The 144,179-nt window shown below is 33.6% G+C and overlaps 6 protein-coding genes, 3 long non-coding RNA genes and 1 other non-coding gene across 12 annotated transcripts; 6 read left to right on the top strand and 4 right to left on the bottom strand.

Annotated features, from left to right (window-relative positions):
* Positions 1-7,789: 7,789 nt before the first annotated feature.
* On the top strand, positions 7,790-8,744 carry LOC148764077 (uncharacterized). The gene is made up of 2 exons (XM_088803533.1): positions 7,790-8,636; positions 8,722-8,744. The coding sequence occupies exons 1-2, from the start codon at positions 7,790-7,792 to the stop codon at positions 8,742-8,744; spliced, it is 870 nt and encodes a 289-aa protein (XP_088659659.1).
* A 28,135-nt stretch (positions 8,745-36,879) lies between these two features.
* LOC148764076 (uncharacterized) lies at positions 36,880-39,629 on the top strand. Its single transcript, XM_088803532.1, has 3 exons — positions 36,880-37,481; positions 38,435-38,517; positions 38,824-39,629. The coding sequence occupies exons 1-3, from the start codon at positions 36,880-36,882 to the stop codon at positions 39,627-39,629; spliced, it is 1,491 nt and encodes a 496-aa protein (XP_088659658.1).
* Positions 39,630-42,328: 2,699 nt separating this feature from the next.
* Positions 42,329-42,958, top strand: LOC148764075 (uncharacterized). Its single transcript, XM_088803531.1, has one exon. It carries the CDS (start codon positions 42,329-42,331, stop codon positions 42,956-42,958), a length of 630 nt encoding a protein of 209 aa, XP_088659657.1.
* A 14,859-nt stretch (positions 42,959-57,817) lies between these two features.
* Positions 57,818-59,480, top strand: NAC083 (NAC domain containing protein 83). Its single transcript, XM_007043808.3, has 3 exons — positions 57,818-58,145; positions 58,417-58,703; positions 58,950-59,480. The coding sequence occupies exons 1-3, from the start codon at positions 57,965-57,967 to the stop codon at positions 59,250-59,252; spliced, it is 771 nt and encodes a 256-aa protein (XP_007043870.2). The 5' UTR covers positions 57,818-57,964; the 3' UTR covers positions 59,253-59,480.
* Positions 59,481-62,705: 3,225 nt separating this feature from the next.
* LOC18608895 (uncharacterized) lies at positions 62,706-64,974 on the bottom strand. Its single transcript, XM_007043807.3, has 2 exons — positions 64,774-64,974; positions 62,706-63,083 (listed from the first exon to the last, which is right to left on the bottom strand). Exons 1-2 carry the CDS (start codon positions 64,918-64,920, stop codon positions 62,994-62,996), a joined length of 237 nt encoding a protein of 78 aa, XP_007043869.1. The 5' UTR covers positions 64,921-64,974; the 3' UTR covers positions 62,706-62,993.
* Positions 64,975-84,907: 19,933 nt separating this feature from the next.
* Positions 84,908-88,659, top strand: LOC148764074 (uncharacterized). Its single transcript, XR_016024866.1, has 3 exons — positions 84,908-85,017; positions 85,664-85,744; positions 88,618-88,659. It is a non-coding gene; the product is annotated as an uncharacterized LOC148764074 (long non-coding RNA).
* A 3,936-nt stretch (positions 88,660-92,595) lies between these two features.
* On the top strand, positions 92,596-95,224 carry LOC108660574 (uncharacterized). Of its 2 annotated transcripts, XR_016024730.1 has the most exons (4): positions 92,596-92,665; positions 92,746-93,337; positions 93,488-93,589; positions 95,056-95,224. It is a non-coding gene; the product is annotated as an uncharacterized LOC108660574 (long non-coding RNA). The 2 variants fall into 2 exon arrangements; XR_016024729.1 differs by lacking the exon at positions 92,596-92,665 and having other exon boundaries at positions 92,686-93,337.
* A 12,108-nt stretch (positions 95,225-107,332) lies between these two features.
* Positions 107,333-114,648, bottom strand: LOC148764073 (uncharacterized). Its single transcript, XM_088803299.1, has 4 exons — positions 113,364-114,648; positions 109,086-109,217; positions 108,354-108,437; positions 107,333-107,518 (listed from the first exon to the last, which is right to left on the bottom strand). The coding sequence occupies exons 1-3, from the start codon at positions 114,550-114,552 to the stop codon at positions 108,388-108,390; spliced, it is 1,371 nt and encodes a 456-aa protein (XP_088659425.1). The 5' UTR covers positions 114,553-114,648; the 3' UTR covers positions 107,333-107,518; positions 108,354-108,387.
* A 36-nt stretch (positions 114,649-114,684) lies between these two features.
* LOC148764072 (uncharacterized) lies at positions 114,685-117,261 on the bottom strand. Of its 2 annotated transcripts, XR_016024518.1 has the most exons (4): positions 117,129-117,261; positions 116,397-116,480; positions 115,496-115,561; positions 114,685-114,750 (listed from the first exon to the last, which is right to left on the bottom strand). It is a non-coding gene; the product is annotated as an uncharacterized LOC148764072 (long non-coding RNA). The 2 variants fall into 2 exon arrangements; XR_016024517.1 differs by lacking the exon at positions 114,685-114,750 and having other exon boundaries at positions 115,381-115,561.
* Positions 117,262-126,353: 9,092 nt separating this feature from the next.
* Positions 126,354-126,460, bottom strand: LOC148764071 (small nucleolar RNA R71). The gene has a single exon (XR_016024888.1). It is a non-coding gene; the product is annotated as a small nucleolar RNA R71 (small nucleolar RNA).
* Between the last annotated feature and the right edge of the window lie 17,719 nt (positions 126,461-144,179).

Genomic DNA, 144,179 nt, shown 5'->3' with positions numbered 1-144,179 from the left:
TAAAAACATTTTCATGTAATATAGACTTTAATATGAGTAAAGGCCTTTTAATAAGGATATTCCACAAGCCCTCCCATCATACTAGTGGGATGCAAATATACTCTTTCACCTAGAGAATTTTCCAAGTAAACTCGTCTTAGCAAACTTTCTCAAAAAGTCCTATCATCAAGGCTTTATCTAATGTACATCGAGATGCTAAGACATTTAAATGATGCAATGATGGTGCATGACGTGCTATAAATTTCAATATTAATCATTTTTTATACTATATATTAATTATTAATTATTGTTTTATTATTTCTCTTTTTTATTTCATTTCTATTCTATTTTTTTATTTTATTAATTTTTTTATTAACATTTCTAAACAAATATTTATTTGGGATGAAAGTATTGGGACTCAAAATTGAAACCCTCCCATCATATTGGTGGAGTTTTAACCAAAATCCCTCTTTTAGGAAAATTAATTTAGGATTACGACTTCTCACATCCTGAATAAATATTCCATCATCGGTATAATCTAAATAATCTATTTTTGTTACATTATTATTATATGATTTCTAAAAGATGAAACATTCTATTATTATATTATATATATATATATATCTATTTCTTTAAAACTCTAAATACTCTACATATTTTCCATGAGTATCATTCTTCAAAATTTTCCTTTTTATAGTGCTAACTAATTTAAAATATCATGTAGAGATAAAATTAGAAGTTCTTTTCTTTTATTATTATTTTCTTATATATCCATGTACATTTTATATATACTGATCTATTTTCAGTTATTATTTTTATTTAAATAAACTTATTCCTACATTCCATGCTAACTATAAATTGCTAGTAAGTTAAATTGAAATGACATAAAAGCAACCAATAAAACCCAATAAGAAACAAAACAAAATGGCCCAAGAAGATTTGTTACCAAGCTTAGGTTGTAGTTGTCTCAAAATCTAAAAGGGTTTTCTCTTGGCTCCAAAATGGGCCCACAAGCTAACCTTAAGATGCCATGGATAATAGGTTGCTTCAAGGTCTATTTTCCAAAAGCAACTAAGGACAAGGGCCTGTCTCAATCAAACCTTTTTTTTTTGCCTGAAACTCGACGTTTAGTGCTTTTCTTGTTCTCTCAAAACAATGTCATTTTTTTCCCCTAAATCCTAGTTATTTAAACTTTTTCTTTTTGTCTTGATTCAAGGTTTCTTTCTTCTTAATCCCTAACCCTAGTTGCAACCCTCAAATTTATTCTTTCTCTCTTTCTCTTTTTACTAAGCAACTTTATGTTCTCCTCTCCAAGCCGACCCCTTATCCTTAAGTTGCCATCGCTTCACCACTATTTTGCTACTCTAATGCCGTCACACGACCTTCCTCTTAAACTTAGAATCCCCTAATGTCAAACCTATTGTTTAAAAAAATATTCTTGAAAACCTTACTGAAACCAAAGCCTCTAGTCTCTCTCTTTTTTTTTTTATGTTTCTAATTGCTTTTCTTTTTTGTTTTCTTAGGTTGTAAATTAGTTGGTAGAAAGATAGGTTTTTTGCTTTTTTTGGTTTGTTTTGGTCTTCTTTATTAATATTTGTGGCTATTTTGAGAAAAAAAGAAAAAAATTAAGATTTTTTCCATATCTTTTTCTAGAGTTTTTTTCTAGTTTCTTTCCTTCAGGCCTCTTCCCATCTTCTTTCTTTTTTTAGAAAAATTTTTTTTCTCATTTTTTTAGAGCTTTTGTTTCTTCAAGAAAAGCTTCTTTTGGGTTTTATTTAAAAAAAAAAAGGTTTTCTAAGAAAATCTAGTTCTAGGGTTTATGTTTTTTCAAAAGCTTCTTAGGGTTTTTTTTTTTCAAAAAGGGTTTCTTAAAAAAAAAACTTCATTCTCGGGTTACTCTAATTTTTTTCTAGGGATTTTTCCCTTTTCTCATGTTGCTCTCTCCTTTATTTTATAGGTGAGGATAAGTGTTTTCAAAACCCATCTCCCACGCTTGCTGCCAATGGCAATGCCTTGAATGTTGCCGATAGTAGCATTTTTAGGTTTGGTTTCTTTCAAAAATTTCCCTTCCCTTGCAAATTAAGGAAGGTAAAATGGCTAGGGTAATAACCCTTACTTGAAAATAAGTAAACCTTTCTTGGAGAAATGAAAAGGCTATCATGGAATCCAGCTCAATTGGCTGCCATGGCAAGCATGGTAGCAAGGTTAATATTTTTCACTTTTTTTTCTTTTTTTCTTTTTTGGTTAGGCCTATTAGGTTTTGGGCTTTAAAAGCCTAAAGGCCCAATATATAATTGACTTAAAATGTCTTTGGACTTCAGTCTTGAAAAGACTCGATCTAACTAGACTCACATCCAACTTGACCCAGTGGTAAATAAATAAGGACCAATATATGAAACAAAAGAAAATAAAAAAAAAGGAATGATGTAAATTGACCCAAACAAAATGGGGTGAATACATGTACATTTGCCTATCTTGGTCATGTGGTATTCTTACCCCCACACCAAGCTTTATAAAGGGACAAGAATGAGTACTTTCATCTATCTTGGTCCTGTGGTATTCTTACCCCCACACTGGGCTTCATTCAAAACACATTACAATGAGTATCCACACAATAATCTACTCAAAGCCAAGCATTATACATCATTTCATGACACACATCCATTGTGTTTAATAATGGGCATCATAATATTCACATAATCCTTAAATGGTGGAGACTTACTTATCCACTATCATAATCCATTTTCATGACACTATAGTCAGCACATTCACCTTTACATGTAGGTCTCTCTAATGGTCCACACTATCACCTATACTTTGGTGGTTTCTCTAATTAAGGAAGTAAATGGGTAGTTAATAACTGGGTACCCACGAGTACTTGACCCGATAGAATAGGGTTCGGGTACTCCATAATTGGTTACGGGGTAGGTTCAAGTATTATTTTTAGTACCAAACTCAAGTTAGGGTATCACCCTTAGGGTACTCGAAACCTAAACCCGATTATATTTATTTCCTATTTTGGCTACCTGGTACCCCATATAGAACTCGATTATAGTTATAATACTTATAAAATTTTTATAAATTTTTTATATTAGTTGAATTTGTAAACGAACAAATGTAAAATTAATTTATACTAATTGAACTATGATGCAAAGTTTATATATAAAACTTTTATATTAATTGAACTTGTAAGCTAACAAATGTAAAACTAATTTATACTACTTGAACAATGTGTTGGGATGAGCCCTACAGCCAATTGGGATTGGTTAAGGCTTGATTCCAATCATGCAACAACATCATTCATGTTGAATGATTAAAGGTTTTCCTTCATCAATAAGACATCAATTATAACAAATTATAAGTCTAATTGGATGAAGTCCATGAGATTAATATGACTTGCAAGGGAACTGTAATGGGTTGCAATTATGAGATCCTTATGCATCAAAGCGTAATCTCAAAATGTTCCTGGTCAATGTATCATTGAGACTGGACATCAATGATACTTAGAGACTGGTACATTCTTTGTTTCTTACTTGAAAAGTAAGCAACTGATCTCATAGGTTGAATTATAGAGATACTTGGAACTAGAATGTAAGTGCTTGCCTAGGAGATCAAGTTCACTAAACATGACTCGCCATGAGAAGTGCATTTGGTATTTCACTCAAGTGTCTATGCAATACTTCTAATATGTCAATTGTGTAAATACACCTTATACTTGAGACACTAGGTTGTCTTATGTTTGGAGTGCTATGCTTTGATTTCATCCTTACGGGTGCCTAAACAGGATGCTTTTGGGTATAGCATGAAGCTTGTGAAGGCAAATGAGTGGTCAAGATAGGAATCATCACCCCAAGTGATGTAGGGGACATATCCTAACTATTCTTGGTTGATATTAGCTGATTGAAGTCCTTGGCCAAGGTGACTTGAAGATTATGAAAAGAGTTTCAAAAGTCTTTATAAAGCTAATGATCAAACTTCAAGAACGTATATGCAGATCAATAAGAGTAGACACTGCACCATGCTCTTATCATCTTCAGGATATATGATGAGGGAATGAATTATACTGAAAGGCTGATCACTGAAAGGTTGAGTCAAACTTTCTTGACTCTTCTAACATTTGGGTGGTCATGATGGATTGCTAGATCCCAATCTTGGTTTATGAACTCTAGGTAGTTAACTTGATTAATGATAAATTTAAAGTAGTTTAAATTTATGTAATTCTAAGTTTAACTTAAGAATTATATGTTGAGTTCATTACCAACATGTTAGAAGCCTAATGAGTCATACACCTAAAATGACTGTTGAAAATAAAATGGGAGAGGTGATTAAGTTGGACTTAATCAAATTAGAAGTTATGAGCTTCTCAAGCACTTGATTAAAATTGTTTAATTAAGTTGTGCCTAATTAATTAAATTGTTTAATTAAATCATTGAGCCTAATTAATTAAATTGTTTAATTAAGTCATTGGGCCTAATTAATTAAATTAAACAATTAAGTTATTGGGCCTAATTGATTAAATTCGTTTAATTAAGTCATTGGGCTTAATTGATTAAAATTGTTTAATTAAATTGTTGGGCTTAATTAATTAAATTATTTAATTAAGTTATTGGGACTAATCGATTAAATTACACAATTAAGTTAATTGGGCTTCTTAAAGACTTAATTAAATTATTTAATCAAATTATTGGATTAATTGGCAATTACAAAATAGTTTTGTAATTAGGGTTTAAAATTAATCAAAGTTATAAATACCTTGCTATAGCCTCCAAACAAATAAGTGGAAACGATTGAAAAAAAAAAAAAAAGGAGTGAACGGCACATTAGAAATTCTTTTATCTTGCCGTTCATTGTGTGAAGAAAAATAATTTTTCATTCACTTCATTTTTTTGTGTGTTCAGCCCCACAATTTTGTGTGGATTATGAGTTTATGAAACTCATCTTTGCTAGCACATTGTCAAGGCATAGCACTCCCAATCCTTAAAGAAGGATTTTCTCATTCATTGGTTTGGATCACCATTAGAGACTGCACAAGGATTCCTTGGACAGCTTTGGTTTGCAACAACCGGGCTGAGGTGGTTGAACTTTTTGAAGGCTAATTTGGTGGTTTAACAAATGATTAATCAATCTTTGTTATTTAGGTAAAGTGATATGATCATATACTTTCAATTTCATTTAATTCTGTACTCGATTTGACATGAAAGAGATCTTAGGAATGTGAGGTGTAAATTTAATTTTTAAATTTATTTTCACTGCGTTTTATTTGTATATGATGCATGATCATCCCTCACCCAACGGTGGTATCAGAGCCCCTTTCATGCCATTTGAGTGCTTGTTCATGTTCAAAGGATGCTTGATTAACAAATAGTTGTTTTGTATTTTGATTTGGTGTGATTTTGTTAAAATTGATTTTTCAAAAATATGCTTTGCCAATTTCTTTTAATTCTGTCCAAGAACCTTTGTGCCCTACTTTAATCTTATCTTAACTTATTTGAATCATATATAGACTTAACTAATGTGTATTTTACATTGTGCTAAGGAGGCACAAGAAAAAGGAACACCATAAGGCACGGTTTTGGAGGCTGTCTTGCAAGGCAGCACACACACAGTTTTAGGTGCAGATTTCTGCTTCTATTTGTGCTTAATTTCCAGCAAATAAAATATTTAATTGTTACACATTTATTGCTGGATATGTGGACAGGAAAATCATGAAATGTTCATGATTGAATAGGCTGATTTTAAGCAAGAAATTTGAGCAAAAGTGAAAGCAGTCCAGCTCACTGTTATGACATGAATTTCAGTTTTAATTAACAAGAAAGTCTTGGAAATTAATTCTGAAAAATTCCAAGAAAACTATCTTTATTAAAATGTTTAATAAGGATTATTTCTGGAAAATATCATGGTCAAATATGCTGATTTCGAGCAAGAAAATTGGTGCAAATATAAATCTGTCCAGCTCACTGTTTTGGCATGAATTTCAGTTTTAATTGACAAGAAACTCTGGAAAATTAATTCTGAAAAATTCCAGAAAAATTATCTTTATTAAAATGTTCAATGAGGATTATTTCTGGAAATTTTCATGGCCAAACAAGCTGATTTAGGCTATTAATTATTGAAAGTTTGAAAACAGTTCAGAGAATAGTTACAGCTTGGAAATCAGTTTTGAATGGCAAGATAATCTTGCAAAATTAATTCTGAAAATTTCAGAATATTATCCTCATTTGAAAGGTTCAATTAAAGGATAAAATTTTGAATTTGAATTAATTTTTGAGTGGTTGGACACTTAACTAAATTAAAGGAATGTCATTTACATGTGAAACTGCACTCATGACAAAGGTTGTGCATGGTGCTGCCACACATGGATGCCGCACCTCCCATTGCCATGGATGCAACCGCTTTATAGAAAGTGGTTGTTTCCTAGAGAAATTGGACACTCAATGATCAGGAAAGATTCTTTCATTAGCTGATCATTGACTCCTAAATGTTAGGGATACATGCCTAAAATCAAGGAGTTTGAATCCTTGATGGAATCAATCAATTTTGAATTGATTGATAGTAGATCTCCAAAATATTAAGTCTTCCTCATTTGATGAGGACTCCCTAAATTAAGGGATTATGATTTAAATTTATCCACATCTAATTAGATTAGATAATTTTAATTAAAATTGAAAGTCAACTTGAGTAGATGACATCCTAATCCGATTAGGATAGATTTTAATTAAGATAAATTTACTAATAAATTAGGACATCTAATAATGATTAGAACTCTACAATTAGTGAATGGATAATACAAGATTAAAAGGTGGATAAGGACCTTTCTAAAATATTTAGGACACATGATTTGGATCATGAAACCTTTTAAAATGGTTTATGATAGATACTCAAATTAGGAAGTTTCTTAAATTGGTTTAGATTTCCAATTAAAGAAGTTTAATTAGAAAGAACTCACTAATAAAATTAATTCAAATATGATTTGAGCTATCTAAAGGCCTTGATATGATCAATTCCTTTACTAAGTAATTTAAAAAAAAAAATTACTAAATCTTTTCAAACCTAAGCACCAAATGATTTGAACTATGATCCTCAATTGTTGGGTGACATTTTTCAAATGAAATGCAAGATCATCATCATATTGAGCATGTTTACTTTATATGTTCATAACTAGAGTAGAAAAGTCCATAACCATCTTAGTAGAACAGCATGTGATAGATTTAATTTTATGTGATATATTAAATGATATGCATGCTGATCAAATGAGACCTTAATAAAACGAAAAGGATAAAATCCATCGGTAAATATTGAGTCGCATACCACGTATGATTAAGTTGCCTTCCACCATATAGCAAGATAACATGGCTGCTCTTTTAATCGGAGGCTTGTTGAGCACACTCAAGGCCACACTTTTACACGAGTATGTTTAAGCTATTGGTGGGCCTTACTCAACTAGTTTCATAAAATTCGAATGCTTGGAAACTAAAGGCAAAGGCTAAGCGAAACATATATGATATGTTTAGGCAATGTTTTGTCACCTAGCTGATCTAGGAGTTGTATAAAGATACAATTGGTAAGCTCAATTACCTACCTAATCTATCTATCATGGTTTGTTGAGCACACTCAAGGCCATGACTATATGGATGGGATCCTAGCCCACTAAGAGAATTCTAGTAGAGATCTCTCGAGGTGATATGAAGGGTTATTATCTTGTAGAAAATAGTGGGAGAACTATTTAAAATTTTAAAACCTTGTTTTAAATAGTTTATGCATGATGTTTACTTATTGCTTTATTTTATCTATTTAGGCATAATTTATGTACATGGCTAATAATCTGTCATTGCAGAGCATCTTGGATGCAAATAAACTCACTGGCCCAAACTTCCTCGATTGGTTTTGGAACCTCAAGATCATCTTGAAACAAGAGAAGAAATCATATGTCCTTGACACTCCTATTCCACTAGTCCCTACTACTGATGCTAGTGCTGAGGATAAAGAAGCATATCAATGTCATAAAGATGACAATGATGAGGCAGCATGCGTGATGCTAGCCAGTATGACCCTTGAGCTCCAAAAACAGCATGAACATATGGATGTCCAATCCATGATTCTTCACCTTAAAGAACTATTCGATAAGGAGGGGCACACTGAGAGATATGAGATCTCTAAAGAACTATTCCGGTGCAAGATAACAGAAGGCAGTTCTATTAGACCTCATGTGTTGAAGATGATTGGACTTATCAAGAGACTTAGACAATTGGGATTAGCAATGGATCATGAGCTAAGTATAGACTTAGTTGTACAATCTCTACTTGATAGCTTTAGTCAGTTCATGTTGAACTTTCATATGAATCGATTGGAAGCCACTCTTCCTGAACTTCTAAATATGCTAGACACGGTAGGGAGGTCCATCAGGAAAGATAAGGGATCATTGTTTCTTGTTTCTTCTTCCAAGGCTCAAATGAAGCAACGGAAGAAGAAAGCCCAAAAAGGGAAGAAGGTAAAATCCCAAAATGAGAAGGCCTTGAAGCCTAAAGGAGGTGTCAAAAGAGACAAAGAGAAGGACATTTGCCATCATTGTGGCAAACTTGGGCATTGGAAGAGGAATTGCAAGGAGTACCTAGCTACTGTGAGCAAGAAAAAGAAGCTTATTGAATTTTCTGATACAGGTACCATTTGCTAAATAATTCTAATTTATACTAAAGGTATATATGATACCTCAAAGTTGGTTCTCATATGTTTGACACATTGCAGAGACCAAAGAAAAAGATGAGTAGGATCTTGGCTGAGGAGGTGACCACATGGATGGACTACCTAAAGCATTAAATGTTACATTGGATGGTTACACTCTTATTTATCTCGACATGTTGGATAGTTTATTTGGATGTTTTTGAAGCATTAATTATGTGATTGCCATGGGAATGGTTGGTGAAACATTTGTCTTTAGCATTTGGATGTGGAAACTTTTATGTTTCAAGTTTGAATAATTATTTGGAATAATTATGTCATATTTTAATTATCCATGCTTCATGTTTATCCTTGCAATGATATTTGATCAATTATGAATTATGTTCAATTGATCAAAAGGTTGAATATTGATTCATATAAAATGGAACTTTCTTAAGAGCAAAACATAGAGATGAATGTTCAAGAAATAAAGCAACTTCATATTGCAATATAATTTGGTCCATATCTCTCCAACATAAAAGCCCATTATGATATTCCAAATCAATATGATTCCAAGCATACATTGAGATGTATATATATCATGGAATATTCAAAAGAGTTTGAATATTACTCTCACAAAGGATCTTGAATTTAGTGGGAGCCCACTAACAATAAAAGTTTAAAAGGGCCAGATGGCATAACATAGAGTGACACATGCATATGATGCATGCAACATAATCTAGTTGGAATGGTCCCAAGTAGCAAAAGGGATTATACATGTATATAAATAAAGTCATATACATCATACTATAAAGGGCTCAAATAAGAAGATATTTAGATCGTTAGTTCATGGAACTAATAAAGGGTTCTGAACATTGTTAATGTAACAATGGAGCCATTGTTAATCCACATACGATGAGGTAGCAATTGGCTTTGTGCTAGTGGGAGATGTTGGGATGAGCCCTGCAGCCAATTGAGATTGGTTAAGGCTTGATTCCAATCATGCAACAACATCATTCATGTTGAACGATTAAAGGTTTTCCTTCATCAATAAGACATCAATTATAACAAGTTATAAGTCTAATTGGATGAAGTCCATGAGATTAATATGCCTTGCAAGGGAACTATAATGGGTTGCAGTTATGAGATCCTTATGCATCAAAGTGTAATCTAAAAATGTTCCTAGTCAATGTATCATTGAGACTGGACATCAATGATACTTAGAGACTAACACATTCTATGTTTCTTACTTGAGAAGTAAGCAACTGATCTCATAGGTTGAAGTATAGAGATACTTGAAACTAGAATGTAGGAGTAAGACCTCGACCTCTATAGGCTTGTAACTAGGCATAGATGCAACAACATTGGCTAGGGGTAGTTTCGTCATTTCCTTCGTAAGACCCTAAAAGTAATTTTTAAATAATATTAAGGCCTAAGTAGGCCTAAGGCATAAATGAATGATGAAATATGGGTAAAATGATGAAAAAAAATAAAAATGATGATGATTTCCATGGTAGGGGTAAAATGGTCATTTTCCACCTTGGGTCAAAATTTTTAAGTTTTCGCGAACCCGAGCATTTCTAGACCATTATGGACTTTGTTTCAACGTCAAAAGAGTAAAAAGATTGCATAAAGGATTGGAGGAGAACAAGCTAACTTGTTGAGGGCATTTTCGTAATTTAAGTGGAGTGGATAAGCTTAAGTTATAAATATCATCTTCCAGTAGCTTCTTCTCTCATTTTCCAGTAGCTTCTTCTTCTTCTTCCTTCTTTCCTTTCACGTTGCTTTCATCCTCCATGGAAGCTTGATCTGAAACCTCCATAACCTTTCTCAAAATAGCTCCAATTTTCAAGCTTTTGTGCACTTTGGCATAGAACCCTTGTGCTCTTTCACTTTCTCACTTTAAAACAATTGATAAGTCTTACTTCCATACTTTCTCTCACTAGCTAGACATTTTAGAGAGAGAAAAAGAGGGAGCTTCAATAAGAGCTTGAAAGTTTTTTGGAAAGAATTTCAATTTCAAAGCTACCAAGGTGAGTAGTAAATTAGAGTTGAATTTTAAGTGTTGAGAAGGGCTAGAGATTAGACTTGTGAATATTTTGTAGTTGAGGTTGTTCATTCATTGTAGAATGATTAGAATAGTGAAAATAGATAGCCAATTAGATGGCAATTGGATGCTAGTTAAGAGATAGCTTTAAGAGTTTATAAGTATTGGAATTGATTTAATTGTGATGCTAATGTGATGATTAGGTTCCAAAGAAGCCCCACCGTCCCATTTGAACCATTAGGGAAGTTATAGTCAACTAAAGGTTCAACAAAATACCGGTGAGTGAATTTGTATTTCAAAATTATTTTAGGAATGTGAATGTATTTGCACAAAATCTTTTAATGATTTTTATCCAACTTTTCTTAAAAATGGGTGCCTTGGGAACAAGCCTTTGATAAATTGTCTCTATATGTGACATGTGGCTGTTATGGATTATTGTACTACTACATTATGTTGATATATATATATATATATATATATATATATATATATATATATATATATATATATATATGTTGTGCATTGATGGTTGATATTGTGTGATAATGATAATTGTGCTTGTGCATGATGTGGGGGGATGCGCATGCCGGTGATGACGGTGGTGAGGGAGTTGGATGATGAAAGTGCCCGTGTGCATGATGTAGGGGGATGCACACGATGGCACTATTTGTGCACGATGTGGGGGGACGCACACGATGACTCTGGCTATGTGCACGATGTGTGGGGATGCACATGAGCTGGGTGAGACAATGGTGGTATTAGTGTTTATCTAAGTATATATGTGTATATATGTTTATGAAATAAAAGTTCATGAATATGGTATATGACTGTGATGGATGTGAAAATTTGACATGTTGAATTTTGAGAATTTTTAAGTGTTTCAAGTTGATTTTGTCATTTCAGCAAGATGGCCTTTTTCTTGAGAGAATGAAAAGTTTTCTTTGGTGCCATGTTTCTCGTTGCAGCGAGAAACTCTCGGTTTGAGGGGTCTGCCTGACCTGGTTCTCGTTGCAACGAGAAAATTTCTGGAGCTTCTCACTACAGCTAGATTGAATCTCGCTGCAGCAAGAAACATTATGTTTTGGCCACTTGAATTTCACTGCAGTGAGAAAGAATCTCGCTGCAGCAAGAAACTTTCTGTCCGGTATGCTATTTTGTCGATCCTTGCCATATTTTTCCATTTCATCTGCACCATAGTTAATCATGGACTCCCAACATTTAGGGGTTTATTTAATTAAGTTTGAAATGAGGAATTTTAGAGAGAAACCCTCGTCCAGCTAATAACTTGAGCCAAATTTCATTGCAGCGAGAATGCCTTTCCGCTGCAGCGAGGACTCGTCATTTCATATGACTAGCTTGTATATCACTGAAGCTTTCATTCTTCAAATTCTTTGTTATGTATGGAATCATTACTATCAAGTGATTAATCATTTAAGGGTTTAACGAGGGGTTTTAATAAGAATGAAACTAAATTGCATTGTTTTGAAAATAAACTCATCACGATTACTTTGAACTTTCCTTCTCGTTTGCTTGTTCCCCTCGCATGTTCACTCACTGAGTTTGTACTCACCATTTTCAACTTCATGTTTTCAGATCAAGAAGCAATTGGTAACTAGGTCGAGGTGTCCTAGTAGATTCGACTCTTGGTAGGTGTCTCGGTATTCAGTAGCTGTACTTTTGTCCGAGTCTCTCCGCTGGAAATCGAGTCTCCTTTTTTACATGTATAGACAAACCTGATGTAAATTATTCAGATACATGTTGCAGATAATATATGTATATTTTGATGGGTAATGCCACTAGGAGTTGGAAAATATTAGCATTAGTTTGATTCGAAATTATGAAATGTAACTTTAGTAACTTTGATGGAATATTGAACAGGTCACATAGATAGGCTTGCTTGGACTTAGTGGGCTATGTTCATTGAGTCCATGTGCCGATCATGGCCCAGCATTTGTGTCGTGACTATAGGTGCTTGCCTAAGAGAGCAAGTTCACTGAACATGATTTGCCATGAGAAGTGCATTTGGTATTTCACTCAAGTGTGTATGCAATACTTTTCATATGTCAGTTGTGTAAGTACTCCCAAGACTTGAGACACCAGGTTGTCTTATGTGTGGAGTGCTATGCTTTGATTTCATCCCTACGGGTGCCTAACAAATGATGCCTAAACAGGATGTTTTTGGGTATAGCATGAAGCATGTGAAGGCAAATAATGGTCAAGATAGGAATCATCACCCTAAGTGATGTAGGGGACATATCCTAGCTGTTCTTGGTTGATATTAGCTGATTGAAGTCCTTGGCCAAGGCTACTTGAAGATTATGAAAAGAGTTTCATAAGTCTTTATAAAGCTGATGATCAAACTTCAAGAATGAATATGCAGATCAATAAGAGTAGACACTGCACCATACTCTTATCATCTTCGGGATATATGATGAGGGAATAAATTACACTGAAAGGTTGAGTCAAACCATCTTGACTCTTATAACATTTGGGTGGCCATGATGGATTGCTAGATCCCAATCTTGGTCTATGAACTCTAGGTAGTTAACTTGATTAATGATAATTTTAAAGTAGTTTAAATTTATCTAATTCTAAGTTTAAGGTAAGAATTATATGTTGAGTTCATTGCCAGAATGTTAGAAGCCTAATGGGTCACACACCTAAAATGAATGTTGAAAATAAAATGAGAGAGGTGATTAAGTTAGACTTAATCAAATTAGAAGTTATGAGCTTCTCAAGCACTTGATTAAAATTGTTTAATTAAGTTATGCCTAATTAATTAAATTATTTAATTAAATCATTGGGCCTAATTAATTAAATTGTTTAATTAAGTCATTGAGCCTAATTAATTAAATTAAACAATTAAGTTATTGGGCTTAATTGATTAAATTCGTTTAATTAAGTCATTGGACTTAATTGATTAAATTCGTTTAATTAAGTCATTGGGCTTAATTGATTAAAATTGTTTAATTAAATTGTTGGGCTTAATTAATTAAATTATTTAATTAAGTTATTGGGCCTAATCGATTAAATTAAACAATTAAGTTAATTGGGCTTCTTAAGAACTTAATTAAATTATTTAATCAAATTATTGGATTAATTGGCAATTACAAAATAGTTTTGTAATTAGGGTTTAAAATTAATCAAAGGTATAAATACCTTGCTATAGCCTCCAAACAAATGAGTGCAAACTACTGAAAAAAGAAAAGGGGGAGTGAACGGCACATTAGAAATTCTTTTGTCTTGCCATTCATTGTGTGAAGAAAAATAGTTATTCATTTACTTCATTTTTGTTTTGTGTGTTCGCCCCACAATTTTGTGTGGATTATGAGTTTATGAAACTCATCTTTGCTAGCACATTGTCAAGGCATAGCACTCCTAATCCTTAAAGAAGGATTTTCTCATTCATTGGTGTGGATCACCATTAGAGGCTGCACAAGCATTCCTTGGACAGCTTTGGTTTGCAACAACCGAGCTGAGGTGGTTGAGCTTTTTAAAGGCTGATTTGGTGGTTAACAAAGGATTAATCAACCTTTGTTATTTAGGTAAAGTGATATGATCATATACTTTCAATTTCATTTAATTCTGTACTCGATTTGGCATGAAAGTGATCTTAAGAAGGTGAGGTGTAAATTTAATTTTAAATTTATTTTCGCTGCATTTTATTTGTATATGATGCATGATCAGCCCTCACCCAACACAATGATGCAAACGTACATATATAAAATTTTTATATTAGTTAAACTTGTAAACTAACAAATGTAAAAGTAATTTATATTACTTGAACTATGATGTAATCTTAAAAATATAAAATTTTAATATTAGTTGAATTTGTAAACTAATAAATGTAAAATTAATTTATATTACTTGAACTATGATGCAAACTTAAATATATAAAATTTTAATTTTAGTTAAACTTGTAAATTAAAAAATGTAAAATTAATTTATATTTCTTTAACTAGGATGCAAACAACAATGTTTTGGTTAATAAACACTTTAACCTTCCGAAAGCAACATATAATATTTTTTCCTTAATTTATGTTTAATTTTTTTTAAGTAACTTTAATTATCTTTTCAACAAATTTAATTTGATTTGATATCTTATATATATTTCCTTTCCACTTATGACTTATCTACCATATATAAATAAAGACTAGATAATCATATAAGATATAAAAATTTTACATTATATCTATTTTCTTAATTTTTCATTTAAGATAACATAAGATAATACTAGAAATAGATATAAGATAACATAATGTAATAAAGACTAGATAATACCCTATTTCAAGTCCAAAAAAAATACTTTATTTCGTTGTATTATTGTTGATTTTAATTGTAGAATAGTTTTTAATTGTTAGTTGTGGAATAGTTTTCAATTGTTAGTTAATCATATATAAATTAACGTATAACATTTTCTATTTGGATTTTGGGTTCGGGTTATTAAATAGGTATCCGAATACTAAAAATTTTCTTTGAATAATCGAGTAATTGACGGATTCAGATAATTAAAGGTTAGTGCTATTCTAATAGGGCTCGGTTTTGAGTAGTATTTTTTAGTTTTATTCGAATTTTTATAAAGTTTGAGTACTTTGGCATTTAAATGGTTTCAAGGTCAAGTACCTCATAAATAATAGGGACGCTACCTGTTTACATCTCTATCTCTAATATTCCACAATCATATTCATTTGGGTGGTTATCTATCAATCCACCTTGGCATTATTTTAGCCATGCACCAATCGGGCAACATCTAGTCGAGGAATATTTGAACGAAAACATTTGGAAAGGTTTGTCTCCTTTGTTGAAACTAATACATAATAGAGATATTTAATACATAGTAAACTAAAAATTCATTGAAAACATTTATCCACAAATAATTCAGTTTATCCAAAAATGATTTAGCATCCAAATCATGCAAGGTAATTCCATTGCTATACCATGCTCAATTTTACTATATAAAATACTTAAAATGGGTACCCACTCACCTCAACAAGAAGCGTATTCTTTTTCTAAGCTTCATGTCACCAAAACCTTACTCCTCTACAATCTCGAGCTCTAGAAATCACCTATCACAGTAAAACCTATCATAAGTTTCTATTTTCTAACAAAAATCCATTTTTACTAACAAACTCATTTATTCGAAACTAATCGATTAAATCCATATTTTTTGTTTCAAGCTAATAATCCACAACAGTTTAAACCCAAATCATATATAATAAAACCTTAATCATTCTTACCTCCATAACTTGTTGAATAACAAAAATCCCCCAAATCCTAGCTCAAATTCTATTTAAATGAGTAAAAATTTACGAAACCCCTAAGTTAGGTTGGAACATTGTGATTAATACCCAAAAATGTCAAATCTTACCTTAGATTTGAGTTTGGAAGGTTGAATGCTTGTCCAATGGAGTTTTGAGAGGTTGGAGGGGGTTTGGTGGTTGTTAGGGATTAGTTAGAGGTTGAGAAAATGAAAAATGAAAGGTATGGCTCATGTTGACTCTTTTATATTTTTTTCTATCAAAAGGCACTAGGATCAACTAAAGAAGGTATGGGATTGGTTGAGACTTATCAAGTCTTTGATATTTTCATGTAATTTGACTTAAGATCAACTAGTGAAGTTATAAGACTGACTAAGGCTATCAATTCTTCAAGGTTTTCATGTAATCTGACATCAGATCAAATTGTAACCATTGGGGGTCGATCTTCTAAGTTTAAACTTGCAAAAATACATTCATTTGGATTTCTTTTTCAACTTTTCCTTCAACCATCATTTATCCATGAATATAACATAATAATATAGAGAGATTTATGTGATACCCCAACTTCTATAGGCTTGTAACTAAGTATAGATGTAATAATATGGGCTAGGGGTAGTTTCGTCATTTTCTCTAATAAACTTCCAGAAGAAAGTTTTATGATATTTTAAGGCCTAAATAGGCATAGGACAGTATAAATGATGTGTGCTGATGAAAACACGAAGAAAACTAGAAGTTTCAACAATTTTCATAACAGGGGCAAAATGGTCATTTTTCACCTCAGGTTAAAATTTTAAGTTTTTATGAACCCGAGCATGTTTAGACCATTATGGATATTGTCCCAGTGTTAAAAAGTAAAAAGATTGTATAAAAGATTGGAAGAAAGTAAGTTAATTGGTGCAGAGGCATTTTCTTAATTTTATAGGAAAGGATAAGATTGCCTATAAATACCTTGAATTTCCAGCAGCTTCTTCAATTTTTCAGCAACTGGTCTTCTTCTTCCCTTCTCCTCTCTCACGTTTCTTCAAACTCCATGGAAGCTTGACTTTCAAACTTCCACAACTTTTTCTCTCTCTAGCTTCAATTTTCATGCTTTTGGTGCACCCTTCCATAAACCCTTGTGCTATTTCATCTTCTCACTTCAAAAACCTTGAAATATCTTGTTTTCATACTTTCTCTCACTAGCTGGGCATTTTAGAGAGAGAAAGAGAGAATCACTCCATTGATTTGGAAGCTATTGAAAGATAATCCAACTACAGAGGAACCCTAGGGTGAGTGTGCACCAAGTTTGATTTTAGCTACAGAAAATGGCTAGTAATCGTGATTTATGAGCTGTTTTATTGTTTAGTATGTTCATTACTTTTTAGTGATTAAGATAGTGAACATAGATAGCCATTTAAAGTGGCAATTGAAAACTAGCTGAGAGATAGCTTTTAGAGTTCATAGTGTGTAAATTAATCTATTGTTTATGTTAATGTGATCCTAGGTTTGTAAGGAAGCACCATCATTCCAATTGGATCATTAGGGGAATTTGAGTCAACTAAAGGTTCTACAATCAATTGGTGAGTGGACTACCTTCAAAACTGATTTTGGGAATATGATGGATTTGACAAAGTGTTTGAATGATTTTATACAATTTTTCATGAAAATGAATGCCTTGGGAACAAGCTTTTGAGAAAAGGTTTATATTATGAAATGTGATTATTATGGATTTCTATGTGGCTGCATTATGTTGATATACATATATGCTTGAGTATAATATTGTGTAATTATATTGACTCGACTATGTGCGAGTAGGGAGTGCGCATAAGCCGAGGATGACTCGGCTATGTGCGAGTAGGGAGTGCGTATAAGCCGAGGATGACCCGGTTATGTGCGAGTAGGGAGTGCGCATGAGCTGGTGATGATGATGATGGGATGGTGTGATGATGATGATGGGTATATATGTATATATATATATATATATGTGTGTAAGTGTGTGTGTGTGTGTGTGTGTGTGTGTAAATATGTGTGTTATAGAAAATTGATGGATAATGGGTTATGGTTGTAATGCATGTGAAACTTGACATATTAAACCTTGAGAAATTGTTATGTGTTTTCATGTTGGTTTGGACCTTTTGGCAGGGTGGTTTTTCCTTTGGGAGAAAGGTAAATTTTGTATTGACGCCCTGTATTTCGCTGCAGCGAGAAACTCTCGGATTTGGAGGGGTACACTGGCCGAAAACTCACTGTAGCGAGGATGCATTTTCACTGCAGTGAGAATGACACTGTAGCTTCTCACTGCAGTGAAATGCATTCTCGTTGCACCGAAAAACTTTCTGTTTTGGTCTCTTATCTTGCCCAATTGCTGCCCTATCTTTCACTTCTTTGCTACCATATGGGAGCATGGACTTCCAACATTAAGGATTAAAAGAGTTAAGTTTAAAATGAGGAGGTTTAGTGAGAAACTCTCGGCCAGTTGAGAAACCCTCGTTCGGTTAATAACTAAATTCCAACGTCGCTGCAACAAAAATTCATTCTCGCTGCAGCGAGAATGCCTTTCCGCTGCAGCGAAGATTTGTTGTTGTATTTGACTTGCTTGTGTAATATTGAAGTTTTCATTCTTCAAATGGTTTGTTATGTATGGGTCCTTGATTTTCAAATGATTAATCATTTAAGGGCTTGATAAGGGGTTTTTAATAAGAATAGAAACAAATTGCATTGTTTTGAAAAAGAATGCATCATGATTTCATTAAAGATTCCTTATGGTATGCTTGTTCCTTTCCTTGTTCACTCACTGGGTTTATACTCACTATTTTCAAATTCATGTTTTCAGATCACGAGGCAGCCGGTAACTAGGACGAGGTTTCCTTGTAGACCTGTGTCCATCTTTTGGTAGGTGTCTCGGCATTCGGTAGCTGTATGTTCGTCCGAGTCCCTCCGCTGGAAGTCGAGTGTTATTTTGTTTTGTATAGACAAACTTAATGTAAATTATTAGAATACATGTTGTAGACATTGTATGTAAATTTTTAAGGAGTAATGCCAGTACGAGTTGGCAATGTATTTCACTATTTTGATTCAAAAGTATGAAATATGACTTAGCGATATTTGATGGAATGATGAGTAGGATAAATCGATAGGCTTGCTTGTGCTTAATAGACTACGTTTATTGGGCCCTTACGTCGATCATGGCCCAGAAATTTGGGTCGTGACAATTTACATCAAACGACAAGGAATGCTTATAGATAGTCATCGCCAATGTAAAATTCATAAAAGTTTAAATTTTTACCAATTTCCACAATATGAAAAGTCAAGGTTTTACAGTATCAGATGAGGCTAGTACAAAAGAATTGTGGGACAAATTTGTTAGATAAATAAGCATACAGTAAAGTAACCAAAAGGACGGTGAATTGGTTATGAAGTAAAAATCCACTTTTTTAACTCAAGACAATGCGAAAGCTTGAAAAGCAAAGTGTAAAACAGAGTATATGTTAAATAAAAAATAAATGCAGAAAGTAAAGAATACTAAATCAAGTTTTTATAGAGATTCAGTACTTCAATGCCTACTTTCGCTCTCTTAATAGCATAAGGAGTTTGAATCCACTATGAACTATCTTTTAACGATCAAGCATAATCTATACAAAAGTCACTGTCTTTTGAAGATCAAACATAAACTTTACAAGCCATTACCTTTCGAGGATCAAGCATAACCTCTACAAAAATTACTACCTTTTTTGGATCAAGCACAACCTTTACAACCAAACCATTTTAAGGATTAAGCACAACCTCTCTACCTTTTGGTCGAAGGTATAACCAATACTACCTTTTCCAAAGAAGGTACATCCTTTGCACTACATTTTGCTCGAAGGTATAACCAATCTTATTTTTTCCAAAGAAGGTATAACCTTAGCAATACCTTTTTAAGGAGGTATAACCTTTACACTACCTTTTATGTGGAGGTATAACCAACAATAATGGATTCTTCAAAAGATATGATCTCAAGACTTCTAAAAAAGTAATGATCTATTTAGGCTTAAAATATTAAAGTTTTTTTAAAGATAAAGAATTTTTAGGCTCGGGAAAAGTCAACTAAAGGATAAACATGTGAACTTGAAAATTTTTTCTACTCAAAGGAAGGATTTTTTATCTTGCTCTATTTGCAACTTGTTTTTCCTCTCTTCTTTCTTATTCTTCTTATTCTTCTTTTCTCTATTTCAAATCTTCAAATTCTTCAAAAACTTGCATTTTGGCTATCCAAGATGGGTACTTATAGGCTTTATGATTTTTTGCCTATTAAGGTAAGTTTGAAATGAATTTTCGTAAGTTTTGGCTAGCTTGATCAAGTCTGTCATACTTGGAGAATCAATTCTTTGTCCCTGAGTTCTTAGTTATTCCTATCATTCTCAAAGTTCTTCTATTTCTTCTTCTTCTTCTTCTTCTCTCTTTTCAAATCTTCAAATTCTTCAAAAACTTGCATTTTGGGTCTCCACGATGGGTATTTATTGGCTCTATGATTTCTTGCCCGTTAGCGTAGGTTTGAAATGAATTTTTGTATGTTCTGGCTAGCTTGATCAAGTATGTCCTTGAAAAATCGATCCTTTATCCCTGAGTTATCGGTTCTTCATGTCATTCTTCAAGTCTAGAACTTTCTGTCTCCAAAGAATCAATTCTTTCTTCTTGGAATGTTGATTCTTTCTTAACTTGGCTCAAAGGTGTCACCTTTACAATTTTCCAAGAATCGATTTTTCTTTCTCAAAGTGTTAGTTCATCACTGTAGTTTGGCGTCAAAATTTGGATTTAAGCTTGATCTTTGATGTTCCATTCTTATCTAGTTGTCCCATCTCTTTCTTCTTCTCCAAGCTTTTGATTTTTGTCATTGATGCTTCAAGAACTAATGTCTTCTTTCTCAATAATTGGTTCTTTGTCTTAAGACTTATGCTTGGATTCGTTCTGTTTTTCTAGAATCAATTCTTGCTCCCTGAGTTATTGGTTTTTTCCTATTCTAGTAGCTTCTATCTTTCAAGAACCAATATCTCCTTTTCATAGAATCAATTTTTCCTTTTCAAGAGATCGATTCTTCCTATAGAGAAGCAAAGAATTTTACTTTCTGTGTAATGAGAATTAATTCTTCATTTACTAAAGCTCAATTCCTGAGGCTGATACTTTAAGTTTAAGTTTATTCAAAAGCATTTTTCTTTGCAAGATCAACTTCAAAACTCTTAAAGATTTTCTTTAAGTTTAAACACATTTTCATTCATTCTCAAAGCATGTTTAGATTTGTCATTTCAAAACTAGGATGAAGGTAACAAAATTAGAAGCCAATTATATACCAAACAATACAATTATGAAGAAATTTCTTGACAGTCATTTCAATAGTTACCAAATGGTTAATGATTATTTTGTTATTGAATAAAATAAAATGAAAATGGATGAAACTATAATTATGACCTCCATGATAGACAAACTCCCTCCATCATGGAAAATAGTTTTTTCAAATTTCAGTAAGGAGTTATGAACAATTTTAAGAGCTAAAATGATAAAGACAATTATAGAGTAGACACTAAACCATGCCTTATGTCTTGTCAAAATATTGGATGATGAAGGATCAAATTACACTAATAGACTCACACCGAAGGGTTAAGTCAAATGTATTTGACACTTATTAACATTTGGGTAGTCATTATACATTACCATTACCAAATATATGTGTTTTACTGATGGAACAAAATTCATCACCATTTTTAATAGATTATTGACCATTTTTCGACCAAATTCATTACGAAAATAAACCGATAAAATACCAACATATTATTGACGAAACTTACTGACCATGAGTGTTCTTTCGGTAAGTTGTCGATAATTTCATGGTGCGTACTAAACATAGATGGCGTAAAGATTGCTGACCAATTTCGTTTGTCGATATTGATGATCACTGACAAAATTCAGTGATTGAATTCCAAACAAATGTATTAGTTGACATTCTTTTTATGTACCAACGGAATAGTCATCAATATCATAGTTTAGATATTTTGGGTAATATATTCTAAAGTTTTTAATTACCGATGGTATTTTTTGTCAATAATTTTAATATATAATGAACCTCTTCAAGTTCCCTTCAGAAACTCTAACCGTTTCTCTCTTTTTTCTCTATCCTCACCTACACTTCAGTGCTACTTTCACCCTAAACAAGGCCAGTTTTAAGGTAAAGCCACCAAAGCAAAGGCTTTAGGCCTTAAATTTTCATGGGCCCTATAATTTTATAATAATAATATAATTAATTATATTCAAAATATATAAAATTTAAAATAATTAATAAATGTCTAATTATTCTCTCATGCCTAATAAATATTTATTTTCTCTCACTTCGATATCCTTATTAATTCTCAACTATTTATCTCATTTCCTATTAAAAATATGTAAAAGTCAAAATAATTAATAAAATGACATATTCTTGTACTTTTCTAATTATGTACTTAATAAATCTCAATTTTTTATCACTTCCTAATTCTCATAATGCTATTAATTCTCAACTATTTCTCCTATTTCCAATCAACTAAGGATAATATGTATTTAATCATTTCCAACTATTTTTTTTGTCTTATATATAAAACCAATTTTTCTTTTCAGTTTATAATATCCACTTATAAATTTCTTTCCTCATTAGCTCTTTCTTCTTTAACTTCAATGAAAAGTAGGTCTCATTTTCTTAATTTCAATAAAAAAGACCTTATTTAAATATTTAGTTTTAGGCTTTTAAGGTTATTAAGCTACTATTAGCTTTAAACTGACCCCCCAACCTCTTCGCAGTCAACCCAGCCCCCCCAACCTCTTTTTCACTAATCCCAACCTTGCCTTCTCTTCTCCCTCTTTCTTTCTCCATCCCCACCCAACCCCCAATGCTATTTTTGCTAAAAGCCAACCCCTTAGCCTCCTTGCTATCAACCTCGACCCAACTTCCTTTTCTCTCTCTTTTTATTTCTCCTTTTCTCTCTTTTCTCATGGTCAAGTTGGAGTTTGAATTGAGTATGTTTCTTGATCTCCTTTTTTTGTGCTCTTTTGCTTTCCGAATTTAGACTTCCATCAATGATTTAGTCTTGAGGCATATATTTTTTTTCGTTTTAATAATGGGCCATGTAGTTTTCAGGTTTGGGCATTAAGATCTTCATTTAATTTTGATGTTAGGGTTTGGGATCGAATTATGGGTAGGTGAGTTACTGATTTTCATCTATGTTCTTCTATTTTGGGTGTTTGTATGCTACAATTTAATTTTGTTGAGTGAAATGTTGTAATTTATATTTTTGCTCTAAAATGAGTTGAATGTCATAAACGTGATAATAGAATATTAGCATGCTTTAAAAAAACTTAATTATCATGCTTTTGGGATGTAACTCTAAGCTGCTTTATGATAATAGAATTTTAGCTTCAAATCTCGATGTTTTGCAAACCTGGTAAGTGTATTCGAAGTATTGTTAGTTGTGGCATAGCATATTCAAATACCATGTTTCTCAAGCATAGGCATACTGTAAATCATGACTGTCTTTGTCAGAACTTTACCTGGCATATTAAATATGCATATTAGAGTGTTGTTTATAAAATGACTATAACAAATTTTATCTTATTCATTTTGATTACATTACAAAAAAAAAGGCATTACCAACGAAAAATTTCGTCAATAATAGTTAAGATTCTGTCGCTCTGTGACAATATTGACCAAAAATTCTATCGGGATTCAGTTAAAAATATCTTGGTTAGTAATGGAAAATCCGCTAATGATGGAATATTCTATCAGTAATTTACCCACAAAATATTCTGTCGACAATTCGGTCAGTAATGGGTTTGATTCATTTGACCAATTTGTAGTCGGTAATGGGAGAATTTTGTTAGTAAATTATTTTTTTCTCAAATTAAAACTTAGATTAACAATATAAGTTTTGACTTTAATATTGAAAAAGTGGTTTACAAAAGCAAAAGTATGGCTTCCTACAGTGACCAGATAGGTCATGGCAACCTCAACTTTATGTCCAGAAAACCCCATTATTTGAAGATAAATCTAAGGAATGCTATTGATTCTGTAAAACTGGTGTATACACCCTTTTAATAAATAAAATAAAATAAATAAATTGAATCAAAATTTAAAAAAAAAAAAGACAAAAGGAGGTTGGAGGCACACTTGGCCTCCATTATCAACAAAATACGGAGTATTAAATGCTTTTCAAGCGGTCGGGATTTGAGATCATTTCCAGTGGATTTGTTTTTAACTTGAAGGCCACCCATCTGCAATTCATGCTGAGAAGAGCATGATTGCCTTTTCTGATTGTCCAAAGATTTGGACAATTGGTTTCTATAAGAACCCTAAAACTCTAGTTCAAAATGAGGAGGTAAAGGAGTTTTTTGAAAAAACAAGAGAGAAAACGTTTAAAAAAAAAAACAAATCCAACAACTAAAAAAAAATCCCCTTTTCTTCAAACAACAGAAGCCAAAAATTTTTAAAAAAACCCTAAGTGATCTAGCAACCAACATAACCACAATAGCCATAAAAAAATAACAAAAAATAAAAAAATCAATCGATAAATACACAATGAAAAATGAGAAAAAGAGCGAGTTTTGGGGATTTTTTTAGTTGGAGTTTCTAGGGGTAGATTTTTACTTTTGGTTTATTGGTTGAAGCTTAGAGGAAGGAAGAGTTTAGGGAATTATTAGCGTCAGTTTAGGGGAGAAATAGAGGCTTGAGCGACGTCGGTAAAGAAGAAGAGAAGAGAAAGAGAGGAGAAAGAGAGAAGGGAGAGCGGTGGACCAAGAAAGGAAGAAAAAGAGAAAAAAAGAATAAGAAGGAGAAGAAAAAAAAATCTTAGAGAAAAGGGAGAAAATCGGCCCCATTAGAGAGAGAAAGTGAGAGAAGAAAGTGAAGAGAGAGAAAAGAAAAGAAGCTTTTATACCCAGGTATAAGAAAGCAAAACGACACCGTTTGAAGAGGTTTTTGAAGCCAAAAACGGTGCACCTTGAAGGGGATTAGGTGGGCTGTTGCAGCAAGCTTGCCTTCCTCCTTGGGTTAAAGTGTTCTTGGGCTAGTGCAAGCCCAAATCAGGTAAAGCCCAACCCTTGTTGTTTGGTTTGATTGTGTTTATCGAGCTTGTCTACTTGCCACGACCCGAAACTCCCCATCGGGCCCATGACAACCGCCGCGAAGCCTCGACAGACATTCTTCACCCTGAATGCCAATCAAAACCTCGCAAGGCTCTCGTATCAGCTTTCGCACTTCCCTAGTGAGCAATAGTTATCAAATATCATAATTCGAAGGATTACGAGTCATTTCCAAATCAGAACATAACATATTGTTTTCTGGCTCACAAGGGTATTTTCGTCATTTTTCGTTGAAAATCTCAAAACTTGCTAAAAATGTAGAAGATAAGCAGAAAATATATATTTAGTGATTTAAAAACAAATTAAGTATTTAAAACGTTCATTTGAAGTGAAAATTTGACCATTTGAATATAATAAAAATATTCAATAAAATAAACAATATTCTTGTAAAATAATTTTTTTATAAAGCTATCGGTAAATAATTCTTATAGTGTAAAAGTTAATTATATTCATATATACTATAAAGCAACTAACCAAAGCATAAAATTACTTTCACAGCGACACGTGGGCCCACATCTAACCAAAATGTATCGAAAGCTCAAAACTTACAGCTTTTGCGGATTCAAGTCCAAATGAAGGTCCTTGTCAAAGTCAGTTAACTATGAAATTCCCCGAGCCTGAAATGTTCTGAAATGAGGGTGGTGAGATTATAAAATCCCGTGAGTAAACAGACACCATCTAAACTATCTAAAGGCGAGTAAATGGAGACGAATTAAAATAAGTCATCATATTGTAATTTCATTACCTTTCAACTCATTTCAACCAAATAAACAACTAGGCTTATGATTTCCTAAAAAGCTTGGCTCGTGTAAAAAAAAAATCATTCTCATACTCAGTTATAAGGGATACCTTGATTGAGGGTTATCCCAACCGAGTCCACCAAGGTTGTTAAATGTCTTTACATCCGAAATTTTAGCCATGCCTTGACGTTGGTTGAGTCTCGCTCTCACGCGGTGGTCCACGTGAAGTGCACTCAAATCTTTACCTCAGAAGATACTTCATCCAACATCTCCCCCCGGAGGTAAATATATAATTGGGTTACTGTGCCCCTCTCATAGGCAATCCATGGAAACCCCCACCACTGCAGTGACTATGGATTATTTTATCTACCACTTGATTTATAAAATCTTTTTCTGCATGACATGGTAATTTATTGCAACCTAGCCTCTCAAGGCTGAATACATAGTATATATAATTCTAACACCGAAAATCAGTTTAGCCATTCATGCTCATATATTGTCATAAGTCATTCAATTTAAAACCATAAATTTACAACACAAGTAGGCAGTCTCCATTTACTTTATTTTCAAAACCAGTATTCAATTTTTCAGAAAATTTATAAAATCACAATTTCTCCTAAAACATAGCAATTTACCATTTAAACCCATTTTTCATAAAATCACACAATTGTGTAAAACTACTCTAGATAATTAAGACGATAATAGGTTTACTCACAGCTCTAGGAGTTGATGTACTCCTAATCTCAATCTCAAAGCACAATCTCTGTACTTTTACCAGTGTAATTTACTCACCACCTATCCACAATGTACAATACATAATTCACCACATCAATGCTTGACCATTATAAAATCAATTCAGACTCGGTGTATATGCATGATATGATATGCAACTTATCCGACTACCGCTTAAATGCGGTACTGACCTAATTCGGCCTATTACCCGATTAAATGACAATTGTGTCCGATTTGGCTCCAAATTGCTCCATTTCATTTCTAATATTTCAATTCACTAAATACAATTCCAATAATCTAAAATTCAGCCTAACAACTCTCACAATTCTTCTTGAAAATTTCGGCCATTGTGGTGCACTATCACTAAAAATTTTTCCATTCCATTTTCTAACCATAAATCATCATTTCATCAATTTTTCAACCAATTCACTTGATCACAAAATCAATTCATTACTTCTACACTTCACATAGGGTTCGACCATTGAAGGTTCATGGGGAAAATGGATTCTTTTCTTATTGTTTTGTTTCTAAACATACTTAAATAACTAAAAACACTAACATAACTTAGAATCAAATCAATCTAACATCATTCTCTCTCCATACCCATTGCAACCAGCCATGAATTCATCATAAAAGCATGTTTTTCAACCATGGAAATTAAGGGAAAAAGCATGGGTAAGGTAAGTCACTAGCAAAATCAAAGAAATTTTACCTTTGCTTGATCAAATCTTTGAATTCCAACACTTTCTCTTTGATTTTCCCACCTAGGGTTTGTTCTTCCTTGGTTTCTCTTCTCTTCTGGTTTGGCTGACCACTATGAGAGAAATGGGCTGATTTTTATGCCTTTTTATAAAGAAACAATAAAATAATAAAAGCATGACACATGGCATTTCCTTATTGGTTCAATTTTTAAATATTTGACTTTTAATTCTTTAATTCTCCACCACACATTTCTCATGTTTATCCATTTCCATGATGAATAAAATCCCTAGGTCTTGACAAGTGTCGGGGGTGAAAATTTACTGATTTGCCCTCGAGGTGACAAAATTACCATTTCGCCCCTATACTTCAAATTATATCGGAATTAAAATTTTTTCACTTCTAAACCTCAAATCATACTCCAATAAGTCAAATGGGGCCAAAAAAATCTTTTTTAAAATTCTCATTTTGTTCCCAGGTGGCAAATAACCATTTTACTCCTAGATAGTGAAAATTTCGATTTGACTCCAAATTGATCCTCGAACTCCGAATTACCATTTTGAGTCATCCCCAGACTGTGAAACTCTTAATTTCACCTTAAATTTCTATTTGAACTAGTTCGAGGCTTAATCGACTTAATGGTACCATTAAGGGCAATATCGTTTTTTAACGATTTCTCAAACTTCCTAAATATGCAACCATTCTATTGAGCATGTAAATGACGTCGTAATTATTTTATAGAACAGGGTTTGGCACTACTTGTAATCAAAAAGAAACTTAGTGTTTAAAACTTTGTTTGATTTAAATTAAAATATATCATAAAAATTATATGATGTCTTAAAGTAAAGCAATAAAAGCAAAAATAGAAAAAGCGGTAAATGAAAAAAGATGAGTAAATATTTGATAAAAAAATAGATATAGACAAACATTTGAACAAAAAAAAATAAAAAGAGATGATAATGGTTATAATGGTAAAATATATATATAATTGGGATCAATATTCATATTTAGGAGAGTTTCTAGGTTTGGTCTAAAAAAATCAATAAATAAATAAATAGAAATAAAAATAAAATAAAATAAAAAAATAAGACCTAGTTTGAAATTATTAAGTATGAAAATATAATATTTGATTCGAAATCAATACCGATGATGGGATATTCGTACAAAATGCGAGAAGTCGCAATTCCAAAAGAATTTCCTTAGGTTAGGAATTTCGATTAAGACTCAACTAGTATGATGAGAGGTCCTAATTCGGAATTCTAATGTTTCTAATTTTAAATAAATAAAAAATTATGTATACTTAATCACCAATTAACCAAAATATATATACAAAGAAATAAGAAATCAATGATAACAATAAATTTGTTAATCATAATAATAAAAATGGATAAAATACATATGTGTAAATAATAATAACTACGTATAATAAAAAATAAGCAATCTAAAATATAAATAAATAAAGTATATGACGAAATAGAAATGGTTATACAAAAACAATAAATAAATGTAAAATATTTGTTCATGATAACTAAGCTCAAAGAAAAATAGTAAATAAGAAATGAATATTGAATTTATGAGTACATCGAGTATCATTGTTGCATTGTTACATGTCATGGCATATAGACATATTTTGTATACGGGCATAACCCCGATGATGGGACTTTTTGAGAAAGCTTGCGAAGGCGAATTGTGAGACTTCAACCCCTATAGGCTCATAACTACACATAGACGCAATAACACGAGCTAGGGGTAGTTTCGTCATTTCCTCTAACAAGCTCCCAGAATAAGGTTTTATGATATTTTAAGGTCTAAATAGGCATAAGACCTAATAAATAATGTGTAATGATGAAAACACGAAGAAAACTAAAAGTTTCGATAATTTTCACAGCAGAGGCAAAATGGTCATTTTGCGCCCCAAGTCAAAATTTTAAGTTTTCGTAAACTCGAGTAGTTTAAATCATTATGGACCTCGTCCTAGTGTCAAAAGAATAAAAAAAAATTACACAAAGGATTGGATAAGAACAAGTTAACTTGCTAAAGGGCATTTTCATAATTTCAATGGGAGTTGGATAAGTATGAGCTATAAATATCTTTCTTTCAACAGCTTCCTCATTCTCCAGCAGCTTTTCTTCTTCTTCCCTCTCACGTTTCTTTATCCACCATGGGAGTCCTCTTCAAGCTTCCATAACTTTTTCTCTTTAGCTCCAATTTTCATGCCTCGGTGCACCTTTTCATGAAATCCTTGTGCTCTTTCACTCTCTAACTTAAAAACCCTTGAAAAATCTCACTTTCATACTTTCTCTCACTAGCTAGGTGTTTAGAGAAAGAGAGAGAAAGCTCCCATAATAGCTTGGAAAATTTATTGGAAAGAATTTCAAAGTTTCAAGCTACCAAGGTGAGTAGAGGGTGTCAATTTTAAAATTTTTCATAAATATATACCTATAAGTATGATTTGTTTTAATTACGAAAATTATGGATAGCATGTGCTGGTAGATATTTTAGGGAATTGTGAATGTTTGTAGTTGAGGTTATCCACTCATTTTAGAGTGATTAGGGTAGTGAAAATAGATAGCCATCTAAATGGCAATTAGAAGCTAGCTAAGAGAAAGCTTTAGACTTTATAAGTATGTGAATTGACAAATTGGTGATGCTAATGTGATGATAGGTCCCAACGAAGCCCCATCATCCCATTTGAACAATTAAGGAAGTTAGGATCGGCTAAAGGCTCAAATAATACCGGTGAGTGGACTTGCATTTCAAAATTTGTTTTGGGAATGTGAATGTAATTGTACAAACATTTGAAAGATTTTGTCCAGCTTTTCTTTAAAAATGTACCTTGGGAACAAGCCTTTGGTGAAGTTTTTTTATCTTGTGAAAATGTGCTATATAAATGGTTTATGTGTTATCACAATATGATGATATGTATAATATGCATTAGGTGTTTCTTTCGTATGTTGATGTGGACCCGGCTATGTGCGAGTAGGAGTGCGCATACTCTGATGATGACCCGACTATGTGCAAGTAGGAGTGCCCATAAGCCGATGATGACCGGTTATGTCCGAGTAGGAGTGCGCATAAGTCGATGTTGACCCAGCCATGTGCTAGTGGGGAGTGCACATGAATTGATGACAATGGGAGAGTGTGCATGATGATGGATATATATATATATATATATATATATACATATATAGATATGTGTGTCATGGAAAGTTCATGAATATGTATATGGTTGAAATGCATGTGAAATTTGACATGTTAAGCTTTGGAAATTTATATGTGTTTCATGTTGCATTGGTCATGTGAATAAGGTGGCCTTTTCTTGAGGAAATGGGGAATTTTTGCTGGTGCCTTGTTTCTCGCTGCAGCGAGATTCATTCTCGCTGCAGTGAGAAACTCTTGGGTTTTCGAGGGTTTCACCAGACATGGTTCTCGCTGTAGCGAGAAAGTTTGTGTTTTATGCCTTGAATCTCGCTGCAGCGAAAAACTTTCTGTTTCACTTAGTATCTTGATCGATTGCTGCTCTATTTTCCACTTCTTTGGTAACATAGTTGAGCATGGACTTCTAACATTAAGGAATAAACAAATTAAGTTTAAAATGAGGGGTTTTGTGAGAAACCCTCGGCCAGCTAAGAAACCCTTGGCCAGTTGATAATTTAAGTCAAATGTCGCTGTAACGAGAATGCCTTTCCACTGCAGTGAAGACCCATCATCTACTTGACTCGAATTGCATGAAAGTTATTAAAATTTTCATTCTTCAAATCTTTTATTAAGCATGGACCCTTTACATTAAGTGATTTAATTAATTGGGGTTTTCTTGAGGGGTTTTGATAAGCACTAAATTAAATTGCATTGTTTTGAAATAAGTGCATCATGATTTTTAAATCCTTCCTTACTATTGCTTGTTCCCTTCCTTGTTCACTCACTGGGTTTATACTCACCATTTTCAACTTCATGTTTTCAGATCATGAGGCAGCTGGTAACTAGGTTGAAGTGTCTTTGTGCATTCGACCCTTGGTAGGTGTCTCGACATTCAGTAGCTGTACATTCGTCCGAGTCTCTTAGCTGAAAGTCGAGTACTCTTTTGTTGTGTATAGACAGACCCAATGTAAATTATTAAGACATACGTTTAGACAACACATGTATATTAGTTGGTAAGGCCATTATAAGTTGGCAATGAATAGCTTTAACTGGATTCTAAATTATAAAATGTGACTTTAGTAATTTGATAGAATAATGAGCAAGATAATTTAGCTAGGCTTGCTTGGGCTTAGTAGGCTATGTCCATTGAGCCCTCGCATCGGTCATGGCCTGAAATTTGGGTCGTGACACGAATTGTTGGCTCCATTAGTTTTTGATGATAATAAAACAATCCCACTCATTTGTGTCTAATTCCTTTATTTAAGTGTGCAAGAAATTATTATATGAAATTAATCTCTTGACCATACAAAAAGTATTTTTGAAAGAAAAAGAAGGATAAATTCAACAAGATATAACTAAATAACAAGGAGGAAGCTTATTGGTGAAAAAGAGAAGAACATTTGTTGACCAAATTTCAAATTGGAGAAAAAACGAGCTGAAGAGTTTGAGAAACAGAACCAACTTAGTCAACCAAGTCAGTCGACTAAGTGTCTTCTGCCAGAATTTGCAAACCAGAAACAGAATCAACTTAGTCAATCAAGTTAGTCGACTAAGAGCTTTCTGTCTACAACTTGAACCAGAGCACTACAAGACAGATTAACGGCTAAAACTCATTTTCAACTGTTTCCAACAGACATAAACTGCCCAACTGCCATCAGAGTTGCATCTCTAAGTATAAAAGGGTCTTCTAACAATGAAAAAGTTTTTTTTTTTGAAGCTTTGAATGAGATTTGAGCTATAGAAAGTTGAAAAATCATAAAAGTTTCACTGCACTTGTTTGCACCTCAAAGCCTACTCTTTGCATTTGTGATTAGCTCTCAATCCTGTACCAATCAGATCATCCAGTGATCATAGGTACTTTCTTTTACCACTTCTTCTTGTATACTTAGAGTGAGGGAGTCACTCTAAGGGGTTGTTCAAGCTTGGGAAAGCTTGAATATTATAGGTTGTGGTTGAGCCTTGGAAAACCACTTTGGGTTCTAATTTAGCCCAGGAAAAACTAATGTAAAGGTTGCGACTGAGCCTACGAAAAGCCATTGTAAAAGCTTGGTGGAAGCTTGTGAATTTCACCGGATTCTTAGTGAATTGCTGGGAAAATCCTTGGTTGGATAATCAAGGTAGTGGATGTAGGTCTTGGACCGAACCACTATAAATTGCTGTCCATTGTCTACTTTATTTTTACTTTCTTTGTTTTGGAAATTAGTTCCTCATCCAATTAAGAGCCAAATTGTGCTATTCACACCCCCTTCTAGCACATATTAAAGGCACCAACACGAATTTCACCGGTACACTCCCTAAGTAAAAAGATACCTCTGAGCTCCACCAGTATGATGGGAGGGTTAGGAGAAATATCATTAATAAAAGGTTTTTACCCTTATTAAGATTTGCATTCATGAAAACACTATTTTTTTTTACTCGCAAACGACTATCCCGAAGGTGGGATCTACCCAGTAAACTTACAAAGGCGAGTTTCTAAGGTATTTCCCTAGGCAATAGAATACTCTCAGATCCCACCAGTATGATGGGCAGATTCAGAAAGTACGCTCAATAAAAGATTTTTGTTTGGCATTATCCCGATTTTATGCCATGCATTTCACAATTGCATCACGTGTACGCCAAACCCGTAAAATATTTTGACTTGATTAATAGAATAAGAGATAAATTAAATAAATAATAATTAAGGAAACATAAGAATAAGGTTAATGACATATGATTAAATGGTACCGTTCGTGGAACGGGCGTCACGGGGGTGCTAACCCTTCCCTGTGCGTAACCGTAGTCTCGAACCCAAATCTAAAAGATACGTAGACCAGTTCATCGTTCTTTCAACAGACCTAAAATTAATTTAGGATTTCGTCAAGTAGAACAAAATAGGTGACCAATCACACCTAGGTAAAAAAAAAAAGATTGGTGGCGACTCCTTAAATTTTCCCACGTCTAGTGGTCGAGTTCCCAAACCTAGCATGTTAAGACAGCTTGGCAACTCCACTGGGGATAAAAGAGAGTCGAGCCATAATTAATCATAGGTTATCTTAAGCCCCAAATAATCTAGTGTTTCCTTTAAATTCGAAAATTTATTTTGTGCATTATGATTTTGTGCATTAGAAGTTTTATAATCATTGTTTTATTGCTCTTTTAAATTGTGGGGAATTTAGGATAGAGGGATATGAGATTGTCTGGCAAAGGTTGGCACGTTCCTCCACACGCACGATACATGTTGCATTCATGCATAAGCCTTCTACCCAGGCTTTATCCTTTACTAGAAGGGAGTTTAGTAGCTATGCTCTCATGAGGCGATAACCTCCGCATGGGCTAGTGAACACTCCCACTCAAATTGAACCTAGTCCGTTTGAAGCCTATAATGGGTGAGGACCGAGGTGCCTTACTAGTCCGAGTGGATGATAGTGAGGAACAATTTGGGAACATTTAGCCGAAATCAAAACCAAACCCAACATATAGAGTGTCGTAAGTACCCTTTCCCTAGGTAGAGCTTCACCCACGTGTTAAAGAGTATGACCTTGAATTAGGCACACGTGAAGGAACTCCTTTTACATCCTCTGCTTTAATTCCTCACCAAAAATAATAAAAGTCGTGGAATAGGCTACGTCCAACGACGTAATAAATACCCATGACAATGGTTACTATTTTTTTTATTATTATGCAAGTTAATGTAACCCACTATACTGACTTGAATATTCGTTTTCTCTTTCTTTCATCTGTCATGCATCCATTCGCATCATTGCATATAGGAAAATATTGGCTATACAATAACTATTTGACTGAAGGAATCTTGATTACATCTATGGCATCGGCATCGGCTAGCTCATTCAATAAATACAGGAATGACTATGAGGTTGAACTATAAATGAAACAAGCCCAACAAACCGAAAGGGACTATTTGGCTAAAGGGCATATCCCGACTCTCCTAGAGAAGGTTCATCTTGATCTCAGACAAAACGACCTTTCAGAAATGACAGACATTTAGGAGCAATGGAGGCGTAATAGTCGAGACAATTTCTGCGCCAAGTATGGGCACATCGCATGGCTTCTCTATATGCATGTAGACGATCAGCTACTTAGGGCAATCACTTAGTTTTGGGATCTTTCTCACTGGTGTTTTGTGTTCAATGAGGTAGATATGACACCGACAATAAAGGATTATTCATCATTACTCCTCATAGATCAAATGCAACCTGCCAAGGTATATTGAAAGGCTCAAAAGATCAGGCATCAGAGGAAATTAGCCAAGTTACTAGATGTCACTACCGAAGAGGTTAATCAGAACTTGAAGAAAAAAAGAGACACTGAATGCCTTTCATGGATTTTCTTGAATAATTAGATTAAGAAACACAAGAAAGATGAACAAGGTCATCTTGCCTTTGCGTTGGCAATATATGGGTTGGTAATTTTCCCAAAAATCCTATGGCATGTTGAAGTTTCAATCATCGATTTCTTTGACCAAGTAACGAGGAACATCAATCCAGCTCCAACCATCATAATTGAGACATTAAGGTCACTGAATTATTGTCGTCGAAAAGGTGAAAGGCGTTTCATCGGATGTGCCCAACTTCTCACGATATGGATAAAGAGCCACTTTGAGTGCAAGGTTGATAGATTCCAAAAGCCGTTCCTTTCATCAAGTTGTCCTATTCACGAATGGCCAATCTGTAAGAGAAAAGAAGAATGGATTGCCAGACTTTAGAGGTTTATAAGTGTGGAGGTGACCTAGAGGGCTCCTTGGATGCCTAGGATGCAAGTGATGTACAAGTGTGGAGACGAACCATGGGTACCATTGATGGGACCTTGGGGAGTAATCAGTTATGCCCCAATAATGGTATGGAGGCAATTTGGATCTGAGCAATTTGTACCAATGACACACAGGCTCAACCAATTGGAGTTCACATACGGCAAGCCGGGAACCCTTAAGAAGATCCAAGATATTATTCAAGCATGGAAGAAAACAAGTCGGGTGGATCAAGGATGATTCACTGATGAGGTCACCACTGGATACTTAGCTTGGCATGCCCAACAAGTAAAATATGTTGTATGTCCTATAAAAAGTGCATTCAAATTTCCTGTTGGTTAGAACCTCAAGATATTCTCTTAGAGAGTGAGCTAGCTAGTAGGTAACTGGAGACGGAAATGATGAATATGAAGTGCAGATATGAAGCAGAACTTGAAAAAGTAAAGAAAGAAGCCTCGAGGAAAATTCAAAACGCTTTTGATGAACGAATGAATGGAAAAGCAAGTTTGAAAGTTTGAATGCGACATGTTCATCTTTGGTCACCAGGATCCAAAGAATGCAAACCATTAATAACACTTTGCAAAACAGGATACAATTGCAAGAACGGACCATACAATAACTCAGAAGTGATTGCAACTTAATGGAAGCAGTCATGGAAGGCTATAAAGAGAAATATGAGGCTAGTAGGAGGGAATACTTCCAAATGCGAGAAATGGGAAACTCGTACAAGCAAGACCTCCGAAGGAAGCAGTCTGAGATGGAATGGATATTGATGCAATGAGGGAGGTAGCCTACAAAACAAGGGAAATGGTAAACAAGACTGAAGAGCTCAGGTGAGGGATTCTTCCGAAAGATGAGCTCAGTGAGCGCCTAATAAGCCACCTCAAGCTAGTACGACACCAGTATGATTGAGTTGGCCATTTCTTTTGAAGCCAATGATGTAAATGCTCTAAGTAGTGATGTAATCAAATGCTTAACTTTTATGAATCAAGATTCCCCATAACAATTACTATTGGATGGCCAATATTTTTCATTTGCATCACATGTGTATAATTTGTTCCATAAAAGGCACAACAATTTAACTCTTGTCATGAACAATTCTTAATTCTTTGAAAACAAGTAAATTAAAATAAAAAAAAATTTCTTTTTTCATCACAATCATAAAATAAGAATACATATAATTCATGTTTATGGTTTAAAAAATAAAGATTCCAAGATAGCTCAACAACCTAAAATTGGTGACCAACGTGTTTATAATACTCGTCGGCGAGTAAGGATCATGGAACAAGAGCAAAGGGATCGAATGGATAGAATGGAAAGAGCTCAAGAAGAAATGAGAGAACAGTTAGCAAAGATGATGGAATTGATAACAAGTTTAAGTAAAGGAAAATGAGTTGTTGAAGAGTAAGCTCCGTCAAAAAACCCATAAACACAAGACACTAGTAACCTGAAAGATGATCCGCCTTATCCCCTGAAATTCACTCCACCCCATGCTCAAACTTTCCAAAGGGTTCACCCGCAAGTCACACCACCTGCTTATTAAAACATACTGCCCCAATAGGTCACCAGTCAATTCAAGGGCAATTTAGGTCATATTTTGGAATAAATCCCGTTGAACCAATACACATTCTGGATTTAGACGATCTAAAAGAGCAAGAGAAATTAAGAAAGAGTTCATTACAAACAGGAGAAAACAAAAAAGTTCAAAAAAAGTATGATTTGTTGGAAGAGCGCCTTCGTGCTGTGGAAGGAGTGGATAGGTTCGAAACCATGGATGCAGTTGAGTTATGCTTGGTTCCCAATGTGATAATCCCTCCCAAATTTAAGGTGCCAGAATTTGAAAAATATGATGGAACAAAATGCCCGATGGCGCAAATTACCATGTACTGTCGAAAGATGACTGCACAGTCACATGATGATAAGTTGTTAATTCACTTCTTTCAGGATAGCCTAACAAGATCGATAGCCAAATGGTATGTACAGCTTGATTGGAGTCATATCAAAACTTGGAAAGATTTGGCTAGAGCCTTCATGGCACAATACAAGCATGTTGTTGAGTTAGCCCCTGATCCTTTATCACTTCAAACCATGGAAAAAAAGGCTAATGAGAGCTTCAAGGAATATGCCCAAAGATGGAGAGATGTAGCGGCACAAGTGCAACCACCCCTAACAAATAAGGAGATAACTGTATTGTTTATAAATACACTTAGGGCTCTTTTCTATGAACGGTTAATTGGAAATGCCATCAAAAACTTTGCAGATCTGGTTCTCTCATGGGAGATAATTGAAGGGGCAATCAAGAATGGGAAAATTGAGGGAAACGAAACCACTAGCTCCAAAAAAGGGATACATTCAAGAAAAAGGAAGAGGATGTATAAGCAATTGCTTATACTGCCCCACAAACCCATAATTTCAACCCTTACCATCCATATCAACCATATCCACCTTTCTATCCGAGTATAGGTAACGTTGCCCAGAATCCTTATACCTATCAGCTTGCCCCACAACTAGTATTTTGAACTAATGCCCTCCCACAAACACCAGCACAAAAATCCACATCTTCAACCAATAACTCTAGTAATGCTCAGAAAAGATTCAGAACTACCCAAGAAAAAACCTAGTTCGATCCTATCCTAATTTCTTACACTGCCCTATTACCACAATTAATTGAAAATCGACTTCTTGCCCGCACACCTATAGAACCACTCAAACCTCCTTTTCCAAAGTGGTATGATCAGAATGAACAATGTGATTATCATTTGAGGATTCAAGGGCATTCTACGAAAAACTGTATTGCATTAAAACATAAAGTCCAAGCACTCATTAAAGCAGGACTTTTAAATTTTGCTAAAACGGACAATTCAATTGTTGATGGGAATCCCTTGCCTAACCATGAAAGGCCGACAGTGAACGCCATACATGAAGGGATGACTCGAAAGGTGAAAAGGAGTATCGATGAGATTCAAATGCTAATGGATAGAGTGTTTGAGGCATTATTCAAAATAAATGCCATCACTCTAGAACCAATAGATACAAAAGAATTAGGGCATGATCTCACTCATTCTTGAAAATTTCATATGGGGACCATTGGACATTCTATTCAAAATTGTGATGGCTTTCGTTGTAAGTTGCAAGAGTTGATGGATTTGTTAGTAATTGAGTTTTATGTAAAGGGCGAAGAGGATTTGGTTGAAACCATAAATGAAGATCCTCTAGCTGAAGTGGCATCAAGTTCATCTCGTATAGGCTAACCTAAACCTCTCAACATCTTTTATGAAGAAAACAAGAGTTCAATGAATGATACATCCCTTACTGTTGTTGGAAGTGGTATCACCATCGAAATTCCCAGCCCGTTCCAGTACAAGAGTGAGAAGGCTGTACCTTGGAATTACGAATGTAATATCTTAGGTATGACCCCTTTACTTCTCAAGTATCTTTTACAAACCTAACCAGCGTGGGAGGTATAACGCGAAGTGGGCTATGTTATTCTCCTAAAATAGTAAAAAGGGTTGAAGATTCGAAAGAAGCAAGTACATTTTCCTAGGACAAAATTACTGAACCTGTAGTTGCTCTGAACAACAAGCTTAAAAGGCTTGTCACGGAGAAAGAAGTAGGCAATTTTTCAAATTTATCAAACACAATGAGTATAGTGTAGTGAACAATTAACAAGAATGTCTGCTTGCATCTCACTGTTATCTTTGTTTTTGAATTCAGAAGCACACAGGAATGTGCTACTCAAGGTCCTGAATCAAGCTTATGTGGCTCATGATATATCGGTGGAAAAGTTAGACCATATTGTGGGGAACATCACAGTCGGGAACTTCATTGCCTTTAATGATGAGGAAATTCCATCGGGTGGCCGAGGAAATAACAAGGCTCTCCACATAACCATCAAATGCAAGGACCATGCCATACCTAGAATGTTGACTGACAATGGTTCGGCCTTGAATGTCATGCCTCGTTCAACGTTAACAAGGTTACCGATTGATATGACTCATATGAGGGCCAGTCACATGATAGTCAGAGCATTTGATGGAACCAAACGAGAAGTGGTAGGTGATAAAGAAATACTAGTGAAAATTGGTCCTTGCATGTTTAAGGTCCAATTCCAGGTGATGGACATTACCCCATCTTATAACTGTCTATTAAGACGCTTGTGGATTCATATGACTGGAGCTGTACTGTCTTCTCTGCATCAAAAGGTAAAATTCATAATTGAAAACCAATTGATAAGCATCTCTGCGGAAGAAGACATACTAGCCATCCAATCCTCATCCGCTCTCTATGTAGAAGAGATGGAAGAAGTCCCTGAATGCTCATTCAAATCCTTTGACTTTGTTAATGCTACTTATGTGGGAGAAGGGGCAATGATACCAACTCTTTGCTTGTCAGCAGCAACTAAAATGGAGGTTAAACAGACAGTGGGAAGAGGATGTCGTGCTGGTCTAGGGCTAAGGAAGAATTTACAAGGAATTAGCCATCCCTTGATTTTGATTAAAAATAAGGAAAAGGTCGGTTAAGGGTACAAACTTACCAAAGAAGAGAAAAAAAAATTGGCAGCCCAAAAGAAGATTAAAATGATGGTTCAGCTTGAGGGAAAGGAAAAAAAATTTGAGAAAAGGATAATTTCGTACTTGTATGAGACTTTCTGCTCTACAGGTTACATTCATCCTGAAGCACCAACAAAGGTCAATCAGGTTTTGTAGATGTTTGATGAGCTGTCAATCCATATGATCAAAGACAAAAAACCTAACGAAAAGGTCCCTATGGTATATCTAGTACTGCCACGAAATGAGCTAATCAATTGGACAACCACGGAGTTACTTGTCATCTTTATGTCTTTAAAAATGTAATGAACAATTTTACCTAAATGCCTATGCCCAATGGCATTAGGAGTAATTTCTTGTTTAAGTAGGGCTTTCTGTTACCTTAATCATTTAAATAAATGACAATGCATGATGTGTTTCATAATTCATCAACCTTTTTGCATATTTCCTTTTCATTTATTCTTTTAGCCAATAAATACTTACCCATAAACGTGTCCAATTTTACTTATTTGTAGGTCTTTAAATAATGAACACGAAGACAATCTAAAGAACAATTTGAATTTTGATTTCAAGAAAGTTTCGAACGTTGATGAATTGAAAAATGAAGAAGACGTGGATGACTATGACTTACCCCCTAATTTGTCGAGATTGTTGGAACATGAGGAAAAAGAGATTTTACCTCATCAGGAACTCACAAAAATGATTAACCTAGGAAATGGGGAAGAAAAGAAAGAGGTTAAGATTAGTACCTCGCTATCATCTAGTGAACGGTAGAAGTTAGAAAAATTGCTTCATGAGTATGTGGATGTGTTTGCTTGGTCATATCAGGACATGTCGGGTCTTAATACTAACATTGTTGTCCACAAGTTACTTTTGAAATCGGATTGCAAGCCGATTAAACAGAAATTGAGAAGGATGAAGCCAGATATCTTGTTGAAGATAAAAGAAGAAGTAAAAAAATAATTTGATGCTGGGTTCTTAGAGGTGGTCAGGTATCTTGAATGGGTAGCTAACATAGTCCCAGTTCCTAAGAAGGATGGAAAACTTCGATTGTGTGTAGATTACAGGGATTTGAATAGAGCAAGTCCGAAGGCTAGCTTCCTTTTACCACATATCGATACTTTTGTGGACAATACAGCAAAACATGCTTTATTCTCATTTATGGATGGTTATTTTAGGTACAATCAGATTAAGATGGCACCCGAAGATATGGAAAAAACAACGTTTGTAACCATATGGGGAATATTTTGTTACAAAGTAATGCCATTTGGCTTGAAGAATGCAAGTGCCACCTACCAAAAGGCAATGGTAACTTTGTTCCATGATATGATGCATAAAGAGATAGAGATATATGTGGATGACATGATTGCAAAATCTCGTACTAAAAGAGATCATACTGTTAATCTTAAGAAGTTGTTCGAGAGATTGCGAAAGTTTCAGCTCAAATTGAATCCTGTAAAATGTACTTTTGGTGTTACTTTTGGGAAATTGTTGGGGTTCGTAGTAAGTGAAAAAGGAATTGAAGTGGACTCAGATAAAATACAAGCTATTCAAGAGTTGCCACCTCTTAAAACGCAAAAAGAAGTTAGAGGATTTTTAAAGAGGTTGAATTGCATTGCTTAATTTATATCCCAACTTACCTTCAAATGTGATCCGATTTTCAAACTGTTTCGAAAGCGAGACCCAAGAGAGTGAAATGAAGAATGTCAAATAACTTTTGATAAAATCAAAGAGTATCCCACAAATCCACCGGTGTTGGTACCACCAACAGCTGAAAAACCTCTTATTTTGTATTTGACTGTGAACAAGAACTCCATGGGGTGTGTATTGGGGCAACATGATGAATCAAGAAAGAAAGAACAGGCCATATACTACTTGAGCAAGAAATTCATGGAGTATAAGTCCAAATACTCTACGCTTGAACAGATGTGTTGTGCGCTAGTGTGGACCGCCTAGAGGCTCCTGCAATATATGTTGTATCATACAACATAGTTGGTGGCAAAATTAGATCCCATCAAGTATATTTTTGAAACACCTTTCCTGTCTAGAAGAACAGCACGATGGCTAGTTTTACTGTCTAAGTATGATATTATGTATGTGTCCCAAAAATCAATCAAAGGAAGCGTCATCATTGATTTCCTTGCAAATCGAGCTACTAAGGATTTGAACCTGTAAGTTTTAATTTTCCATACGAAGATTTGATGGCCATCTTGCACATAGAAAAGGAGGGTCCCAACGAACTTAATCCCTGAAAGATGTATTTTAATGGGGCATCCAATGCTTTGGGGCATGAAATTGAAGCAATGTTGATTTCTCCAGATGAAAAGTACTATCCAGCCACTACAAGATTGAATTTCAACTATACTAATAATGTGGCAAAGTATGAGGCGTTGGTAATGGGATTACAAGCAGCAATCGCCATAAAGGTCGACACGATAAAGGTTTATAAAGATTCGGCTTTAATGAAATGTCAAATGAGAGGTGAATGGGAAACTAGAGATTCTAAACTGGTTTTATATTAAAAGCTAGTGGTAGAATTAAGTAAACAATTCAAAAAAATTAGCTTCAATCATTTGCCTCGAGAAGAGAACCAGATTACCGATGCTCTAGCCACTCTAGCAACAATGTTTAGAATAAATAACAGGGCTAACATACGTCCTTTGAATTTGGTAATGGGTGTTTCTGCACATTGTTTGAATGTTGAAGAAGAACCTGATGGCAAACCATGGTCCTATGATATCATGCAATACATTAAGCACCAAGTGTATCTTGAGAATGCCACAGAGAATGACAAGAGATTTCTCAAAAGGTTAGCAATGGGTTTTTACCTCAACGAGGAAATACTCTACAAAAGAAATCGAGACCAAATTCTTCTCATATGTGTGGATGCAGTCGAAGCTAATAAGATAATGGAAGAAGTCCATGAGGGATCATGTAGAGCTCATACCAATGGACATATGTTAGCTAGACAAATTATGAGAGCCGAATACTATTGGTTGACATTGGAAGCAAATTGTATAAACTTTGCTCGAAAGTGCCACAAATGCCAAATCTATGCTGATAAAATCCATGCTCCACCATCTCCATTACTCGTCTTCACAACGCCTTGGCCTTTTTCAATATGGGGGATGGATGTGATTGGGCTCATTACTCCAAAAGCTTCTAATGGACATCGATTTATATTGGTGGCCATTGATTACTTCACAAAATGGGTAGAAGTAGCTTCCTACTCTAATGTGATGCAAAAAGTTGTGTGCAAGTTCATCAAAAAGGAGATAATATGTCGATATAGGCTTCCATAAACGATCATTACTGATAATGCAAACAATTTGAACAGTACAATGGTAAGAGAGATTTGTGCTAAATTCAAGATCAAGCATCATAACTCAACAACTTACCGTCCAAAAATGAATGGAGTGGTAGAGGCGGCTAATAAGAACATCAAAAGGATTATCGAAAAAATGACAGAAATTTATAAAGATTGGCATGAGAAACTTCCTTTTGCTTTGCACGCATATCGAACTTCTGTGCGTACCTCCACAGGAGCGACTCCATACTCTTTAATATATGGTACAGAAGCAGTTCTACCTATTGAAGTAGAAATCCCATCATTAAGGGTGTTAATGGAGACAAAGTTGGAAGAAGCTGAATAGGTCCGTTCTTGCCAAGAGCAGCTGAATCTAATTGAAGAAAAAAGACTCGTAGCCCTATGTCATGGTCAAATGTATCAGCAATGGATGATACGGGCATATGAGAAAAAAGTTCATCCTAAGCAGTTCTTAGAAAGAGAGTTGGTTCTCAAGAGAATACTCCCTAATCATGCTGATTTTTGGGGAAAGTGGATGCCAAATTGGGAAAGACCATATGTGGTAAAGAAGGCTTTTTCAGGAAAAGCTTTAATTTTGGCTGACATAGATGGGGAAGGTTTGCCTAATCCAATATATGCGGATGCAGTGAAGAAGTACTATACTTTAAAAAAAAAAGAAAAAAAATTAAAAAAATATAAATAAAATATAAATAAAAAATAGGGGTTGTTGAAAACTCAAAAAAGGCAACTTGTACCCAAAAGAGGAGGCTCACGTTGAAAATCCAAAAAGGGTGGCTCGAGGCCAAAAGGCAGGGAGTTAGAATGAAATTTAAAGATGCCAGCCCAAATGGAGTATAAGATTGAGGTACAAATACACTATGTATGAAGCTCCACAATTTCACAAAACAAGGACTATCGGAGATTATTTTTAATAAAAGGCTTTTACTTGTATTAGGATTTGCATTCATGGAAACATTATTTTTTTTTTTACTCACAAATGACTATCCCGATGGTGGGATCTACCCAATAAACTTGCGAAGGTGAGTTTCTAAGGTATTTCCCTAGGTGAGAGAATACTCTCAGATCCCACCAATATGATGGGGGGATTCAGAAAGTACGCTCAATAAAAGATTTTCGCTTGGCATATCCCAATTTTATGCCATGCATTTCACAATGGCATCACGTGTATGCCAAACCCGTAAAATATTTTGACTTGATTAATAGAATAAGAAATAAATTAAATAAATAATAATTAAGGAAACATAAGAATAAAGTTAATGGGTTAGGATAATATATGATTAAATGGTACCGTTTGTGGAACGAGCATCACGGGGGTGCTAACCTTTCCCTATGCGTAACCGTACTCCCGAACCCAAATCTAAAAGATACGTAGACCAATTCATCGCTCTTTCGACAGACCTAAAATTAATTTAGGATTTCGTCGAGTATAACAAAATAGGTGATCAATCACACCTAGGTAAAAAAAAAGATTGGTGGCGACTCCTTAAATTTTCCCACGTCTAGTGGTCGAGTTCTCGGACCTGGCACGTTAAGACAACTGGTGAGTGATTTTTTTTCAATTATAAACCATAATTTTGAATGTTATTTTAAAATCTGCTGTATGTCAAGAATATCTTTCATATAACAGACTTTAAAATCAGATTCAAAATGTGGTTTATAATTGAGGAAAGATTACTCCCTAGTTTTCCATATTCAATATCATTCCTAAAAATTACTTTGAAAAAATGAGATTTTTTGGATGTAAAGTTGATGAAGTTGCTATAATGATCATTTCTTTGGCCATTGTAGGAAGCCATAGCTTTAGTTTTTGTAGACCACTACTTCTCTAAAATTAAAACCAAAGCTTAGATTGTTAATCTAAGTTTTAATTTGAGAAAAAAAAATTTAACTTATACGTACTATAGAACTTTTAATAGCAAACCAGTTCATGTGCCCACCCTTTTGTTCTATAGAACTTTAATCTATCATAGGTCAAAGGAATACATCAAATAAATATAATATTATATAATATTACTTATAATTGATTGCTTAATTACTTATAACATTAAACCCTAACCCTAAACCCTAAATAAATTATATGATAGTGTTTCTTAAGAGTTTTTGGAGTTCACAATATGGAAAATAAGGTTTGGTAGGAGATGGATTAAATGGACTATGAAATGTGTTTCTACTACCTCTGTGTCCATACTAGTTAATGGCTCTCATACTAAGCCAATTAAATTACATAAAGATTTAAAGCAAGGCTATCCATTGTCACCATTTTTGTTTAATATGGTGGTTGAAATGTTAAATTGCATGTTGGTTAAGGCAAAAGAGAGACGAATTTGCAATGGGATTAAATTTGGTGATGAAGGGCCTAGTATCTCTCATCTCTAATTTGCATACGACACTTTACTGTTTTGTCCGACTAAGCTTGATGAGCTTTTAAACTTGAAAAAAGTTCTACAGTGCTTTCAAGTTGTTTTTGGATTAAAAATTAATTTTCATAAGAGTGGTTTATTGGGATAAGTGTGCGTGAAGAGTTGGAGATGGAGTGGGCTATTAAAATTTTTGCTAAGGTTGATTATTTACTTACTGTTTATATGGGATTTCCTCTAGGCGTTAAATTATCTTCAAATAGAATTTGGAGGCCGTTGATTGAAAAGGTCGAAACTAGACTAGAGGGTTTGAAATCTAAACTTCATTCACGATGAGGTAGAGCTACTACTACTTTGATAAAAGCTTTGATTAATAGTTTACCAATATTCTTCATGTCCCTTTTTAAAATTTCGATTGGGGGTCAAAAATGAGTTGGATAAGATTCCACAAAGGTTTTTGTGGGTTAGTTCGGCAAACAAGAGAGGTGTGCACTATATTAAATAGGATGATGTTTGCTAGAGAAAAGATATGGGTGGTTTGGATTTAGAAATAAAAAATAGGGGGTTATTAAATAAGTGGATCTAGAGATATGGCAATGAGAAGGAAAGCTTGTCGAGACAATTAACTCTAGTGAAGAACAACTACAAATCTAGTGCTCCCTACTGTCTAATGTTGCTGTTACTTGTAAATGTTCTAGAATATGGGAAAAAAATTGTTTCTCCTTTAAAGCCTATTGCTAAAGTTTTGTTGCAAGTAACAATTAATTTTGGAGTTGTTGTAGGTGACGGTGGTTCGATTTTATTCTAGCATGATAGGTGGCTAGCTTATATGATCTTGAAAGATGAATTCCCCAGATTGTTCGCTTTGGAAATTAATAAACATGGCTATATTAAGGAGTTTGGGGAGTGGATTGCAAACGGGTGGCTTTGGCAAATCGAACTAAGAAGGCAATTATTTGGTTGGGAATTTGAACAATGGACAAATCTTTGGAGTTTTCTTCGAGATTTTTCATTGAGTGAAAGCTTCAAAGATGGTCTTATATGGAAAGCAAAGGCTAGTTGTAAGTACACTTCTCAATCGTGCTGCCATTTAACTTGTAATACCCAATTTAACAATAGAAATTTGTGGAAGAAATTATGGCTTAGTTATGCTCCATATAGAGTGGAAATTTTTGTTTGGCAATTAATGTAGGAGCGTATTGCAGTTAAGACAGAATTAGTGAAACGAAATTTAATTATGAAAAATCAAGCCATGTGTGCAATACGTAATAAAAAGTTGGCAACTGTGCAACCTTTGTTTTTTACATGTGATGAGGTATGGAAGATTTTGGAGAGGTGGTGTTTGGATTGGAAGGTGAATTGGGTGATACATGAAAATTCAAGAGATTTGTTCTTAGTGTGGAATTCATTGTGCGTTGATCGGGATAAGCTACAGATTTGCTTATTGGTTTTTTATGTAATCACTTTGTCTATTTGGTTGTTTTGTAATGATATTGTATTTAATATCACCGACGAAAATATTCTATTGGTAAACTTGGTGCCATTTTTATAATATTGCATGCCATTGTATTTATAACTGAATATCAACGAAATCTTTTTCGTTGGTATTTTTTGTCAATCTCCCGTTGGTAATACTTAACACATAACTCCATCAGTATTCCATCGATTTTTCATCGGTAATTACCAACAAAATTCTTTTCATAGGTAAAATTTTGGTTTTTTTTGTAGTGTTATATGCCAGTTAGGAAAATGTAAAATATACCTTGGAATGCTTATCTATTATATTGTTGTTTGCTTCCATGAGGTTAGTGAATTGTCGTCCGATTAGCAATACATATTATATGGTTGAGTTGATGATATTGTGTTGATGATACTTAGGAGAAATTTACGTTGATGGTATGCTTGAGTTTTATTACAAATATGGTGCCTATTGTCATTTTGAGTTAAGTGAAGCCTATAAATTTATGTTCAAATCATTTATTTCCTTGAATGAATTTGTGTTAACTTAATATGATTGTTCTTTTTATGTAATAGGCATATCATTTCAAAAGTTTGGGTTTAGGAAGTACATCAAAATCTTTCACTCGAATATTTCATGGACTTAACCAACCAATCTCAAATTGAATTATTTTGGGTATGTTGGTCAAATCCATAAAATATACAAGCTGTCGACAATGGAATATTCCATATATTACATGAGTTGTCAACATTAGGTATGTTAGTAAGGTCCATGGAATGTACTAGATTGAGTTCAGGGAGTATAGCACAATCTGTTACTCATAAATTGAATGGACTTGATCGACTTATTCAAGATTATTTAGCAAAAAGGGATTGAGCATATTATTATGAATTCCCTATATATTAAATAATTTTGAGTAGGTAGGTCAAGTCCATAAAATCTATCAATGCAGTTTTTGAATAGAAAACAGACAAAAACTACATAACAAATCATAGGTTTAGATGATGTTGATGTTCTACAAATTTCAATTTTTCATCTCCTTTGAAGTTTGTAAAAAATCGTGTGTCATTTATGCATATGATTAAGTGATTTTGCATAAGGTTAGGTTCCATCTTCTTTGACACCTAACATAGTGTTTGTCATGAGTTTTCAATTTTATTCCCTTTGTTCTCATAGTATTAGTATGTAAGATCACCTCCTTAGTCAGTTGAGAATATTCGGCTAATGGGGTATTCTATTTTTGAAGCTTTTTTTTTTTTTTTGAAAGGTAAAGGTATTATTAATCAAACAGAGATTGAATGGATCCTTGTACAAATATAACTAGAGAACAGCAAAACAACCCAACAGAAGGATGAAAAACCACAGCAAAAAAGACCATATAAGCTAGTGTTGTTGATTTCTCACGCAAGTGCACGTATCGTTAACAAGTAATATAGTAATAAAGTAGAGTATCGTTCCACAGAAAATTGTTTAATTCCTACTGTTAATTAATAAAATTATAACACCCTAATTTTATCCAAATAATTAAAATAAAAAAAAATTAAAACTAATAAACTAAAACTAAAATTAAATATTAAATAAATCTCACTTAACTACTAGACCTAAGATTATAATATCCCTCAATATTTCATTTGATTATTGTCTCTCTCTCTTAACGCAGTTTAATGGGTTAAATTGCTAACCAGAGTCCTAAATTATTTACAAATCTCTATCGAGTTTCTTATAAAAATACATCTCCCAATTAATTTACTATATATCTATACAAATTAAATTGAAGAAAGATTCATTAAGTTTGTGTTCTAATCCTGGCTACGTATGGCTTATAAGTTTATATCTACTCTATATGCAAATCAAATCACCTAATCAATTAAGTGTATTCGATCATACGCTATTTTATTCAAGGTCTACCTAAATCTCCTTCGTCAAGGTTTAACCTAGGTTTCCAATTCAATCTAATTGGTGATCAGGCAATTAGAAGCATTAAGAACAAAATAAAATAAACAACTTAAATCTATCAAACATAAGTAAATGAGAGATAAATAATTCAGACTATATATTGAGTTCAATCATAATCTTAGATTAAAAATTTAGTTCCCCACCAAGTCACACATCATCATTGAATAAAGTTTAAACAATAAAAACAAACTAAGAAAATAAAAAAATAATCAAAAAGAATAAACTCAAGGATTATAATCTTGATCTTCCAATTCTTCTTGAATCCTTCAAAATCTTCTCAGCTTCAAAGACTTTGTGGCTTAACTCCCAACTTTTAATCTAGTGTTTTCTTCCTCTCCTTAAGTCTTCCGAAAGGTTCTTTTTTATAGGCTTTGAAGTTAGGCTAAGGTGGGTGAAGAAGAAGTCAATTTCAGCTGAGATTTCCTCATCAAACTATGTAAGTTGCAGCTTTGTCAAATTAATTAACAGAAATCGTAATTGCTTTAAGACTGTTACAGTACATCAATTTCGACAAGATTTTTGACCATCTTACAAAGAGAACTGGATAAAGTAATGAACATAAAAGTTGTATATTTTTCTCTTATCTTTCCAATGGTCTAAGAATCACTTCATTTGGAGCTATGTAGAGAAAGTTATGGCTGAAAAACCGAAATATATACAGTGCAAGTCTATACCTCAAAATTGCTCTCCTTCTTTCACTAAAATTCTTCTTTCAAATACCTACAAAAGCACAAATAAATCAATAATAACCTATCTTAACCACATTAACACCAAATTAAGTATAAAATTAACTAAAATTAGATTGACTCGCCTAAAATAACTAATTTAAAATAATTAAATAAAACTTACTAATTTCTATGCATTACTACAAAAACTTAGCCAAATTATTATCAAAATTAAACTCAAATAACTCTATATCATAGAGTTATCAGCTAGAAACAAGAGACAGCTCGAGGAAAGACAACCATGACCTTGAACCAGAAGGTATAAAAAAAAAAGAACCCAACAGTAGAGGTAACATGAAGAAACAAATGGACAAAACGATAGTTAAAGATAAGCAGCAAAAGTCATGGAGACTTAGGAAATATCATGATGAAATCAGACTCTACCAACCACCTCTTTAGCCAAGCAGTTTGCAATGCAATTGCCAAACCTTGGTAAGTGAATAATCTCCCAATTGATCACTCTAGAACTGATACTCTTAATTTGAAACGTGATGTTATGAAAGCACCAAAGAACAGTCAAAGGATCACGAATCCACTTAACCACTTTCATTGAGTTGCTTTCAATAATAAGATTATGAGAACTCACCCTTGTTGAAGTAGCAAAAAGGAGAAAAGCTTCTCTGACAGCAAGTAACTCAGCCATAGTTGCATCACCCCAACCTGTAGATTTTGAAAATTACAACATTATTTTTTAAGCTTCTTTATCATATATGTTAATCATATTTGATAATTTGTTGCGAAGGAATGCCCTTTCAAAAAAACAATCATTTTTAATAATTTAACATATTTGATGAGGAAGCTTCAAAAATAGAATACTCCATCGATCGAAAATTTTCACCTGAATAAGGAGACGATCTTATATACTAATACAATTAACATAGAGCAATGAAGTTGAAGGCTCCTACCAATCACTAAATTAGGTGCGAATTCTCCATAAAATCCTAAGACATACGAGGCACTGAAGGATATACTCATAAATATGAGAATTATTCTGAAGTAATAGTAATTCTTTTATCCTTTTGAATATATTTTATATAAACTTAGAAGTTAGTTACAATGACCATTAAGGAAATCCATTATTTTAAAAACACTAAGGTGTTGTTTGATAAATTGAAACAGTTTAATACTGAAAATTAAGTGCTACACTTTTAGTTTTGAAAAATTTAAATACTGATTTGTGATATAAAAGTTGTTTGGTCTAGTACTCAAAATTACATACTGAGGAAATTTTTTATTGAATCTTTTTTAAAAGAGAGAGATGATTTTATAAGTATATTTTAAAAAAGAAAAGAATGAATTGTTAAAAGGAAAGAATTAATATAAGCTTTAATGTAATTAAATAATAAATTTCCTTAAATAAAATTGATTGAATACATTAAGCAACCTTTAACTACTTGAAATTTTCAATACGTTTTCATTAAAAATTTAGCTATTAAGCTGTTCTTTAAAAAAATGAATTATCGAACGCATTGAAAAAAAATTAAATCATTGAAAATTTGAGTTATTAAACTACACTCTAAAACAAAAAGTTATTAAAGCATATATTATAGTTTGAGTTTGATCAAATATTCACATGAAATTTTAAAGCTCATTTGATGATATCTAAATTAAATAATTTGAGAAATGATAACATGTAAAAATTAGACAAGCAATATGCTGATAAATTAGATAAACCATATCAAATTGACATTCGTTGACAAAAATGGCCACAAAATGTAGAAAAATTTCACAACACCATTAAGGATTACAAAGATTGATAATGATGCATAACCCTGTTGTGGGACAACGTTACACGAAGCTAAGCTAATTATGTTCTCAAATAAAGTCCTTTAAACAAATGTAACATCAATTGAAAGAAATTTGGTTCTCAATCCAAAAGCTTTAGGTTACTTTGCAAGGCCTATGAAAGATGGCATATGGAATGAGATAAACTAAAAGTGTACGTATAGCAATAAAAGAAATTATACTAACAAAAACAAAGTAACCTTTATCGTGAGCATATGAGAACAAGCGGGGGGCCGGCTCGTTCACATGCCTTGAGACACCCGAGCTTTAAAGGAAGTTTCTTTGAAGTGGAGCGTTGAGATTCGGAGTTGTGATAGGCTGAAAGCTACTCTTTTCTCGTTTGATTAGTTAAGACCGGTTATTACAAAGAGGGAAAAGTACGTTTCATGTACAATTATACGTACCAATTAAGCAGTGACTAATCATGTGATCATAATTGGGCCACTAATTATTATAGAAGGGATTTAGCACGCTTCATTTGCCAGTTCCTGTTAGGAAATATTTAACTATTTTCCAAAGTTCTGTGTAAGTTTCCACGTGTGGGATGTGAAAATAGGTAGTAATTATTTTGCAAATGGGTCTTTATTATTATTATTGCTTAAATGTTTCATACTCTTCTGTTTCCTGGAAAATTAAATCAAATGAAATTGAAGACATTATTCATGTAGAAAGGTTATTATATGTTCATCTTAAATTGAAATTCAAGAAAATTACTTAAATGATGGTACCTTAATCTACAGGTCAAGTACATTCCTAATCTCATTTATATTCGTTTTCAGTGAAATTTTGCAATCACCGGATATTTATATATGTTGAATGCAGTTCAAGTGGAGGAAAACAACATACTAGTATATATGCGAAATCACAGAAAGATACACAAAAATAGAAAGTTGTTGTATTCAGTGAAAATTAAAGCTCACAAATTGACAAAATTAACTATCCCAAGATAATACTCCAACAATTTTCCACCTTTCAATTGGGTTCGCAACTTGCAAGTTGCTGGGATGCACCCGACAGATACCCAATTGGATGGAACCCTAAGTCACATACCTTACTGTCACGGGTCTAATTCAGAGCTTACGTAGTAAAGTTGGAGAGGTTAAGAGACTTGGTTAAGATCTCTCAACTTGTTGTCCTAGTCTCACTTTAATCATGTTCACAGCTTGTAAAAGCCTTTGTCTTTCTTTCCTATTGTTGATGCAGGAGGGCAGGCAAAGGCGACTGGCATATATTTGTCAACAATGACATGTTTACACATATTGACATATACCCTTTGGGAAATTTGATCTCATAATATCCTCGTGTCTTGCTTCAGGCCACAGTTTGACAATTTTAGCTTTAAACTCAAGAAAATGGGCTGATCAAATTCTCCATGGTTAAAGTAAGGACCCTCTTAAAGGCATCTGCGTCATTAAACAATACCTAGGTCAACTTTGAAATCTATGGTGACTTTTGAATTTTCTCCACCTTTATTTCTAGAAATTGAATGATACTTTTTTAGTAATTTGATTTACCTGTTTCATGCATCACATCTATTAAAATAAATATTGATTTGTTAAGAAGAAAACATATTCATACATTAATTAATTATAGGAGTTTATGTAATACTAGTAAGATATTTATACATGATTGCTTGTATAGTTGTATATGTCTATCATTTTATATTATTTTTATCAGGGACGACATGAAATCAACCCATGACTTCATCTTTATGCCTCTTTTTTTTTTTTTTTTTAAAAAAAAAAGAACAAAAGTACATCATATCTGGAATTCATGGACTTTAGGGGATTCGGATTCACGGCATAAGTTCTTTTTTTATCAAAACCAGAGTCAAGAGTAATGAGAGCACCACCTTTTTTTCCAAGGGCAATGGCAAATGATGCCTAAAGAAAAGAAAGGGCATTATGCATAAATGATTGACATAAAGGTTTTTATGCACTAATCCTTTTTTTTGGCCTGCAACTCTTGCCACTTCATGTCATAATAATTAAAGAAAGACATTGGGAAATGATGTCTTCTGTTCAATTGATTATGTATATGACTTGAAGGCAACTTCAATCTTTAATCACTATATATTTTTAGGTTTGAAGTGCTAAGGCAGTCCCGGCCTTCAAACTAAAGTGGAATTTAGTCAAAATATGCTGATAAGATTTATTTTTCCTTCCCTTGCTAGCTTTTCACTTGTATTGCAAGGCTTGATGCTTTTCACTTGTGTATTGTAAGTTGGCGCCTTGATTTCGTAACTTGTGGATGGAAGTAGGTAAACAAGACTGGAAATGTTATCTCCTGTTGCATAATTTAGGCAATAATATAATTTTTTTAAAACAAATTGAGATGTGAACATGGAATAAGCTGGGTTTATGTGTAATCCAATAGGATATTGCATATATATATATAATATATACATATAGTATTTAAATGCTTCTAGGGAGGGAAACCCAAAAAAGGTCAAGCCAAATAATGAACAACACCGTGTACCCGGAAAAGAAAAAAAAAAAAAAAAGGAGAGAGGAAAACCAAAGCAGCCCAGCTCAAAGGGCTAAGCCAAACTAAAGGGACATTATTCGGAGAGAATAATTAAAAAAAAAAAAACAGAGGGGGCTTTATGGATTATTTAGAGCACAAAGACATTTTCCACTGAGCAACATTTTTTACTCAAAACACAATAATTGCAGCCTTTGACGTTTCTCTCTTACTCCTTAAAACCCTCTTCAACACCCACACGCAAACTCCTTTGACTCTCGACAAAAGAAAAAAAAAAAAAGAGAGAGAGAGAGAGGAAAGGGCAAAAGGCAAACAAAAATCACAGCCGCAATTTGGCTTACGAAAGCCAACTTTTCTTTTCATACTATTACACAAGTGGGGTGTGAACATTGGCTTGTGGGAATCTCGTCTTTTTCTTTTTTATTTTTATTTATTTCTTTAAGATTTTTCTTTTTCATTCTGATTTTCTTTTCCTTTCCAATTCAGCCCCCACAATTTATTAAATTGTGGAAAAGGAGTTTCCCTTCTCCCTACGGAATCAGGCTTCTTCATTTGTCAATGTTTGAGGCTCCAGTTTAACTAAATCTCAGCTGTCCCACGTTACCCCCACTATCATCTTTCTTCTCCCGCAACTACCCCTACTATTTTCCCATTACTTCAACGCTGCCATTTACCCTTTTAATTCCTTTTATTTTCTCTATTAATATATAATAATTTACAAGGGTGCTCGGGACTGTGAGAGTGCACCTGTGACATGGATCCAATCTTCCTCTCTTATATTTTATGATTAAGTGCTTGAAGTTTTCTATATATTCTATCCTTTTAAAGTAAAACATTATATTAATTCAGCTGATGCAATTGAATACGTGCAACTATTCACATTGGCTAATCATATTCTATTTTAATATTTACACCATTCTGGGTATATAGCTAATATTGGAGGCAAAACCTTTTAAATTTGCAAAGAAAATTTTTCATTTTTATGATAGGTTTGAAAAATCTTTATCCAACTTCATACTTCAAAGCACTTCAAAATTTTTGCTAAAAAATTAATGAATAAATTAAATAAATTAACAAAGAGTTTATCTCTTACAATGGTTGTGCTATAATTAATCAATTACAATTATAAATTATCTAAGGTTCAACAAAAATACTATGGAGCTTGTCTTTATAAATTGTTGATTCCTATTTACTTTTTATCTATAGTTAGATAATTACGAGATTGTAGTAAAAAGAATTGTAGGTGAAATGTTTTCCCTTGGCACACTCTTATTGTGGATGAAGTAATCAATAAGTTTATTGTTTAAAAATGTGGAGGAGAAAAAAAGTTACAATTATTTGAAAATACGAAAGAGAGAAAACTAGAAATAAATGAACGTCAAAATTTAAAAATAAAGAAAAGAAATAAGTATAAATGTAAGTTTAAAAAGAAATGGATATAAATTATATTTTCAAGAAAAATGAAACGCTAATCTATCTTTATTGATTATATTTATAATATTATTATGATAAAATTTTTTAATCAATTCATCAATTGAGTTGATGTCACTTGATTCTTAATACTAAACTTAGCAATTGGATTTAATAATAATAAAGATAAACTATAGCGTGTGTAATTTATTATGCTTGGTAAAGGACAAGAGCAATTATTATTGTATAGTTTTGTGCGAAAAATGAGTGGTAATAAAAACAAGAAAGAAAAGAAAATTGAAAAGGAAGCAAACAGCAAAGAGCTTTGTAGGGGTATGTTTGTCTTTTGGGAGGAAGAGATTCGTGAGATGATCACTCCTAAAATTTTCCATCCGATCCAAAATAGTGAGACAAGAAGATTTAGGAAATCTTGAAATGGGGCATCACTTGAAGGTGGCATTTTTGTCAGTTACCCTGAATCCGACGTGGGTGCCCGTCGTTTTGGAGGCAAGTAGGTCCCCTGACCTTTATTCCCTCACCCACCTTCCCACGAGGCCATAACTTCAACCCTTATGACCCAAAATACCCTTTCCTCACTTCAACCAAAATTATTCTTTTTTGCCCGTCATCTTAAAAAAAATAAAAGAACTTTAAAAAAGGGGGATAACATTATTTTTAGTAGAATAGTCCTCAGTAGTATCATCTAAATAAAAGAATAAGATGCAGATGTCAATGGACCCTCTTTCGTTTTTGTGAAGAATCTCCAGCGCATTGTCAGTTTCAAGGACCCTTCAACCCTAAGGAACAACACCCCCCTCTCTTCTCCTTCTTCTTCTTCTTCTTCTTCTTCTTCTGTACGACATAATCAAGTTAGTTAAACACGCATTTCGATGCGTGCACCCGATGATTCCAAGTGTTTTACTAATATTCAAGCCGGAGAAATAATAGCACTGATACTGGGTAAAGAATTTTTTTCAGGGGAAGGGGGCGGCGGCTTAGTTTATTTGTAATTTTTTTTATATGAAAGATATCTCCCATTTGTACAAGTAATCGTCTGCCGTAGATTTGATGAGCATAATAATTATATAAATCGTGTTTTTGATGCCGTATAAAACAATTGTAGCCTCCAATTTGCTTTATCATTCCATTTCTGAAAAATTTTCTTTTTATACATATTTAAATATTATGAAGATATAATTCATCGTCCCTGGCTAGAGCTGTAAAATCTTTTAGACTGATCTCATACCTTGAATTTTTTTTTTTTGAAAAGTAATCTCATACCTTGATTTGCTAGCGAATTTCCTTCTAAAAGCAATAGAAAATCAAAATAATCTGATTATTCATAAATTAAATACATGCACATGTTTTTCTTATGAAGAGTGCGCATCTAACTCAAATAACCTCAAAATTTGACTTAAGCTTATTACATATGTAAAAAATTAAATTACACTTCTAACGTTCCACCAATTGGCGATAGTTTCTTAACAATTTCACGAATCAATTACAATATTTTTATTCTTGTAGCATAAACTAAGTGATTGCTTTTGTTAAAAAGCACAATCCATGTATTTGTTCAAGCAATTTTCTCATGGCATGCGATGCTTGCGAATTCCATAATGATGCAAGCAAAATCACAAAAGAATATTGAGATCCTTATAATCAATTCCTTTGTCAATTCACCAAGACAAATTCTAAAAACCTCAAAATTCAAAGCACATTCATCGCTAAAAAATTCAAGTAACAGCCACGGTCAAGGAATAACATTGAACAAAGTCGGGGCCAATCAAACTTGAGACATTTCGTGAAAGTGTTGCTCTATCCAGAAACCAACGGCTAACAATATTTTGTCCCCTGGGACGTGCACTCCCCTACGACCGCCTAGGAGGCTTTTGTGAAGGGCACTTTCGTACTTTCGTCACCTCACCATTAAAGACCTTCGTGAGCTCCAGCTGTAAGCATATGACATAAGGTGACTTCACCCTTACGAGGCTGCAACCCTTATATTCCTCATGGAGGGCAGTCGGGACTCAGGATTATTCCAAATTTACTAAAATGGCCATCTTGTTTTGTTCTGACCAAAGAACCCCTCTAACCGTCCGAAAGTTTGACAAGGGAAGGGTGGTGTGGTAATTGAGCGATCACCAGGGATGAGAGTGTTAAACTTAATTAAAAAATGTTAAGATTCTGTGGAAGGAAGAAAAACGTTGAAAAGAGCTTTAACAGCTACGGTTATTCCCATACACAAAGGTCGAACAGAACTAGGCTTAAAGTTGAGACGTATTCGGTTCCGTTTCGATTAAAAACTTTAACCTTTTCGAAGAGAGCTAGTTTAACTTGTTGAACTTGTTAAAATAGCGTCAAAAGAACAACAAGGGAGAAAGGGCAGGGAAGAGCTTGAGTCTAGTTTACGCCAAATGGGTCGTCCTTATTCTATTCCCCTCTTTTAAGACCCCCTTTGCCTTCAACACCCCATTACTATAAAGAAGCCACACTTTCCCTCTCATGTACCCACCTCGCCCCCTTTCTCTCTCTCAACTCACAACTTTTCCTTTTCTTTTATATCCTGAATTCTTTCTCTTTTTCTTTTTCTTGTTCCCCTCTTGATATTCTCTATTATTTTGAGGGAGTATAAGAAGGCAAACTGGGATGCTCGAATTGTAGGCTCAATTGGGTGTTTGAAGACTCCTACTCTCGCTCTTTCTCTTTTCTTTTTCCTTTTTGTTTCCAGTTGAGTGTTTTTGTTAAGCTGCTTCAGAGGCCTCTGGGTTTTCAGCCGTTTTCTTAGTTGGATTCCTCTTTCAAGGATGGAGAAGCTTAATTTTGTAAAGAATGGTGTGCTTAGATTGCCTCCTGGATTCCGCTTTCATCCTACAGATGAAGAGTTAGTGGTTCAGTACTTAAGACGAAAGGTGCTTGCTTGGCCGTTGCCTGCCTCTATCATTCCTGAAGTTGATGTTTGCAAAGCTGATCCTTGGGAATTGCCAGGTTGGTTACTTAAACATAAGCACAACTTGGAGAACTCAGTCATAAAATTTGGTTTCTTTAATAAAACCCCTAAAGAGCAGCATGAAGTAGATTGTCATTTACAACCAAATCACTTTGTTCTGTAGCTAGAGCTAACTTCTTGTATCAGTTGTGGAAGTACCGTGCTGACATAGTTTTAAATGTAACAGCTCTTTGAGCTGCTAACACATAATAAGCCTGTAGGGCAAATTAGATGGTCTGATACATTAGGTCTCTGTGTGTGTATTATCAGGTGATTTGGAGCAAGAGAGGTATTTTTTCAGCACTAGAGAAGCCAAGTATCCCAATGGGAATAGATCCAACCGAGCCACAGTTTCAGGTTATTGGAAAGCAACCGGAATTGACAAACAAATTATAACTTCTAGGAGCAACCAAGTCGTGGGCATGAAGAAAACTCTGGTTTTTTATAGAGGAAAGCCCCCACACGGATCTAGGACCGATTGGATCATGCATGAATATCGCCTTGTTAGCGCTGAGACAGCAGCCTGCAATGCCCCACATAAGAAGAGCCAAACTCAGGTAAATTTTCAGTCATGCTCATTTCTGTTGCTTTATTCTTGTATACTACTACTGCTTGTAGGTATTGAGATAGGACCTTTCGCTACATAATTCAAGCCTCTCATCCACAAACACATTTCCAAAACTCTGGAGTCATGTTTTACACCTAGTAGTTATAATAATAATTGGCATCACATTGTTACTTTAATTATGCTATATATGTTGATCAATCAACTTAATGATAATTTTGTGTTAAAACTTCTACAGAGCCATGCGGTGCCAATGGAAAATTGGGTGCTGTGTCGCATATTTTTGAAGAAAAGAAGTAGTACTACTAAAAATGATGATGATAGCATGCAATCTTGCAACGAAAACGGAGCTCGTAAAGTAAGGACAAGCAGGCCTGTTTTCTATGATTTCCTGACCAAGGACAGGACTGACTTAAATCTTGCCCCTTCTTGCTCGTCCTCTGGCTCTAGTGGGATCACAGAAATTTCCCATAATGACACAGATGACCACGAAGAAAGCAGTAGTTGCAATAGTTTTCCTTATTTTAGAAGAAAACCTTAAAAACCACAATTCACACTTGCTTTTCGTGCCTGTACCACTAGTTGTGCTTCTGATTAGCCAATCAGAATAACGTCTTTATCAAACAAAAGGAAAAAAAAAAAAAGAAGAAAAGAGAAATCTAGTGTTTGGTAATGTAAGTCTTTGCGTCTCTTTGTCTGTGATTATCACGCAACAGAAAGAGATATCAAGAGAGAAAAAGAAAGAAAAAAGGATGGAATTCGGCATTAACTATTATATGAAGAGCAAACTCTAACACATGGTGCCCCTTTGTAATGAATCTCTAAATTTCAAAAGTCCTCTTTTTGGCATTTTGCAAATGTTTTCAACAAACATGCTATGATTCAACTTCAAAGTTGCTTTGCAGAACATGCAGAGCAAGTTCTTTACAAAAAGGCAATTCTTTTTTAAGAGAGGGAAAATGCAAGAGGCGCAGAGAAGAGAAAGTAGAGAGTGGGATGAAAGAAGGAAAAAAGATAAGGCGTATAATAACATGTAATATAAAACTATGGCAAAAGCAAAACCCTTTTTTGGGGAGCACAAGAATAAGCATAAGATCTTTGCAAATCAGCATTTGCACGAGGTTCCCTTCTCCCTTCCGGTAAGGGTAATATCACTTTAGAAGGAAAGAAAACAAAAGAACCCAATTCTCTTCGGCACTATTTCGCAATGGATGGAATCTCCAAAAATTCCTGAGCCGGCACCAAGTTCTACTCTTCCTGTACACTTCAATCCGTTGTATATCATTGAAAAACGAGCAAATTCTGTACCAAGAAACAGAAAGAGACATTCTGGGTATATTTTTTTCAGCATTTGTAACCACTGTCGCACACTCAACACTCATATAACAATACAAGAAACAGGACGGAGTGGGTCTAAGGTTGTAGGAAAACAGGGTTAACTAATATTTGAATTTACAGGACTAGTTGGTGGAAGTAGGAAGACTTAAGTTATCGAGATTCTTCACCAAGGATGGCGGAATTTAACAATGAGCCTGGGGTCCAATCCAACTGTCCCCCTAGTCCTAAAAATTGATCTTATGACTTTTTAGTTGTCAAGCATATGATTTTCTTGCAAAGATTAAACACACACCGTAAAACAAGTTAATCATCAGATGATGACTTTATTAAGTTCCTTGTACATAAAGAAATGTAGACCCTCTTCTAACTTGTACCCAATAGAAAACATTCTCGCCATTTGAAAATTTGTTAGCAAAGGGATTTTAGCAGTAAGATTCTCCCACTATTGTCCAACTACCCTGCAGTTTTGACTCCAATAATATATATACCAAAATAACATAAAATGTATTATACTTTTTTCACAATTCTTAATCGAGGGGAGTTCCCATTCGCTGTGTATATACTACACGTGTCTTGCATGCAAGGAACATGTCCCCTTTATAGTTGACTCACTCCTGATAATTAACCCATAAGCTGAAAATACAAGTTATCAAATTATGATCATCGTCCATGACTTGTTGATTTATACAGGCAAATGTAAAAAAAAAAAGTTATATAAGGTGGGTTGTCACAGTACACAAAGTGACAAAGATGGATGTGAATGCGATATCGGAATTCATAAACCTGAGAGGTTAAGGAGTGGGCCATGGAGCTTCATAGGATTGCCAAGTGGATGCCAGACAAACTCAGGACGGCATAGATTATACCTTGATTAAGAGTCTAATCGTCCATAATTGAGGAATTGCTATGCCATAACAGGAAGGGAAAAACAAGAATTAAAGTTTAAATTAAGGGGATGACCAAAAAACCATATATATATATATATATATATGCCGACCAGAGTTGCTTGTGACAATGGTTTTAGAATCAGCTCAGGCTGTTGGAGTTCTTCACGTCACTTTTGTATATGTATAAATTTCATTTTCATGACAACAATGGGGGAGAGAAAAAGAGAAGGAAATTGGATTGGGTCGTGGGATTGGTGATTTGGGCTTCAACTTGTCAATCACGTGGGGAGTCCTCGTGGTAGACCTCACAATGAACAGCACCAAAACTTTCTGTAGCCTCACCTGATTAGGTCAATCACTTTAAAAACCCTACCTACCCTTGAAAAAGTACAAGCCCAGTGACGATCACAATGGGTAAACTTGACATTTTAAAAACGCAATACCTTCCGCACTGGGAATGTATTATCAATTATGTAAGTTGACCAGTTCCCAAAAACCAACCACTTTTATGCGCTGCTTGTTTGGACAGATTGAAGTTTGAAGGGTTGCTTGGTATCCCTGCAACAAAGACATCTCCAGTATTTTAACCGCATTCAAAAATATATTGTTATCATCTAAATATGAATCTAATCGACCCAAAGAAATGTTATTGTTATGGTACCCTTGTTGTAAATGACCTCAAGAACCCCCCCCTACAAAAAAATCAACCATTTCTACATTTGAAAGGGGATCCAAAGCCTGAGCGTCTCACAAGAAGCTGAATGCTTAAAACTTTTCCTTGAGGAATTGAATTGTAAAGTGGGTAAGTTGCTCTGCGGCACGGCATCTGGCCATAAATAACTCATGCCCTGAAATGAATGCCTTGCTATCATACTTGAGAAATGAATTGTCTAAACAGCTGAGAATGGTCAATGATATTTCAGGCTGTAGACATCCAACAGGTTCCACCATGCATTTAAAATGCTGAGCTCATTATTAACAGATAGGCGCATGGGATGCCAGCAACGTCCTTGATGGTAGTAAGATTTTCCAAATATACGCTCTAACCACAGCTAAAGATTCTTTTTCAGCTTCCTGCGAAAGTAATAACATTTTAGTCTTGTTAATTCCACGTAAACCATCAAAATATTACATGATGAGCAGCCAGACATGTGAAGGTATCATGTGATTGTTGCGTGTGAAAAGGCAAACTCAATTAATGAAGGATCTCTTAAAATTCCAAGAGGTTTTGAGACGTACACAGTGAAGAATTCATATGTTTATTCTAATTTTTCCAATGTCAGAATCAGTCTTCTGGCCTTTGGAAACTCAAATAGCTAGGAGGGGCTTCTCAAACTTTCTTTCGGTGGTGTTGAGTCCACATTTCTATCCAACTTCCAACCCCCCCCCCCCGCCGCCTTCAATGCCAGAATGGACCACATCGTCTTACAACAAGATTCATGGTTATCTTTGTGATGACTATTCGAACTGGAAAGATTCGTCAAGAAATATCATAAGATTCCATCAAACCTTTAAACTTAAAGAGGGAACCTTACAATGACACGCTGTTGCCGATGTGGACGCATAAATCTGCACTGGGAGCTCCATCATCAATTCGATCAAAAATCAGCTTTATCATGAATGTCCCTGTCAACAGCCCATACAAGCAAACCAGCAGCTGCTGAATTTTAAGAATGACAACTTTTCAGTCAACCCTTCCTAGCATATCAAAATTCATTCTTTGACATAGCAGGCGATCTTATTGTGGTTACACTTATAAAGGGTATTGATTATTTCACTAGAAACCAAGTTTAGATATTTCATTGACAAGCTAGTGTTCACATTAAGGTGTTCTTACGAGGATGCAAGATTATGATTGACTGTGTCCAATGACCAACAAGCTGCATACTACTACATGATCAAAAAATTGTTACAGCAATGGTCTTAAACACAAATAAAATAGTGGTCATTGATGGTATCCAACCAAATTCAAATCTCAAACTGCTTTTGCAACATGAAGCCAATAATCATCAAAATCCTCCTTTGAGGCTCATGTAATCTCTTCCTCATTTTGTCCATTACGTTGCCTGTTCCCCATCTTTCTCACCAGCTACAACATCAGTTGTTTTTGAAGGTGGTTCTGCACATGCCCTCAAAACAGCTTCATTCTGAAAGAAATAAACATTTCCAATATCTCAAAAACATATACATTTTGAAAGATGATATCTAAAATACATTTAGCAAAACATTTAATTATCCAGGAGTCACAAGTTTTGTCATCAACATTCTGCAAATTCATTGGTATACAGGGTAAACAAAGAGGGTAATTACAGTAACCTAGACTCAATTTCAGAGTTCTGCAGCCAAAAAGGAAAGCCCAATTTCAGATATGCAAGTTGATATGAACTTTCACAACCATGAAAGAATATAAAATGAATAACATAGAGCAAAGAGTAAAGACATGAAAAGCGTTAAAGCCATTCAAGTGACTGTAAAGACATGGCATTTTCATTATAGAAAAATCAGCAGAGTTTGATTTCAGTTTTCTTTACAAGGGGGCTGGGGGTGGGGTGTTGAGATTATCTGGGTTTGATTCCACGGATTTTTTTTTTAATTTTATAAGATTAGTGTTTCTTAAATGGTTATAGATTTGGGCTTTTCAGCAGGATACCTAGACCTCATAGGAAGCAAAACTGGTGATAGACTAGCTAAGTTCCAACAGCATCAAATCGAATCTCTGAATCCCTAAACAAAGACTATGACAGGTTTCTTTCATATAATTATTTGAAGTCATAAGTCTATTTCACAGATACAGAGCATAGAATAGGATTTGAATCCACCATCTGAAGGCCACTGAAAAGGTCACATACTTAAGTTTAACAAAATAGTGTTGTCTCAAAAAATGACATGCTTGTAATTGAATAATTTCTTTTGGCAGATGATAAAAACTCAAGGAATGTTTAGATGCAAGCAAAAGAATAGGAGAAAAAATAAAGGCCCAGATATAATACATGCTGATTCTCTTAACTTAGTACCAGCATGACAACAAATTGATGGCAAGTTGGCAACTGACAAACCCGTGTTAGAAACCTAAACCACATTATGTCCATGTAGCACGGATTCAATCATTCAACCAGCCAAAGTTTTAGATATAGTGTAAACATGTTGCAGGGGCACCTTAATCCCGTACTATTTCTTCTTCAGTACTCGAGATTTACCATCCCTTTTCTGAATCCTTGGGTTCAAAACACTCAAGGTCACTGATCAAACACATATACTGCCAGCCTATGTCTATAAGTCCCTTAAAACAACCCAAACAGATCTTCAACTCTCAAAAATTTGTTCTATATCACAATTGAATATCCCAATGCCAATTTCCATGAAATAGAAGAAAAATTTTCTGTGGGCTAAAGAAGAGGGACGAACACAAAAGCACAAAGAGGAAAAAATCACTCTTGAAAACCCTTATGAGCAAATCCAGATTAACAAAATTCTAAACCAGATGGAAATTAAACTCTCCATGCTCTCTTATGGGGTATACAAAACTTGCAACTACATTCAGCGTCTGAGCCCAAATACACATAGGTTTAGATGCAATAAACTGTCAATGTCTACTTGAACCTTGTATCTTGTAGTTGAAAACCTTCCCCCACAATGTATATTTGCCTTGAATTCTAACTAGTTCCCAAGAAGTAATTGAATCAATTCAGGAACAATTATCATCACTATCCAAGTAAAAAATAGCTTTGGCATAAAAGAGCTTAAGCATTGAAACGATAAGAACATGTGTAAACAAGCTAAAAGTATAAACCCTAAAAAGAAAAAAAAAAGAAGAAAAAAAGGTCAGAGTTTTAGGACCTGCCAAACGCGATGGAGCCGTTTCTTGGCGTTGGCTTTGCGGGTAGAAGTGAGCTTAATTCTCTTCCAAACGAGGCCTCCGGAGTCGTGCTTTTTCACTATCTCCATCACTCTTGTTGCCCAAAATGCTCCTATTCCTCCGGCCATCTCTCCCTGCCCTTCTCCCCTCCGCTTCCCTCAGCTCACAACTCTTTACCACTTCCCACCTGGAAAGCGTTTCTAAACTTACACAAAGCCCAAATTCTGGATTTGGGCCGATCCACAAACCAAGGTCTCATACTGGCCCCATCTCCCACACCATTGGTTAGGAAAACCGTGCTTATAGCTTTTATAACACGTTTGGTTCGTAAAATAAACAGAAATAGAATAGAATAGCTATTACGTGAGAATAAAATGAGAAAAAAATAAAATAAAATAAGTATTACGTAATTTAATATGACCAATGGAATAAAATAGGGATAATTATTATAACTTATTACAGTGTTTGGTTGGTAACAATAATTTTGGAATAAGAAAGAAATAAAAATAAAAAGATAAAATACCTTTTATTATATATACGATTATTTTATTTTATTTTATTTTTAAAATATTAATATTTTATTTATAATTTAATCATTAATATTATAAAATACTAATATTTTATTTATAATTTAAATATTATTATGATTATTTATTTTTAAATTATTTTATTTTTAAACATTAATAATGTATAATTTATTTAAAATATTAAAAATTGATAGTTTAAATATTAATATTTTATTTATACTTTAATAATTAATAGTAAATGTTGTTATGATTATTTATTTTTATTTTATTTTATATTTTAAATATTAATAATTTATATTTTACCTATAATATTAATAATATATCATTTAAATATTAATATTTTATTTATAAAGGAATGATTAATTTTTTAAATAAAAATATTTTATTTATAATTTAATTTTATTATGATTATTTATTTTTATCTTTTAAATATTAATAGTTTATATTTTTTAAAATATTAATAGTTGATTATTTAAGTGTTATATTTTATTTATAATTTAATCATTAATATTATAAAATAATACTATTTTATTTATAATTTAAATGTTATTATGATTATTTTTTTTATTTTATTTTTTAAATATTAATAATTTATAATTGATTGAAAATATTAATAATTGGTAATTTAATTTATAATTTAAATATTATTATGATTAAAATATTAATACTTTTAATTAATTTTTAAATTCAAAATATTTTATAATATATAATTAATAACTTAACCTTTTTATTATAATAAGATTTATTTTTCTCTATTTGCATTTTTCATTTTTTAATTTAAATTTCAATTAATAATTTAAAAATTAATAATTTAAAATATTAATTTTTATTTTAATTTGAAAATATGAAAATATTAATATTTTTTAATTTTAATTTAAAATATAAATTTTATAAATTTAAGTTTGTAATTTTTAAAAATAAAGAAAGACATTTGAATCCAAAATATTTAAATTTTATTCTCATAGGTGTAGAATAGCTAATACTATGGGAGAAGATAATATTAAAGAGCAGTCATTCCTTTTGGAATGGCTATTCTTTTCCCAAGAACAAACCAAACAAAGAGATAAAATTTTGTAAGGAATAGAAGGGGAATGGCTAACCAAACATGACCTTAATGATTTGTGCTTACTGTTTCTTTATTCCTTTTTTTTCTTGCGGGGGATTGGGTGGTGGGGGCTGGGTGGGGGGGGCGACGGAGTGGGTATACAAGCAGACAATTAATAGTATTTTTGTGTAACATGCAAGAATTATCATTATATATTAGCATTAACGGAGTAGGGATAGCAACTATATATCAATCAGCTAAGTTATTATAGAAAGGTTTTATTGTTGATAAGGAGATTTCAGTTAAACCCATCTGGTTGTGGAATTGGATGATTGGATGCAGCAGTCAGTAGTTCAATTTTTGAGGCACGGTGTAGTGACATCCTATTCTAGTTCATGATTGTATTGCTTTGATTCAAGAAGGTTGGGTGAAGGATATTCGTCATGCTTTTAGAGAGAATAACATGTGTGCAGATTCCTTGTTAACTTTGGTCAACAGTGTCCTTTCTGAACGACTACCTTGATCAATCCACCTTTAGATTTGCATCCATTACTTGTTAAGGACAAGATAGGTTCTCCTAGTTTGAGAAGTTAAGTAGGTTTATTTTCCGGTTCTTATATACCCAAAAAAAAATCAACTAAGTTATTATTATCATTATTAAGTTTTTTTAAATAATTCAACCATCCAATGATAATTAATTTTCATCTTACTTTTTTAATTCTTCCAACTAAAAAAAATATTAAATCTAATAATTTTCAAGTTAGAATAATGAAAATCAATCTTTTTTGGTCCATGAACATTATTGTCAGTCATGCTTTCAAGATTTAGTACTATATGCCAAAGGTCGGTTTGGATGTGCAGGGTAGTTTGATGGGAGACATTCCCTACTGTGTTGACCGTCTTAATGGATCCAATGCCATTTACGGGAGTTAATGCCACGGGAAAGAGCTTTTACCACACTATTCTGCATATACCAATTAAGATCTAAATAAACTAAATAAACTTTGCTCGTCATAATAGTTTGATGGTCTTAATACTATATGAGTCCACAGTCCATATTTGTTTTGCTTTCATGACATTCATTTCGATTTTCATAACTTCTTTTAATTTATTGGAATCAATGTCTAACATTGCTTCCTCATACGTAGTAGGCTCATCAATGAGTAATACAGATAATTCTACTATATGAAATTATTTTATTACATTTTGAATGCTAAAATCATTAATTCTTTGTGTTTTTTAAGTTGGTTTTAAGTCGTTTTCATATTTTTTTATTAATAAGTTTAAAGCATATTGAACTACTCTAATGCAAGTAATTCTAACTCATTTTCATGTTAAGAGTCCTAATTTGATATATTACTGATTTAATCTTTGTTTTGGAAGGTTCTCAAGTGCACAAAGTTGATGGATGATGAATTGTGCAAGGATGGCTAGGTGCAGACTCTTATTGAACATACTGCGGTATTTCTAGCATAACTCACGTTACAGAAGTCCAATCAATATGATTCTTAGACCATTGGAAAGCTAAGAAGTAGAATTACAACTTTTGTGACTACCATTTTGCCCAGATTAGCCTCGAGGTAGGAGAAAATTATGTTGCAAGAGGAAGGACTGCTGCAATTCTGTGCAAGGCAACATGAAGGAGTGGAAGGATGCGGCCTCGAAGACCCAAGGCCACAGTGCTTTGATGCCACAAGTCCCCATACATTTTCCCAAGAGCCTAGCATTGCAGGGGTCAAGGAGGAAGGTCGCGACACTAAAGGTGGCCGAGCTATTGTCTCAAGGAGTGAGGTCAAATAGGATTTTTTTTTATTAGAAGAGAGTAGGACAGAGCGACAGTTTTTTGAGAGAAAAAAGAGGAGTTCTACACAAGAGGAAACGAGAAGAAATCAATGACGATTAATAAGGATCAGAATAGACAGAAAACCTGTTCCTTTTTCTGTCTCTTTCTTTTGCTGTAAACATGAGTTATTTTCTTGAGAAAATGTTGTTTGCTGCAGAAATGATGATTTGAATTATTTTTCTAGGATTGTGGTTGATTTCATTATGTAATTTGAATATTTTGTTTCTCTTTTATTTATTATGAACGGGTATGGCGATGTTTATTCAATTTTGTACTTATTGTCTTTGATTGTCTGATTAGCAATTGATTAGTTATGAAAATCTAAATGAAACTTGACAAAGTAATTTTAGATTAGACTAAGTTTTGAATAGCTTGTGTTCATGTCACTTAGAAATTAGGTGATCTGATTAGCAATCAGGGTAGATGTACGCCTAAATGCCACATGCAGTCAAATTAGAACATTTACTTAATGAACCATATTTAATTGATTACTATAGGCATATAGTGATGCAATTAAATTAGGTATGTGTACAAAGCATCTTAACAAAGACTTGTACATAAGTTTGGATTCTAGGCTAGCAACACCACCCATGAATTTAAGTATTAAGAGAAATGTATTCCAGATGAAATGTTGAATGAATCCATGATCCTAGGCCTTTAATCTATTGCTTTTCTAGTAAATTTTCAACCTTCATTCCTTAGTTTAGTGTTTAACTAAATTTAGTTTTTAATTAATCTTTCAAAAATTGAGTTACTTGGATAAGATTAGTTTGTTAAAATTTTAGTCCTTAGTGAGAATTAGGAGCAAATCCCTATGGGATACGATATTGGATTTACTGTCTATATTACTTGTTCAATACGTATACTTGCATGTATTAAATTTACAACAAATACATCTTCATCCCTAAGAAATCTATTATTTTTGGAACTTGACGTATCTTACTAGATGTTTGGCGTTGTGGTGTACTGTGAACTTTCAACTACACATCCGATGCATTAGTCATAGGCTCAAGTTCCATAAAGGTTCCACTTTATGGCTCTTGAACTCTTTAAGCACTCTTTTACTCCCACTACCCTTTTCTAGCAAGAACAGTTTGTCTAGAAAGTGATATACTTCAAGACAAACACTTTTTGCTCGATGGGATTGTAAAGTAATATCGAACAAACTCCTTATGATATACCATAAAGTTACATTTATTTGACCTTGCTCCAAAGTTGTCATATTATGCACATTTCTCATAAGTTGTGCAACCTCAAATCTTAATGTATAACAAGTTTAGTCTTTTACCTTTCATATATTTTCCAATTCATCCGTGATGTACAAACTCAGATGCTTTACCCTGTGAAGAGCTACATGCAGCTCTACCTTTAGCTCCTGCAACTTCTTTAATAGGTTAGGCTGCTATGGGAGGTGTCGTCAAAGCAGGTTGGGAAACATTATGTGACGATCCATGAAATGGTAGGGCTCTAGGGAAATCCCTCATCATTTGCCTTAGTTGGCCATAGCAGAAATAGAATCTCGTGACGCAATGGCATAACCCTTTGTGAAAATTCTCGCATAAGGGACATAGTGAAGCTGACTGGCCACTCGGCCTAAAGACCTATTGTCTTGATATGATAACAACCCTCTTATCCTATCGAGTACTCACGCTAACTAAGCCATTACCCTACTGGGACCCATGAGACTACAGGGCTCTCTACTGGCCCTGTCAGCCTATGAAGGATGAACCTCGTCCAACATTAACACCCTTTTGGCCTTGATAACCCTTAATCTTCACCTTCTTAGCTTTCTCTCGAGTTGCCTAACTCTCTATGTCCTCATTTCTATCCTTTGAGCACAGCCAACTGCTAAGGCAAAGGTACCAAATGCTTATCTTTATCCTCTGAGCATAATCAATTACTAAGGCATAGGTACCAAATGCTTGTGATGTTATGGCCCCTAAACAGTGGCTCTACTAGACTATCCAAAAATCTTTTGATCCTTATCTCCTCAGTAGAAACAAAGTACAATATATACAGGGATAGTTGCGTAAACTGGATATCGTACTCAGATATGGTTATGCTAAGCGTTTGTACCAACGCCTCAAACTAGCGACCTTAGTACCTTGTGCACTAGTTGGAAGAAATTGACTTAAAAATGCTACACTGAAATCCTCTTATGTCAATGGGTTGGCATCAGTTAGTTTACCCTTATGTAAAAAATCATACCATAAATGTGCCACATCCTTCAGCTTAAGCTAGCCAACTCCACTAATCAAACACCAAAACATCTTAGAGTAGTACAAATTTCTCCATATCATCCAAAACGTTTTGGGAATTCTTCGTCGCATCAAACCCAAAATATGAAGGTTGTTTTAACTTAAGAAAATTAGGTAAGGAAACCTCTATAGACACTCATGTAGACTTAGCCTGTTGTCTGTCATCTTGACCTTGAGAACTCAGAGAGGCACATACAAGTTGTTACCCCTTTAATCGTTGTTGAATGCCATTCATCCAATTGGCCATTGCCTCAATGACCTTATTAGCCCTTTGTAATCCTACAACTATGTTTGTTGTGTTTGGCTCTACAATTTGTAGCTTAGTTCTAACCTCTTGAGACTGATCATTAGTGGGTCCAACTACGGGTGTCTCTACCCTAACAAACTTGATGGTTTTACAATGCCTATCACACCCCCTGGTTGTGGGAGTATGTGACCTTGTAGACATATTGATGGGAGCATCCTACTCGACCATATCTTTGGTTGTTGGTTGGGTTTTAGGAGGCATTTTGACCTAAACAAGAGTAAACATTTAACACAGAATGAACAAAAAGATGGGTTTCTAAATAGACAGAGGAATCTATGTAGTCTCCAATTTGTGATTTGTGCTGTGGTACACAAAGCACAAACAAAATTCTACATAAAGACCCAACAACTTCATTAACACAACAACAAAGCCTAGGACTGACAAGCCTAGAGCTTTGATATTAACTTTGTCACACTCGATTCGGGACCATAATCGGCGTAAAGGTCTAATAGATAAAGCCCATTTGACTTAAGCAAGCCTTAGAAATAGATAAACAAATATTCAATGTATAACAATTGCTAAGAAACTAATCTCATTATGATTACATAACATGACTATCTATATATATCACGTGCTTAACTTTAGAAGCAGAAATTAGTTCAAAACATATAGAAATGTATAAGTAAAAGCCATTTCATGGCTAAGTACATAAATATGCATAGGTAAAATCTAAAAAGCTCCATCAAAACCCTTTAAAATGACACTTTGGTCCCTTTTGTTTCAAAATGATGTTTTTGACCCCTAGACTATTAACACCGTTAGTCAACTATTAAAAAAAATTAAACCTAATACTACATAAAAAATTTAAGAGATAAATACCCCATATGTTATTTTCTAATTTAAGTATATTCTCTTTGAAAAATTTTTGCTTATCTGAAGTGCCCCATACTTTGATATGGTGATAAATAAAGTTAATCGGATGCAAATTGAGGTCAATTAAAATGTTTAAAAGTGATAAAAGATGAAAGGAATAGTTTATGATAAAATATTTCTCATGCGAGGAAATAATAATAAACTAATAATATTTTATCGGAGGAGAATTGGTGAGATAAAAGGATAATTCGAAGGTCAATTGAGGTATAATAAGGAACGTTGGCAACCAAGGAGACAAGATAAAATTTTTAGAATAAAATAATATTAAAATATTAATATTTAACCGGATGTCGAAATCAAAATCAGTCATGAAGAAGGATCATATGGTTGATCCAAGTGGGGGAAAAGAAATACAAATAAATTTTTTTGAAGATGAACGACGAAAGTGAAATACACATGTTTTGCTAAGTCAAGCCAACGCGGATAAATAAATATTTAAATATTATGGTAATACCGCGTTGAGGTGTAATTTTTATATTTCGATGGTACACGCACAAAGAAAAGAAGATAAATGAAAATTGAAATTTTTAGACGCATCAAAAAGATTGAATTTAAAACATAAAGATTGAAGGATTATGCAGTGAAATTAATGGAAGAAATAAAATAAATAAATAGTGAAATAATAATATAAGTATAAATATATATATATATATATATATTAGAAGACCAACATGGGCAGCCGCCCATGTGGTCAATAAAAAGAGTCAAAGACTCTTTACTTTGTTAGATGGAGGGGGCCAGTCATGTGGAGCAAAATGGTGAAGGAAGAAAAAGAATTGTGAGGGGCCGGTCAAGTTGGAATAAATTGGAAGGTTCATGAAGGAATAATATATATATATATAAAATTGAATGAGTTAAGTGAAGAAAAAAAAGAAGAAGAGAGAAGTCGGTTGTGAGGGAAAGTAAAAGAGAAACAAAAGAACAAAGGAAAGAAAGAAGAAAGAAGTAGCCGAGAGAAAGAAAAACAAAAAGAAGAGAAAGCCGAGTGTGAGAGGAGGGAGAGAGCTGAGTTGAGGGGCCGATTTTGCCACCATTTAGAGAGGAAAAGGAGCTATTTTTTTGCTGATTTTGGGGGCTGGAAAGTGTAGCTTTGCTGCTGGTTTTGGAGGCTGAAAAGTGTAGATTTTTGTAGCTGATTTTGAAGGTTGTAAGGTGTGGTTTTGGTGGTTAATTGTTGTTGTTTTGGCTGCTAATTTTTAGAGGAAAAAGAGTAGCTTAGTTGCTGATTTTTTGAGGAGAAATAGAGCAGCTTAGCTGCTGATTTTGAAGCCAATATGAGCAGCTTTAGCTGCTGAAAATTGAAGGTTGAAAAGCTAGAAAGTGTGGCCGGTGGTGAGAAGGAGAGAGAGAGGAAGAAATTGGGACGGTTTGTGCATGTGAGAAAAGAAAAAGAAAGATAATCAATGGCTGCTAGACGGTGAAGGAAAGGAAGAAATAAAAGAAAAGAAAAGAAAAGAAAAGAAAAGAAAGTAACAAGAAAGGAAAATGGGCATGGCCCAACAATAAAGAAAAATGGGCATGGCCCAATAGCCATAAAGGAAGAAAAGTCCAAAAGAAAAGGAAGGTGCAAACTTTGACCAACCTAGCCTAATTGGGTAAAATTTCTTTACTCTACTCCATGGCTTATTGTGAAATTGGACTATATGGAGGCTAGCCCACTTTATTTAATTATACAATTGGTTAATTGGTGATACAAATTAAATTTAAATCACTTTAATACAATATTTAAATATTTTATTAGGAGGTGTCATAGGACTAAAGTAAAGAAGAAAATGTTAAATTTTCAAATAGTGCTCGAATAAAGTTAAGAAATTTTAAATGATTTGTTATGAAGAATTATTGATGTTGGAGGAATTTAGATGTATAATTTGGTTGAGAGTGTTAAGTTGAATGGTAACATATTGGAAGAAATGAGGAGAAATAATGTAGATTTATGATAGAATGAGAGAGAGAAGTGGAATTGATGCACTAAGTATATTGAATTTAAATTGTTGCTAGGAAAGTTTGTTGTGGGAGCATGCCGAACGACGTAGGTGACTGACAAATAGGAATAATTATACGAGTACGAATAAATAGCGACGTAGAAATCCCGCTATTGTGAAGTGAGTAACCTTACTATCGTCTTAATTATCTAAAGTGGTTTTTATCCGATTTTATGATTTTATGGAAAATGGGTTTAAATGGTAAACTTTTATGTTTATAAACAAAATGTGTTTAAATGAAAAGATTTTATAAATTGTCTAGAAATTGAATGATGATTTTGAAAATAGAGTAATTGGAGACTCTTAATGTATTGTAAATTTATGATTTGAATTGATGGCTTATGTTAATGTGTTGGCATGACTAGCTGGGTTGTGTTTTTGGTGAACTGTATGAATTGTTCTGTTTTACATTTATAGGCTGGATAGTATTATATTAGTCATGTCATGTTGTCAAAATTGTGTTGTATGGTGGATTTAACCTGCTGTAGGGGGCGGGTTTTCTGTGGACCAGCTTATTAGAGAGACACGAAATCCCGATATATTTTACCTCGATTGGAGAGGCGAGTAGGGTAACTCTCGAGGTATGACCTTAGAGTTCACTTCACGCTAAACCACCACGTGAGGGGGAACTCAGCCAACGCCAAGGAATGACTGTGTTTTCTAAATAAAAACATGATTTATGAGTATATAACTTTTTAATAGCCTTGGTGGACTCGGTTTGGGATAGCCCTCGGCCAAGGTATCCCTGATAACTGAGTATGAGAATAATTTTTTGCATGAGCCAAGTTTTAAGAAATTCATAAGCCATGTTAATTACTCGAATTATATGAATTAATTTTATTTGGTTGAAACAAGTTGAAAGGTGATGAATTTTAGTATGTTAAATTGTTTTATCTATCTCTATTTACTCGACTTTAGCTGGTTTAGATGGTATCTGTTTACTCACTGAGATTTTATAATCTCACCACCCTCATTTTCAACCATTTCAGGCCCGAGGTAGCCTGTGGATAGCAGATATCATCAGGGATTATAGTTGGCTTTACTACTCCAAAAACCGTAGGTTTACTACCTTTGTGCACTTTTGTTCCTTGTGGGCCCACGAGTCACTGTACAGTAAATTTCATATCCCGGTTATTTGTATTATAGTACGTATGAATTTATTTAGTTTTTACATTATAAAAATTATTTACCGATGATTCTATAAATATTGTTTTACAAGAAATTAGAATATTTTATTGAATATTTTTATTTTATTCAAATAGTTGCAATATCATTTTTAATAAATGTTTTAGACACCCAAATTTTATGACGAAAATGCCCTTGTGAGGTGAAAATTATTTTTTCACGATTTTGAAGGGAAAAAGCTTAAAATTCTTTAAAAACGAGGTTTGGCGATGATTACTCACAAGGGAGATGAGGAAAATGGTACTACAGCCTTACGAGGTTTCGATTGGCATTCCGGGTAACGAATGTCTACTAGGACGTCATGGCGGTTGTCATGGGCTAAAGGGGAGTACCGGGTCGTGACATTATCATTCCCTTAAAAACCTTAGTAAGAAAACCAAAAGATTTTTTGATATGAAGGCCTAAAAATTGAAAGCTGTATTCGCCTTGAAAACCAAAAACTTCTTTCTTGAGGTTAAGTTTATTGTCATCAAACTCTTTATTTCTCTAACAATTTAAGAAAGTTTTTTCATTGAAAAAAATTTATTAAAAGTATACCTTTTGTTCAATTATGGATATTTCAAATTTGATGGTGTCGGGGTTAAGAGATTAATTTTTTCCTCATGATTGTTGACTCCATGTGTTTTTGATGATAACAAAACATTCCTCATTTATTGGTGTCTAATCATATTATTTAAGTGTGCAACAGAAAGCTTAAATTCATTAATATATTTGGTATTCATTGATATATTCAATTGCAAGATGGGTTAATTGGTTAAACAAACAAAGAAGAAAGAGTTTTAATGAAGATAAATTAGTCTTAATCGATTTAAAAAGATCCTTACTCAATTAAAGCAATTTTGGACATTACATTAAGGATAGGCAAAAAGGTTTTAACTGGTTGACACAAGGTTTAATTTGTTAAAAGGGTACTGGACATAAAATAGAAGATTATTAATTAGTTAGCCAAAAGGGTTAATCCATTAAGGGTCAAACTTGAAGTACCTAAAAAGCGCCAAAATTTAAACTCAAAATGAAGTTGACCATTGAAGGGCACAAAATGAAGAAACTCAAATTTATAGACATTTTAATTGGTTAAAGCTCATTTCAATTTGTTAAAGTTGAAGGAAGAAAAGCCTTAATCAGTTAAAAGAAGGACTAACCAATTAAAAGAAGACTGTTGAAAAACGCTAGTTGGAGAAATCTAAAAACAAAATGTTCTTAATCGGTTAAAGCCACCTTAGCCAGTTAAAATATTGAAGTAGACTACCAGATAACAAAACTTTAATTGGTTAAAGCTCATCTTTAACTGGTTAACAAGGCATTGCCAGCAATTTGAAAAGAGTTGCTAGAAGATAAAAAAATGACTATTTTAGCTCCAAAATTGTTTTTAACGGTTGAAAACTGTCCTCTAAGTATTTAAAAAGGTTCAAATAGTCATAAATGATGGGAAAAGCCATCCAAAGTGATTTTGAGCTTAAAAGACCAAAAAACCTTCTCTTTACACTTGTATTTCACTCTTATCTTTTGTAAAAGTGTTTGAACTTAAACTTGTACATCTTACATCAACTAGGTGATCAATTGTACTTTATCTTATTCTTATTTCTTGTTTGATTAACGTGTGTGAGGCACTCTAAGGGATTTTTGTAAAGTTTTAGAGCTTGGGTTAGAAGCTCAAGTTATAAAAGCTTGGCAGAAGCTGTTAATTCCACTAGTTTTAGTGAAGTTGAGTTAAAAATCCTTGATTAGGAAGATCAAGGTAGTGGTTGTAGGTTAAGTTGATCAAACTACTATAAATATTGAGTTTTGTCTGTGTTTTTAACATTTCTTTACTTGGTGTTTGTGAGACCTTAATCTTTATAGACTCGTAGTTGGAAGTAGAAACGATATCACAAACTAGAGGTAATTTCGTCATTTCCTTAGTGAGCCCCTAGAAGTATGCTTTCAAATATTATTAAGGCCTAAGTAGGCCTAAGGCATAAATGAATGATGAAAATAAGGATAAAATGACGAAGGAAATAGAAATAATGATGATTTCCAAGGTAGGGGCAAAATGGTCATTTTTCATCTCGAGTCAAATTTTTTAAGTTTTCATGAACCCGAGTATCTCTAGACTACTATGGACTTTGTCTCAGTGTCAAAAGAGTAAAAAGATTGCACAAAGGATTGGAGGAAGACAAAGCCAACTTGTTAAGGGTATTTTTGTAATTTAAGTAGAGTTGGATAAGCTTTAGCTATAAATATCATTTTTCAGCAGCTTCTTCTCAATTTTTCTAGCAACTTCTTATTCTTTTTCCTCCCATCTCACGTTTCTTTCATCCTCTATGGAAGCTTGTTTTGAAACCTCCATAACTTATCTCAAGTTAACTCCAATTTTTATGCTTTTGTGCCCTTTTTCATAGAACCTTTTATGCTCTTTCACTCTCTCACTTTAAAACCCTTAAAAAGTCTTACTTCCATACTTCCTCTCACTAGCTAGGTGTTTTAGAGAGAGAAAGAGGGAGCTTCTATAATAGCTTGAAATGTTTTTTTAAAGGAATTCAATTACAAAGCTACCAAGGTGAGTAGTGAATTACAATGATTTGTAAGTTGTTGAAAATGGCTAGTGGATAGATTTGTGAATGTTTTGTAGTTGAGGTTTTTTATTCATCTTTAGTTTGATTAGAATAGTGAAAGTAAATAGCCGCTTAATGGCAATTGGAAGCTAGTTAGAAATAACTAGTAGAACATGATTTAGGAGATAGCTTTTAGAATTATGGGTATGTGAATTGAGTTGATTTGTGATCCTATTGTGTGTGATAGGTTTGAACGAGACCCCACATCGCCATTTGGAGCATTAGTGAAAGTTGGAGTCGATCTAAGATTCAACAAATACCAGTGAGTGAACTTGCATTAAAATGATTTGGGGTAAATGTGTAAATGTTTGAGTGAATTACTTGAAAGGTTTTAATTGTCTTTTTCTTTAAAATGTATATGGGAACAAGCTTTTAATGAAACGTTTTGTATTGTGAAATGTGATTGTGATGAGTCCACGTACTCTTTTATTTCATTGTTATACATACATATGTGTTGTGCCTTGATAGATAATATCGTGTAATAAGTATGACCGTGCGTGTGTGGTGTGGGAGAGCACATGCAAGTAATGATGTGTGCGAGAGTGCATGTGATGATATTGAAATGTACGAGTGGGGAGTGCACATGATGATGATTTTGAAATGTGCGAGTAGGGAGTGCACTAGAGCTGAGTGTGGTGGGATGGTATGCATGATGATGTATGTATATATATATATATATATATATTTATGTTATAGAAAGTTTATGAAACTAATTGTGATTGTGTTGTATGTTGGCATTGTTAATTGCTCCCAAATTGCTTTTCATTTTAACAAGAAAATGACTTTTGATATAACAAGACCACTTTTAACTAAATTGCTCTATTTCTCGCTACAGCGAGATTCATTTTCGCTACAGTGAGAAACTCTCGTGTTGGGGGGGGGTTACACTGGCCTGGTTCTCGCTGCAGCGAGATTTGTTCTCACTGTAGCGAGAAACTCTCAGGTGGTTCTAGGATTCTAGTGTAGTGCTTTCACTTTGACAAAGATTTTGACCACCTTTCGATCAGAACTGGGCCAAGTAGTAAACATAAAAGTTGTATCCCAGCCTCTTAGCTTTCTAATGACCTAAAAATCATGTCAATTGGACTTCTTTTGTCTGAGTTATGCTTGAAAAACCGAAGTATATGCAAACTAAGTCTGCCTCTTCATTGTAGCGAGAAAACCCTCTGTTTGCTTGTCTTGCTTGGTCATTCCTAAAATTTTCATTCTATTCAACTTCATGGTTTATCATGGATCTTATAACATTAAGGGATTAAACATTCAAGGTTGGGAATGAGGGGTTTTAACCAAAACTTAGACTAAATTGCATGGTTTTATCATAAGTGCATCATGTTTTCTAAAACATTCCTTATCGTTACTTGTTCCCTTCTTATGTTCACTCATTGAGTTTATACTCACTTTTTTAAATTGCATGTTTTCAGATTTGTAGATAGTTGGGACCGAGACTAAGGCGTCCACTTGCATTCACTCTTGGTAGGTATCATGGCATTCGATAGCAGTACCCTCACCAAAGTCATTCCGCTGGTCGTCAGAAGTCTTTTATATGAGTACATGTACATTAAATGTAAATTGCTAGGAATCACTTTGCTAACGATGCATGTATAGTGTGGAATGATGGTGCCATTATGAGATGGCTATGAATAACCTTATTTTGAGATCATAAAAAAATGTAAATTTTTGGTATCTATGTTGTATTATGAAAATACGTCTAGTTGCAAATTACAAATAGTGGTCTAGTAATGGTGATAAAAAAGTGATGGGATAGTGAACGGGATTACGTAAAGAGGCTTCTTGGGCTTAGTGGGCTACGTCCACTGGGCCCATGCACCGGTCATGGCCCGAAATTTGGGTCGTGACAGTGTTCACTAACCTTTACATGTTTTCGAAACTTCCATCTCATTTCTTCCAAAAGGTTTTAAACTTAAAGGATTTCCTTCAAAAATTTTTTAGTATTATTCACCCCCATCTAGCACTACTTTTGGGACCAAAATGTGGTATCAAAACCTAACCCTTGAGTGTAAGGCTTAATATCCTTATAGGAAGGTCCAAATGGCTACACAAAACACTAATGTGGCTAAAAGGCAATCTACAAATAGCCTTCATTTATTTGATGGATCGAATTACCAATATTGGAGTACTAGGATAACTATCTACATTAAAGTTGTTGACTATGAGATGTGGGATGTAATCACCAATGGTCTTTTCATTCTCACTAGCCTTAATTTAATTACAGTTGAAAAAATTCCCAAATTTAAGAAAGAGTGGACTGAAATAGAAATGAGAAAAACACAAATAAACTTCAAAACCATTAACACTGTTCATTGTGCTTTGACCCCTGTTGAATTTAACAAGATTTTTGGCTATACCACAACTAAAGAAATTTAAGAAAAACTTTAGGATCATGTCACGACCCACATTTTGGGCCATGACCGATGCATAGGCCCAATGGACATAGCCCATTAAGCCCAAGCAAGACTATTTACATGACTCCATTCATCGATTTCATTATTCGTTCTTACAACCGTATTTCGTAATTTTCACTAGCGAGTATGTCAATACTTTTCTATTGACTATATATTCACATTTATATGATTCAAAATAATGTCATCCATGCCATTACATAGTGGCAACATTAATCAATATAAACATCTATTCGCTTAAGATATATATATACATGTCTTAACAATTTACATAAGGGCACGTGTGTTTAACAAAAAAAGACTCTAGACTTCTAGCGAAGCAACCATATCAAAGGTGCAGCTACCGAATGCCATTGATACCTACCAACAGATGGATACAAGTCTATGAGGACACCTCGACCTAATTACTGACTGCCTCTTGATCTGAAAACATGAAGTTGAAAACGGTGAGTATAAACCCAATGAGTGAACAAGGAAGGGAACAAGCAATAATAAGGAAAATTTAAAGAAATCATGATGCATTTATCTTTAAAACAATGCACTTTGGTTTAGTTCTTATCAAAACCCCTCATGTGAACCCCAAATGAGTAAATCACTTGATGGAAAGGGTCCATGCTCAACAAAGGATTTGAAGAATGAAAACTTTAATAGCATTCATGCAATTCAAGTCAAGTAAACGATGGGTCCTCGTTGCAGCGAAAAGGCATTCTCGCTGCAGCGATATTGGTTCCAATTATCAATTGGTTGAGGGTTTCTTAGTTGGCCGAGGGTTTCTCACCAAACCTTATCATTTCAAATTTAATTCATTGATTCCTTAGTGTTGGAAGTCCATGCTCAACTATGGTACCAAAGAAGTGGAAAATAGGGCAGCAATTGAACAAGATAATAAACAAGACAAAAGGTTTCTCGCTGCAGCGAGATTCATTCTGGTTCCTTGGCTTTGGCTGAGTTCACTCTCACGTGGTGGTTTAGCGTGTAGTGAACTCTAAAGCTTTACCTTAGGAGATACCCTCCGTGCCTATCGTACTAAGGTAAAATATAATGGGGTTTACCGTGCCCCTCTAATAGGCTAGTCCACGAAAACCCGCCCACTACAGTAAGCTAAATACATAACCCACCAAATCAATAACATTTCGACAGCATAACATGGCTAATATAATATTATTCAGCCTGTTAAGGCAAAACAAACAATTCATACAATTTCAACACAATTTCCAATTCAGCCATTCATGCCAATATCACCATAAGCCATTCAATTCAAACCATAAATTTACAACACAATCAAACAATCTCCAATTACTCAATTTCTAAAATCATCATTCAATTTCAAAATGATTTATAAAACTCATTTCATTTAATCACATTTTACTTATAAAACATAAGGATTTACCATTTAAACTCATTTTTCTATAAAATCATAAAAATGAATAAAAACTACTTTAGATAATTAAGACGATAATAAGGTTACTCACAATATCGGGAGTTCGAAATACTCCTATTCTTGGTTCTCTAGCACAATGTCTTTACCCTTGTTAGAAGACTCACCACCTATACACAATACACAACAAATAATTTAATATATTGGGTCATGTCATTATAAATCTATTTCAAGCTCTATATGAATGCATGAGGTTGTTTGGATAGTCATTTAATGACGGTGTTACACGTTGGTTCAATTGTGATTGGAATGGATCGATTTTCGAACTAATTTGAACTCTCCACCTTTGATTTAACCAAAACATCCAAATTGACTCCAATTATATTCATCACACTTCTAATGTTCCAAAATACACCAAAGCGCCTCAATGAGCTTGACTTTCTCATTGTTATTCAACTTATTTACTAAAAGAACTATACTTTAAAATTGCCATTTTCGATTTCCATCACCACCATTCATTAAATTTTAACTAAATAACACAAGTTATCACAAGATTCATCATCACTAGGTTCCTTATGAAATTCGGCCACGGTGGGTGCATAAACACTATGATTTTTCATTCTTGACTTTTACACTTTACAGCATAAAACAACTAAAAATACCTAAATAGCATTAAATTAATCAAAGTCCATTTTTCAATTTCTCTCTTGAAAAATTCAGCCAATGGGTGTGGGTGAAGGGCATGAAATTTCTTACTTGATTTCCATGCTAAACATCACCAAACAACTAAAAACACTAGAATAACATTAAATCTAGCTAAATCCAAGATCAAAACCCCTCCCCCCATGTCCTACCAGCAAAGGTATCTTCATGCAAACTTGATTCTTAACCATGAAAAATGAAAAAAATGCATAGGAAAGGTAGATCACAAGCTAAAATCAAGAAATTTTACCTTGCTTAATTCCTTGAAATCCACCAATTTTCCCTTGAATTTTTGCTCACTAGGGTTTGTTCTTTCTTTCTTTCCTTTTTCCTTGGTGAGGCCGAACATATGGGAGTGAAATGGGAGAGTCATGTTGTAATAGCTCGCACCCTTGTTGGACACAAATAAGACCTTATTGATAAAACGAATGATCGTTTGATGCGAATTGGTGTGCTAAAGAGCGACAAAGGATGAAAGGAACGTTCAAGAATAAAATGCTTCGCGCGTGCAGAAACAATAATTAAATAATAATATTTTCGTTGGAGATGAATTAGTAAGCTAAAGGATGATTCGGAAGTAAACCGAGATGTAATAATGCGTTTTGGGACCAAAGAAGGCAAGTGAAAAATTTTGAAATAAAATAATATTTTATTTAATAAAATAATATTAAAATATTAATATTTTATATGTTATCGAAATTAGTCATGAAAAATGGAATATGACTAATTTAAGTGAGGGAGAAGAAGTAAAGAAGAATTTTGAAGGAAAACGACAATAATTGTGACAGCGTGGTTTTATTGAATCGAGCTAACGCCGGTAAGTAAATATTTAAATATTATGTTGACACCGCGTTGAAATGCGATCTCGATATTTTGATTATACACGTGTAAGAAAAGGAAGATAGAAGAAAATTAGAATTTTTAAATGTGTCGAAATGATCAAATTTTAAGATACGAAAATTGGAAGATTGAGTAACAAATAAAATAAAGTTTAGGAATTACATGTAAATTGCATTATTTGGAGAGAATAAAATAAATAAATAATAAAAAAAGAGAAGAATGTAGAAATGATGGTGGGACCGGCCATGTGAGAGGAAAGAAAGGAGAAGTCGGCTATAAAGAGGAAAGAAAGGACCAAAAGGTTGAACAAAAGAATAAAGAAAAGGAGAGGAAGTCGGTTGAGAGAGGAAGAAAGAAATGAAGAGAAAAAGGGAGAGAAAAACCATGGGAGAGGAAGAGAAAAGGATTGAAAATTTTGCTCTTTTTTTTGGCATAGTTTTGTTGCACTTTGAGGGAGGAAAAGAAAGCTTTTTGCTGCAATTTTTGGAGGAAGAAAAAGCTGAAATTTTTGAGGTAAGAAAGCTGATTTTTTTTTTAGTTAATTGTTGGAATTTTTGAGGTTTTTATGGCTGATTTTGGTGCTGAAAATTCAAGGTTTGCTGCTGAAATTGTGTGAATTTGCAGCTAGAAATTTTGGAGGTTTTGCTGCCATTAAAGGGCAGCAAAGTGCTGCCAATTTGTGCAAAAAAATTGTGCAGAAAAATTGGAGCTGTTTGTGCAGAAAAAATTGGAGTTGTTTGCTGTAGAAAAATTAGAGCTGTTTGTGCAGAAAAATTGGACAGCATTGTGCTGCCAATTTGAGGGAGAAAAAGCAGCTTGGTGCTGCCAAATTTTTGAGGAAAAGAGAGCTGAAAGTGCTGCCACCGAAGGAGGAAGAAAACGACCCAAGGAAGAGAGGAAGCCACGGTGGTGAAGAGAGGAAGACATGGTGGTGAAGGGAGTGACGGTGAAAGAGAGAAAAAAAAAGAAAAAGAAAAGAAATAGAAAATAAAAATGGGCATGACCCAAATAGAAAATAAATGGGCATGACCCAATAGAAAATAAGTGGGCATGGCCCAATAGAAAATAAAAAAATAAATAGGTTTGGCCCAAATAGGAAAAATGGAGAAGCCCATGGAGAAGGCCCAATGGTAAGTTAATTTTATATTTTAAGATTTATGGGTAGTTTAATATTGTGCATATTTTGGATGAAAAATATGCAAGTTGCTTAAGGAATTTTTAATTAAGTTGCTACCCATATAAATGTGTGATTAAGTATACTAAGTTTAAATTGTTGCTAGGAAAGTTGTCGTGGAGGTGTGCCGAACAAAGTATGTGACTGACAAATAAGAATAATTATACGCGTACGAATCAATAGTGAAGAATATCCCTGTCAAACCCTATTCTATAAAATAATTACAACGTCATTTACATGCTCAATAGAATGTTTGCATGTTTAGGAAGTTCGAGGAATCGTTAAAAGACGATATTGCCCCTAATGGTACCATTAAGTCGATTAAGCCTCGAACTAGTTCAAATAGGAATTTTGAGGTGAAATTAAGAGTTTCACAGTTCAAGGATGACTCAAAATGGTAATTCGGAGTTCGAGGATCAATTTGGAGTGAAACTGAAATTTTCATTATCTAGGGGCAAAATGGTCATTTGTCACCTAGGGACAAAATGAGAATTTTGAGAAAAATTTTTTTTAGCCCCATTTAACTTATTGGAGTATGATTTGAGTATTGGAGTATAATTTGAGGGTTTGGCAGTGAAAAGTTTAATTTCGGTGATTTTTGGAGTGTAGGGGCAAAATCGTAATTTTTCCATCTACGAACAAAATTTGAGATTTTGAGAGAATTTAGATCAAATTTGACAAATTGGAGAATGGTATGAGTATAAGGGATGAAAAATATGTCTATGGGCAATTTTTCAGTTTTTGGGGTAAAAATGTAATTTTTAACTTTTACGGGGGCAAAAGTATAAATTTCAAAAATTACTCCACCAAGACTTTGGATAAGTCTGAGAATTTTATCTAAGCTATGGATATGTGGGACAAGTGTATGGTGAAAATTTGGAAATAAATGGATGGCTAGAATTTAAGGAATTAATAAAACAAAAAAATGAATAAAATAATATTATATTATTTTAGCCTTTAAAAATGTCAAAGTTCCAGAATTCTCATCTTCTTCAGCTGTCCAAACCAGGAGAGAAAAAGGGGGAAAAGAAATAAGAACCCTATCTGAAAAAATTTGGGGAAAATCAAGAGAAATCAAGAAATCAAGCATTAAAAAGGTAAATTTCATTGATTTTCCTTGTGATTTTCACTACCCATGCATTTTTTTCTCATTTCCATGCAAAATTAGAAAGTGGGTATGGACACCCATGCTGGCCAAACCTCCATGGATGAGTTTTGAACTTGAGTTTTGGTTGATTTTAATTGAATTAAGTGATTTTAGTTAGGTTATATTGAAATATAGCAAAAATAAGCTAGAGAAATAATTTTCTCCCATTGAAACCCATTATGCTGAATTTTCTAGGGGAATATTGGCTGCTGATCTTGATGTTTATTTGAGGAATTATGATGAATAATGATGAATTATGAGCCTAGAAAAATAATGAAAATTTTCGGAGCAAAAATATGAATTTTTACCTACTAAGGGTATTTTCGTAATTTGCTATCGAGACTGATAATTTGCACCACACTGGGAAACATTAAGTCAATTTGGGTGCAATTGAGGTATAGAAATTGAAAAAAATTAATTTGGAGTTTAAACGGACGCGTATATCGATTTATCGGGTAAAAGATCGAAATAGGCTAACATCTCATTTAGGCAAAATTTAGACATTTTGCACTTCATATCATGCACTAGTAGTATAAATTAGTTTATTTTGGTTTAGTACCAAAGTAGTAAACCTCTTAATTGTGCAATTTGTTAAGGTGGCGAATCCTCTGGTAAGGGCAAAGAAATCGCACTCGAGGAGTAATAGTTGGAGTACTCGAATTTAGTTTTCAAAAACTGTGAGTAAACTTATTATCGTCTTAATTATCTAGAGTAGTTTTATACAATTGTGTGATTTTATGAAAAATGAGTTTAAATGGTAAATTGCTATGTTTTAAGAGAAATTGTGATTTTATAAAATGATTTTATAAATTTTCTGAAAAATCGAATACTGGTTTTGAAAATAGAGTAATTGGAGAATGCCTGCTTGTGTTGTAAATTTATGGTTTTAAATTGAATGGCTTATGACAATAAATGAGCATGAATGGCTAAACTGATTTTAGTGTTAGAATTATTTGTACTATGTATTTAGCCTTGAGAGGCTAGGTTGTGATAAATTGCCATGTCATGTAGAAAAAGATTTTATAAATCAGGTGGTAGATAAAAGATTAGCTACTGCAGTGGTGGGGGGTTCCGTGGGCCAACCTATTAGAGGGGCATGGTAAACTCCTTTATATTCTCACCTCGGTCGTAGAGGCGCGTAGGGTATCTCCTGAGGTGAGCTTTTTGAGTGCACTTCACGTGGACCACCGCGTGAGAGTGAGACTCAGCCAACGCCAAGGAACGGTTATGTTTCAAAATAAAAATATGATTTATGCGAAATATGAATTTTTAACAGCCTTGGCGGGCTCGGTTGGATACCCCTAGTCCAAGTGTCACCGAGTACAAGATTTGGCATGAGCCAAGTTTTGAGTAATTCACGAGCCATATTGATTATTTGGTTGAAATGAATATTCGTGATGTGAAAAATTTGCTGAAGTTAATTATTTTTTAATTATCTCCATTTACTCGCCTTTAGATAGTTTAGATGGTGTCTGTTTACTCACTGAGATTTTATAATCTCACCACCCTCAATTCCCCACATTTCAAGTTCGGGATAGCCGGTAGATAGCCGATTGCATCAAGGACTTTAGTTAGCCTTGCATTGTCAAAATTATAGGTTCACAAACTCGCTTCTTATTGGTTAGTTGGGGGCCCACTTGTCATTGTAAAAGTAATTTTATACTTTAGTTATCTGATTTAAAATATGTATGAACATATTAAGCTTTTACACCATGTTTTTGGCGAGTTTTGATATTATCGAAGAAAAATAACAAAAATGCCCCTGTGAGCCAGAAAATAATATTTTATTGTTTTGATTTGGAAACGACTTATGATTTCTTAAAATATAAGATTTAATAACTGTCGCTCACCGGGGAGATGCGGAAGCTGATGCTAAGCCTTGCGGGGTTTCGATCGGCATTCGGGGTAATGAGTGCCTATCGGGACGTCACGACTGTTGTCACGGGCTCGATGGGAGTTTCGGGTCGTGACAATCCCACTATTATGAGGTGAGTAGGGGGTGTCAATTTTAAAAAAATTTCGTATATATATACATGTACGTATATTTTACGTGAAGTGCAAAATTTATGGAAAGCATGCTTTGATAGAATTTTAAGGAATTGTGGGTGTAAGTTATTTTTAGAAATCATTTGAAATATATATATATATATATGTATATTAGACGAAAAGTGTTTTAAACCGGGAAACAAGCTTTTCGAATAGATTTATATCAAAGGAAATTGTGCCTTATTGTTTGTGTGGTGTGCATTCATGAAATTTATTACATATTCACCATGCTATTTTGATACAAAATATCATGCAAATATTTACAATGAACATTTTACGAAAAGAGAGTTTTAACGTGATGTGGGGACCGATATTTTGAGAAAGATTTAAAATATCCCCTTGAAGATCAAATTTGAATTCTTTTAAAGGGTGATTTCATTTTAACCAAGAAATTCAAGAGTAATTGGAGATTGCTACTTGTTGTGTTATAAATTGTATTTTGAATCGAATGGCTTGTGACAATATTTGCATGAATGGTTGAATTGGTATTTGTGTTGAAATATATGAACTGTGTATTTAGCCTTAAGAGGCTGGATTGTGAAATAATTGCCATGTCATGCTATTGCAAATTTTATTGCATGGTGGGTTTAGCTTGCTGCAGTGGGCAGATTCTGTGGACCAGCCTATTAGAAGGGCACGAAATCCGGTTATATATGTACCTCGGTTGTAAATTTTATTGCATGGTGGGTTTAGCTTGCTGCAGTGGGCAGATTCTGTGGACCAGCCTATTAGAAGGGCACGAAATCCGGTTATATATGTACCTCGGTCGGAGAGGCGCGTAGGGTATCTCCTGAGGTATGGTTAGAGTTCGCGTCACGCCGAACCCCCTCGTGATGATGAACTCCGCTAACGCCAAGGAATGGCTGTGTTTTCAAAATAAAAATATGATTTATGCGTACATTACTTTTTAACAGCCTTAGCGGATTCAGTTGGGATAGCCCCAGGCCAAGGTATCCCTAACAATCGAGTATGGAATGATTTTGGCACAAGCCAAGTTTTTAAGAAAGTCATAAGCCATGTTGTTTATTTTTGACAAAAATATAATGGTTTTATATGAGTTGAAATAAGTTTTAATATTATGAATTATACTTCTTTGCATGGTGAAAATAGAATTGAACGGTTTTTCTCAGCTTCCCTATTTGTTTATCTACGAAATGAATCAGTAATTTCTCGCATATAGAGCGAGTTATGATTTGTGCATGATTTTAAATATTATTTGGTTTCGCGGGAGCTTGCTAAACTTTATTGATTTGATTCGAAAATGATTATTAATATATTTTGATGTGAAAAATTTTATTGTCTCGATTATTTATATTGTATAAGAAATTCTCGACTTTTATATAAGGCACAAACTCTCATTTGAAACGAATTACTTTTATAATCTTGCATTTTTATATTCAACTGATCTGCCATTTGCTTGTTTCCCATCTACGCCTTACTCGCTGAGTCGATGATTATCACTGAGTCGATGAGACTTACACCCCTTTTATTTCCCCTTTTGCAGATAGGGATCAGCCTAGCATGTAGTCAGTGACGCATTCGGTCCACTGTGAATAGGTAAAGGCATTTCCTACCATTTTATTCCGAGTTGCTCCGTTGTTAGAGGTCAAGTCGTAGCATTTTATTTATTAAGTTGTAAACAAATTCTAAATTTTTATATAAGCATTAATTTGGAGATTATAGATTTTAATACATATACTTACGAATAAAAAGAAAAAAGTTTGTATTGATTTTTATATTTAGGGTTCAAGTTAGTATATGAAAGTATCAATATTATATGGTGATTGAATGTAGTGGATTAACGAGCAAATTCTAGACAGGCTTGTTCGAGACTTGGTGGGTCTTTTTCGGAAGTCTTTGACGCCGGTAGTGACCGGGGAGTGGTCGTTGCAATAGTGGTATCAGAGCCGTAGGTTTAGTTGTGTCCTAGGATATTCTTGTGTCAAACAGCGGAGTAGTGGAGTCGATGTAGAGTCTTGTTTATAGTCAGTGACTGCAGCACCGATTATAAGCAGGAGGCTGCGTAGACTCTTTATCTTAGAAAACCACCTTGTGTAATCATAAATGCTGATTAAATAACAAGAATTGATTGTCGATGTCCGGGTTTGAGATACCACCCGAGACATGAACTATTGTTGAAAATATTTTAAGTAAATGCTTCTAATGAAAGGGTGATATAATGAAATACCCCTCCGACTAAGAGTAGAGGAAAGTGAAATTGGACTAAGAAGTCCGTAATAACTCATTCATTTAGTGGAGTTAACCATTGAGTTAAAACTGTCAATGGGAAGAAATTTAATGACTATGGATCGTATTTGAGGACGATATAAAGGAGAACCTACGATAGTGGTAATAAGAGGTATATTTTGACTAGAATAAATAATGATCGTTGAGATTCACTCGAGGTTTATAAATTTAAGTATTAAGGAGAAGTAAACTGATACTTGTGTGCACAGAGGTTAGTGCACTGTGTTAATTAAGTTGTTCTGCCTATATATATAAATGGTGCTGAACTTTTGAGATATTTTAAATGCGAATATGTAGTGTATAGCAGCTTAAAGAGAGTTGGTTTTGAGTTTAATTAAGTAATGATGAGATCCCAAAGTTTGATGGAACTATGCTGGGTTATAGTTTTTAGTGCATAAATTAGCTTAAGGTTGAGATTAGATATTAGCGATAATGTCGAGGGACATTTAAGTAAAATCTATATTAAGTTTTATAAATATCAGAGTTGATTGTGTAAACGTTAAAGGGAAATTAATGGTATACGGGTGTAAAGTGATAACACAAGGACAATTGAAGGTAATCCCAATAATGAAATTGGTTAATGAGAATCCCCTTATGTAGAAATTGAAATTAAAAAACGCAATAGGTGCATATGACTCCCATGAAACTAAATCTTAAGTGAGTAATTAATATCAAAATGAATAAAGATGTATCCGATGGAAGTACAAAAGGTAAATGAGAAATGAGAATGACTTTTAGGAATTTTGATATTGTATAAAATCTAGTGATCTTATAAAGATGAACTTAAAGAGTCAATAAGATCATAAAGTATATGCGAATACAGGATTGCAATTGGATTAGCGATGGAAGAAATACAAATGTTGTTACAATCGCACCTAAGAAGTTTAAGGATAATTAATGTAATCATACCAAGTTAGTTCAATATGGTCCGGATTAATAAATATATATTGAAATGTTAAGGTTATGAAAGGCTTTGGAGATCAGCCTTTGATTATTTAAATTTTCAATGAGATTGTATTAAAGGAAGTGTTTAAGGGTTTTGAAAATGTATGGAAAGGTGTGAGAATACACTAATTGACTATTTATAAAAGTTCAAACTTAGATGGTCATCAATGGCTGGTAAGTAACCAAACAATGTGTAAGTAAATGAACAAAGGGAGATACGATTAGTAGGTAAGAGTGGAACTCTAATGATGAGAGTGTGTTCACTGCTTTCGGCATTGAACTATAAGTTATGAACTTGTATCCACTCTGTGAACACCTTGATGATATAGTTCGAGAAATTTTTCACTATGAGAAACATTAAAGCTTAAGGAGCAAAAGGCTATATAGTCAAATTGGGATTCTTGACTAATATGTCACATAAGTATGAAGATGAATTGCAAACATATAAGGATGTTTGGAAATGGTTGTTTGAGGCAATGATTATCTCGCCGATATCTAGATTTGATGAAGTTATGGTCTCGATATGCTTGTAAATATCAGACATAAATTGTGAAATATACCTTCCTTATCAGTTTAAATTTATTTAATTAATTATCAAGGTAAAGTGCCTAAAAAGGATAGGTAAAGGATAAATTGTGTTACAAATATATAAAGAATGAGAGTGATATGGTTTGATTAAATAATATTACCCTTAATGAAGGAATAGAAATACGCTATAGGAATTATAAAGATCCAGTTAGGAAGAGAAGATGATTTGAGATTTCAAATATTCATATGCTAGCAAAGGCTTTGATAATGAGATCGTCAGATTTGGTATTTAGAGTAAATTTGAGGAAATTCAAGTTAGATATGTTGTATGCAGTTGATGATGAACAAATTAGTTATTGATTAAAGAGATTGATTAAGATTATAAAGATATATACAAGAATATCATTAATTATCGAAATGTCTTGTGGTATAAGTTGAAATTTTCTAACGAGCACTCGATCATTAAAGTACTGGAGTTTTATTTTCGAGAATATAGTAACTAATGGTTTTTAGATTTGAAACATCTCTGATGTTAAATATATCTGAAATAAATAAAACATGTCTTGATCTTTACGTATTATGAAATGCTCGCATGGAAATGGTATGGAAGTGTGTAAACCGAAATAAAGATAGGTTGACAAATTAGACATGTAGTCAATGGTTGGATAAATGTTCGAATGTCGGAAGGTTTGATAAAGGATCAAGGTAGAGGAAATTGTAGATGGCTATGTAAACATGCATAACTGATGATTTAAGAATGATTTGATGGAAGTGATGTAGAAGAATTTTAGAATTTTGATTGTTCACCGTATGTTGGTTAGAATTCGAGGACGAATTTATTCTTAAGTGGGGGAGATTGTAATAGCCCGCACCCTTGTTGGACACAAATAAGACCTTATTAATCAAACGAATGATCGTTTGATGCGAATTGGCGTGCTAAAGAGTGACAAAAGATGAAAGGAACATTCAAGAATAAAATGCTTCGCGCGTGCAGAAATAACAATTAAATAATAATATTTTCGTTGGAGATGAATTAGTAAGCTAAAGGATGATTCGGAAGTAAACCGAGATGTAATAATGCGTTTTGGGACCAAAGAAGGCAAGTGAAAAATTTTGAAATAAAATAATATTTTATTTAATAAAATAATATTAAAATATTAATATTTTATATGTTATCGGAATTAGTCATGAAAAATGGAATATGACTAATTTAAGTGAGGGAGAAGAAGTAAAGAAGAATTTTGAAGGAAAACAACAATAATTGTGACAGCGTGATTTTATTAAATCGAGCTAACGCCGGTAAGTAAATATTTAAATATTATGGTGACACCGCATTGAAATGCGATCTCGATATTTTGATTATACACGTGTAAGAAAAGGAAGATAGAAGAAAATTAGAATTTTTAAATGTGTCGAAATGATCAAATTTTAAGATATGAAAATTGGAAGATTGAGTAACAAATAAAATAAAGTTAAGGAATTACATGTAAATTGCATTATTTGGAGAGAATAAAATAAATAAATAATAAAAAAAAAAGAGAAGAATGTACAAATAATGGTGGGACCGGCCATGTGAGAGGAAAGAAAGGAGAAGTCGGCTAGGAAAGAAAGGACCAAAAGGTTGAACAAAAGAATAAAGAAAAGGAGAGGAAGTCGGTTGAGAGAGGAAGAAAGAAATGAAGAGAAAAAGGGAGAGAAAAACCGTGGGAGAGGAAGAGAAAAGGAATGAAAATTCTGCTCTTTTTTTTGGCACAGTTTTGTTGCACTTTGAGGGAGGAAAAGAAAGCTTTTTGTTGCAATTTTTGGAGGAAGAAAAAGCTGAAATTTTTGAGGTAAGAAAGCTGATTTTTTTTAAGTTAATTGTTGGAATTTTTGAGGTTTTTATGGCTGATTTTGGTGCTGAAAATTCAAGGTTGTTGCTGCTGAAATTGTGTGAATTTGCAGCTGGAAATTTTGGAGGTTTTGCTGCCATTAAAGGGCAGCAAAGTGCTGCCAATTTGTGGAGAAAAATTGGAGCTATTTGCTGCCAATTTGTGCAGAAAAATTGGAGCTATTTGTGCAGAAAAATTGGAGCTGTTTGTGCAGGAAAAATTGGAGCTGTTTGCGCAGAAAAATTGGAGCTGTTTGCTGCCAATTTTTGCAAAAAAATTGGACAGCATTGTGCTGCCAATTTGAGGGAGAAAAAGCAGCTTGGTGCTGCCAAATTTTTGAGGAAAAGAGAGCTGAAAGTGCTGCCACCGGAGGAGGAAGAAAACGACCCAAGGAAGAGAGGAAGCCATGGTGGTGAAGAGAGGAAGACATGGTGGTGAAGGGAGTGACGGTGAAAGAGAGAAAAAAAAAGAAAAAGAAAAGAAATAGAAAATAAAAATGGGCATGATCCAAATAGAAAATAAATGGGCATGACCCAATAGAAAATAAGTGGGCATGGCCCAATAGAAAATAAAAAAATAAATAGGTTTGGCCCAAATAGGAAAAATGGAGAAGCCCATGGAGAAGGCCCAATGGTAAGTTAATTTTATATTTTAAGATTTATGGGTAGTTCAATATTGTGCATATTTTGGATGAAAAATATGCAAGTTGCTTAAGGAATTTTTAATTAAGTTGCTACCCATATAAATGTGTGATTAATTATACTAAGTTTAAATTGTTGCTAGGAAAGTTGTCGTGGAGGGGTGCCGAACAAAGTATGTGACCGACAAATAAGAATAATTATACGCGTACGAATCAATAGTGAAGTAATATCCCACTATTATGAGGTGAGTAGGGGGTGTCAATTTTAAAGAATTTCGTATATATATACATGTACGTATATTTTACGTGAAGTGCAAAATTTATGGAAAACATGCGTTGATAGAATTTTAAGGAATTGTGGGTGTAAGTTATTTTTAGAAATCATTTGAAATATATATATATATATATATATATATATATTAGACGTAAAATGTTTTAAACCGGGAAACAAGCTTTTCGAATAGATTTATATCAAAGGAAATTGTGCCTTATTGTTTGTGTGGTGTGCATTCATGAAATTTATTACATATTCACCATGCTATTTTGATACAAAATATCATGCAAATATTTACAATGAACATTTTACGAAAAGAGAGTTTTAACGTGATGTGGGGACCGATATTTTGAGAAAGATTTAAAATATCCCCTTGAAAATCAAATTTGAATTCTTTTAAAAGGTGATTTCATTTTAACTAAGAAATTCAAGAGTAATTGGAGATTGCTACTTGTTGTGTTATAAATTGTATTTTGAATCGAATGGCTTGTGACAATATTTGCATGAATGGTTGAATTGGTATTTGTGTTGAAATATATGAACTGTGTATTTAGCCTTAAGAGGCTGGATTGTGAAATAATTGTCATGTCATGCTATTGCAAATTTTATTGTATAGTTGGTTTAGCTTGCTGCAGTGGGCGGATTCTATGGACCAGCCTATTAGAGGGGCACAAAATCCGGTTATATATGTACCTCGGTCGGAGAGGCGCATAGGGTATCTTCTAAGGTATGGTTAGAGTTCATGTCACGCCGAACCACCTTGTGATGATGAACTCCGCTAACACCAAGGAATGGTTGTGTTTTCAAAATAAAAATATGATTTATGCGTACATTACTTTTTAACAGCCTTGGCGGATTCGGTTGGGATAGCCCCAGGCCAAGGTATCCCTGACAACCGAGTATGAGAATGATTTTGGCACAAGCCAAGTTTTTAAGAAAGTCATAAGCCATGTTGTTTATTTTTGACAAAAATATAATGGTTTTATATGAGTTGAAATAAGTTTTAATATTATGAATTATACTTCTTTGCATGATGAAAATAGAATTGAACGATTTTTCTCAACTTCCTTATTTGTTTATCTATGAAATGAATCAGTAATTTCTCGCATATGGAGCGAGTTACGATTTGTGCATAATTTCAAATATTATTTGGTTTCGCGGGAGCTTGCTAAACTTTATTGATTTGATTCGAAAATGATTATTAATATATTTTGATGCAAAAAATTTTATTGTCTCAATTATTTATACTGTATAAGAAATTCTCGATTTTTATATAAGGCACAAACTCTCATTTGAAACGAATTACTTTTATAATCTTGCATTTTTATATTCAACTGATCTGCCATTTGCTTGTTTCCCATCTACGCCCTACTCGTTGAGTTGATGATTATCACTGAGTCGATGAGACTTACACCCCTTTTATTTCCCCTTTTGCAGATAGGGATCAGCCTAGCATGTAGTCAGTGACGCATTCGGTCCACTGTGAATAGGTAAAGGCATCTTCTAGCATTTTATTCCGAGTCGCTCCGCTGTTAGAGGTCAAGTCATAGCATTTTATTTATTAAGTTGTAAACAAATTCTAAATTTTTATATAAGCATTAACTTGGAGATTATAAATTTTAATACATATACTTACGAATAAAAAGAAAAAAGTTTGTATTGATTTTTATATTTATGGTTCAAGTTAGTATATGAAAGTATCAATATTATATGGTGATTGAATGTAGTGGATTAACGAGCAAATTCTAGATAGGCTTGTTCGAGACTTGGTGGGTATTTTTCGGAAGTCTTGGACGTCGGCAGCGATCGGGGAGTGGATGCAAATTTTTTATTTTAAATTTTGTATAGAGTTTCCATTAGGCGTATGATTTCAAAGACTCCTTATGAGCTTTATAAAGGAAGAAAACAAACATTTCACATTTAATGAGTTTTGGATGCAAATGTTTTATTTTAAATAATGAAAAACACACCTTAGGAAAATTTGACGCTAAGAGTGATGAAGCTATTTTCTTAAGCTATGCATTGAACTCTAAAGCCTATAGAGTGTTTAATGAAAGAACTTTAGTTATTGAAGAGTTTATTCATATTATTTTTTATGAGACTAATGTTGCACCAAGAAAGATTGTGCTTGATGATGATGATGTAGATAATATTGAAAAAAAAATGGAAAAGATGAGCTTGGAAAACAAAAACGATAATGAAAATAGCTCAAAGGAAAGAGATGAAGAAGAACTATCGTTAGAGAACTTGCAAAGAACTAAAAATCAATAAGATATGATATTTCGAGATATGGAAGGAACATATTAACAATCTTTTAATTCTAAGATCAACCCAAAAGGTGAAGGTATGGTAACTGTCCCTATAGCTGATGTAGCAGCCTTTGCTCTATTTCATACTCTTAGGACCACCTTTCTCTTCGTTAATCTTTTACTCGTTTCTAGCACCTTCATGTTATTACATAAGTGTGACCCACATCTAGTATCTAATACCCATGATGATGGATCAATGGTAGACAAATTTAATTCGATCATATACATGGTCAAAGGTGAAACTTCTACAAGTTTCTTATTCTTTGACCTTGTCAAGAAAGCAAGGATATCTTGTTTAATGACATCTATTCTTAATAGATTTTTGAGAATGTTTCTCAACTTGATATACTAGTCCAAACATTTTGGCTCGAATTTCATGATGACATCAAGTATGTCGCAAAAAGTGATGTGTATTTGCATTCTAACAACTTAGACATTTAAAGAACGTTTATGAGTAATCATGTATTATAATCAATTAAGATGAGATAGTAAATCTTAAATTGATTGCTCCCACTATTTTTTTCAAGATGATAATCCTTTATATCACATCGAGAGATCTCTACAAGGATTCTCTTAATGGGCTAAGATCTTTATCCATTCTAATTATGACCTTGAGTGTGCTCAATAAACCATGATAGGTGGATTAAGTAGGTAATTGAGTATACTAATTGTATCACTATACAACTCCTAGATTAGCTAGGTGACAACACATTGCCTAAACATATCATATATGTTTCACCTAGCCATTGCCTTTAGTTTTCATAATAATCAAGTTTCCAAGCATCCAGATTTTATGAAACTAGTTAAGTAAAAGCCACAAATAGCTCAAACATACTCATGTAAAAGTGTGACCTTGAGTGAGCTCAACAAGTCTCCGATTAAAAGTGTACCCAAATTATCTTGCTATATGGTAGAAGGCAACTTAATCATATGTGGCATGTGACTCAATATTTACTAAGGGATTTTTCTTATTTTTGATTTAGTTAAGGTCTTATCTTTGCATGCATAGTATTAATTAATCGCATAAAACAAATCTATCTCGTGCAGTCTACTTTGGATGATTATGAACTTTATCTATACTAATTTCCTTGAGGCATCGAAGGAAATTAGCTTGGTCAAACCTAGGGGATAACATACAACATATTGTAATCTTCCTCTTTGTATCTTCATGGAGCCTTTAGGTTTTCTTCTTCGAATTGTAAAATAACTCCTAAACTAATCCTAATTCTATACATAACTAATACATTTTAGTAAAATACCTCGTGATACATCCGAGGGGAGTTAGGTGAGTAGAGAATTTTTCAATCTTTGAAAATCAAGAGAAAGGCAGGGTGCGCAAACCTTATTTAATAAATAAATACCATGATAAAATTTAAACATACATCCACAATCAAATTGGGCCTAGTCCATAATCATCCACATTCATACATCCACATGAATATAAAATTAAATCTATGTCTTGTTCTAATTGTCAATCATATGATTTATTTGACATTAGTTAAATTTAACTTTTGAATCAACTTCATTTCAGATTTTGAGTTTCAATTTATTTCCGTATATATAGAAACAATTTCTATACATAGAAATCCTTACTAACGAATATAAATAACCTTATTCATATTCTAATCTTATTAGGATAGGATTTATTATAAATTAACACAATTTAAATTTGTATTGTCCAAATATCTAAAGTTATCCTTTACCAATCAAATATTAAAGATTTTATGTCTTAAATCACCTAATCATATTTGGTAAGTTTAAGACAATAATATCTTCATTTATCCTTTAGTCAAATTCGAATAGTATAGCTAAAATCATGGAGATATTCCTCTGATTTTAAATTACCTATTTATTCGCAAGCTTCCATAACATATAGGAATCTAATTCCTTAATTTATGGAAGCTTTTAAAATAATTTTGACTTCAATAAATTTAAGAAACAAATTTCTAAATTTAATATGTAAAATTATTTTAACTTGTCAATTGAATAAAATAATTTCCAAATCTTGTAGGAATCAAATTCCTTATTTTGTGGAAATTTTCAAAATCCATTTTTATTTGTTTTATTTAAGGAATCATATTCCTTATTTTTTTTCAAAATCAAAATTTTCTAATTTTATGGAACTACTTCCATAAAGTATCTGATAATCAATTGATTTTTAAATTGCACTAAATTAAGGTGCAAGATAAGGCAAATCAAAATGCCAAAACCATGGCATTCAAAAAATTTCTTGTAGCAGTTTTATTGACCACGTTTCTTGGCCATTAAAGTGGCATAAAATTTTGGGATTTTATCCCTTATCTTAATCCTCCAATCAGCTAAGGTGTGAAACCCCTTTCATCATCATTAGCATCAATTTTGGATGCCTTTTGGAAAACCGTGACTCAAAGTCTACTGCCAATAGCAGAGGTTTGTCACGATTTCAAGGCTTCATGCTCACTTTGTGGTATTGTTTTTCAGCCACTTTTGAAACATTTTCAAAGGAAATCAACTTAACATCATTTCTGCAAATTTTGAGAATTTTTAGGACTCATTTGCTTGTTGAAATGATGCAAAAACTGAACCCGGACAGAATCAAAGTCTGCCTTTAATTCCCATATCTCTATTCCTCCATGAACCCAAATTCCTTTGCTGATTTTTTTGTGCATGTTATGCACTCTTTAATCTACAAATTTTTGACATTAAAATATTTAATGTTCATTAATAAGAATATAAAATTTTACACAATAAAACTGTTCAAAAATATCAAACAATTTCAAAACAGAATTATGTAAACTTCAACTCACCATTTGATACCTGAACCATCACATCTATGTCAAACATAGTATTAATAACATCAAGATATACCTTTGCATTAAAACGAGCCAAAGGAGGCTCTGATACCACTGTTAGGAATGACATGATTAGAGCATCAACGTAGCGGATTAACAAATATTGAAACAAAATAAAAACTATGCCTCCTACCTTTGGATCACCTTGGTTGTTTAATGCGAAATTAAACATCATAGAAAATCAGAAAAAGGTTATTACCTTTCTAAGTGATATCGTAATCAAATGGAATCCTTTTGATGTTGAAAAACGTGAACACCTTCTTGTGTGAAAGAATCTCAGCCACTTAATCGCTTGGCCTCCAATGTTGTACACATGATTACAATGAATCCTTCTCAAGGATAGAGCTTTATGTCATAGACTTGTGCTAACAAGTGGACAACCATTTATCCTCTTTTCTTCTTTGATTCCAGCAAAAAAGTTTTTTTGAAAAAACCCTCTCAAGAGTGGCGGTACTTAAGAGAAAACTTATTTTTTCTTTTTTTGCTTTAGAAAAGAGTAGCTATAATGTGATATTTATATATAGGTTTAATTTTATTATTAGACTTATTAAAATTTGTAAAAATAAGTCCTTAATATTATAACAATTATAAAATTTAACTAATGCTTAATTAAACTCTTTTAATTAGGTTTTTAGTAGTTAAAACCTAGAATTTGATTTAAGTCTAACTTAAATCATCACATTCTCAATTTAATCCAAATGGCAACCTTTGTGTGTGACCCATTAGGCTCTTAACATGTTGGCAATGAAATTGAATTATAATTTTATTAATTAATTAATTTAAATGAATCATATTCAATTTTCAATTAACTAATTCAATTCCATAGACCAAGACTGGCATCTAGCAATGCATCACGACCACCTAATTCTTAGGAGAGTTAAAGGATTCTTTGACAACCTTCTAGTGTACAGTTTATCAGTGTAATTCATTCCCTCATTATATATCCTAGAGATGATTAGAGCTTGGTGCAGTGCTTAATTTTATTGACCTCTATATTTGTTCTTGCAGTTAGATCATTAGCTTTATGGAGAATTATGAAACTCATTTTATAATCTCCTAATCACCTTAGCCAAGGATTTGATTAAGCTAATGTCAACCAAGAATTAATGAAATATTTCCCCTTAAATCACTTGGGGTGATGATTCCTATGAGACCTCAACCTCTATAGGCTTGTAACTAAGTATAGATGTAATAATACGAGTTAGGGGTAGTTTCGTTATTTTCTATAATAAGCTTCCAGAAGAAAGTTTTATGATATTTTAAGGCTTAAATGGGTATAAGACTGCATAAATGATGTGTGCTGATGAAAACACGAAGAAAACTAGAAGTTTCAACAATTTTCATAACAGGGGCAAAATGGTCATTTTTCACCTCGGGTTAAAATTTTAAGTTTTTATGAACCCGAACATGTCTAGACCATTATGGATCTTGTCCCAGTGTTAAAAGAGCAAAAAGATTGCATAAAAGATTGAAGGAGAATAAGTTAATTGGTGGAGGGGTATTTTTATAATTTTAAGGGAAAGGATAAGATTGCCTATAAATAACTTGAATTTCCAGCAGCTTCTAGAGATTTTCCAGCAGCTGGTCTTCTTCTTCTTCTCCTTTCTCATGTTTCTTCAAAGCTCCATGGAAGCTTGATTTGAAGCTTGAATGATTTTCTCTCTCTAGCTATAGTTTTCAACCCTTTGAACCCTTTTGACTAGAACCTTCGAATTCTTTCATCCTCTCACTTCAAAACCCTTGATAAAGCTTATTTCCAGACTTTCTCTCACTAGCTGGGCATTCTAGAGAGAGAAAAAGAGAATTACTCCATTGATTTAGAAGCAATTGAAAGAGAATTTGACTACAAAGAAGCCCTAGGGTAAGTAATGAACTAAGCTCGATTTTTAGTTGCAGAAAACGGCTAGTAATTGGGATTTATGAGCTGTTTTATTGTTGACTATGTTCATTACTTTTTAGTGATTAAGATAGTGAACATAGATAGCTGTTTAATGTGGCAATTGAAAACTAGCTAAGAGATAGCTTTTAAAGTTCATAGTGTGTAAATTGATCTATTGTTTATGTTAATGTGATCCTAGGTTTTAAGGAAGCCCCATTATCTCATTTGGACAATTAGGGGAATTGGAGTCATCTAAAGGCTTTACAATCAATTGGTGAGTGGATTGCCTTCAAAACTTATTTTGGGTATATAATGTATTTGACAAACGTTTGAATGATTTTATACGATTTTTCATGAAAATGAATGTCTTGGGAACAAGCTCTTGAGAAATGATTTATGTTATGATATATGGTTATTATGGATTTCTATGTGGCTGCATTATGTTGATATACATATATGCTTGAATATAATGTTGTGTAATTATATTGACTCGGCTATGTGCGAGTAAGGAGTGCGTATAAGTCGAGGATGACCCGGTTATGTGCGAGTAGGGAGTGTGCATAACTCGGTAATGACCCAGCCATGTGTGAGTAGGGAGTGCGCATGAGCTGGTGAGGATGATGATGGGATGGTGTGATGATGATGATTGGTATATGCGTATATATATATATATATATATATATATATATATATATATATATATATATATATATACATATGTAAATATGTGTGTTATAGGAAATTGATGGATAATGGTTTATGGTTGTAATGCATGTGGAACTTGACATGTTAAACCTTGAGAAATTGTTATGTGTTTCATATTGGTTTTGAACATTTCAAGCAGGGTGGTTTTCTTGGGGAGAAAGGGAAATTTTCATTTGATGCCCTGTATTTTGCTGCAGCGAGAATGATTCTCGCTGTAGCGAAAAACTCTCGGGTTTTGAAAGGGTAGGCTGGCCGAAAACTCGCTGCAGCGAGGATGCATTTTCACTGTAGCTTCTTGCTGTAGCGAAATACATTCTCGCTGCAGTGAGAAACTTTCTATTTTTGGGTTGCAATTTCGTTGCAGCGAGATTGAATTTCGCTGCAGCGAGAAACATTCTGTTTCTGGGTTATAATTTTGCTGCAGCAAGATTGAATCTCACTGCAGCAAAAAACTTTCTGTTTTGGTCTCCTATCTTGTTCAATTGCTGTCCTATCTTTTACTTCTTTGCTACCATATCGGAGCATGGACTTCCAACATTGAGGATTAAATGAGTTAAGTTTAAAATGAGGAGGTTTAGTGAGAAATCCTCGGCCAGTTGAGAAACCCTCGTTCGGTTAATAACTAAATTCCAACGTCGCTGCAACGAAAATTCATTCTTGCTGCAGCGAAGATTCATTGTCGTATTTGACTTACTTGTGTAATATTGAAGCTTTTATTCTTCAAATGGTTCGTTATGTATGGGTTAATGATTTTCAAATGATTAATCATTTAAAGGCTTGATGAGGGGTTTTTAATAAGAATAGAAACAAATTGCATTGTTTTGAAAAAGAATGCATCATGATTTCATTAAAGATTCCTTATGGTATGCTTTTTCCTTTCCTTGTTCACTCACTAGGTTTATACTCACCATTTTCAAATTCATGTTTTCAGATCACGAGGCAGCCGGTAGCTAGGACGAGGTGTCCTTGTAGACCTGTGTCCATCTTTTGGTAGGTGCCTCGGCAGTCAGTCATTGTACATTCATCTAAGTCCCTCTGCTGGAAGTCGAGTGTTATTTTGTTTTGTATAGAAAAACTTAATGTAAATTATTAGAATACATTTTGTAGACATTGTATGTAAATTTTTAAGGAGTAATGCCAGTACGAGTTGGCAATATATATCACGATTTTGATTCAAAAGTATTAAATATGACTTAGCGATATTTGATGGAATGATGAGTAGGATAAATCGATAGGCTTGCTTGGGCTTAATAGACTACGTTTATTGGGCTTTTGCGTCGGTCATGGCCCGAAAATTTGGGTCATGACACCTATGCTGATTTTACAAGTAGCAAAACTGATTGAAAAAGTACAAGTGGTACTTGTTAATTTCTTGGGAACATGCTTGTGTTTTGGTCTAGTAAGAAATAAAACTCGGTTACTTTATCCACTACTGAAGCTGAATACATTTCAGTAAGTAGCTGTTGTGGACAAATTCTATAGATTAGGCAACAATTGAATGACTTTGGCATGCCTATGCACAATATTCCTATATTTCGTGACAACACTAATGCCATTAACATCTCTAAAAATCCTATTCAACATTCTAGAACCATGCACATGGAAATTAGGAATTACTTTATTAGGGATAATGTGCTTAAGGGAGATGTTCAAGTTGAATTTGTGGATACCTTTCATCAACTAGCTGATATTTTCACAAAACCTTTAATTAAAGAACAATTTTGTAGAATTAGAAGAGAATTAGTAATGCTTGATGTAAATGAACTATGATTGATTTGATATGAATATGTTTTTGATGATATATTGTGTGAAATCTCTTAATTCCATGCTTTAATTGGTTAAGATTACATTTTGATGAGTTATAGGAATTTTAGAAATAAGATAAACTTGATTTGATCAGTTAATACCCCTTTGACCCAGTTAAGATGACATTATGTACTAATACAATTGTATACCAGTAAGGTTTTAATAAGTTAAAAATCCTTTTACCGATTAAAATAGTTTTGTCCACTAAAGGTAGAACAGAGCTCTTAAGTTAGTAGATCTTTAATTGATTAAAGCTTACTTTAACCAATTAAAGCATTAGAGTTAGGAGAAAAATTGACTTGTGTGCCTTGATTAAGTTCTGAAAATAAACAAAAAAAAAAAGAGATGAAAAAGGAACGGGAACCAGTTAGTCCCCCAATTAAAACATGGGATAATTGATTACCCATAAGTTACCCATGTTCAAAGACTTTTCAGGTCTCAAAAACTTATTTCTTCTTTGAGTCTTAAGTTCAAAACCTAGATTTCTTCTCCACATCTTACCCCTCTCTGTTCCCTGAAAACTTGAGAAACCATAATCTCCACAAACTTGTGAAATCCATGGCAATAACTTCACTAACGAGCATAATGGCTGACAAAGGGAAAAGGAAGAGACCCGCTAAGGAGTCTCCAACCCTTCTACTTCAAAAGAAGAGCAAAATGGGTATGGCATTATCATCAGGGAATAAAGGCTCAAATTTAAAACCAAAGGATCCAACAACAAAGGAATTTGGACTGAAAGGATGAGTTGGAAAATTCGGAAGATTTTGTGGAAGATGGGCTGAATATGCATTTGAGTGGAAAGGAATTTAAAATCACTATTGCCGACTTAGGAAAAATGCTTAAAACAAAGTACCAAGCAAGAGAATTTAAAATTCTTGAAGCATATGATCCCTCTCCCATTTGGAAATTAATAACTAATAAGAAAGAAAAATACCCCTCTAAGAGCTATGCAAGTGAGATTAAAAATTCCCAAACGAGGACATTTTAATACTTCCTTGCTTCCATACTCTATGGGAGAAGCAATAGCTTCAGCTATGTTAGCTCTCAAGATCTTTAGCTAATGGTATTTGTAGTCAATGAGATCCCATTAAATGCAGCTAGATAAATGATAGAAAGAATGAGGGGAATATGCTTGGGTGATAAGACCGATTTAACATATGGAAACAGTATCTCCTCACTTGTTAAGAAAAAGAGTATTAAGTTTCAAACTAACTAGACCAAAAACAAAGATCAGGGCATTTGTCTAAGAAAGCTCCAAAAAATGGGATAAAAGCTTGCTGGTAAGGAGTGCATAAAATTCATCAAATGTGCACCAGTAACCTTAGGTGCTGAAACTCCTTCAGCATCCCCATTAAGAGCAAGTGATCCTTTTGTTCATAATGAAATGATTGCTGGGATTCGACCTCATGCTCAGACATGAAAATTATCAAGAAATTAAAAATATAATGTAGCGGAAAAACAAACTAGTATTTAATCAGAGAAACAGTCAAATCTTACAAGATCAATGTTTGTGTTTATCATGTAACTTTCAAATTAATTATGAACACTCATAAGTTTAAGAGTAATATGCCTTGTTTTAGATATCGGAATCAAGGGCCAATTAAATCAAAATCTTTGCTTCTTCACCTTTAGGATTTGTCAAATCTTCAACCACCCAAGTGTTTGGCCTTTAACAATAATCCACACAGTGACCGAATAAGACCTTCTCAAAGGTAGGATTATTTTACTTGAGCTAGCAAATTTTGTTTCTAAAACAAAAAGACCAAAAATTCTTGCAGAATCTTATTTTTGTCAGACAAAGAAAACTATTTTATTTTTCTTATTTTATGAAACAATGGAGAAGTGACTGGAGGCTTAGAGTTTTAGTTTGCTAACATAACATATTTATATAGCCAAACTAAGTTGTAACCCTAAATACAACAGTTATATTTTAATTTAATTAAGTCTATGTAAACTTAATTAATTTTTCACTTTAATTTGGTCTATTTTAATTAAGTCAAATTAATTGATTATCCTTATTTAATCTCAATCATGTCATTTAATGTGTGTTATCTATTAGGCTTTTAACATATTGGCAATAAATATAAATCCTAATCAAATATCAATTTGATAATTGATTTATATTTATAGATCATGAGTGACATCTAGCAATATATCATGACCACCCAAATGTTAGAGAGTCAATTAAAGAATTTGACAAAGCCCTTTAGTGATAAACTTCTCAGTGCAATACTACCCTTTCATCAAATATCTCGGATATGTCATAAAGCATGGCTTAGTGTCTACTTATAACATTCCATATTAGTTCTCATAATTCATGACTTACCTTATGAATTTAGGAAAATAACTTTTTTCAAATTCATCATGCTTTGGCCAAAAACTTTATACAAGTTAATTAAAAATTGAGAACAAGTCAGATACATCCCCTCATATCACTTGGGGTGATGAATCGTCTCTTGACCACTCATTCACTTTTGCATGTTTCATGGCATACCCAAAAACACCCTGTTTAGGCATCTGATCTCCTCTAGACCCCGTAGAGATGAAATTAAAGTATGTCATTCCCCATACAAGATGACCTGGTGTCTCAAGTCTAAGGTCTAGTTGGATGACTATCACATGAGAACATATTCTATAGACACTTAAGTGAAATACCAAATGGACTTCTCATAGTGGGTCATGTTCAGTGAACTTGTTCTTTAACGAGCACCTACATGTTATCCTTAAGTATCCCATATACTTCAATCTATGAGATCAATTGCTTAATTCTTAAATAAGGAGGTGTAATATGTACCAGTCTTTGAGCATTGTCATTGCCTTGTCTTGACAATACAATGACCAGGAACAATTTTAGGAACATGGCTTTAATGCATAGTGATCTCATAATTGTAACAACTTTACAATTCTTTTGCGAGGCCTTTATGTTCCATGGGCTTCATCCAATGAGTACCTAATAGCTCCTTATTATTGCACTAACATGAAGGAAAACCTCTATCACATATAGTTATGCGATTAAGTATGCATTAAATGACAATATATATTCCTTGACCAATCTAATTGGCTCAAGGGCATATACCAACAATGATCCTCAATTTGTTAATAGGAGTTGATGTGAAAATGAATGAGCAAGCAAAAAAAGATAGAAAAATGGAAGAAAGAATTCTGAAGATAAAAGAGAAAGTTCAACATATTAAGACCTATTTCCTCAAGGAAAAAGAAAAGAGAAAGATACTATAGCCCTTGTAACTACATCTTCACAAGGAAAAGAAGTTGCTAAAACTTCCACATCTTTTGATGGAAGGTTGCAACTAAAGAAATTGAATTGCCAGCTTCTAACTTTGAGGGTGAAGTTGCTAAAAGAGGTGCTGAGGATGATCAAACACTAGAAATTGAGAAAAATTAAAAATATGATGAAATGGTAATTGAGACTGAAGTGAACAAGGATAGTTAGGAGTTTGAACATGAAAAATTTATTGTCATCAAACTTTTCATTTGTCCAACAGTTGGAGAATTTTTTTTCATTGAAAGGAAAGTATTAAAAGTAAATCTTTTGTTTAATGATGGTATTTCAAATTTAATGGTGTTGGGTCAAAAGATTAATTTTTTACTCATGATTCTTGACTTCATGTGTTTTTCATGATAATAAAACATTCTTCGTTCATTGGTGTCTAATCATATTATCTAAATGTGCAAGAGAAAGCTTAAATTCATTAATATATTTGGTATTTGAAAGCAAGTCCAGATGTGTCACGACCCGGTACTCCCCTCGAGCCCGTGATAACCGCCGCGGTGTCCCGGTAGACACTTATTGCCCTGAATGTCAACCCGAAACCCCGCAAGGCTTTACTATCAGTTTCTCTGTTCCCTTGTGAGCAACCATTGTCAAATATCGTGTTCTAAAATATTTTAAACTGTTTCCAACTTTAAAAAAATAAAATATTAATTTTTTCGTCTCACAAGGGTATTTTGGTCATTTTTCTCAAAAATTTTAAAACTGGCTAAAACGTAATATACAAGTACAAAACACACAATTCATATTCAAAACGAGTTTAAAAGTCTAAAATCTTCATTTAAAACGAAATTATGGTTATTTGAATATAATAAGAAAATAAAAGAAATATTAATTAAAATATTCTATTTTCTTATAAAACAATATTTATAGAGTTATACGTGAATAATTTTTATAACGTAAAAGCTAAATAAATTTATACATACTTAAATACAGTAAGCTAAAATATTTAATTTAATTTACAATAACAAGAGTGCCCCCGAATAAACAAAAGTAAAGAGGACTTTGAACCTACGGTTTGGAAAATGCAGATCCCACTGTAGTCCTCGATGAGATCAGCTATCTACAGTCTATACTGAACCTGAAATGGGTGGAAAGGAGGGTGGTGAGATTATAAAATCTCAATGAGTAAACAAACATCATCCTAAACATCTAGAGTTGAGTACATGGAGACAATAAAGTAAATCATCATAAACTGGGTTATAGCATTAGAACACATTTTGTTCAAAACACGTAAAGAGGCTTATGAATCTCATAAAAATCTAGGCTTGTGCCATAAATCCATTCTCGGGGACACCTTGGCCGAGGCATCCTACCGAGACCGCCAAGGCTATTAAAATTCACATTTCACATAAATCATGTTTTTTTTTTGAAAACATAGCCGTTCCTTGGCGTTGGCTGAGTTCCCCCTCACGTGGTGGTTTAGCGTGAAGTGAACCCTAAACTTTACCCCAGGAGATACCCTACGCGCCTCTCCGTTCGAGGTAAGAATATAATGGGGTTTACCGTGCCCCTCTAAAAGGCTGGTCCACAGAAACCCCCTACTGCAGTGATTAATTAATATATAATCCACCATATAATAAAACTCAATAACATGATATGGCAATTTTGTAATTCGTAGTATTTCAAGGTAACCAAACAATTCGCATTTCAATACAATTGCCAACTAGCCAATCTTGCTCGATTTATCATAAGCCAGTTAATTTAAACAATCAAATTGCCACAATTAACAGTCTTCGTGTACTCTATTTTTCAAAATCACTATTAATTTCAAAACAATTTATAATTTAATTTCATTGAAACTCATTTATTCATAAAACATGAAAATTTATCTTTTTAAATTCCTTTTTCCATAGAATTCATGAAAGCATTTAAAAACCACCCTAGATAATTAAAATGACAGTAAGTTTACTCACAATGTCTAGAATGCGGACTTTCGAAGCACTCTGTCTACTGGTCCTCGGATGCAATTTCCTTGCCTTTATCGGAGGACTCACCACCTTGACACAGTACAAAATCGAGAGTTTCACCAAGTTGGTACTAAATCAAAATTAAACTAATTTAGACTACCAATGCATGATATGGAATGCAAAAATGCACTGGTAACTATCTAAACCCGGTATTGGCCTAATTCGTCTTATCACCCGATTAAATTCCTAACGGGTCCGTTTAAACTCCAATTTAATTCTTTTCAGTTTCTATACCTCAATTGCACCCAAATTAACTTAATGTCCCTCAGTGTGGTGCAAATTATCAGTCCCAATAGCAAATTACGAAAATACCCCTAGTGGGTAAAAATTCATATTTTTGCTCCGAAAATTCCCATTATTTTTCTAGGCTCATAATTCATCATTCCTTAACCAATTCTCCTAGAATAAAATCAAACTCATCCTCACTCACTACATGGTAAATTCAGCCATTAATGGTTGGGGGAGAAAATAAATTCTTTTCTTGTTGTTTTGTTTCTAAATATGCTAAACTAACTAAAAACACTAACATAAATTAAAATCAAATAAATCCAACAACTTTCTCTCTCCTAACCCATTTTTCCAGAATTTAATTCATCATGAAAACATGTAATTTAATCATGGAAAATAAAGAGAAATGCTTGGGAATAAGAAAACTCAAGCTTAATAGAAAAAACTCACCTTTTTCACTTAATTTCCTTGAAAATTCACACTTTTTCTTTGATTTTCTCTCTCTAGGGTTTTGTTTTCTGTTTTCTCTCTCTTCTTGCTGGTTTGGCCGGCCATGGGGTGGAAGATGGGCTGATTTTGTGCCTTTTAAAAAGGAAAATAATAAATTAATAAAGGCATGACACATGGCATCATGTCATTGGCCCGTTTTTAAAATTTTAAAAATTTAAACATTTTATCTCCACCACATGTTTAGTCAAGGGTCAAAGATGAAGACAAGGAAGACCATGTGCTGGAAAAAATATCCTGGTGGTGGAAAATTACAATTTTGCCCCTGAGGTGGCAAAATTACCATTTTACCCCTATACTCCAAATTATACCGAAATTAAAATTTTTCACTTCTAAACCTCAAATCATACTTCAATAAGTCAAATTATACTCTAATAAGTCAAATGGGGTCAAAAAAATCTTTTCTAAAATTCCCATTTTGTCTCCAGGTGGCAAATGACCATTTTGCCCCTAGTTAGTGAAAATTCCGATTTGACTCCAAATTGATCCTCAAACTCCAAATTACCATTTTAAGTCATCCATGAACTGTGAAACTCTTAATCTCATCTTAAAATTCCTATTTGATCTAGTTCGAGGATTAAATAAACTTTATTGTACCTCTAGGTACAATACCGACTTTTGTAAATTTTTCGGGACTCTCCTAGCATGCAATCATGCTATCATCACATGTATGTCATGAATAGTATTTTATAAGGTCGGGCTTTACAGCACTACCCCCCTTAAAATAAAATTTTGACCTCAAAATTTCACTTACCTAATTCAAATAAAAGATGTGGATATTGGTTTCTCATCTGGCTCTCGACTTCCCACGTCATCTCCTCCATTCGGGCATTCTTCCACAATACTTTCACCATTGGAATGCTCTTGTTCCTTAGCACTCGATCCTTTCGATCTAGAATACGTACAGGCTGCACCTCGAACTTCAAATCCTCATGCAACTCAATGGGAGGTGTCTCTAAAATGTGAGAGGGATCGGGAACATACTTTTTCAACATCGAGACATGGAAGACATTATGAATTCGATCTAACTCTGGGGGTAATTCAAGTCTGTAAGCCACTGGCCCAATCCTTTCAATGATACGAAAAGGTCCAATGTATCTTGGATTGAGCTTTCCCCTCTTCGCGAATCGAATCACACCTTTCATCATCCAATAAATACCACAAATTATCACAATAGTATAATCAAATAAGATTTAATACTTGGAAATGTCAAATTATTACCTTTCCAAGGAGAAACCTTAAGAAAAACTTTATCGTCGACTTCAAACTCCAAATCTTTCCTTCGTTTATCCGAATAATTCTTCTGCCTATCTTGAGCTGTCTTTAATCGCTCTCGGATAACTTTGACCTTATCGTTTGTCAAATCAATCAATTCCACATTCACCAATTTCCTCTCACCTACTTCATCCCAACAGAGCGGAGTTCGGCATTTCCTTCCATACAAAGCCTTGTATGGTGCCATCCCAATACTAGACTGAAAACTGTTATTATAAGCAAACTCCACCAATGGCAAGTGTCTGTCCCAACTCCCGATAAAGTCAATGACACAAGCCCGTAACATATCCTCCAAGGTCTGAATAGTTCTCTTAGATTGACCATCTGTCTGTGGATGAAATGCAGTACTAAATCTCAATTTAGTTCCAAGAGCTTCCTGAAATTTCGGCCAAAATCGAGAAGTAAATCGAGGGTTTCGATCTGACACAATAGAAACTGGGACTCCGTGTAATCTCATAATCTCATCTATATAAAGTCTTGCCAGCCTCTCAATAGAATACGTGCTATGGATAGCCAAGAAATGGGCGGACTTAGTCAATCTATCCACAATCACCCAAATAGCATCCTTCCCACTTTGTGTCCGCGGCAAACCCAATACAAAGTCCATAGTCACATGTTCCCACTTCCATTCAGGAATCGGTAAAGGTTGAAGAGTACCTGACGGTTTTTGATGCTCCGCCTTGATCTGTTGGCATGTGAGACATTTCGCTACAAACTCTGCTATGTCTCGTTTCATACCCGGCCACCAATAACTTTCTTTAATAGTCCGATACATCTTGGTGCTTCCGGGATGTAAAGCGTAGGCGGAAGAATGAGCTTCCTCCAAAATAGCTCGTCTCAATTGATCATCCTTAGGAACACAAATTCGGTCTCTAAGCATGAAAGTACCATCATCGCTGAGTCTAAACTCACTAGCTTCTCCATCTTGCAGCTTTTGAACTTCCTGTTTCAACCAATCATCAGATTTCTGCAATTCTCTTATCTGATTCAACAATGAAGGTCTCACGACGAAACTAGCAAGTAGGGTTCCATCCTCACCATTATTCAACTGGATCCCTAGAGATTTCATCTCAAGTAACATCGGAAAATAAGAACTTTGAAGTGTTGCTAACGACGATGAGGATTTACGACTTAAGGCATCCGCTACAACATTTGCTTTTCCCGGATGATAATCAATCACTAAGTCATAATCCTTAATCAACTCCAACCATCGTCTCTGTCTCAAGTTAAGCTCTTTCTGGGTGAGCAAATACTTCAAAGTTTTATGATCAGAAAAAATCCGACAACGCTCACCATATAAATAATGTCTCCAAATCTTCAATGCGAATACTACTGCTGCTAACTCCAAGTCATGAGTAGGGTAATTCGTCTCGTGCTTCTTCAACTGTCGGGAAGCATAAGCTATTACTTTCTCGTCCTGCATCAACACACACCCTAATCCCAACTTAGATGCATCGCTATATACCACAAATTCTTTTCCACTAACAGGAAGTGTTAAAACGGGAGCGGAGGTTAACCGGTTCTTTAGCTCCTGAAATCGATTCTCACAAACATCATCCCACTCATACTTAACTCCTTTACGAGTCAAACGAGTCAAAGGAGCTGCTATCAAAGAAAATCCCTGAACAAATCTCCGGTAATAACCGGCTAAGCCAAGGAAACTACGAATCTCAGTTACCGTTCTCGGTTGCTCCCATTGCAAGATTGCCTCAATCTTCTTGGGATCGACATAAATTCCAGCTCCGGACACCACATGTCCCAAGAAAACCACTTCCTTCAACCAGAATTCACATTTAGAGAACTTGGCATAGAGTTGTCTCTCGCACAAAGTTTGCAACACAATGCGCAAATGGGCAGCATGTTCATCATCATTCTTCGAATAAACCAGGATGTCATCGATGAATACTATCACAAACTTATCCAAGTATGGATGGAACACCCTGTTCATAAGATCCATAAAAACTACCGGGGCATTAGTCAAACCAAACGGCATCACCAGAAACTCATAATGCCCATAACGCGTCCTGAAGGCAGTCTTAGGTACATCCTGCTCCTTAATCCTCAACTGATAGTACCCAGATCTCAAATCAATCTTAGAGAATACCATAGCACCTCGTAATTGATCAAAAAGATCGTCTATCCGGGGTAAAGGGTATTTATTCTTGATGGTCACTCGGTTCAACTGACGGTAATCAATACACAATCGAAGAGTGCCATCTTTCTTCTTTACAAATAGGACTGGTGCTCCCCAAGGAGAAATGCTAGGGCGAATGAAACCTTTATCCACCAAATCTTGCAACTGGGCTTTTAGTTCCTTCAACTCTGCTGGAGCCATTCTATATGGAGGAATAGAAATAGGTGCGGTACCCGGAAGTAAATCAATAGGGAACTCAAGCTCTCGATTAGGAGGTATTCCCGGTAAATCATCAGGAAATACATCAAGAAACTCACTTACTATTGGGACATCCTCTAACTTAGGTTCCCCCTTTGAAGTATCAATCACGTATGCCAAATAAGTCGGATACCCTTTTTGCACTAATTTTGAAGCTTTGATGGCCGAGATTACACAAGATGGTAATACTCGACTTTCCCCTACAAACACAATCTCTGCTCCCTCCGAATTCCGAAGAACAACTTCTTTTCGGAAACAATCCACATTCGCCCGATGTGCAGTTAACCAGTCCATACCTAATATTAAATCAAAATCCAAGATCTCTAGAGGAATTAAGTCACCCTTAAATTCTTCCTCACCTACCCTTACCCCACAGTCTCTATAACAAGTATTTCTAATCAACTGTTCTCCTAGAGGGGTATGCACTACAATTTCTTCCTCTAATGGTGACAGGTTTCTATCAGTAATTGATGCAAATGTCATACTCACATAAGATCTATCTGAGCCAGAATCTATCAAAACATAAGCATCTTTATCAAATAAAGACATAGTACCTGTCACTGCTCCAGGTCGGACTCGTGCCTCATCTTCTGTCACAGCAAAAACTCTTGTCGCGGTACGAGTCTGTGGTCTCGAAGGTGGATGTGACGGGGTATTACTCTCCACACCAGACCGTATGGCTACTCCCTGTCTCTGTGGTAACCCAGAAGAATCTCTCCTCTGTATATCTGTGCGAGCTGGTGGAGATGATGCAGCTACAGTGGCTCGTCCTAACTGTGGGCAATTACTTCTAATGTGACCCGTCTGTCCACATTGGAAACATCTTGTTGGCCCTCTACATAGCCCACTATGATAATTCCCACAATTTTTGCATCTGTCAAAACCTCCGAGACTCTTCCCAGAACCAGTCATAGCAGATCTGCTAAACCTCGAAGGTCTCTGCTGTGATGGTGGAAATGGAGGTCGAGGAGATGTCACGGAAACAGAAGTAGTGCTCCCTGAAGTCGCTGAGTCCTTACCTCTTTTTACTGGCTGACTAGAAGACATACCAGGATTCCTCCTTTTTGCAAACTCAGTCCGAATCCTTCTATTCTCAGTCGCGAGCTTCTCAGCCCGTAAAGCCATCTGTACCACCTCCTTATGTGGCTCCCTACCAATCACTGTCATTCGCTCTCTGATCTCATTACGGAGCCCTTCCTCGAAATAGCTGGCCTGATCTTGCTCAGATTTCACCAGATCCGGCACATATAACATCAACTCGTTAAAACGAGTCTCGTACTCCTCTACAGTTAGATTTCCTTGTTTCAAACTCAGAAATTCTCTCTTCTTTTCTTTTTGATGGAAATAAGTGAAATACTGACCATCGAATTCCTTGAGAAAATCGGACCATGTCTGAGGAGTAGCGGAACGGGACTTCACCGAATTCCACCAAGTACGAGCCCTCTTCTCTAATAATCTCGTAGCCACCATCAGCTTCATGTCATCATCTAATCCCATATCAGAGAGAGTCTCGGACACCTGATTAATCCAGTCCTTTGCCACAGTGGCATCCAACTCACCAGTGAAAGATACACAACCCAATTGCCTAGCCTCCTTCAGCTTCTTGGAAATGGATACATCCTGTATTGGTGGTGGAACTAAAGGAGTAGCTGGAGGCACTACAGGTGGAACTTGACCAGTCTGAGCTTGACCAGCTATTGCTGCAAAGAAAGCTGCCAATGCCTGTGCTGCCTCAGTAGGCATGGCGGGAATACCCGTAGGTGGCTGAGGAGATGGAGGATGTGGAGGACTATCGGCCTGCTCAGCAGCAGGTGCTGCCCGAATGGTAGATGCAGCTGATTCCTCCTCTACTGTATCTAGCTGATGACGTTGGGAACGACCTCTTCCCCTCCCAACCGATCTAGTGAGAGGTGGGCGTCCGCGTCGAGGAGGCATTATAATCTATATAAAAAAAAATATACGAGCAAGTTTAGGTAACCTTAGGCTCTATATGCAAATGCATGCATTCTATTCAACCTAACTTAGCTTAACTTAATCCGGGGCCACACTGATATTGTAAATTTTTAAAACAACTTTAAAACTAAAAACTTTGATCTTGAAAACCAAAAGCTCTGATACCAATCGAATTGTCACGACCCGGTACTCCCCTCGAGCCCGTGACAACCGCCGCGGTGTCCCGGTAGACACTTATTGCCCTGAATGTCAACCCGAAACCCCGCAAGGCTTTACTATCAGTTTCTCTGTTCCCTTGTGAGCAACCATTGTCAAATATCGTGTTCTAAAATATTTTAAGCTGTTTCCAACTTTAAACAAATAAAATATTAATTTTTTCGTCTCACAAGGGTATTTTGGTCATTTTTCTCAAAAATTTTAAAACTGGCTAAAACGTAATATACAAGTACAAAACACACAATTCATATTCAAAACGAGTTTAAAAGTCTAAAATCTTCATTTAAAACGAAATTATGGTTATTTGAATATAATAAGAAAATAAAAGAAATATTAATTAAAATATTCTATTTTCTTATAAAACAATATTTATAGAGTTATACGTGAATAATTTTTATAACGTAAAAGCTAAATAAATTTATACATACTTAAATACAGTAAGCTAAAATATTTAATTTAATTTACAATAACAAGAGTGCCCCCGAATAAACAAAAGTAAAGAGGACTTTGAACCTACGGTTTGGAAAATGCAGATCCCACTGTAGTCCTCGATGAGATCAGCTATCTACAGTCTATACTGAACCTGAAATGGGTGGAAAGGAGGGTGGTGAGATTATAAAATCTCAATGAGTAAACAAACATCATCCTAAACATCTAGAGTTGAGTACATGGAGACAATAAAGTAAATCATCATAAACTGGGTTATAGCATTAGAACACATTTTGTTCAAAACACGTAAAGAGGCTTATGAATCTCATAAAAATCTAGGCTTGTGCCATAAATCCATTCTCGGGGACACCTTGGCCGAGGCATCCTACCGAGACCGCCAAGGCTATTAAAATTCACATTTCACATAAATCATGTTTTTGTTTTGAAAACATAGCCGTTCCTTGGCGTTGGCTGAGTTCCCCCTCACGTGGTGGTTTAGCGTGAAGTGAACCCTAAACTTTACCCCAAGAGATACCCTACGCGCCTCTCCGTTCGAGGTAAGAATATAATGGGGTTTACCGTGCCCCTCTAAAAGGCTGGTCCACAGAAACCCCCTACTGCAGTGATTAATTAATATATAATCCACCATATAATAAAACTCAATAACATGATATGGCAATTTTGTAATTCGTAGTATTTCAAGGTAACCAAGCAATTCGCATTTCAATACAATTGCCAACTAGCCAATCTTGCTCGATTTATCATAAGCCAGTTAATTTAAACAATCAAATTGCCACAATTAACAGTCTCCGTGTACTCTATTTTTCAAAATCACTATTAATTTCAAAACAATTTATAATTTAATTTCATTGAAACTCATTTATTCATAAAACATGAAAATTTATCTTTTTAAATTCCTTTTTCCATAGAATTCATGAAAGCATTTAAAAACCACCCTAGATAATTAAAATGACAGTAAGTTTACTCACAATGTCTAGAATGCGGACTTTCGAAGCACTCTGTCTACTGGTCCTCGGATGCAATTTCCTTGCCTTTATCGGAGGACTCACCACCTTGACACAGTACAAAATCGAGAGTTTCACCAAGTTGGTACTAAATCAAAATTAAACTAATTTAGACTACCAATGCATGATATGGAATGCAAAAATGCACTGGTAACTATCTAAACCCGGTATTGGCCTAATTCGTCTTATCACCCGATTAAATTCCTAACGGGTCCGTTTAAACTCCAATTTAATTCTTTTCAGTTTCTATACCTCAATTGCACCCAAATTAACTTAATGTCCCTCAGTGTGGTGCAAATTATCAGTCCCAACAGCAAATTACGAAAATACCCCTAGTGGGTAAAAATTCGTATTTTTGCTCCGAAAATTCCCATTATTTTTCTAGGCTCATAATTCATCATTCCTTAACCAATTCTCCTAGAATAAAATCAAACTCATCCTCACTCACTACATGGTAAATTCAGCCATTAATGGTTGGGGGAGAAAATAAATTCTTTTCTTGTTGTTTTGTTTCTAAATATGCTAAACTAACTAAAAACACTAACATAAATTAAAATCAAATAAATCCAACAACTTTCTCTCTCCTAACCCATTTTTTCAGAATTTAATTCATCATGAAAACATGTAATTTAATCATGGAAAATAAAGAGAAATGCTTGGGAATAAGAAAACTCAAGCTTAATAGAAAAAACTCACCTTTTTCACTTAATTTCCTTGAAAATTCACACTTTTTCTTTGATTTTCTCTCTCTAGGGTTTTGTTTTCTGTTTTCTCTCTCTTCTTGCTGGTTTGGCCGGCCATGGGGTGGAAGATGGGCTGATTTTGTGCCTTTTAAAAAGGAAAATAATAAATTAATAAAGGCATGACACATGGCATCATGTCATTGGCCCGTTTTTAAAATTTTAAAAATTTAAACATTTTATCTCCACCACATGTTTAGTCAAGGGTCAAAGATGAAGACAAGGAAGACCATGTGCTGGAAAAAATATCCTGGTGGTGGAAAATTACAATTTTGCCCCTGAGGTGGTAAAATTACCATTTTACCCCTATACTCCAAATTATACCGAAATTAAAATTTTTCACTTCTAAACCTCAAATCATACTTCAATAAGTCAAATTATACTCTAATAAGTCAAATGGGGTCAAAAAAATCTTTTCTAAAATTCCCATTTTGTCCCCAGGTGGCAAATGACCATTTTGCCCCTAGTTAGTGAAAATTCCGATTTGACTCCAAATTGATCCTCAAACTCCAAATTACCATTTTAAGTCATCCATGAACTGTGAAACTCTTAATCTCACCTTAAAATTCCTATTTGATCTAGTTCGAGGATTAAATAAACTTTATTGTACCTCTAGGTACAATACCGACTTTTGTAAATTTTTCGGGACTCTCCTAGCATGCAATCATGCTATCATCACATGTATGTCATGAATAGTATTTTATAAGGTCGGGCTTTACAAGATGCCTATCCAATTACAAGATGGGTTAATTAGTTAAACAAACAAAGAAAAAAGAGCTTTAATGAAGACAAATTAGTCTTAATCGCTTAACAAAGATCCTTAATCAGTTAAAGTAATTCCAGGCGCTACACTAAGAACAAGCAAAAAGGTCTTAATTGATTAACATAAGGTTCAATTAGTTAAGAGGATACTTGATGCAAAATATAAGGTTATTAATCGGTTAACCAAAAGGGTTAATCCTTTGTAAAGCACAAAAATTCAAACTTAAAATGAAATTGACTGTTGAAGGGAACAAAATGAAAAAAATTCAAATTTAAAGATATTTTAATTGGTTAACACTCATATCAACCTGTTAAAGTTGAAGGAAAAGAAGCCTCAATCAGTTAAAGGGAGGATTAACCAAGTAAAAGAAGATTACTAAAAAACGTCAATAAAAAAAGTTTGAAAACAAAATGTTCCTAATTGGTTAAAGCCACCTTTAACTAGTTAACACAGTGAATTAGGCTACTTGACAAAAAAACTCAAATTAGTTAAAGCTCATCTTTAATTGGTTATTGAGGCATTGCCAACAATTTGGAAAGAGTCACTAGAAGATAAAATAATGGCTATTTCTGCTCCAAAACTGTTTCGAATGACTAGAAACTATCCTCCAAGTATTTGAAGAGGTTTAAATTGTTAAAAATGATGAGAGAAGCTATCCAAAGTGATTTTGAGATTAGAAGACCAAAAACTCTTCTCTTTACACTTGTATTTCACTCTAATCCTTTGTAAAATTGTTTGATCTTGAATTTGTACATCTTAAATAAGCTAGGTGATCAATTGTACTCCATCTTATTCTTATTTCTTATTTGATTAAAGTGTGTAAGGCACTCTAAGGGATTGTTGTAAGGGTTTAGAGCTTGGGTTAAAAGCTCACCTTATAAAATATTGGTGGAAGCTGTTAATTCAACTAGTTTTAATGAAGTTAGGTTGAATTCAAGTTAATAAGATGTGAAAGCGCCTTTCTCTCTATATGAAAATCCTTGATTGGGAAGATCAAAGTAGTAGATGGAGGTCAGGGGGGACCAAACCACTATAAATATTGAGTTTTATCCATTTCTCTTAACGTTTTTTTTGCTTGGTGTTTGCTAACCTCAACAAGTTTTTAAACCTTCCATCTTATTTCTTCCAAACGGTTTTAAACTTGAAGGATTTCCTTAAAAAATTTTAGTGCTATTCACCTCCTCTCTAGCACTCCTTTTGAGACCAAGAGTGATACTAATTTTGTTGAAAATTTTTTTTCCAAAATTTGTTCTTTAGTACTATGGTTTAAGGTAACGCAAAAAGATTTTGACATGATTACTATATACAAAAAGTTTTAAGTTTTTTTCTTCTTTGTCAAATATTAAATTTTATCAAGTATTAAAGTGGGACAAACTACTACATTCATAAAACTTGTTCTAGAATTTTTTAAGTTTTAAGTTTTTTTTCTCTGATTGATATTGAAATTTATTAAATATCAAATTGATTATTATTATGTTTTGGAAGGGAACATGAGCAAATATTATTTTAAGATGGCCTTTGTGTCCTAAAATATTTATGTAGTATTGAGGATAATGTTTTTCAAATGTTGATTAACAGTGTTAGTAGTCAATGGACCAAAAACATCATTTCAAAACAAAAAGGACTAAAGTGTCCTTTTAAAGTGTTTTGAAGGAACTTTTTTTATTTTACCCAAATATGTAATTTATTACAACCATAACTAAAAGTGTCACAAACATAAAATGTATGAACTTTGAACAGACCAACAAAGTTTGACTCAAAAGAGAAAGAATATCTACTAGATGCCTAACGACCCCTTGCCACAAAAATAGATGGAGGCTTTCTCCAAAGGACAATGAGCCAAGTACTTTATTGATCTGAAACAAGAAAAAGACAATTTACTGTTGTAAGTTATAAAAACTCTGTGAGCAAAAATGAGGAGGGGGAATAATCTAAATAAAAAAGTGTTTGTAGAAATATATTTTATTTAAATATGGAAGCTTACCTTAAATCCAAAATCTCATTTCAAAAATCAAGTGAAAAGTACTTTTGAGTCACATTTAGATGATTTGAAAGTATATAAATGTTGCGTGAGGGCTGGTCATGCATCAAATGCAAATAAAATTGTAATAGAAGAAAATGAATGAACAAAAGCACACCTCACCTTCATAAGATCAAAGAACAAAGGAAGTTGAGCATTAAAATAAGAACAAATGAATGAATAAAATTGAGCATTAAAATAAGAACAAAGATATAATCATATGATCAAATCATATTACCTTAATAACAAAGGAAGTTGGATCGTTTGTTGAACCACCATAATAGTCCCTGAAAACTCAATCACCTTAGCCTGGTTGTTACAAACCAATGCTGTCTAAGGAGTTCTTTTGCAGGCTCTAATGGTGATCTATACCAATAAATTTGAAAATCCTTCTCTAAGAATTGGGAGTACTATGCCATGGCAATGTGCTAGTAAAGATGAGTTTCATAAACTCAAATTCGCACACAAACAACCTAGGGCCAAACACACTAAACATAAAGTGAGAGAGAATAAATTTCTCTTTCATAAAGGGTGTAGCTAGGGCAAGAGTGTTTGTAAATGTGTAGGCTTGCTTGAGTTGTGCAGCTATAACAAGGTATTTATACCTTGGATTAATTTAAGCCCTAATTTGGTTAATTACATAACTTTTATGTAATTTTCAATTAACCTAATAATTTAATTAAGTCCGTAAGAAGCTTATAACTTCTAATTTGATTAAGTCTAACTTAATCATCTCTGTCATTTTATTTTTAGTATTCATTTTGGGTGTGTGACCCATTAGGCTTTTAACATGTGTGCAATAAACTTAAGATATTATCCTTAAACTTAGGGTTAGAAAAACTCATACTACTTTGAATTTATCATTAATCAAATCAACTATCTAAAGTTCATAGACCAAGAGCGAGATCTAGCAATCCATCATGACCACCTAAATGTTGGAAGAGTTAAGATGGTTTGACTCAACCTTTTAGTGATCAGTTTTTCAATGCGATTCAATCCTTTCACCAAGTGCCTTAGAAATCCAAGTAGCATGGTGCAATGTCTACTCCTTGTTCTTTCCATTTTTGTTCTTGCAACCATTAATTAGCTAACATGGATTGTGGGAAACTTCTTTTCCAAAATCCATCTTGCTTTAGCCAAAAACTTCATTAAGCTAATTCAGGGCAAGATCAATCAAGACACATCTTTTTAATCACTAGGTGTGGTGGATCCTTTCTTGACCTCTTATTTGCCTTTATATGTTTCATGTTATACCCAACGGCATCCTATTTGGGCATCCTTGGTTAGGATCTAGAGGGATGATATCAAAGTATAACAATTCTCAAATAAGACAACCTGATGTCTCAAGTCTAAGAATCACTTGCATGATTATCACATGAAGATATATTCCACAGACACTTAAGTGACATACCAAATGGAAACCTCATGACGGGTCATATTCAGTGAACTTGTTCCAAAAACAAGCACATATATATCCAAGTAGCTCCATACTTTAACATATGAGATCGGTTGCTTACTTCAGAAGCAAAGAACATGGAATGTGCTAGTCTATAAGCATCATTAATGTCCAATTTCAATGATACATTGACCAGAAACTATTTAGGAATTATGCTTTGATATTTAAGGATCTCATAACTGTAACACTTTGCAATTCCCTTGCAAGGCATGTTAATTCCTTGCACTTCCTTCAATAAGCCTATATACAATAGTTTATGGATGAAGAAAACCTTTGATCACTCATTATGAGTAATCTTGTTGCTCGATTAAAGATATAAGCCTTGAGCAATCTGATTGGTTGCAAGGCTTATACTTAACAATGAATCCATATATGATTTTGATTTGAAATCACGAGGTCAAAAGTATCTTTAATCCTTTTCAAAAGCATAAGTTTTTTAGAAATAAGCTGTAGGAATAGATACCTATTGAGAGGGTATCGATACTTGTTAAAATAGAATGTTATTGGGCATTTCAAGTTGTAAGGTATCTATACTTTTCACACAGAAGGCCTACTGACCTATAGGCATCGATACTTTCTTTAAAGTTATCGATACTTTTAACATAGAATGCCTTCTAAGGCATCTAACTTGTTAGGTATTAATACCTTATTCAAGGGTACCAATACCTTATTCATAAGGTTTTAGGAATCAAGTCAAATTTATAAATTTCAAGCATTTTCAGAAAAGTCAAGCACCTTATCAATTCTTACACGAATTCTGAACATAATGTAAAGCAAAATACATACACAATCATAAGCACAATCCAATCACTTCATAAACATGACTAAAATCATTATCAAAATACAAATGTCAAGTATGAAAATTACCATATAAGTCTAATATTCATTTTAACCAAATATGCATGCTCATGGTCCAATCTTAAGATACATATACAAAACGTACCAATGGTATGTGAGCAAAGCATGCCACGACATGTGAACAGAACATGATAATTTTGAGAGAATAAATAATCTTTTCTTCAACAAACATCATAATTTCAAAAGAATAAATTATTTCTACAGAAAAAGAATAAGAGAGATATGAACAAAAATCTAGAATAAAGAACAAGGCTGCTATTGATTCTCAATTTTTAATCTCCTTTGTTTTTTTCTCGTTTCTTCATTTGTATAACCTTTTTTTTCTCTCTAAATTGTTGTTTATTTTTCTCTGAGACCTCCTTTTTTAGCTGCTAAAAATCACATATTTATTTCCACCAAAAAGTCTTAAAAAAAATGAAACCTTGATTGGTTGTGTTTTAGTAAAACACATTAGAGTGCCACGACACTCTACACTTCATGTTATTTTCACTGACTTCTAACCAGCTCCGCAACCCTCCTTCATGGCCACCACGGTGCTGAGTGCTTGAGAATTTGTATAGGAGTAATGTTGCTCCTTTGTACGCTACAGCCTTTAGTCCTTTGAGGTTGCGACACTACTTCCTTGTGCGACCTTGGTGTAGAAACTACTATAGCTCCTCATCTGGTAACGTGATTGTCTCCTACCTCAAAGTTGATCTAGGAAAAATAATAAACATGAACATTGTAGATCTACCCTTTAGCTTTGCAATGGTCTAAGAATCACATTAATTGAATCTCTGTAGCTCAAGTTATGCTAGAATTACCACAGCAAGTTCAGTGGAAATATGCACTTAGTCTCCATTGCATAGTTTATGCATTTGAAAACCTACAAAGACAAGGACTAAATCAGTATTGGCTTAAATTAAGAATTTCAACATAAAAATAAACTAGAATTACTTGAATTAAAATAAGTTAACATGCTTTTAAACTAATTAACTAAAAACATAAAAATTATCTAAAATTGACTTAAAACACAAGGACTTAGCCATTTTAACATCTACAATGTGGCTAAGTAACTCTATATAATAGAGTAATTAGTAATGCTAACACAAATTTCATCCTTTAAAAGTGGCACACCTATATCAAAGTTGCCTTCATGCTTTATCAAACACTTAAACATCATTTCAAATATAACATTCTTCATGTCATTCAACATGTTCAGATTTTGAAGTTTCAAAACAATCAAAGTGCTTGTTCCCCATTTGTAAAACTAAATACATATCTATACATATTTAAGTACATATTTACATTTGAAACCATTTGAAAACATAGCATTCATTGTAAAGAAACCTTTTCTTAAAATTTAATTCATCAAACAACATTTAATACTAAATCATTAACAAGACATAATTATAGCATATTAAAATAGTTTTAAATGCCATATCTACTCACCTAATCGAAGCGTCCTTTTTCCTCTAACACCTCCAACAATGAAACTCGTCAATCTAGCATAATGATACTTTTGAAAGAACTTAACAACAAATTTTCATCATTATTACTTATTTAATCATAAATTTCATAATAACCCATTTAATCCTCCAAAAATTCCTTCAACCATTCTCTAACCTAAAATTAGTGGTTAAAGCTTGGTTTAACTATGAATTTATACTATAACTAACTAGAGTTCTTAGTAATCTTACCTTAGTGAGCTTGAGAGATCCAAAACTAATAAAAAACCTAAAGTTTTAAGAGAAAAATAGATTTTCAGAAAACTATTAAATCTAGAAATGATGACTCTATTATATAGAGTTATTTTGTCACATTTTGGGGGCTTAAGTAGCTAAGTTTTTGAGATTTCATGTTTGGAATTTAAGTATATTAGTTATTTCGCTTAATTTAGTTTAATACATATTGATTAGTTAATTTAAGTTATTTTCATTTAATTTTATGTTATTCTGCTTTAAATTACTTTAAATTTTATTATTGTTGATTTATTTATTGTTCTTGTAGGAATTTGATGAAAAGATCTTAGTTGTTCAAAATTCGTGCAAGTATGGTGATGGCTTCATTCGTATATGCTACAGTATTTCAAAGATAACTTGAGCTACAAAAGTCCAATGGACATGATTTTAGGGTCATTGGAAAGCTAAAAAACAGGGCTACAATGTTCATGTTTACTACTTTGTGTAGTTCAGAGCTGATCAAGGTGAAATTCACATTGGAAGAGATTGGACTACCACAGTTCTGCTTGAGGCAGCTTATGGAATGAAAGCCTCAACCATAAGTTGCTTAAGGTTGTGATGCCAAGATGCTTCAAGTGCTTCATACAAAATCCAGAGAGCATAGTGCCATAGCGCTGGTGAAGTGAGGCTATGGCGTTTGCTACTGAAAGGTGCACCATACGTTGGCCTGAGGCTACGGTGTTGCGGCACCAAGGAAGTTAGCGCCGCAACACCATACGGGTTTCCATATTTACTTGTTACGAAACTTTTACACTAGGGTTTTTGGAGATTATTTAAAGGACCTTTTTTAGAGGTTTTGAGTGGAGGATGACAAGCAATTATTCTAGAGAAAAAGAGTAAAAAACAACCAAGATAGTAAGAAAATTAGAGAGAGAATTGAAATAATATAGCTTCAATTCTTAGTTTCTCTCTCTATTTTTGTTCTTCTTTTAATTTCTTTGACTTGGGTTAATGGCTAATTTTCTTTCGATGATAGTTTTATTAGATTTTATGAGCTAAACTATTTTTCTAGGATTGTGGTGGATTTCAACATGTAATTTGAATATTTGTTTCTCTATTATTTATTATGAATGGGTGTGGTTATGTTTAATCAAATCTGTTAGTTATGCTTTTGATTGTTTGGCCAATAATTGAATGATTTGTGAATCTGAATGAGACTCGATAGAGTAAGTTTAGATTGGATTAAGGTTTAAATAGTGTACGTTCACTTCACTTAGAGAATAAGTGATCTGGCAATTAAGGTAGACATATGCCTAAATGCCATACATAGCCAGATTAGAATACTAGTTTAATGAACCTTATTTAATTGATTACTATAGATATATACTGACCCAATTAAGTTAGGTATTTGTACAAGCATCTCAACAAAGACTTGTGCATAGGTTTGGATTCTAAGTTAGCAAAATCACCCATGAATGTAAATAATGAGAGAAACAGATGTCAAATGAAATGTTGGATGAACTCATAAGACTAGGTTTTAGTCTATTGCCTTTCTTTAGTAAATTTTTAGTTGTTGTTAATTAGTCTAATGTTTTGATTGAATTTAGTTTTAATTGAATTTCTATATAATCGAATTACTCAAATAAGATTAATTTGTTTTAATTTTAGTAGTCAGTGAAAAATTAAGAGCAAATCCCATTGAGATATGATTCTGGACTTACTATCTTAATTACTCGTTTGATACGTATAATTGTGTGTACTAAATCCACAACAAGTTTTTGACATTGTTGTCAGGGATTTATGTTTCTTATTTATTTTGATAATATTAATATTCACAGATTTGTCTTACTTTGAGTCTTTCTTTCTTTGTTTTTCAAGTACGTTTCGTCATTGTAGGAGAAGAGCAAAAAGCTTGGAGATTGTATCTTGTGATCCAGAGATTGAGAGAACATTCCGAAGATTTTGACAAGAAAATCAACAAGTTTTTGCTAAGATTGATATAATGTTTAGTCGACAGATTGAGCAGCTAGTCCAAGAGAGAGTAGCGGAAGAAAATTATTGCTTAAGGGACTATGTTGTTCCATTGGTACAAGGGCTTCCTTTGAGTATTCGTAGGCTGGTTATTCAAGCCAACAATTTCAAGATTAAGTTGGCCATCATCATAATGATCCAGACTTTAGTCTAGTTTAAGGGTCTTCCAAATGACGGATCCAAATGCCCATATCTCAAACTTTCTAGAGATATGAGACACTTTTAAACACAATGTAGTCATAGATGATGTGATCCGTTTGAAACTTTTCCCTTTTTTATTGGGGGATAAAGCGAAGGTGTGGCTGAACTCGTTTCCTACTGGATCCATTACAACATGGGATGACCTTGCTCAGAAATTCCTTGCCAAATTCTTTCCTTCGGCTAAGACAATGAAAATGAGGAATGATATCACATCTTTCATGCAACTAGATGCAAAATCGTTGTACGAAGCTTGGGAGAGATACAAGGATCTGCTTAGGTGTTACCTTCATCATGGTCTTCTAAAGTGGCTTCAAGTGCAAATGTTCTACAATGGATTAAGTGGTCAGGTGCAAACCACTATTGATGCTGCTGCGGGAAGAGCTTTCACGAGAAAGTCAATTGATGAGGCATATGACCTACTAGAGGAGATGGCATCGAACAATTACTAGTGGCCATTAAAGCAATCAATGCATAAGATAGTAGCTAGAATTCATGAGATGGATCCCATTTTGATATTAACAACACAAGTGGCAACTTTAACTAAAAAACTTGATTCTTTTGGTGCTAACTCAGTTCAGAGTCCTTTTGTAGTTTATGAGTATTGTGGATATGGGCATCTTAGTAATCAATGTCGAAGTAGTACAGAGATAATTTAGGTTGTGGGGAATAGACAACAGAACAACCTTTTCTCCAACATTTAGAACCCTAAGTGGAGGAACCATTCAAACTTCTCTTAAGGTAATAATCAAGGATCATCTTCAGGTCCAATGCCAAACAATCATCTATGATTCCAATAGTAAGTTCCAATTCTAGAAAACAAACCATCTATGGAGGAATTGATGGTGTAGTACATGGCCAAGACCGACTCCCTAGTCAGACGACCTTGTTAAGGAACTTTGAGATCTAGGTTGGTTAACTTGCCAACACAATAAACAACAAAGCCCAATTATACAGAGGCAAATCCAATGAGGGAAAGAAAGGAACATGTCAAAGGCATCACTTTGAGAAGTGGTAAGGAAGTTGAAAACAACTTAAAGCAAGCTGAATAGAAAGGTAAAATTGTTTAGTGTGAAACATAGATTGCAAGTTCCAGTGAGTAGTGTTAAGAAAAGGAAGTAAAGAGAACTTTACCATCACGGCCCTTTCATCAGCGTTTTAAGAAACAACAGCAAGGGAGCCACTTTTAGAAATTTATGGAGGTAAGTAGAAAGTTTCACATCGATATTTCTTTTGTAGAGGTTTTAAAGCAAATGCCTTCGCATGTGAAATTTCTAAAGGATATCTTGTCCAAGAAAAGGAGTCTCGATGAGTTTGAGATAGTGGCACTCACTAAGAAGTGCAGTGTAATTATTCAAAATAAGCCTCCACCAAAGCCTAAGGATCTAGGGAGTTTTTCTATTCCTTGCACTATTGGTAGTTTTAAAATTTCTAAAGCTTTGTGTGATTTGGGTGCTAATGTTTTAATAATGCTTTTGTCTATTGCTAAGAAACTTGGATTTAACAAGATTTAGCCTACTATAATTACCTTGTAGTTGACAGACAAATCAATTAGGTACCCTATTGGAATTATAGAGGATGTGTTGGTTAAAGTTGGGCATCTCTATATTTCGGTGGACTTTATTGTGCTTAAGATGGAAGAATATGTGGAAATTTCTCTAATCTTGGGAAGACCATTCTTGGCTACTACAGGCGCAATCATTGATATGAAAAAAGGTAAGATAACTTTTAAAGTTAGAGAGAAGGTAACTAAGTTTAATATTTTCAATGCAATTAAGAATCTTGCCTTTACAGATAGTTGTTATAGACTGCATTTAGTTGATGAGGGTAAGGGTAAGCCTATTTCTCCACCTACAAGTGAGTAAACACCAACCTTTGAGTTTAAGCCACCATTTCCACATATCAAAACCAAGTAATCGCATGAGGAGCGTCTTCCATCACCTCCCATTGATCTTGATTTTGAGGTTGGAGAGTAAGTAGTACATTCTAGTTCACACCTCCACCTTTTACCATGGCAACTTCAACCATATTGGTGGAAAACCTTTAAAGTGGCAAAAGTTTTATCTTATGGCTTTATTGAGATTCTTAGTACGTTTATCAGAGCTTTAAGGTTAACAAACAAAGTCTCAAGCCCTATTTTGTGGATGAAGAAGTTCATAAAGGGATACCATAGTCAAGCTATTGACTATAAAGAAGCGCTTTCTAGGAGGCAACCAAGTTGTCTACACTAAAAAAAATCATAAATTTTCATTATTTTTTTTATTTTTTAATTAATTTTTGTTTCTTTTGTAGCTAACAAAAAAAATTTGCTCTATCTCATTCTTTCACAAGCATTAGTGACAATGATGAAGATAAAAAGGAAGAGTAATGTCTTTATATTCTTAGGGGAGTATTCTTTTTCCTTTCTTTTTCTATTTTTCTAACATTGAGGACAATGTTAAGTTTAAGTTTAAGAGGGGGGGAACTTTAAGTTTTTAGGCTTGGGTGTAATCCTTTTGCATTTATGTTTTTAGATTTTAAGTTTAGTTAATTTGTTTATCATTTAATTTTTTGCATGTTTTGAGAATCTAAACTAGAGTAAGTTGAATCTATTTCTTTAATTTATCTATCCAATGATGAAACTTAGTTTTTTTTTTATCTTTTGCTCCTAGTAAATATGAATATTTTTTAAGTATTATATAAATTTTTATGCTAAGCTTCATTGTTAAGATGAGATTTCTACAATTTGAGCACCGTGTCTTTTGCTTAGATTCATTATGCATATCTAGAGAAGGTTTATGGGAAAATGAAATCTTAAATCATGTCTTGAGTTCTAAAATTTGTTTGATTCTCTCTCAAAGCGAAATCTTAGGTTATACTTAGTTAAAGAAATGATTTACGCCATCTTTGGATCGATTGAGCCTTTTGAGCCACCTTGCTATGTATTTAACCCTAGAATCTCCCTTTAAGCCTAATGTAACCTTTTTTTTTTTGTTTAAGCACTTAATTATTAGCCTAAATCCTTACATAAAAGAATTCTAATTTTTGCATCTCTCATTCCTAAGTGCATAAGTTAATTTAGGAAATGTAATGAGCTAGATAGTGAGAAAGGTAGTACAGATGAAAAGTGATTAAAAGATCAAAAACATTATTGTATTCATCTCACTACCCAATAAAAGAAATAAGTGTGGGGGTGTGATATAAGGAAAAAATAAGAAGAAAAAGGGAAGAATAAGAAGAAAAGGAATGAAGTGTTGAATAAAAGAAAATTTTGATGAAAAAGGGTGTACTTGGTAAAGGAAAATAAAGTTCTTTATAAGTCCAAGAATGACTGTGTACTTAAGGTAATTTAAGCCACATTAATATCCCATATCCTACCTTGACCTAGCTATTTATTACAAGCTTGATAAAGACCTAATGATCCTTAATTTAGTATTAATCTACATTAGTGGAGACAAAGATGAAAAGCAAACCTATGAACTTTAGTACTAATTTGAATTTTGCATGTGTATAAACTTATGCAGATTGTATAATGTTTTTGGTGAAAAGATTGCACACACACACAAAAATCCACTTGATGACGAGCTTGCATTTGAATTGAAATGTGAACTTGAATAATATTTATGTGTTGCTTCGAGTTGAGATTATGGAATAACTTATGAGGATATTAAGGGAGATTGTTGAGTTGGTGTAATTTATTTCTTGTTAAGTAGCTACCTTCATTTACGTTATTGCATTTTAGTTTATGTTTAGCTTGAGGACTAGAAATATCTTAAGTTTGGGGGTGTGATAAATCTATCATATAGAGTTATTTTGACACATTTTTGGGGCTTAAGTAGCTAAGTTTTTTAGATTTATATTTGAAATTTAAATATTTTTGTTATTTTGCTTAATTTAGTTTAGTAAATGTTGATTAATTAGTTTAAGTTATTTTAGTTTAATTTTATGATATTTTGCTTTAAATTACTTTAAGTTCAGTTATTGTTGATTTATTTTACTGTTATTGTAGGGAATTTGATGAAAAGATCTTAGTTGATGAAAATTCGTGCAAGTATGGTGATGGCTTTATTCATACAAGGTGCAACATTTTGAGGATAACTTGAGGTGTAGAAGTCCAATTGATGTGATTCTTAAGCCATTATAACGATACAAGACAAGGCTACAACTTTCATGTTTAGCACTTCACCTAGTTTAGAGCAGATCGAGGTGAAAATTACATTAGAAAGGGTTGGACTGCGAAGTTCTGCACAAGTCAGCACACGGAATGAAGGCCACAGCCATGAGTTGCTCAAGGTTACGGTGCCAAGATGCTTCAAGTGCATCATATAAAATCCAAAGAGCACAGTAGCATGGTATTGGTGAAGTGAGGCCATGGCGTTGGCTGGTGAAAGATGCACCATACATTGGCCCGAGGCTACGGTGTCGTGGAGCTAAGGAAGGTAGCACCGCGGCTCCATACGGGTTTCCATATTTTGCTGTTACGCGATTTTTGAAACTAGGGCTTTCTGGAGATTATTTAGAGGACCTTTTTTAGAGGTTTTGAATGGAAGACAACAAGCAACTATTCTCGAGAAAAAGAGTTAAAAGCAAAGTACGAAAGCAAAAGAATTTGAGGGAAAATTGAAATAAAAAAGCTTCAATTCTTAGTTTCTCTCTCTACTTTGTTTTTCTCTTAATTTCTTTGACTTGGTAATGGTTAATTTTCTTTGGATGATTTTTTTATTAGATATTATGAGCTAAACTATTTTTCTAAGATTGTGGTGGATTTTAACATGTAATCTGAATATTTGTTTCTCTTTTATTTATTATGAATGGGTATGGTTATGTTTATTCAGATTTGTTCGTAATGCTTTTGATTCCTTGGCCAACAATTGAATGATTTGTGAATCTCAACAAGACTCGACAGAGTAATTTGAGATTGCATTAAGGTTTGAATAGTGTATGTTCACATTACTTAGAGAATAGGTGATCTGATTTGTAATTAGGTAAGACATACACCTAAATATCAAACATAACAGATTAGAACACTAGCTTAATGAACCTTGTTTAATTGATTACTATAGACATATAGTTACCCAATTAAGTTAGGTATTTGTATAAGCATCTTGATAGATATTTGTGTATAGGTTAGGATTCTAGGTTAACAAAACCACCCACGAATGTAAATAATGAGAGAAATAGATGTTAAATGAACTGCTGAATGAACCCATAATACTAGGTTTTAATCTATTGCCTTTCTTTAGTGAATTTTTAGTGTCTATTAATTAGTTTAATGTTTGATTGAATTTAGTTTCAATTGATTTTCTATATAATCGAGTTACTCGAATAAGATTAGTTTACCATAATTTTAGTAGTCAATGAAAAATTAACAACAAATCCTTGTGTGATATGATTTTGGACTTTCTATTTATATTACTTGTTCGATGTGTGTACTTAAGTGTACTAAATCCATGATAAGTTTTTGGCACCATTGCTAGGGATTTGTGTTTCTTATTAATTTTGCTAATATCAATATTCACAGATTTGTCTTAATTCGAGTCTTTCTATCTTTGGTTTTTAGGTGCGTTCCATCATTGTATGAGAAGTGCGAAAAGTTGAGACTTGGCCCTCGACCACTTTTCCTACGACAAACTATTGGATGCAATTGCAGAGTCTCGAGTGGAGGTTTCGACTAAAGTAGTTAGACTTAGCATTGGTACCTCTGGCTTTACATGAGTATCTGCCATTGAATTAGGAGTCTGCTAGTTGGGGGGAGGATGTGGCACAGGAGGTTAGGCATCCAAAGGGCAAGCGCCATTAGACTGTCCTCGAAAAGTTACCCTTGTCTTTGACTTAACCATGTTTGTGCAATAGGATGAAAAATAGACAACTGTTAGCAACATGATTCTTTGTAATTAGTTAAATTATGTAATTAATTCCTTCAAAACTTAATTAATTTAAATAAATAAAATGTTATATAATATTACTTATTTAGTTAATTGCTTAAGTACTAACACATTACATTACTTAATTAACTAAATTATTTAATTAACTCATTAACACCTTAATTAATTTAAATATTTTAAATTAAATAATATTACTAATTTAATTAATTATTTAATTACTAAAACATTTTTTTATTTGATTAGTTAAATTATTTCATTAATTTAATAAAACCTTAATTAATTTAAATAATTATAAATTTTCCTATATTTACTATTTTAATTAATAGCTTAATTACTAATACATAATTCTTTTTAATTAGTTAAATTATGTAAATAATTCCCTTAAACCTTAATTAATTTAAATAAATAAAATATTTTAGAATATTACTTGTTTATTTAATTGCTTAATTACTAACACATTACATTAGTTAATTAACTAAATTATTTAATTAACTCATTAACACCTTAATTAATTTAAGTATTTTTTAAATTAAATAATATTACTAATTTAATTTATTGCTTAATTACCAAAACATTATTTCATTTAATTAGTTAAATCATTTCATTAATTTAATAAAATCTTAATTAATTTAAATAACTATAAGTTTTGCTTAATTACTACCCTTGTAGTCTAACTTGGAATTGGAATGTTTTATGAAGTCAGACCTAAAAATCTTATCTATGAAAGCTAAGGAACACACCAATTTGATTCTACAAGTTTCTGCAACTTTAGAAAACTTAAATCTCAACAACAAATAGCCTATGTCTCCAACCATAGATAGCTTATTCAACATTATCATTGGCAAGCTTCAACAACAACAAATTATTCAACAAGATAATACCATGAATCCACATATTCCCAATATAGACAAAATACCACCAAATAAACACATTATTCCCATGAATCAATAGACAAAATACCATGAATCAACACATTACTCTTAAAATAGATTATTCTCGAAAAGTTATTCCTACACTCTTAGATCTCAAAAATATCTAAATCCTAAACATAGAGAAAATACCAATCCAGAAGCTTACTGTATAGGCTACCAATGTACCATCTATTGAAGCAAAATGGGGAGAAGGTTTGGTGAAATCAAATAGTCGAACGTTGACTAAATTGAACAGGAGAAGGTCTAGGGAGAAAGGGAAATCAATAGGCAGAGGGATAGGTCAGATGTTGGTGTTGGTCTAGTGAGCTTTAACAGAGGAAAGGTGGTGTTAAGGTGAGGCGACAGGTAGAAAAGACAAAGAGTTGAAAAGGAAAAGAGAAAGAGAAATTAAGGGAAGAAGGTTCGCTCGAGTTTTTAATTTAATTTATTGACAAAATGTTCCATTAGTAATTAAAAAATAATTACCGAGGGAAGTTTCGTCTGTAATTCAATCGATAACCTTATCAACCTTTTCAATGGTCTTGTTGACCAAATTTTTGTCGATGGTTCAGTTGACAATTTAACAACATTACCAACCAAGTATTCAATTGGTAATGTAGTCAATAAACACCATTGGTGAAGACATTATTGACTGAATCTTTCCATTGGTAAATTTTGCATCATCTAACTATAATGCATGTCATTGTTTTATAGACAGAATACTAATGAATTTGTTTTGTTGGCATATTCTATCAGTGATCCGTCATTATTTATCATAGTCTAGTTTTGTTGGTAAAGGTTTGTTTAGTGTATGTCCTATAAGTCAATCAGTTGGTTGTGTAAAGATACATCTAGTATTTGAGCATTTATTATCATAAGGCATCTTTTATTTTCACAATGACTGCATATGTCAATTAAAGTGAAATAAAGTCCGTGGAATATTGTATGCTTTGTAAAGGTATTATAAAGGATTATAATTATGAGAACCTTATTGCATTAAAAAATTATTCCTAAATTAGTTCCTAGTCGAAATTTTTTTCAAGAAACATAGATATTGATAAGACATCGAGACAGACACATGGTTATGTTTGTCACTTAGAAAGTGGCCAATCAATCTCATGGATTGTAGTATAAGAGTACTTGAACTAACATGTGGGTGCTTGTTTTAAAAACAAGTTCATTGAGCTTGACCTTCTATGAGAATTCCATTTGGCATTTCACTCCAATGTCTATGAAAAACTTATCATGTGACAATTGCGAAAGTGATCCTTGGACTTAAAGTCATATGGTTACCTTGTGTGTAGAATGCAATGCTTTAATACTATCTAAAATTGTCATAATGAAAGATTCTCAAAAACAGATGGACATTGGGTAATGAAGGTAAGTCAACGATCAATAGAGGATTCTTAACCTTAAGTGAATCATGGATTGAAGTATAAAGATACATGAACTAACATATGGGTGTTTGCTACAAGAACAAGTTCATTGTATATGACCTTCTTTGATAATTCTATTTGGTGTTTCACTCAACTGTCAATGAAATAATTCTCATGTGATAATTGTTAAAATGATCCTTACACTTGAGGTCATTTGGTTACCTTTTGTGTGGAATGCAATGCTTTAATACTATTTAGAGTGGTCCCAATGAAAGTTGCTCCAAAACGTATGGGCATTGGGTATAGCACAGGACACATGAAGGTAAGTCAGCGATCAATAAAGGATTCATCACCTTAAGTGAATATAAGGGAAATGTCCCATTTGTGACTTGAATAGTAATAACTCATGGAAATCCTTGGTCAAGGTTACTAGTGAAGTCATTGAACAAGTTTATGCACTCTCTAAAGATGAGTTTAATTACTTCATTAAAGTGCTAAAATGACAAAGACAAAATTAAAGAGACATTGCACCATACTCTAAGAGTTTGTTTGGCCTAACTTTTTTTTAGTTTGAAAGCTATTGTGAAGCTTTAATGAAAGATAATAGTGTTTAAAATTAAGCTAAATGTGTTTGGTAAATTTACTTTTATAATTTTTTTTATAGATAAGCTATTTGGCAAAATAACTTATATAAGCTCTAAATTTGGTTAAAATTACCATAAAGGGTATATAATAAATAACTTTCTATTAATCACGAATTTTTTTGTTCGAAATGGAAAAAAGTTAACTTTGTTTTTTTCATCTATTTAAAACAAATTTTTGGAAATATAAAAAGCATTTTATATAACATAAAGTTTATAATTAATACTAAACCATAAAAAAAAGAGTTCCAAAAATAATTTATATGTAACACATAATTCATAAATAACTCATAAATCAACGATTTCTATTTTCCATCAATGTAGTAGCTATTTGGTCGCAAACTCTACCCATGTAACTATCATCCAATACTTTTCTATAAGAATATGAACCCATTTCTTCATCATTACTTCTTTCTTCTTGACTCTTAAGAATATAATTTGAATAACGATCACATCCATCAAACTTTTCATCTATAACACTAGACTATCTAATGTAGTTATGAAGTGTTGTTATTGCAACAATAATCTTTTTTTGTTTTATCAACAAAAATGGCTCCATATCATGTAAAATATGCCACCTATTCTTCCAAACTCCAATTATTCGTTCAATGACATTTCTTAATGAATGTGCATGGTTGAATGTTTCTTCTACAACTTCTAGTTGGCCATAACCTCTAAAATCAGGAATGTGATCTATTTCACCTTTATAAGGTGATAGATACCATTTCATATTAGGATAACCAGCATCCACTACTGTAAAACCTGACCCTATAAACACATGTCATGACATACATGCATTGAGTAGTATGTTATTACGCTAAGAAAGTCCTTAAGAATAGACGAAATCCGGTATTGTACCTAACGGTACACTTGAGTTGATATAACCTCAAACTAGTTCAAATAGGAATCGTAGGATGAAATTTCATATTTTACAGTCCAGGAATGACTAAAAATGATTGTTCGGAATTCAAGGGTTCATTTGGAGAAAAATTAGAAATTTTGATGTTCAAGGGCAAAATCGTCTTTTTGCCACCTAAGATAATAATTTGATCATGGAGTGAAATTTTTGACCAAGATTAACTATTTGGAGTATAATTTAATGATAGGAAGTGACAATTTTCAATTCCGGCAATTTTCGAAACATAAGGGCAAAACGATAATTTTGTCACCCCGGGGGTAAAATCGTAATTTTCACCACCCAAAACTTTTCAAAATCATAGGATTTATTTATTTTTGGTATGAATAACTATGGTATTTTAAGTGGTGAAAAATTAAAGTTTAAAGGACAATTTTAAAAATGGGCTAATGGGAAAGTGACACATGGCACTTTTTAATGTTTAATATTATTTTAAAGGAAAATCAGCCCATTTAAACCCCACATCAGGCCATGGCCGGCCATAAGGAGAAAAGAAGAGAGAAAATAGAGAGGAAAGGAAGAAAAGAGAAAAACCAAAGGAAAAGTAGAAAATTCAAAGGGGAATTCACGTTTTTCGACCGTTTACGCAGCTAACAGTAAGATTTTTCGACTTTAGCTTGATTTCTACCTTTCCTATGCCTTTGTTTGCATTTAGCATGCTTGAGGAGAGAGATCAAAAAGTGATACCAAGGGCTGGCCGAATTTCAAGGGGGAGGATTTTGAATTTTTTAGGTTTTGATTCTTAGTTAAATTAGTAGTTTTAGTTAGTTAAATGTGTATAGAAATCAAATTGGGCAAGAAAGCATGAAATTTTCACAACACCCACACTTTGGCCGAATATTCAATGATGAACAATGATGATGAATTGATTTTTATTCTAAGAAAAATGAAGAGAAAATGATGAAAAATGGTTAAATGTGATAATAAAACAAAGTGGAAAATTTACCGAGTTAATGTCCCATTTTTGACCGAATTTTCCAAGGAGGAAAGTGAGATGATTTTGGTGATTTTAGAGGGTTGTTGGCTGATATTTAATGGTTAGAAATATTGGAGAGAAAATGGGACAATTTAGAGCTAAAATGGAGCGCGTTAGCAATTTATCAGATAAAGTGTCAAAAATAGGTTAATATCGCGTTTCAGCCGTTTTAGGCTATTGCATTTCATACCATGCACTAGTATAGGATTTAAGTCAATTATATAATGATTTAGTATCAATGTGGTGAATTGTGTAATTTTTGCAATGTGTCTAGGAGGAGAGCCTTCCGGTAAAGGCAAGGAAGTCGTACCCGACGAACAGTGATCGGAGCACCTAGAAAGTATTTAATTTGTACAAACGGTGAGTAAACCTATTATTATTGTAAATTATCTAGAGTTTATTTTTAAATGCTCTTTATGTATTTTATGAAACGAAAATGAGATTAAAATGGGACTTTTGATGTTTTAGAAATAAATGTGACAAATAAATATATTGTGTTGATTATCTGAAATAAGAAACTTTTGATTATGAAATTGAGTAAATGGGAGGCTGCCAATTGTCTTGGAAAAATATATTTTTCTATGAATGGCTTATGATATATGAGTATATGTGGCTATATTTTATAATTTTATGGAGAATTTATGTAAGCTGTCTTTTACTATGCAGGCTGAGTAAATAAATAAAAGCCACGTTATATTATCGAAATTTTATTAAAATTGGTGGGTTTAGTCACTGCAGTGGTGGGTTTCCGTGGACTGCCTATTAGAGGGGCACGGTAAACCCCATTATATAGTTACTCTGGATGTAGAGGCGAGGAGGGTAACTCCCGGGGTAGTGTTAGAGCTCACTTCACATCGAACCCCCACGTGAATGTGTAACTCGGCCAACGCCAAGGAACGGCTTGTTTTCAAAACTAACATGTGTTTAACATGTAAATATCTTAACAACCTTGGTGGACTCGGTTAGATGCCTCGGCCAAGGTATCCCCGAGGATTAGTTTTTGGCTTAAGCCCTATTTTTAATAAAAGTCATAAGTCTTAACAACTGTTTTGGTAAATTACAAATATTTTATGGTTTAAGAAATAAATTGAAAACCTTATGGAATGGTTTGTGATTTGTTGTTTAAACTTGCCTCCATTTTACTCGCCTTTAGATATTTATGATAATGTCTGTTTACTCATAGGTATTGCAAAATCTCACCCACCTTCTTTCCAAATATTACAGGCTTGTGGTAGCTTGTAGATACCCAATTTTGTCGAGGATTCCAGTTGACCCCTTTATCTCACAGACAGTAGGCTACTATCACCAACACTTGGTATATTTACGGGCCACTTGTCATTGTAATTATTATTGTACATTATAACTTTGTAAATTATTGTATGTATGAATTTATTTTACTTCCACATTACAAAAGATTTTTACACGTGTTTCTATAAATATTGTTTTATATAAAAATGCTATATTTTAATCAATATTTTGAATAGTAATATTTGTCTATAAATCCTTTTAAAATAATTTTGTCTTTTGATTTACTTGAGTCGGAAATGACTGGTAATTGTTTAAAATGGAATGTTTAACAACAATTGCTCACAGGAAAGGCAAGAAACTAATAAGCAAGCCTTGCGGGGTTCCGATTGGCATTCCGGGTAATGAGCGTATATCGAGACGTCTCGAAGGTTGTCGTGGGCCCGAGGGAGGTTCCAGGTCGTGACAACTACATAATATTTACCTAAGAAAAAAGTTAAAGGTTTCAGTATTAGTTCATTAAGAAAATTCAAGATATCTGTATATAAAATGGTAAACTTTATATCATAAAAACTATAAGTTGTACCTTTTAGAGGGTGAGGGAACATGCTTTTCATTTCCTCAAGCACAGTTGAAAAGATACGAGTTCTTATACAGTGCCAGGCCAACCAACAACCACAAAAGTGAATAGCATGTTAAAATTACACACTAACATGATGTTGTGTGTTGGATATCCCTTTCGACCAATAAAACAAATTTGATCGTTTACAGGAGGAATTACAAGAACATTTGACCCATTTATAACACCAATGCTCCTTTCAAAATAAGGCCAATATTTGTGATCATTTTTAATTTTGAATGGAATTTCTACAAATTAAAAATACGGAGCCTTGACAATTTCATTAGCCAATAAACATAAACTATCTAACACTTCACCTAATTTCTTACTTACAATCTCTCTCGATTTTTCAAATTTATGTTGGACATTACGATTTGTTTCACTAAGTGAACAAGCCCAAAAAAACATAACGACCGCCTCCAATGTTATCATGTTTTTAGATAGATGTAACCATCCCTTATTCATCAATGTATCTACAAGTTGCAATACAACATATGATTCCATCCTAAACATTCTATAACTTTCACTCAAAATTTGTAAAGGTTCACGTACCTAACTCCATCCGTCAGAATAATTGAATCTGTTTCCTTGTTTCATTAAGTATTTCACGTGATATACAATTGCAGTAGTAGCTACTCCATATATGTTTTGATAAAACCTTGCACATTTTTTTCTTTTTACAACTTGGACTGATGCTTTGACTTCATTAGAAGACATTTGTTTGACAATATCAAAATACATAAGTAGATATTCAAATATATCAATTAAAAGAACAAATATTATTTCAAACAAATCAAATAGTGCAAATAACAATTCAAATAAATATAACAAGGATAATGGCAAATTCTTTCAAACACCAATTCTGTTAACATAACAAGTAACATAAATACAAGAGAAAGTAGTTTAAAGTTCAAAATCAACCTAAAATAAACAAATCAAATCCTAAACTAATCAACTACTCCCACCATAATTTTTTGATAGATTATGCTCATATTGAATCTAGTTTAGCTTTTCACTTAAACTTGGCAAAAAAATAAAAATGAGTCTATTTTCTTCCCTTTTAATCAATTGTAGTGCAAAATTAAATTCATCCACACTTAATCTTCCTTTATTTTGAATTTATTTCATTGTTCGAATGCACTTTGAAATACTATATTGTCCTATGGCTTGCAATGACAAAGAAATTTTAGCATTTTCAATTGCATTATGACTTTCTGCTGCCTCACACAATCGTTCTAATGTTTTTTCAAGCTTGCGGCAATCCTAGTTTTTGCCTTACCCTTTGCCACTTCTAACACCATTTCTTCTGACACCATTCTTTTCCTCTTGATTTGTGTGTTTACCATAGGGCTATCATCTTCATCACAATTGATTTCTTTAGCATCAAATTCAATACTGTTTAATAGTAGAGTTAGATTTGCAGATTTGGTAGTATTTTTTATTGGTACCCCCATCACTAGTGTCCATGCATTTTGATTGGTGGCTGTTGTATCCCTAAATATAAATTCCAATTCATTAGCATGTTCCAACCTGTGATATTGAAATCTGGCATATTTTGGATTGGCCTACACAAACATCAAAGAGAAAGAAACTTTTGAACGGCGTGCATGTGCAAAATAATTTACAGTAGCTGAAACATATAAAATTTAAAATACTTATTTTTAATTTGGCTTCCCACCATGGGGCATCAGCTTCCATGGTTCCTATTTCATGGTTCCAACCCAAATCTATTTCTTTGCCCTTCAATTATTTCCATAAAGTCCATTCATTCCTTAGACTATCCAATATATTTTTCATTTGCTTTTGGGTATAGTTTTTATTAGCACAAGTATTAAATTCCTCTACTACACCTTCCCATCTTTTAGTTCTAAATGAAATTCTTGGTTTTCCAAACTTATGAATCTCATCTGTACAAACTTGAAGTAAGATTTTGGTAGTGACAAAATCTCACTTTGCATTATGTTTTGGTTTATCTGAAATTTCAGAATTAGGTGGAGGCATTTCTTGGCTAGCCATAAACTGTAACAGGACATATAAAGCAATAAATCTTGTGTCATCACTTAAACAAAAAGGCACCCATATTTATGATGCAATCTCAAACAAAATTTAACTTGAATCATTCATCAACAAAATTGTTATATGTGTTTTACATCCATATAGGTGGTTCTACTTCCTCAGTAAACTCCAATAGTGGACATTTCTAACGCATACTTTATGACCAAACTACTTTAAAAATATATAACCAGAGAAAAAGATCATGTTATCACTATGAGGAAACCAAATTTAGGAAGATAGATTTCAAAAGCTACACAACTCCATGATCATTCCATTTAAATGTTTCATACAAATACAAATTATAAAAATTCAGAATGATAAAGACATAGAAATAAACAAGATTTTGGCTCCACCAAATTGAGATCAAAAGGGAAAAAAATGTTGAGGCATATTTGATATTTCCAACTAGAACATGGAAATATAATACCATTTCAATTAATTATATCCATCTTTTATTTGTCAAATAAAGCAACCATCTTTTTATTTGTGACCCTAAATTCTCTTCTTTGAAATGACTTGTCATGACCCGGTACTCCCATCGAGCCGATGACAACTGCCGCGATCTCTCGATTGACATTCATTACCCGGAATGCCAACCGAAACCTCGCAAGGCTTTCGCATCAGTTTTACTTCTCCCCTATGAGCAACAGTTATTAAATATCATGTTTTAAAGAAATATAGACTAATTTCAAATCAAAAACAATCAAAAAGTAATTTCTACTACACAAGGGTATTTTGGTCATTTTACCTAAAATTTTGGAACCTTGGTAAAAATATGATATACAAGTAATAAGCATCCATTTAAAATGAAATTTTGGCTAATCAAACTAAATAAAAATATTAAATAAAATATTCCATTTTCTTATAAAACAATATTTATAGAATCCTGCATAAACAATTTTTGTAGCGTAAGAGCAAAATAAATTCATATATATAATAGCACATTAAACCAAGTATACGAAAATATTCTATAATGACATGTGAGCCCCAAAATAATTGAAAATATACAAGACTGTAGACCTTCGATTTCTAAAGATGCAAATCCAAAAGCAACCCTCGACAAAATCGACTGTCTACAGACTGTCCTGAGCCTGAAATGGATAAAAAGAAGGGGTGAGTTTTTACAAACTCAATGAGTAAGCAAAATTCATCTATAACATCTAAAGTCGAGTAAATGGAGACAGTTAAATCATCCTATCATAATATAGTTCATAACATTCAAAACTCATTTCAATTCCTATAAAACAATTACATTTCATCAAACTAATCAACAAGGCTTATGATTCTCTTAAAAACTTGGCTTGTGCCAAAACTTATACTCAGTGACACCTTGGCCCGGGCATCCAACCGAGTCCGCCAAGGATGTTAAAATGACATATATCCATAAAACATGTTTTTACTTTTAAAATATAGCCATTCCTTGGCGTTGGCTGAGTTTCATCCTTACGTGGTGGTTCGACGTGAAGTGAACTCTAAACTTACCTTAGGAGATACCCTCCATGCCTCTCATACTAAGGTAAAATATAATGGGGTTTACCATACCCTTCTAATAGGCTGGTCCACGAAAATCCCTCCACTGCAGTAAGCTAAATACATAACCCACTAAATCAATAAAATTTCGGCAGCATAACATGGCTAATATAGTACTATCCAACCTGTCAATGTAAGACAAAACAATTTATATAATTCACAAAACCACAATTTCAGCCATTCATACTACCACAATTTCATAAGCCATCAATTCAAATCATGTATATATATATATAATACGAAACTATAGCCTCCACTTACTCTATTTCGAAAATCAACATTTAGTTTCAAAATAATTTATAAATCTCATTCATTTAACCAACATTTAAAATGTAAAACATAATAATTTGCAAATTAAGTGCCTTATTCTCTAAAATATTAAAACAAGTATAAACTACTTTAGATAATTAAGATGAACATCTGATTACTCACAATAGTAGGAGTTTGGAGTACTCATATTCTTGGTCCTCGGGCACAATATCAATATCTTTACCCTTATCAGAGAGCTCACCACCTATACATAATACACGACACGTAATTCAATATATTTGTGCCAAACTATTATAAAACTATTTTAGGCTCTATATGAATGCATGACATTGAATGAGAATTGTCCGAATAATCATTTAAAGACGGTGTTCTACGTGAGTTCAATTATGATCGGACTGAATTGGCATTCGACCTAACTCGCACTATGCCTTGTTTAATTAGCCAAAACATCCAATTCAACTCCAAATATCTTCATTACACTTCCAAAATTCCAAATACACCAAAGTACCTCAATGAGCTTAATTGTGACTTAATTCATCGTAACTGAAATTCATTTCGATTTTGATATCCGATACCATAATTCATCAATTCCTAGCTAAATAACATGATTTACAACCAAATCCATCAACAACATGCCCTATAGAAAATTCTGCCAAATGAGGGTGGTTGAAGAACATGTGATTTTCTTGCTTGTTTTTCCTTTCAAACATCACAAAATGACTAAAAACACTAGGATATTATGAAATCTAGCAAAATTCATCACCAAAACTTCACTCTCTAGGTTTGGCCAGCAAAGGTTCCCTCTTGAAAACTTGAATTTCAGCCATGGAGAATGAAAAAGAATGCATGGGAAAGGTAGATCACAAGCTAAAATTAAAAAATCTTACCTTTACTTGTTTGATTCCTTGAAATCCAACAATTTCTCTTGAATTTTTCCTTCCTTGGGTTTGTTCTTCTCTTTTTCTCTTTGTTCCCTTGCTTCGCCAGCCATAAGAGTGTGAATGTGAGGGTTTTAAGTGAGTATATAGAGGCAATTAAAGTAATATTAAAGCTGACACTTGTCACCTTTTAATTGGTCCATGTTTAAAACCTTAACAATTAAGCATTCATTCCCACCACATATAATCTCTCACTTAAAAAAATAATGGGTGAAATTTATGGGTTTGACAAGTGTCATGGTGGTGTAAAATTCTAAAATTTCCAATTTCGCCCTTATGGACACTTAAAATGACCGTTTTGCCCCTATGTTTGGAAAAATGTCGAAATTGAAATTTCTCACTTGTCAAATTCAAATAATGCTCTAATTAATCAAATTTAGTCAAAATATCATCCAACATTCCAATTTTGCCCTTGGGTGGCAAAATGACCATTTTGCCCCTACGTTATGAAAATTCTTGAATTAACTCTAAATCAATCCTCAAATTTTGAATCATTATATTAAGACATTCTAAGATTCAATAACTCTCAAATACATCGTAAAATCTTTATTTGGCCTAGTTCGAGACTTTAATCAACTTAATTGTACCACTAGGTACGATACCGACTTTTAACGATTTTTTGATACATTCACTTATGCAAACATTCTATCAAGCACATGAATGACATGACAAGTATATA

Source organism: Theobroma cacao, chromosome 2, assembly GCF_053813885.1.
Source record: "Theobroma cacao isolate CCN51 chromosome 2, ASM5381388v1, whole genome shotgun sequence".
Classification (NCBI taxonomy): Eukaryota; Viridiplantae; Streptophyta; class Magnoliopsida; order Malvales; family Malvaceae; genus Theobroma; species Theobroma cacao.
This window is presented reverse-complemented; position numbering and strand designations above follow the sequence as displayed.

What these genes read in the sequence shown, in the direction of transcription:
- LOC148764075 (XM_088803531.1), top strand. Translation starts at nt 42,329, where the DNA reads ATGGGTGTTTCTGCACATTGTTTGAATGTTGAAGAAGAACCTGATGGC.
- LOC148764076 (XM_088803532.1), top strand. Translation starts at nt 36,880, where the DNA reads ATGGATGCAGTTGAGTTATGCTTGGTTCCCAATGTGATAATCCCTCCC. An exon ending in TCAAGAAAAAGGAAGAGGAT is followed by an intron (nt 37,482 to 38,434) that starts GTATAAGCAATT and finishes TGTTGTTGGAAG; the next exon opens with TGGTATCACCATCGAAATTC. An exon ending in TTACGAATGTAATATCTTAG is followed by an intron (nt 38,518 to 38,823) that starts GTATGACCCCTT and finishes TTTTGAATTCAG; the next exon opens with AAGCACACAGGAATGTGCTA.
- LOC148764073 (XM_088803299.1), bottom strand. Translation starts at nt 114,552, where the DNA reads ATGCCTACTGAGGCAGCACAGGCATTGGCAGCTTTCTTTGCAGCAATA. An exon ending in CCGACCTGGAGCAGTGACAG is followed by an intron (nt 109,218 to 113,363) that starts GTACTATGTCTT and finishes CCTTTTTAAAAG; the next exon opens with GCACAAAATCAGCCCATCTT. An exon ending in AAGGAAATTAAGTGAAAAAG is followed by an intron (nt 108,438 to 109,085) that starts GTGAGTTTTTTC and finishes TACTGTGTCAAG; the next exon opens with GTGGTGAGTCCTCCGATAAA.
- LOC18608895 (XM_007043807.3), bottom strand. Translation starts at nt 64,920, where the DNA reads ATGGCCGGAGGAATAGGAGCATTTTGGGCAACAAGAGTGATGGAGATA. An exon ending in GGCTCCATCGCGTTTGGCAG is followed by an intron (nt 63,084 to 64,773) that starts GTCCTAAAACTC and finishes TATTTCTTTCAG; the next exon opens with AATGAAGCTGTTTTGAGGGC.
- LOC148764077 (XM_088803533.1), top strand. Translation starts at nt 7,790, where the DNA reads ATGGCTAATAATCTGTCATTGCAGAGCATCTTGGATGCAAATAAACTC. An exon ending in TATTGAATTTTCTGATACAG is followed by an intron (nt 8,637 to 8,721) that starts GTACCATTTGCT and finishes GACACATTGCAG; the next exon opens with AGACCAAAGAAAAAGATGAG.
- NAC083 (XM_007043808.3), top strand. Translation starts at nt 57,965, where the DNA reads ATGGAGAAGCTTAATTTTGTAAAGAATGGTGTGCTTAGATTGCCTCCT. An exon ending in TGATCCTTGGGAATTGCCAG is followed by an intron (nt 58,146 to 58,416) that starts GTTGGTTACTTA and finishes GTGTATTATCAG; the next exon opens with GTGATTTGGAGCAAGAGAGG. An exon ending in ATAAGAAGAGCCAAACTCAG is followed by an intron (nt 58,704 to 58,949) that starts GTAAATTTTCAG and finishes AAACTTCTACAG; the next exon opens with AGCCATGCGGTGCCAATGGA.